Source organism: Rhinolophus ferrumequinum, chromosome 21, assembly GCF_004115265.2.
Source record: "Rhinolophus ferrumequinum isolate MPI-CBG mRhiFer1 chromosome 21, mRhiFer1_v1.p, whole genome shotgun sequence".
Classification (NCBI taxonomy): domain Eukaryota; kingdom Metazoa; phylum Chordata; class Mammalia; order Chiroptera; family Rhinolophidae; genus Rhinolophus; species Rhinolophus ferrumequinum.
The window spans coordinates 33,924,589-34,052,253 of record NC_046304.1 but is presented as its reverse complement, the minus strand read 5'-3'; the positions used below and the strand labels follow the sequence as shown (position 1 = coordinate 34,052,253).

General features: G+C 43.7%; 2 protein-coding genes and 2 long non-coding RNA genes across 5 annotated transcripts; 2 read left to right on the top strand and 2 right to left on the bottom strand.

Moving 5' to 3' along the window:
- The first annotated feature begins 10,243 nt into the window (after positions 1-10,243).
- LOC117013108 (uncharacterized) lies at positions 10,244-29,235 on the top strand. Its single transcript, XR_004421275.1, has 4 exons — positions 10,244-11,326; positions 20,199-20,326; positions 27,831-27,955; positions 28,039-29,235. It is a non-coding gene; the product is annotated as an uncharacterized LOC117013108 (long non-coding RNA).
- A 3,657-nt stretch (positions 29,236-32,892) lies between these two features.
- On the bottom strand, positions 32,893-86,865 carry ZNF652 (zinc finger protein 652). 2 transcript variants are annotated; one of them, XM_033089895.1, is made up of 6 exons: positions 86,683-86,865; positions 48,905-50,056; positions 46,328-46,475; positions 45,844-45,959; positions 45,269-45,413; positions 32,893-37,250 (listed from the first exon to the last, which is right to left on the bottom strand). In XM_033089895.1, exons 2-6 carry the CDS (start codon positions 49,802-49,804, stop codon positions 36,739-36,741), a joined length of 1,821 nt encoding a protein of 606 aa, XP_032945786.1. In that variant the 5' UTR covers positions 49,805-50,056; positions 86,683-86,865; the 3' UTR covers positions 32,893-36,738. The 2 variants fall into 2 exon arrangements, with proteins under 2 accessions (XP_032945786.1, XP_032945787.1); XM_033089896.1 differs by lacking the exon at positions 86,683-86,865 and adding an exon at positions 85,755-85,890 and having other exon boundaries at positions 36,668-37,250.
- Positions 86,866-99,904: 13,039 nt separating this feature from the next.
- On the top strand, positions 99,905-101,401 carry LOC117013983 (uncharacterized). Its single transcript, XR_004421394.1, has 3 exons — positions 99,905-100,074; positions 100,915-101,054; positions 101,334-101,401. It is a non-coding gene; the product is annotated as an uncharacterized LOC117013983 (long non-coding RNA).
- Positions 101,402-114,182: 12,781 nt separating this feature from the next.
- On the bottom strand, positions 114,183-124,801 carry PHB1 (prohibitin 1). Its single transcript, XM_033091480.1, has 7 exons — positions 124,710-124,801; positions 123,489-123,603; positions 121,970-122,131; positions 119,665-119,807; positions 119,401-119,517; positions 117,058-117,153; positions 114,183-115,306 (listed from the first exon to the last, which is right to left on the bottom strand). Exons 2-7 carry the CDS (start codon positions 123,574-123,576, stop codon positions 115,094-115,096), a joined length of 819 nt encoding a protein of 272 aa, XP_032947371.1. The 5' UTR covers positions 123,577-123,603; positions 124,710-124,801; the 3' UTR covers positions 114,183-115,093.
- Positions 124,802-127,665: the final 2,864 nt, after the last annotated feature.

Below are 127,665 nucleotides of genomic sequence, written 5' to 3'. Positions count from 1 at the left end.
GACTGTGCTGGCTGTCCCCTCCCTTCTCCTCTCCACCTCCTCTCTGCAGCCTAAAGACATCCCAGGACAACCTTGTCCTTACCCTTATCTGCATCTTTCCCTCCCTGCCTTCCTCACTTCCAGCCCTTTTCCATACAACAGACTTACTCTGACAGAGCTGTTAGAGAGAAAAACCACAGCCCCAAATGGCCTCATACCTGATCTAATTGCAGTTTCAACCTTCCCCAGAAATGTAATCTTAATCAGTCTGGAATTTTCTGGTCAAGCATCAGTAAGGTAATCTGTCACATGGGCCTTCTCCATCCTGCATAGAAAGAAGAGATGATCTGTGTGATAAATACCCTTTCCTTTCTCTTCCCCACAAAAAAGATGTCCCAGCCCCAAAATAATCCTTTGTCAATAGCTCCCTTGCCCCACCCTTCTTCCTATAAACTTTCCATGCCCTTCTAGTTGCTAGGTGGGAAGTTGCCTGATTCATGAATTGCTTAATAAAGCCAATTAGATCTTCAAATTTACTTGGCAGAATTTTTTTTTTCTTTAAGATTTTTTTTTTGGGGGGAAGGGGAACAGGACTTTATTGGGGAACAGTGTGTACTTCCAGGACTTTTTTCCAAGTCAAGTTGTTGTCCTTTCAATCTTAGTTGTGGAGGGTGCCGTTCAGCTTCAAATTGTCCTTTCAGTCTTAGTTGTGAAGGGCGCAGCTCAGCTCCAGGTCCAGTTGCCATTTTCTAGTTGCAGGGGGAGCAGCCCATCATCCCCTGCGGGAGTCGAACCAGCAACTTTGTGGTTGAGAGGATGTGCTCCAACCAACTGAGCCATCTGGGAGCTCAGCTCAAGGTGCCCTGTTCAATGTTAGTTGCAGGGGGTGGAGCCCACCATCCCTTGCGGGACTCGAGGAATTGAACTGGCAGCCTTGTGGTTGAGAGTCCCCTGGCCCATGTGGGAATCGAACCGGCAGCCTTCCGAGTTAGGATCATGGATCTCTAACTGCCTGAGCCACCGGGCCGGCCCAGAATTTCGTTTTTCAAATAGAGCTGTCCACTGTCCTCCTTCAATAAGCAGTAGGGGTGGGGAGTAATATGGCCAAGGGAACGGGACAGAGAAGTGAATGAGCAAATAAACAACCCCCCTTTCTGCTACCTGGCAGACACAACAGGTGAAGTAGAGAAAGCAAGCTCCCAAAGTCCTCTCTGGGCCAGGAAATCCTTTCTCTCTGACTCAAATCCCACTTGCTGGGGTATTTTCTCTCATTTGGCTTCTGAGTGTCAAAGGAACTCAGAAAGAGTCTGGAGGCTTTGTTCCGAAGAAGGAAGGAAAGCTGAGTTCTCACAGTAAAAAACACATTGTTGAGAAGAATCAGTTCTGCAGTCTTAGCTTCTAGATTGGTCTGAGATGGTAATCCTTTAGATGATTGGTGGTCTGGATAATGAATGTCAGGTGGTCTGGATACCTGAACCTCTTTCCTTAGTCCTTCAGGGGGGTAGGGCTATCTGGAGATGTGATGTAATCCAGGCACTTACATAGCACTGGAAAGTTGAAAATTTTAATTTTCTAGTTAAAACAAGAATCGTTTCCTCGTGCCTCAACCGACTTGATGTTGGTAATTTAGCAGCTTGAGGACAGTGACTTCATTTTATTTCTTCACTCTGTTCCTCATGAGGCAGCCTCCTGTGTAACACTATTCAGCGACTTGAAATCTGCCACTCCAGACCCTTTGTCTTTGCAAATACCACATGAAAGAGAACAAGGTGATTTAGTCTCTGCCTGCCTGACTTCCCTGGTAAAATCCCTCTGCTCCTCACTATGTACTCTAACCACACCAGCCTTCTTTCAGATTTTCAGATGTGCTACCACAGGCCCTTTGCACTTGCCGTGTGTGTCAGACATTGTGACACGCTCTGCCCAGAGTACTTGCACCGTACCCATTGCCTCTCATGGAGTTCAAGATTCAACGCATATGTCACTTCTAAAACGACACTTGTCCTGCCCTCCCATCCCCCCATCATAACCTCCCATAACACATCTGCACAGCACCCTGTGCTTCTGGCTGATTGACTACTATCTGCCTCCATCAGATTGTCAGCTCCAAGAGGATAGGGACCATAGGGGGTTTGCTCCCATGGTATCCTCAGCACCTAGAACAGAACTTAACCTAGAGTAGCTGCTCAATAAATATTTGTTACCCCAATGATTGCAGAATTCTCAGTCTAGTCTATTTGTGTAGGGTGTGGTCTTATGCCTGGAATGAGACCGGAGCCAGCGGTACCCAGCCTCAGTTCTTAGCTTGGCCAACTGACTGTTGATATGCTAACTAATGACAGCCCTGGCAGCTCAGCTTGATTTTTCCTTCCTTCGAGCAAACTGCCCCACCCAGGAATCTTCCCATCCCCAAGGCAGGTCTGTGCTGATGGAAGGTGGAGGGACTTGAGGGCAGGTTGATAGGAACATTCCATTCCTTTTGCCTAAATCCAGATGTTCCCACCAGAATAAGAGTGCAACCAAAATAAGAGTCCCTCATGCTTTTAGTAGGCTTTGTAGCTTACAAAACACTCTGTAATTCACATTATTTTCCTGATGAGACAAATGAGGCTGAGAGAGGTTAGGTGACAAGTCCAAGGTCATATAGTTAGTAAGGTGGCTAAGACAAAACTGGAATGCAGGTTTTTGAAGCCAGTCCGTTTTCTGGAGGCAGTTACACAGGGGAGGAGATGTGCAGCTTACCAGCAAAAGTTCCAAGATTCTGGCCTTTTTGCCGGTTATTTGATTTGTTTGTTCTTTTTTTATTCATTCATTCCTACATGCATTCATGCATTTGTTCAGGAGACACAAGCTCTAGTCGTTGCCTTCAAGGAGGCCACAGTCCAGTGCTAGCATTTTGAAGCTATGGTCCATCGTGAATGTCCAGAGCTTATTATGTATACTTTTTTGTGTTTATGTACAAATGTGCATTTTTCATGTAAACTTCCAAAAGTTTCTGTGACACCGGTTGCCTTCTCCTCCCCTTCCTGCAAAAAGTTTCAGAAGCATTGCTGTAACGCATACTACTTAGTGTCAGTGGACAGCAGCCCAGGTGCTCATCAGTCTTTCCTGCCTGTTTGGCTGACTAAGGCCCCAGCACGTGACCATCTCTGACCCAAGTGATAAACCTGGTGTCTGGACCACATGACCCGACCAAGGCACTGCCCACCTTGGACAGCTCCTCTGCCACTGCTCTCAGAAGACCAAACATATAGAAACACACATATACACCCATTCACACCAACCTTCTACCTCTAAAACTGCTCCTGACTCCAGGAAGATACTTGGTTTTCCCCTCCAGTATTAATAATACACAGTACCGCCCAGGACGGTTACACTTACGGAGGGCTTGTGTGAGTCAGACCCTGTGAGGGATGCTTACACCTTCATTCCTTTAATCCCTACAACAAGCCTGCGAGTTTGGGAACTTGCCAAAGCTTATACAGCTGGGAAGAGGTGGAGCTGAATGAATTATAAGAGGACCTCTTGGGGACAGGGTGTGACGTTGGGGAAAGCTGAATGTGTGTAAGGTCCTTCTGGGCTGGTGCGGTGGTCAGGGCGATTATAATAGTTCACCATGAGAACTGAAGCCCGCACTAGGCATTCTGCTGAAATCATTCCTTCTTTCATTCAACAGCTGTTTCTTGAGAATCTTCTGTATGCCAGATAGGTGTTGGGGATTGTGGTAGCCAGCCTCCAAGATGGCCTCAATGTCCATACCTGGTGTCCACACCTTCGTGCAGTCCCCTGCCTCACTGTATCAGGGGTGTCTGTGTGAAGGTGGCATTGTGCAGAAGCCAAGGTACATGTCTTCAGTGACCATATTTTCCCAGCCTCCAGGTGATCTGGGAAAAATTCAAGTGAAAGTGCAAGATAAGGGAAATGATTTAAAAAATGCAATTTGGATGCAGAAAGACTCAAATTTCAGAAGGCCTCCAATGATTTATAGGGATAACAGGTAGAATAATCTAACTGAGGCTTGTTGCTAGAGTTGTAGGTTATTCTTTGTAGTTTCCGCTTTTGAACAAGCAAAATACACAGTGTATGTATATCACGGCAAAAAGTGCCCAAATAAGAACCTGACCTGCCCATTGGGCATACACACCAGCCTTGTCTCCAGTAACAGATTTGTTGCTTGTAAGTGACCCCATAGCCTGAGGACTCCCTCTTTCTCTGCCCTCCGCCCCCCTCTCAAACCAAGGACACCCTCCTTGTTCTACCCTGCATCCTGAGAGCTCTTTGGGGCTCCCCACTGCAGGCCCATGGCCATAGCAACCATATTTTCCAGATCAGGATGGACAGACAGTGCAGCAAGCCTGAAGTTATATTTAGAGGACACAGGGACTGAAGCTGAGGCTTTGTGGGAAAATGAAGGGCACAAACTAGCAAATACCCACCCAGAAGTCCCACTCATCCTGAAGGGGCAGAGGAGTCATTCATTTATTCATTCATACATTCTTTCAACAAATTTTCCTTGAGCGGCTACTGTATGCCAGGACTGAGCTAGGTGCTGGAGAAACCACATGAGCAGACAGAGTTCCTGCCCTGGGAGTGTTTATAGTCTGCTAGGGAGACAGACAGGTGCATGGACAAGAGCCTGGAGCTTCTGGTGAACGTGGGAGGGACACCCATCCCAGTCAAAGGGGGAGGACCCAGGATGAGTGTGTGTGTGTGGTGATGGCAGGGGAAGATTCCATGAGCAGTGACTTCTAAGCCAAGACCTGCAGGATGAGTAGGAGTTAGATGAAGAGGAAAGCTTTGTCCAGGCACAGGGAAAACTTGTGCAAAGGTCCTGAGGTGAGAGCAGTGGTAGAAAGGGCAGAAGAAGCTGGTCTTGGGAGCATTATCCCTAAGGGCCATGGGGAACCAACTGAAGGTTTGGAGCGAGGGCTTGACACAATCACATTTGCATTTTAGAAACTTCGCTTTTGTTGCTGTTACTGACTGACCACACCCCTTTTCGTGGCCCTGTGGCTAAGCATGCCTCGCTGAGGCAGGGGCCTTGGGAGAAACTACGACCCAGGCTGACCCAGTCCCCAGGGTGTTGGGGGGATAATGACAGGCTCTCCTCTTTTTCGTAACCCGCCCCAGCAGACTTCAAGGTCAGTTTCTGAGGGCTGCTATATTGGGCTCTCGTGGGTGAGGGTTCCATCCCGCCTCTGCCCACATCAGGCCAGCTTCCCCCAGGATTGAGGGGTCATTTGTATCTCCAGGGTGGCAGGTCCTCCTCCCCAGAGCCACGGCGCCCAAGATAACAGGGCAGCCTGGGAGCTGTTTATGAAAAGGCAGTCTAGTGGGGGGTGGGCAGGGCCCTCAGGAACGGTGACTGGTGCCACAGATAGCAATTGGGGCGGGGAAGGCTGTCTAAATTACAGCTCCCAGAATAGAGGGGCCAGAGGGAGTGGCAGGGCGTCCTACCAAGGAAGCAGTGGCAGCCTGCCAAACACGTCAGGGCTCCAGGCCCTGCCGCAGGCAGAGACCGGGTGACCACATGCCAGTGGGGCATGGGGGATGCCATTCATCATTGGCCAAAGCAGCTGGGCAGCTGTGAGGTGGGGTCAGGCAGTAGCAGGGAGTCTCCTGGGGGTTGGGAGAGAACCAGCCTGGTGTGATCTTCTGGAAGTGCTGAGGGTGGTAAGGGGAGGAAAAGGCTGAGAGGAGGTGACATCTCACCTGTCCCTAGAGGAGACCCTCTGTCACATGTCCCTGTGGATTTTTCATGTAAGGAGTGTGAGATACTGTGAAGATAATAAGAATGACAAGCATAATAATAGCAGCTATGTGTCAGGCACTTCTCTAAGCAGTAACATACATCACTTCAGTTCACCCTCACAGCGCCGCCTGACGTAGTAGTTATTATCCCCATTTTATAGATGAGGAAACCGAGGCCCATAGAGGTCAAGTACGTGCCAAGTAGAGCTAGTGAGCGGTAAACCTAGGACGAGAGCCTAGGTTTGTCTGACTCAAGCCTGGCCTCCAAGTCAGGGAACACTTGTGGAGCCTTCACCTCACTGGGTCTTCAGTTTTCTCATCTACCTCACAGATCATAGTCTCTTGCTCTGTGTGAGCCTCTGAGAGCTGTTGTCGGAATCACACAGGACAGCATCATGTGCTGGGAAGATCAAGTCTGAAGACCTGGCTGAACTGTGTGACTTACCCACTCCAGGCCTCTGTTTTCTCATCTACACAATGGGGAGCATTATAGATACCTCCTAGGGTCGTCTGAGAAGCTGATGAGAATATACATATGTATGCGTGAAAGTATTCATATCTTTGAAGGCAGATTATATATCAGAAAGTGTCACATTTCAAATGATTATTATGTTGAAGCTGAATATTTGTAAAGGCAATGATTTCCAGTTGACTGGGGGAGCTCACATATGCACAGTGTCCCCAAGGAGCAGCCTTCTTTAAGCTGTGAATGACCCCTTTGTCTGTCCTTGGTAGATATTCAGTTTTCTCCTAAGTGGCCGCTTAAAGCAAGGCACACCTGCATTTATTTTCTATGAGGATTTGCTGCCTTGAAACTGTATTTCTTCAATTGCTTGTTCTGAGGTGCCGATTTTCAGCTGAGGCTGGGAACCCCCCCAGCCCCAAGTTCCCAGCACCAGCTGTTTCCTGGGCTGGGGTTCTCCACACAGAGAGCCAGGCTTGGCTCTGGATGACCCTTGTCCCAGACTGCTGCTGGCTTACTGAGCTTCGTGTCCTCCCAGGTATGTTACTTCATGTTGTGCAACATCCTCTAGTCTGCCCCAGGGGAGTGCTGCAATGAACCCCAGAGGCTGGAACTTGCTGATTCATCTGGGGTGCCAAGGGCAGGTTGAGGGCACTGAGTCCGGGGGGAAGGAGGAGACCACATGCCTGGCAGCCTAACTGACGCTCCCAACATGCATGGCTGCCCTCACTCTCTCTTGTTCCCCGGCTCAGTGTCTGTCGTGACCAAGCACCATGCAGGGAGCAGGGAACCACACCTTCCACTTGCTCCTCCCAAGCCCTATGGTCCCTTTCCAAGGCCGGGTCTTCTCCTCTCCCCCTAGGATCCTCGTTATTCACGGTGAGGAGCCGGTTCACCTCCGCACCTGTATGCCCCGGTGAGATGTATAATCGCAGGGTTAGTTCTGCTTGCGGCGCGCACGGTCCTGGCCGGTGTGAGCACCCCTCTCTATCCTAGGGAGGATTCTATGGAGGCTCATTAACAGGGAGTCACTCATGCACTCATTCAGTCAATGAATGCTTAGTGTGTACCTACTATGTGTCTGGTGCTATTCTAGGTACCAGGGGCACAGACAATTTTTGACCTCATGGAGCTCACCTCTAATGGGAGCAGTAACCAAGTAAATACATAGAATGCCAGACAGTGATCTATGCCATGGAGAACATAAAGCAGGGAGGGTATTGAGAGTGGGGGAAGAGGTGATCCGTAATCAAGGGCAGTTGGAGAAAACCTCACTGAGAAGGTGTGGGCACCGTGAGGGATCCAGCTGGGCAGCTATCTCGGGGACAGCCTTCGGGCAGAGGGAGCACGCAGCAGGAGGCCAGCGTGTGCATGGAGTGGAGGGAGCCAGGGGGCCACTGGAGAGTTATTTGGAGAAGCAGCTTTGAAGGATGAAAGTTTTTGCTGCGAAGATCTTCCCAAACTCTAACTCAAGTCCCTCAAGCGAGTTAGTTTAAGTCAGCTGGGGATAAGGGTTCAGATCCTGATTTGCTGCTTCTTGCCGTCTGACCACATCTCTAACCACATCTCAAGGGACAGTGAGTGGCCAAGCCTCCCCTAGAAGTCAGTGTCTCCTGCAGTTCCTTTCCGCTCCAGCCTTCCCCTGCCTTTCCCTCCCAGACCTTCTCCTGCTCCCGGGATCCAGAGACGACTTACCTGCCTGCCCACCTGCCTTTACCCCTCACCCCGCACATACGTGCCTAATGTTATCGCTTCTTTTTGTATCTGCTCTCTCCAGCTATAATGAGAGCCACGGGAGGGCAGGACTAGTTTTAAACTGCTTGGAGTTTATTGTGTTGGGCATATTGAATGAAGGTCTCCATAAATACTCCTGAACTGGTCAGGATGTGGATGCTCAAAGGAGACCACCTGTCTTCTTGGGGACACATGGGCTCCACGCAGCCTTCTTCATACCATAGCCCTCCGTGCGCCTGAGGAATGTGAGGAGGACTGGAGTTTACCAGTCCCGGGGGACCCAGGCCTCACTCATATCTAGAGAATTGAGCTGGAACTTCACGTTCCTTCTCCCACCTTGGATTTGACCATTTGAATACCAAATTCCTGTTACCTCTAGGATGACACCAAAGATGAGCTTGTAGTCTTTCAACGCCAGGGTTCCAAGGAGGTGCCACAGGGGCTGACATAAGGCAGCGGAGGCTCAGTGAGTTCCCTCTACCCCACCCTCACTTCAACAGGAGGAGGAGCTCTGCTTTCATTTCACAGGTGCGTTTCCAGATATGATTTCAGTTTGAAAAAGGATTTGCTTTGAAGGACACACACACACACACACACACACACACACACACACACAGAGTCTGCAAAACATTGCTGTAGCTGAAAGTGTTGGAAGCTCTGGTTCTAGACCTGGCATTATTTGACCAGTTCTAGACTCAGTCTCCTCACCTAGAAATAGATATTTGAAAATATCTTTCCAACCTCAGGATGGTAACTGTCAAATTCTTCAAAGCAGTGTTCTCTAGCTTTAATGTTTGTGACCTGGGGAGTGATTCTGACGTAGGTGGCCTGTAGATCACGTCTTGACAAACATTGCTTTTTAAAAAATACCTAAAAGAGAGCATTTGATTTCTGAAAGGCTATTTAAGAAACTAGTAAGAGTGGTTTCCTCTGGAAGGGAATTGGGAGGCTTGAGGCATGGGAGCATGGAAGACTTACCTTTCACTGTATTCTCTTGTACCTTTTGGATTTTGTACCATATGCATGTGTATTTGAACCATATACATGTATAAATAAATATACATTTATTTGAGAAAATAAATGTTAAACATTTAGAGCATTATTCAAGTACAAGGTAAAAAAAACCCCAAATACACAAATATGACCACTTGCTGTGTTCCCACTGCAGATTGAAGCTGAACCACAGGGAAAGCCAGAAAACCTATTCCTGACGCCTTTGGGAAGAGTCACACAGGGTGACCCAGAGACCCACCAAGAGAAGGGGACAGGGGAGTGACCCAACAGACCTCTCTCTTAGGTGTGTCACTCAAGCTGGATGAAGGGTGGCAGATCTTGAACTGCACATAGTTCCCTTAAGGGAGATACCAAGGATGCCAGAGAAGTTAAAACAAAGTAAAGCAAAACAAACTCAGTACACCGGGCAGTGCCTCCCCCCACCACCCCCAGCTCCCACAGCACAGCGGTACACTTTACGAAAACCGCCTCGAGGTGTTGTGCTAATCTGGTTACTTGGTGGTCCTCTACCTCCAGTGTCAATTCCTCCAAGCTAAAGACCATATCTTGTTCATCCTGTGTGTCCAGGGCCTGTTTACAGACTACATGCAAGTGCCTAAGGAAAGAAAGCTTCTCATTGCCCCACGTCAGGCATGAGTGCAATTGCTACTACTGCACCACCCAACCGCAGCAGTTTACAGCAACCAAACAGCCTTCCCTTCTATTCCAGCCGAGCTTTCTACAATCCTGTAAAACAGACATTATTATTACCTTCATTGGACAAAGGAAGAAACGGTCTTATTTCTACCATCTCGTATTTTGTGGCGATGTCTTGGCCAAGTCACTTCACTTTGGTTTTGTCATCTGTAAAATGGAAGCCATTGTTGCTGATATATCCACAGGCCAGGGAACACCTAAGAATGCAAGTGTTCAAAAAGGTGACTAGCCAGAAGCAGTAAGGGAGGGGCAGAGATCAAATTTAAACCCAGGCTTTTAAAATGAAATATTTCTGCTGCCCCACCAAACTCAGGAAGTAGCTATTAGCTCCTTATCATATAAGATGGTGCAGAAATACTTAGAAAGTATTTTTCTTTCTTTTTTTTCTTTTAAAGATTTTATTGGGGAAGGGGAACAGGACTTTATTGGGGAACAGTGTGTACTTCCAGGATTTTTTCCAAGTCAAGTTGTTGTCCCTTCAGTCTTCGTTGTGGAGGGCGCAGTTCAGCTCCAGGTCCAATAGCCGTTGTTAGTTGCAGGGGGCGCAGCCCACTAGGGCTTGCTGGAGTCGAGGAGTCAAAATGGCAACCTTGGGTTGAGAGCCCACTGGCTCATGTGGGAATCGAACTGGCAGCCTTCAGGCATTAGGAGCAGGGAGCTCCAACCGCCTGAGCCACCGGGCCGGGCCCCAGAAAGTATTTTTCTCTTCTTGCTTTTAGTCATCATTCGGAATTTGTTAGGAGAGAGGGGACAGACAAAGGTATACTTTTATATTTATTTAATAATCTTTTATTGAGTACTACTATGTACACAGGTGCTGGGGAGGCAAGTACAATTATGATACAGAGAAAAGGAAGAAAATTTTAACTTCTTATTGCAGGCTGTTGCCTGTAGGGAAAGTATGTGAATCAGAATCCTGGAATATTAGTGCTGGAAGGATTCTTAGGGGTGAATATAGACCTTCTTACATAGATGGGAAAACTGAAGCCCAGAATGGGGAAAGGGCTTGACCAAGCTGCACAAGTTAGAACATTCAAGTGATTTTTAATGAGATTTATTAATGAGAAAATAGTATTGGTCCTTAGCTTCTGATCCAAATGGAGGGAAGCAGGGCAAGGTGGAGTGCGTGAGAAGACAGGAGGGGGAGGGTGGAGTCATCCTGCAAAAGGAAGCCAGGGAGCCCAGAACAGGATCCAGGACCTTGACCCTCTCTCTCCCTCCTGGTGGGGAGATCCTTGAAGCCTTCCATTCCCTCAACAGAGGAAGTAAGCAGAAAAAGAGGAAGACTGGCACATCGAACTCTGAGCCCAGCCTCCGAGCGTTTTCCAGACCCTTACTCCAGGGACTGACAGTGGAGGGATAGGAATTCTCTTTTCTGCCAGAAAAGTATCTCGCGATGTGCTTTTTCCAAGTCACTTCACCCCTCAGTTTTGTCATCTGTAAGATGGGGCCACTGTCCCTGCCACATCGCAGGCCAGGACGGTATAAGAGGATCAAACGAGAGAAGAGTAAAGCCGAGATTATTCGTGCCTGGCTTTTCCTGCAAACAGATTTCTACCCCCTCCCCCAGGACCTGTCCCAAAGAGGCGTCTGGAAATTCAACAGAGCCAGCCAGTCTGGGAGTTAAACAATCAGCAGCCCTACGCGGAGATCCGCCGAGACAGAACAGCTATTCAGACGGCGGGGGCGGTGAGTGGGGGCCTGAGCAGCGAAATGTGGAGAAAGAAGCGTTTCACACGCGTCCCCTCTCGGCCCACGCTCGTTGCCATGGTCGCCCCCCTCCCCGCTCCGCTCGCAGCCGGCACGGAACCCCGGGCTCGCACGGGCCTGGGCGCCCGCAGGGCGTTCCCCTGGGCTTCCTGGTTTGTGGTGGAGGGAGCGCGGAGCGGGTCACGTCCAGGAAGGACGAGTCGCCCGCGGCGAGGACCCGGCGTCCGGCGGGCAGCGGCCCCCGCCCAGCCCGGCCACGCCTCTGCAGGCGCCACGTCCCGGGAAGCGAGCAGTCGCTTGGAGCGACGCCCTCTCGGGGCCGCGCTGGGCCGCGGCGGGGCGGGGCCGGGGAGCCCCGCGACAGTGACCTAGGAGCCCGCGTCCTCGCCGCGCCCGCGTCCCCGCCACGCCCGCGTCCCCGCCGCGCCCGTGACTCGGGAGCCCCGCGCCCCTGCCACGCCCGTGACACAATGGCCGTGGGTCTGCCCTCCCCACAACCCGGGGGCGCGGGTTCCCGCCGCGCCCGCGCCTCTTCCCAGCCAGACGTGACGATTTCCGCAGCGCGGGGCGTCCGCTCGCAGTTGGAGGCGTACTGTCTGTCCCTCGCCGACCTCCTTTGTCAGCTCCGGATACTTGCTCGATTGAGAGTTGGCAACTTGGGGTCCGAAAGCCACCCGGAGAAGGAGCTCAAAGAACTTTCGCGGGGTCCTCGCCTCTGCTGCCTGGGGTCAGGTCTGGGAGCATTCTTTCTGCGCTTGGCTAACACTCTGTGGGAGCCAGTGGGGAACTATAGGATGATAACCGATGGCAGAGAGGGATGCAGAGCGCCCATGGGGCAACCCTGTGCGTTTTACTGATGAGAAAACCGAGGGGCAGTGAGGGGGGCTGACTTATTCAAGGTCAAGGTCCCGCTGTAAGTTACGGCACAGCCAGAATGGGAGCCCACGGTTGTATAGCACAGCCCAGTGCGTTTCTCCAACACTCCCATACCCTACCTCAAATTAAATCAAATCCACCCTGAGGCTAAGGACAACTAGACTTTTTGCCAAGAGTGGTTTGGCTAAATTAGTGAAATGCCTGAAAAAATGGAAGGTTTCTATTAAAAGCTGTCTCCACGGGCCCAGAGTATTATAAGCGCTCACCCACTGGCTCCACAAATCACCTGCACAACTTCCTCTACATTCGCAGCCAGGCAGCTCTAGACCTCCCTGCAACTCCCCACCCCCCAACTCCTTGGCATTTTCTTCTCTGGCACCTGGAAGGGGCAGAGAGGCCCAGAGACCTGGTTTGACCCCTACCTTCTGTGTTTCTTTGTCATAAAAACATGCCCGAGGCTGGGAAAGGAGGTAGGGGAATGGGAGGTGGATTTGATTTTTCTGCTATCTTATACCTCCAGTTGGGGTTCTTCCACTCTTCCACAGGCAGTTCTCAAACTGTGTCCTAACTCTATGTAGACATCCCTTCATTCCTGGTCTTTATGGAGTGCTAATTTAGCCATTATCCAAACACACCATGGCAATGTTTCAAACCACACCAAGGAGGACCCACCACATCAAATGTGGCTCTTCCTAGATCACTGCCCTGCCCCCAAACATTTCAGAAAGGAAATGGCCAGCTACTGCCATTGTGGTAGATTGCAAACCTTAGCCTGGCCAAGACTTGCTTTGGTCAGGATAACCCAGAGGGGGAGCTGAGAAAGCCATCTGATAATCTGGATCACTCCCTCAACCTGCGGGTGCTTTAATCAGACTTATTAATGGGAAAATAGGAGTGTTGGTCCTTAGCCTCCTCAGCCACCCTCTAGACATTCTGTGCCTCTCTCCCCATTCCCTTGGAGAACTCCTCCATCTTCTCACTTATTGAGAAACACTACCTCATGGGACACTGGGATGACAGACCTCAAAATGCTTTCAGATGACTGATCTATGCCCAAAGAAGGAAGAGAGGCACGTCTAACCCCCAAGTTATCTTCATACCTGACTACATAATGTATACACATAATTTCTTTGTGTCCCAGGAACCAACTAGGTTGGGACACTTGGATCAAGCTCCTCTTGATTTGAGGGTTTAGGAATCCTGGGCCTTTTACTTCTCTGTGCCTCTCCTGCATTAGGGCCCAATCCTGGAAGTGAGGTTGAGGTCATCACAGACTTTTTTTAGTATTTCCCCCCCTTCACCAGGCTCCTCCCCCCCTCCAGAGCAAGCTGTTGTTTCTCAGTCTAGTTGTGTAGGATAGCTCCCTGGCCCCTGGCCCATGCTGGTATTATGAGCCTTGCGCTCCCCCCTGCTGAGGCAGTTGGTCACCAGCCATCGCTTACAGATGACAACTTTCACCAGCTACCCATGGCGGCACACAGCAGCCAGCTGCAGCACAGGGCAGTTTACGCCAACCGGCTGCTCATGGCAGCCCAGCTCCAAGGAGAACTGTTGTTCACAATCTTAGCTGTAGAGGGCGCAGCTCACTGGCCATGTGGGAATCGAACCAGCCACCTTCTGTGTGAGGAGCACCGCGCTCCAACCGCCTGAGCCACTGGGCCAGCCTCATCACAGACTATTAAATAAGGAAGCCACTGTCAAGATCCACTGGCCTGACCCTCTCATTTTGTTGTGACTCCATAATTATTTATTAGTATATTGAGTACCTGCCATGTGCTATAGTTAGATGAAATGATCAAGACAACTCTCTTCCCTCGAGGAGCTCATAGTAGGAGCAGAAGACAAATAAGTCTGCCACTGATTACAAACAATGTGATAAGAATTGTGACAATTATGTGCAAAGTGCAGGAGTGACTGAGGAGGGACCAGCTTTGGTTGGGGAAGAATCAAATACACAGAGGATGTAATGCCTGAGCTGGGTTTTGAAGGATGAACGATTGGCCCAGAAAGGTGGGTTGGGATAGAGGCTGTTAGGACTAAAACGTCGTTTTCTAGGCTGGTGTTCTTTCCATAAAACGTCACTCTTTCTATGATCTTGAGATGATTTGCCTGGGGAAGCTGGAGGCCTGAATTCCCAGCTGCCTGAAGTGGGGCACCAATGCAGCAGCCTGGGAAAGGCCGTTGCTATGTTCAGCCTTGACCCAGTATCCATCAGCAAGACCAGATCTGCCTGGGCAGTTGAGGGAGGAAATGAGAGACAACCTTTCAGGCAGACGGCAGTGAAGATTTGAATCCTTCAAAATCTTGGCATGGCCTGGAAGGACAGCAGGGTCTAGTTGTTTCATTTATCCTAGGCAAGGAGAGGAGAGGTAATTTCCATTTCTCTCTCCATTTGTAAGCACCAGACACATAGCCTGGTGCATTTGATTCTTGATTATCTGTGTGTGGCTTATCCACTGGTGAAGAAATTGTTTCCCAGACTTTTTGGTCCCTGCCATCTGGCTTGTGGTGCTCAGAGGATGCAAATGTCTTAGCACAAGACAAACCCAACTCCGAATGGCAACTTGCTATATCACATGTGCAATTAATTATAGCATGAATCTCCAATAAAAATGAAGCTACGTTCCATTGTTTTGGATCAGTCTCTATATTGCTTCCACTCCTTTAAAATATGAATAAATTGGAATGTTTATATTATTTTGAAAGACTGGAATAAGAGAAATACCAATATGCAAGTGAAAGGATGAGAAAGGAGTGCTACAGGCGGTCCTGAGACTAACTTCCTGAGGGATGGAGCCTCAGCTCTGCCATGAACTTGCAGTATGGCCTTCGGTGGTCACCTTACTCCAGGAGTCCGTTTCTTTGAGGGGTGAGTGTGAGGACAGAGTCCCAGAGAGCAGTTTCCAGGCTCTCGGCCTCACGTGGAAAGATGTGGGCTCAGGTAGTAGATGGCCATCAGCTGTGACTAGTTGGCCATCAGCTGTAACCAATTAGCCATTGGCCACTGATACAACTGCCACAGCTGAGACAGTAAGTGCAGATTGCAGTTTGCAAGGGGTTGGTTTGTTGGTTGGTAGGCAGAGAAGCGGACGGCAGATTGTGGACCGCTCCCTGTGTCTTCAACCCAGCCGCCAGCGAGAATATAGTGGTATGACTCCTACCTATGGCTCCATTGGTGTTCCTTTTTGGCCTCACCATATCCTGCATTCTTGGGTGGGGAGTGGGAGCTGAGACCCTGCATGCCAGTGAGATGTCAAGGAATGTGACACATGGTGTTTTGACTTAGAGAGTTTTGACTCTTGATCCTAAAGCCCATCTGCCTGACTTGATCCCTATGTCATGTGGAAAACAGTGTCTCCTGGTGATTGTTTAGCACAGCAGTCTAGAACAGTAAAGTGAAGGAATATAGCTAGGATTGAGAAGAAAATGCACGTAGCCCAGGCCTGGGTGAGCACATGGAGAGGGAAGTCTGGGAGGTGGGCTCAGGGACAGGCACAAAGACCAGATGCTGGTGACAGGGCTGGCTTGGAGGAAAACCAAGGAGGCAGAAGTGGCTGTACACAGTCCTTCCAGTTATTAGTCAGGCGGCCTTGAGGGAGCCTGCGCTCCTGCCATTCCCCCAACTGATGGTTTAATTTAGGGGGCAGCTCTTGGGATTCATTCAAATGGTCCCTGAGTTCGGTGGAGGTTTCAGACGTTCCACCATAGGTGTCTCCTGAGCTGAAATCCCCGGTTGTCTCCCTGATGTGTCTCTAGGGTCTGCAAACTTGGATCATAAAGAGATGGAAAAAACCAAATCCTTTGAAAAGGGCCCTGTTCTTTCACTCAAGACAGTGGGTGTGGGTCTTAATAGACCCAAACCAAACATGTCACATCATCCCCAAATACCTAATTCTATTTATTCTCCTTGTGGTAGCGACTTGGGCAGAAAGATATGGCTCCCTCAGGGCAAGAAAGGTAAATAAGGGAGTCTTAATTTGTAACTAGCTAATGTTTGAAGTTCTAATTCTGTAACTTTCCAGGGTGAGCACTATTTTGTGGTCTAAGATTGTCTGGGATATTATTTGCCAGCCCGGGCCACCATCATTCACCTCAGCCGGCCTACATTCCTCTTCTTCAGCGCTTCTGCTGCTCCAGGTCTGCACCAGGCGGCATCTCCCCAGTGAGTTTGCTGGGTGTTAATCCACCACCATGCTGGCTTACAGGAATGAATATCTTCTCACCTGGGCCTGGCCCAGCATGAGGCGAAATGAAAAACCCAGCTGTGGAATCAGTGCACCAGTCAAAGCAGCTCAGTGGCTTCCTAAACGGATTTTTGCAAAGTCACAACCAGAAAGTAAACAAAGTAATTTCTACATGCTGAATACCGACTGTTCTCATTTTTCAGATCAATATTCCTGACTCCAGGAGGGCATCCCTCATTACTCTGACTGGGCGATCTCTATTCCTCTGCTTCTGACCCCTTTCAGGGCTTGATCTGGTCACCTCACACAGGAGGGACTGTGCTTCTGCATTCCTCCTCCAGGGACCCCCACCCCACTCCTCCAGGGACTCCCACCCCACATCCACACCCATCTATTTACTCAAGGGGGAGCCTTCTCTGCAAAAGTCTTCTTTGGATTAATCGGTACCCACCCACTCAGGGTGGCCACACTCTGTGGTTACCATTCCGGCCATCCACTGACAACATTACACAGTGTGATTTACCACTTTACATGGTTATTAACACTTCCTGGGCACCAGTGGGTAACACAGAATACCAGCCCAGAATACAAGGTCCTGCATAGTTTTCTTCTTCCCTGTCTTTGTCTTTAACATCAAATCCAGGTGCTTGGGACAGTGGCATGGCCTTAAGTCGGGTTCCCTGGAAACTGATGATTTGGGAGAGGAAGTCTTTACTGCCCACTCCCACTCCTCCTTTTTAAAATCAGCCCTCAGATAGTGTTCCTGGCACAGGCCTTATATCAGTCAGGGCTCTACCAGGAGAAACAGAACCAGCAGATGTGTGAGCGTGTGTGTACGTGTGTTTTATATATAGAAATAGTTTTAGATATAGATAGATATAATTGATTTATTGCAAGGAGCTGTACAATTGTGGGGGGCTGTCTAGACGAGTCTGAAATCTCTTAGACAGGCCGGTAGGTTGGAACTCTCAGGTAGGAGCTGCTGCAGCAGTCCACAGCAGAATTTCTTCTTCCTCAGGGAAAACTCAGTGTAGATCTTAAAGCCTTTCAACTGATTAGATGAGGCCCCCCCCCCAAATTATTGAGGAGAATCTCCTTTACTTACAGCCAACTGGCTGTAGCTGTTGAATACCATCACAGCAACACCTAGATTTGTGTTTGATTGAATAAGGGTACTGTCGCCTGGCCAAGCTGACACACAGAATGAACCATCATCGGCCCGATGGCAGGAAAGGCAAACCCATACCCCAAATTTGTGTTGATTTCAGTCAAGATGAGTTGTTGCCTCGTCCAGAGTGGAAGGGATCCAATGTAATCATGTTATCTGCAAGTGGCGAGTTGATCTCTGAGGAATGGTGGTGCCGTTATCAGGGGCATGGCATTGGTCTCTTACCAGCAAGCAGGTTGGTTGGCAGTGGCTAGATGAATCTTGGTGAGTGGTCGGCCGCCCGTGCTATTTGGTCCAGTTATAGCTTTCATTCCCTACCTCCGTGGATCTCCATGCAGCCAGAGTGAGTACTGGGGTGACAGGGGCTGGCTAATGTCTACTGACCCAGTTCTTCGGTCTCCGTGGTGTGTAGTGCATCTTCTGCTGGATGCACTGACGTGTGGTATGAAGATCTTCACATTTCATGCCCCTTCCCATAGGCCCGTCCGCATGTCTCTTTCCCATGCCTCTTTGTTCCTGATCTTCCAAACTTTATTCCTCAAGCCCCTAGACAACTAGTCAAGCTATCTGCCTCTGCTCATGTCTCTGGTATATTCTTACCTTGAACGACTTCTCTTTCCATACGCAGTGAATGTCCAGGTGCACTGCCAAAGCTCGGCCCACTGGGAGGATTTTCCTCGCTGCTGTTTTTCAGGACTACTCAGAATAGGACTGTAGTGCAACAACAGTCTATTCCCAGCTGGCATCCAGCAAGCCAACCCATCTGTGAACCAGGCTCTGCTTCCCCCCCTTCCTTCTGATGATCACAGTGAACCACCCCACCCCCACTCCCATGTAGCCACCACACGCGTATGCAAAAGGAGAGGCACCGGTGTAATGGTGGCGGATGACCTAGGAGTCTGGGCCACATGCTTGTGTAGCTTATTTGTACGTCTTACTTGTGTCCTGTCTTCATTTGTCAAGTTCAATCCTGGATATATTCCTTGCATCTTAGAGTGCTGCCTGACCGTACGCATTGGTGGGTCTGACAGAATCAAGCTCAAGAAGGGCAGTTCCAGCTGCATGAACTCTGATGGCCATGGTCAAGTGTTCTGTTTCTATCAGGGTCCAGTGGCATTCCAGAAGCTGTTTTGCAAAAGGTTTATAATGATCTTATGCAAATGGCATGGACCTGCTCCAGATCCTATGTGTCTACATAATTCTCTTATTGGGACTTGCCATAAATTCCACATCATTTTTTCACCGATCCCTCTAATGCTATACTTGTATGGCCCTTACGTACAGGTGGTAGGCCTGTTTGCACCATGGCCTGGATCTGGTACCCCACCCCAAAGATTTGTCCTTTATTTTGGATGCCCTAGATCACTGGACATCGAAACATTTCACCAATGTGGAAGGCCCTCGAATCTTCCTAAGGCTTATTTTCCACCCTCTAGAATACACATGTCTTAGAAAAGCCTCCAAAATACTTGCCACTTCTCGTCTATCTAGTCTGCTTAATACAATGTCATCAGTGTAGTGGATCAAGGTCATGCTCTTCAGGATGTCCAGACAAGTTAGGTCCCTTTGGACTGTATTATAGCAGAGGATGGGAGAGATGATACAGGTGGGAGGTAGGGGGAATAAGACCAATATGTAAATTTTAATCCATCTAAAGTGAATGTAAATTTTTTCTGACTTTGCTTGATAGCGGTGGAAAAGAAAGCATTCACTAGATCAATGGCCACAAACTATGTACCCAAGCCTGTGTTCATCAGCTTTAGCGAAGATACCACATCTGACACAGCATCTTTCATTAGGGCTATTACTTACTGAGTTTGCAGTTGTCCATTTTAACCCCCTAGGGTCTGTCTGGCTTTTGCAGGGGCCAAAGGGGCCTCTATTCTGCAAGCGTGCTATCATCCCCATTGCTATTGGGGAGTATAGTTGTGTAACGTGGGCTGTGGCCTACAGAGAACAGGCACTTGGAGCTTCTCAGTGACAATCGTGGCCCTCTCACCAGATACTTCTTATCCCTTTGATAAAAGGGGGTATTCTCCAGGCTGTCCTGCAGAAGACAGTTCGCTGTTCAATTTTCTAGCTTTTCTTAGTATATCCACTCTAGCATGCCCACTTCTCTGAGCCTTTACTTAATTGACTTCTATAGCAGTTTTCGCTTTCTGCTTCTCTTAGCATAGGCCATTGCTTTCTCCCAACTTCCAACAGCCATCCCGGCAGCATGTTAGCACCAGCTCCTGGGATCTTTGTTAGAGGCCATTATCAGAAGGCTCCCATATTAATAAACTCTCACTTATACACCACCCGAAACCCTTGGTCCAGTCCCATAATACTGGCTTCTGTCCGTTCATGCTGATTAGGTCCTGCGACTTCAGGATATGGAACCTGGTCAGAGTCCAGTCAGGAGACAGAAACCACACAGTAATTTGAACAGGAAAAGTTTAAAATGTAGAAAAATGAAGTATAACAGGGACCTGGAATAATGAAGGATTGGCTAATAAAAAAACACAAAAGAACTCAAGAGTATAGGGATAGCAGATAAAAGGAATGCTTACTACCCCTGTACTGAGACAGATCACCCAGGGAAGAGGCCACCTTGGGGCTGACACCCAGATCTCGTTGACAGGACAGTCGGGACTCATTGGACGGCAGAAAAGTCACTGTGCTGCTGAGCAGCTAGGACCTTCTGGAAATCTGCAATGCACAACTCGCCAAAATCTGTCCTGGAGGATGCCTGGGAAAGCCATGCACGAGGTGTGTCATTGGAGGCGGTCCACTATGAAACTGCGAGGTAAGGCTGCTGGCTGCTGCCAGCTGCACGCGCCACACTGGGCAATGGAGAAGCTGCTTGTGCTGCAGCAGGCTGCCAAGAGTAGCACCCCAGACCTGGGAAGGAAAGCCCCTTTCTCCTGAAGTTTCTCCATGGCCTGCTAGTGACAAAGCTTAACACTATGCCAGCTGGCAAAGGAGAAGTATTTAAGGGGCTCAGATCCATTCTCACCAATAGGCAATGAAGGATGTGTAGGCGCTAAGAGACAAAAATTGACAACTGGCTGAGTCCTTTTCTTCCTTTAGGAAGGCTAGCACTTCCCTGGCTCGTATGTTGTGACTTGAGCCTCGTTATTGGTCTGGTGGCCAGGAGAGAGGTGGGGTAGATCCAGAGAGGGGTGCATTATTGCAAGGCAGAGCCTTCTGCACCCTCTTTAAGCAAGAAGGGAACATCAGCCTCTTACAGGGAGGAGTGAACCACATGTTCACTCCTCCCAGAGGGTTCAGGGAGCTCTGGGATTTCATGGACCCAGACGTCCCCATTATAAATCTCAGGGTCCCACCGTTTCCCAAGCAGGGCCTTCACCTTGTCACAGAAGGCTTGCAGTGGATGAGAATTCAACTCTACCAGGAGCTCTGCCTCTTCTATCATTAGTCTTGGGCCGCACCCTCAGTTTTCTTAAATTCTGGGTGCAGAAGGTGAGAGTATCTCTCTAGACGCTGCCAAGGCAATTACTTTTCTGCGGCTGCATAACAAACTATCACAAACAGATACCTGAAAGCAATTCTGTAGGTAGGGCATCTAGGCAGGCTGGACTGGGTCAACTGTGTCATATATCATGTTTCCCCAAAAATAAGACCAGGGCTTATATTAATTTTTGCTCCAAAAGATGCATTAGGGCTTATGTTCAGGGGATGTCATCCTGAAAAATCATGCTAGGGCTTATTTTCCGGTTAGTTCTTATTGTCGGGGAAACAGGGTAGCATAACCATAGGAGTAGTAGCTCATGGTATTAACGAGTTCCAGGGATTAGGGTGTGGCATTTTGAGGGGCTATTTTTAGAGTTCTGCCTACTGCAGTACCCCTCTGGCCTCCAAAGATTCATATCCCTCCCAAATGCAAAATGCAGTCACCTCTTTCCAAGGTTCTCAAACTTCTCATCCTATATTATGGCATCAATTCCAAAGTCCAAATTCTCATCTAAACATCATCAGCTCAAAAATCGAAAATTTCATCATTTAAGTCAGGTGCAGATGAGTCCCGAGTATGACCCTTTAAGTACAGCTCCTGACACAACTGCTCTCCAATTACGGACCCGCGAAACTAAAGAAATAAGTTCTATGCCCTCAACACTCCCCACATGCAATGGTGGGACAGGCACAGGACAACAATTACATTATGGTTCAACAACTATATTTTAGGAAAGGTCACCAGTCCAGAGCTGTGTTTAAATCCGGTCGAGCAAACTCCATTAAGTTTCAGGCCTGGAAATAACCTTTCATGACTCTTGACTCTGCCCTCTGGGCAGTTAGATCCACCCTGAGTCACTCACTCTTCCTTTCTCATGAAAGATGATGGCACATGTTTGTAGCTGAGTTTTGTGAACCGGCTTCCTGCCAGTAAAATATGGGGGACCCAAAGCCTTCTTTCATTTTCTACTCTTGTCTCTTCCAGTCCAAGCTCACAGTGTTTCTGCAGGTCTAAAGTTCTCAAGAACCTTGTAGACTATGCATGGACTGCACAGGGATTTGCTCCGTTCGGCAAAAGGCTCTCCCCATGGGTCTGTCTGGGATAATCCCTCAGAATTTAGCTTCTGCTGAGAAGGCTAAGGGGAAAATACCCTCAGCTTTCTAGAGGTGCCCTGGTTTGATGGAGATCTGAAGAATTCCCTTGCTAAGGGTTAAACTGTGTCCCCTGCCCCAATTCATATGGTGAGATCCTAACCTCTACCGTCTCAGAATGTGGCCTTATTTGGAAATGGGGTTGTTGCAAAAGTAATTAGTTAAGATGAAGTCAACATGAACAGGGCAAACCCTCAATCCAATATGACTGGTGTCCTTATAAAAGGAGAAAGTTGGTTACAGACATGCACACAGGGAGGACACCATGTGAAGATGGAGGCAGAGATTGAGCTGATGCTTCTACAAGCCAAGGAGTGCCAAAGATTGCCAGCAAACCACCAGAAGCTGGGGGACAGGCCTGAGACAGGCAGATGTTCAGTCTTCAGAAGGAACCAAACCAACCCTGCTGACACTTTGACCTTGGTTTTGTAACCTCAAGAACTGTGAGACAATACATTTTTGTTGTTTAAGCCACTTAGTTTGTGATACTTCAGTGTGGCGGCCCTAGCAAACTAATACAACCCTGAATCTCGTGACTGACTGGCCTTTGGGTCTTTCTGGAGTTTCAGCCGAAGGTTGAACAGCCACGCACCCGGGCTTTCCTCTAGGCCAGTTCTGACAGCCCTTTCTGGGTTTTAGTATCTTTTGCAATCAGGATAGGCTGAGAATTTCCCAAATCACCAAGTCCTGGTTGCTTTTTGTTGAATAGTTCTTCCCTTAATTTCTTTCTCTCCTCTTGTATTTTACTATAAGCAGCAAACAGAAACCAGGCTTTGCTTACAAAGTCTCGACTAAATATCCGGGCTCATTGCTTGTAAGTTCTGCTTGCCACATAACTGCCAGACACAATTCTGCTAAGCTTTCTACCTCTACATAACAAAATTGCCCTTCCTTCAGTTCCAATAACATATTCACTTCCTTCTGAGCCCATTAAGTGTCTTAAAGTCCAGGTTTCTACTAATGGTCTGTTCATGGAGATTGAGGCTTTCTCTAAGGCAATTTAAGATCTTTCTATAATTTTCCTCATGTTCTGACCAGCATCTTTGAACATCGTATTTGTACCAAAGTTCTGTTCAAGGCAACCTAGGCTTTTTTCATCATACTCCTCAAAATTCTTCCAGCCTCCACCCACTGCCCAATTCCAAAGCAATCCCACGTTTTTAGGTATTTGTTACGGCATCCCACTTCTAGATACTCACATCTGTTTTAGTTTTCTATTGCTGCATAATGACTATCACAAATGTAGTGGCTCTAAACAACACAAGCCCTCTGACTTTCACACTTGCCTTCAGTTGGTGATTGAACACCTCTGGCCTTTCATCTTTCCTTAATGTAGCAAAGGTGTGCACCAAAAGCCTTCAGATTCAATGTCTTCAGAATTAGTACCTCCCCACCCTCTCAAAGGCCTGTGATATTACCACCTCCCTGTCGTTCCTTCCCTTCTATGGTTCACTAGTCAAATTTGAAGAATTGTCCCACTTCAGCATCAGAGGGCTGGCAGTCCCACCTATCACTAGTGATGGAGTCTTCACTACCAGCTGCCCAGCATGGGTCCAAAATCCCATTTTACAGTCAGCTTTCCTGAACCAGTCCTGGCACCAACTGTATGAGATCAGGTTCCCTGGGAACTGTCTCGAGTGTTGAGAATCACAGCCTGGAGAGACTTCAAGGTAGAAGGATTGGACAGAAGTCAGGACGGGCAGAGCTGAATTGTGATGCTTTGGCGACCAAGGCCTCAGCTGACCTCACAGGGAGTTCGGGAAAGGGTGGCACTTCAAAATTGTTCCACCTGGAGACAATAGGTCCGGGTCTTTATACCTCTGCACCAAGCAGTCATTGGATGTGGGCTGCCCCTGGGGAGGGGCAGAAGTGTGACTTTGGGGGAGGTGGCTGTCTTCAGCTGGGAGCAATTCCTGGAGAAGGACAGGTGAGAGCTGTTAGCACAAACACTCTGGAGCAGCAGGGAGCGTGAAGGCCTCAATCCTGAGCGGGAGAATCTGGGTTGCACACCACGGCACCCCCTGCGACTACTGTTTTCTCTATCTCCTAAGAGCTGTTTGTACTTTGTATTAATTGTCTGTTGCTGCACAATAATTTATCTCCAAACTTAGTGGCTTAAAACAACAAACATTTATTATCCCATAGTTTTCTGTCGCTCATGAATCTGAGCGCAGCTTAGACAGTGTCTCTGGTTCAGGGTCTTTCATGAGGTCATCAAGCTAAGGGCTTGGGCTACAGTCACACTTGGAAGTGGGCTACAGAGCCCACTTCCAAGTTCACTCACATGGTTTGCAGACTGTTCCCGGTCATGTTCTCCACAGGTTGCCTAAGTGTTTTCATGATGTGGCAGCTGGTGAGTGGAGAGACCACACCCAAGTCTTTTTGTCACCATCCTTAGTAGTGACATCACATCACTTCTGTTATATTCTTTTCCGTACAAGCAAGTCACTGAATCCAGCCCAACTAAAGAGGAGAGGAGAGGATGAGGGTAACAGGAGGTAAAGATCACTGGGGCCATCTGAGAGCTGTCTGTCACAAATACTACCTGACAAAGACTGAGCTGAGCATTTTACCTGCATTGCTTTATTTAATCCTCACAATAACCGTAAGGGCGTTGCTAGTAATACCCTCTTTTTCAGATGTGGAAACAGGCTCAGAGTGGTTAAATAACTTGCTCATGGGCACACAAATTACCGTGTAGGAGAGAAGATTGAGCCCAGTTTTGTCTGTGAACAAGCCTGTGTGTTTCTAACTCCTTTATTATACCGTCTCCCACATCTTGGGGAGCCTCAAAATTGTTGCAAAATATAGAAGCTAAATAGGGTGCTGCTATGCTTTTGGTGCAGGGACTGAGGGACCTGTCAGAGGGCTCTAAAATCAGGCATTTCCTAACTCAGAAAGTTCAGGAATAAGGCTGGGAACGCAGAAAAGCAGGCCAGAAGACTGGGTGGAGGGGAATTCTGAAATGGTTGTTACTGGTGAGATCAGCTGTGGATATGAGAAAACCCTCCCTCCTTTCCAATTCATAGCTTCTAAGTATGGATTGGAAAAAGGAGTAGCAGGGACCTAGAAATGAATCAGCTAAAAGTATTATTCATTTATGACCAAAAAAGTTAACCTTTTTGCCTACAGGACTGTGCAGTTACAAGCTCCTGGCAACTGTGAGATGTAAATCTGAGGGCTGTTCCAAGTCACCTACTGCTGTGTAACAAACCACACCAAGTCTTAGTGCCTCATGCAATACTTTATTTCTAGCACTTCTGTGGGTTGGCTGGGCAGTTATTCTGCTGGTGTCACCTGGGCTCCTAGCCTAAGCATGCATTGAGTTGGAGTGTCAGCTAAGCTGAAAGGCCTGAGATGTCCTTCCCCACGTCGGGAGTCTTGGCAGGGACAGCTGGGACCTCTCCATGCAGTCTCTGGTCTTTCGGTGCTCTAGCCTGAACTTCTTCCCTTGGCAGTCATGTTCCAAGAGAATAAAGGCAGAAGCTGCAAGACATCTTGAGGCCTAGACTCCAGAACTTGCACATCATTTCTGCCGCATTCTCTTGGTCAGAGAAGCCACAAGCTCGGCCCAGATTCTAGGGAGTGGAGAATGGCAAACCTCTTACTGGAAATTCATTGGGAGAGAGGCAAGTGCATTCCGCAAAAGGGTGTGGACACAAAGAAGTCTGACTCATCCAGGGTCGTTATTATTACCATTTACAGTGGAGATCTCGGGAAGGAAGTTTATTATGACTTTGGTACCAGTGGGTAGCAGTGGGTTACAGGTCCATGAGGAAGGGCTGCAGTGGGCCTGAGATTTGAACTGTCCCTACTGCAGGTGCTGGAATCAGCAATGGTTAGTCTATGCCCGGGGCTGCAGAGCTCAGACCCAGTCAGCAACAGAAACACGTAAGACTTCAGATGTTCGAAGATCCAGTTCAAACAAGCTGATTCTATACAAAAGGGAATTCAGGCTGCTGTTGGAATTCAGTAATACACATACAAGTTCTGACAATTAAGTTCGTAAACTTGTTGCATCGATGTTGCTAACCTTTTTGTGACACCAGAGGGATTATTCATTATGAATTTGTACCAACTGGACAGTTAACTAAGTTTACTATTTGGAAGTGCTGAAAAGGCTGCATGAAAAAGTTAGGACGACCTGAACTTTTCGCCAACAATTCATGGCTCTTGCATCACGACAATGCACCAGCTCACACGGCACTGTCTGTGAGGGAGTTTTTAGCCAGTAAACAAATCACTGTATTGGAACACCCTCCCTACTCACCTGATCTGGCCCCCAGTGACTTCTTTCTTTACCCAAAGATAAAGGAAATATTGAAAAGGAAGACATTTTGATGACATTCAGGACACCAAGGGTAATACGACGACAGCTCTGATGGCCATTCCAGAAAGTGTTCCAAAATTGCTTTGAAGGGTGGACTAGGCACTGGCGTCAGTGCATAGCTTCCCAAGGGGAGTACTTCAAAGGTGACCATAGTGATATTCAGCAATGACGTGTGTAGCATTTTTCTAAGATGACTTCGCGAACTTAATTCTCCGACCTCATACGCACTGCTTTACAACAGGTTTCCTCTAACTGCAGGCAGGATTTCTTAGCGGGTTTTCAAATTAATTTAGAAGTTCATGATCAGCATTTAAAAACTAGGATAGTAAAGGATAAAGGGGGTCAAATATGAGGTGACAGAAGGGGATTTGACTTTGGGTGAACACACCACGCAATATACAGATGTATTATAGAATTGTACACTCAAAACCGATATAATTTTGTTAACCAATGCACCCCAATAAATTTAATAAAATTTTCAAAAAAGAATAGGAACCATCAAGTGTAGCACATACAAAGGTATTTTTTTTGACTTTTTAATTCACTTATATAAATAAGCTCATAGGTGTGTATGTCGGATAGCCGAATAAGGGAAAAATACCTACCTTACTATGGGTCACGGTCAAAGTTTAAAAGCTACTACTGATTTAGTATATGTTGAGGTGGGAGGAGTATGTAATCAATAAAAAAATGTGTTAACATCAGTATCGAGTCCGAGTTACAAGATGATTGAGAATAAGAATGGTAATTCTGTGATTTGGGCAGTTTCGTTCTGTTCTAAGAGGTTTTAAACAAAGGGAACCCTGAACAGTAAGATTTCCTTTCCATATGCTTAACTCCTTCATTGGAATCCTTAGACAGAACAAAACAGGGCGGGTCCTGAGCCGGAAAGGCTGGTGACGGAAAATCAGCGTCTTCCGGTTGGCTGCCGTAATAGCTCTGCCGGCAAGCCTCACCCGGGTCTCGCCACCTGGCATTTTATCACATAATTACTTGTTCACTGTCCCACTGGACCATGAAACAGGTGCTTCCTGACAGCAGGGCTCTGTCTGGTTCACTGCCGAATCCAGTGGCTAGATCAGTGCCCAGCACACAGTAGGCACGCAATGAACATTGGTGCAATAAACGATGGAGCAGAGGAATAGATGGGGATTGGGCAGGAAGAGGAACCTCATCCTAGATGCCACATTTTATGGTCGTCGCCTTTCATTGAATGTACTTTGTAAGCTGTTTCCATCTGTGCTTATTTTTCTTCAAACCAGTTCAGAACCCAATCATGCTGCTTTTTTCAAATACTGTTTTCTCGGATATGTTCAGATTATTGCTCAGCCGGACTGAGTGGTGTTACTAAAACCAATCAGCACGGAGCCAGGCAGCACCAGAAAATGAGAACTAATCACTTTGGCCAGCAGCCTTGAAAACACGTTCTCCTTCATAAAGAGGTCAGCAGCGTTTGTGGGCGGGGCAGCCTATTAGCGGGATGGAGACAACAGTTAATCGCAGATCTGGCTTGTTCATTTTACAGATAAAAAGGCAAGTAATTGAGCAAGGAGACCTCAGAATGTTGTCAACAGAGGATGAGGAAGAAATGAAGAAAGACACAACGGGTATGGCTACTTTTCTTTTCTTTTTTTTTTTTTACTTTGACCATTAGCATTAAGTTGGTTACCGTACACATCCAAAGGCCCAGCATCTTGGAAATATCATGAAGTGGCACACCTTGTACCAGAGTCTCACAAGAATAAAATAGACAATGCTACATCAAGTGGTTAAAAATACACAAAAAAGTAGTTTTAACAGTCTATAAATTTTTTATACTTAAAATCATGATTGAGTTGAAATAAAAAAGTGCATTTCAATTGCTAAAAAAATAATATTGGTAAAGTTAACACAAGAGGGAAAATCAGTACACTGAGGGATCTGACAGGATGCTAGAAAAAAGATGACTCAGGGAAGCGAGGCTAGTTTGGAGATTCAGGAGGGGAGCTGTTCTACCTCACTGCGCTTCCTTGGGGCCAGGCAGCTCTCCTCTCCCTAGTATCTTTCCCATCCTAAGGGATCCTGTCCTACCTACCTGTCACACCCCCAACTGAAAGACTCTTCTAAACTTCTTTGCAGCATGAAAAGTACCTGCCCTACATGAGTCAACTTGACCTTCAATCACGTCTTGGCAGAGGTAGGAGAGGGACACTGCCCCCTTCTGGACTTTACACAAGTACCCCAGCCACACGGCCTCAATCCTTAGGACTTGGCAGGCAGAACAGGGACCAAGCAGCTTCTGTTTTGTCAAACTCCTTTGGACAAATGTTCAACATTCAACAACAAGCTTTGTAAACCTAACACTAAACAATTCCTGGCAAGCAAACTGGATATTCTTTTCTATAAGAAATGAGGAAAAGTGCAAGTGATTTCAGTACTACTGGGGAAAACAAAAATAAAACAAACAAGTTACACCTGGCCACCTGTTACCTAAACCACTCACAGCTTCAGTTTCATCTTTTTTTTTCTTTTTTTTTTTTTTGTCAAGTGTTGGAGTTACAGGTGGACACGTCTATCTATCTGTATTGCTCAGGGTCAGACTTGGCTGGGGAAAAGGAGCCAGGCAGATATCTGTTAGGAGGGCCATTCCAGGTGCAAATGCCTCCTGGCTCTACAGGAAAATGGTTACGGGCTGGTGTTTCCCTTTAGTTGATGCCCTGCTTATTGTGAAGGTGATGCTGCAAGGAGACTCACGGTCAGAGAGCTGAGGAGGGTGAGGAGGGAGCCCGTACACAAGCGACCAACTGAATTCTAACCTGGAGGGGACGGCTGCCGCAGGGGACCTCCCTGACCCCAGCACTTGCTTCCTGGTGTAGCAGACCTCCACTGGAGCAGAGCAGTGAGAAGCGCATCCTCATTCACACTCCAGAGTTACCCCCGCTGCGCTTGGCCTGCTCAGAGAAGTGATGTCCTGCGCTGGTGGTAGGATTTGGAAGAGAAGTAAGGAGGTGGCCTTCCTGCTCTGCATTTAGCACACAGCAATTCCCCGGTGGGAAGGTCCAGGCTTTCAGTCTCGGGGCACCATTATTTTAAAAGAATAATGAAGATGCCTGATCCACAAGGACCTATAACTGACACATCAAACGTTGCATCGTGAAGGCTGAGCAACTACTGGACTTAGTAATAAGGGAAAATGTCTTAAAAAGCAAGATCTACAAATAAGCATTGAGCCAAGAGAGGATGTTCTATAAGAGACTTAAAAGTGGGATCTTTCTTTAGAAGACTTAGAATAAAGAAGCTAAAATACTTTGTTGCTCCCTTGTGGACAGAGCCAGTACTGCTGATGGAATAGAATAGAGCCTACATCAAGAAATGAATAAAATGCATATTCCAACTTCCAGAAGATTGAGATGGACACATCTGATTTTCAGAGGCTGCATACATATCTACGGGGATACAACTTTAGAAGTTAACACCAAAATGATGCTACACAGTTTCTTTCTTTCTTTTGAAAAACCTAATGAGTTGAATAATCAAGCACAGACATTTATTTCTAGGAGGGTTCGAGATTCTAAAAGAATAAGGTATTTCCCACTGACTTTCAAATGCAATTAAACACAATTTCGAGTCCTTTACAAGGTATGAGTTGGCGTCTCTGTCCTGTGATCACATGGTCCCTTTCATCTGTAAAAGATGGGGAGGAAGCTGCGTTTGTTCAGAAGACCCGAATATTCAGAAACTACTTGATTCTTTGGCACACCCGGTACAGAGACAGGCTCTTTGGTTGATCAAAACCAACAATGCAAGTATCAGATTTCCTTCTGAAGCAAAGTCCAGCTTCTACCCCTTCTTGCCCCATCCCCATTTCCTACATGTCCCCCAAATCGTTTTCAAGTAATCTGTAACACCCCACCCTCTGTCCCCAGTCTCACCAGAGAAGTTCCAATAGAGTAAAAGGAATCTGGAACTAGAAAGTAGAGGGGACACTCTCAGGGGCAAGGGCCCTTTGATACTTGCACCAAGTATTTCTTATCACAGAAGACAGGAAACAAGCCAACAGTCTGTCTCTGGGATGTGGCTCCTCCCAGTGTAAACTCAGCACGGTGCTCCCACTTGTTACTGCCTGTGACTCTGAAGAGAAAAGCCACACGTTTCAAAGGGGTCACTTTAGGTCGCCAGTTACTACCTAAAAGAGGCAAACTTCTAGGTCAATGACAGGGAATTATCAAGGCAAATGAAAGCGAAAAGCATTCAAAAGAACAAGGAACACTTGCTACTTATTTCTGTAGGAATCTACCTTTTGCATTTTGTCACTAGTCTTCCCATTGCAAATAGCCAGTGAAGCCTTCCAATGTCTTGAATTTATTCATTAACAAACGTAACCAATTCTCACACTTTTGCACTGTCCCACCAAAACACACCATCGCCAGATAAAAAGGATTAAGAATCGATTAACAGCTGCCTTCTTAGACTCCCACTTCATGTGGTTATTAGTTAAGTCTCGAAAACCTGAGCGTTAGTATTATTAACTTTAAGAAAAGAGGCATGACATTTTACGCCAACAGGAAAGATTTTAACTAAGGCCAAAATATTCAACCTAATAGCTTTTATTCACTTAAAAAAAGAAGGAAAAAAAAACAACACAACTCAATCCAATTTCCTTATTTTAAAGAGTTTTCAGTTTTGGAGAACTGAAAGGGAGCAAGAGATGTGTACACAGCCCAGACTTCAGTTCTGACTATGAAAGATTAGCCAATTGTTAAAAGATGTTTTATTAATAAGGTGCTCACTTCACATGGAGAGCACACTGCAACTCCCTTTTTATTACATCCTTCATATATTATCTATCAATCATATTTTAAAAATTAATTATATGAGAACAAGTAGAACAGAAAGTATCTGGAAATTTAAAACAAAAGGATGTCAGAGGCAGGTCAAAATTCAATAAAGGACTTTTGATAAACCCAGTGAGCACTTTTCAATTATTTGACAACAATGAAATTGTGGGTACAACCTTGCAGAATGTTTCTGCAAGAGACACAGGAATAGGGCACAGCCACAGCAGCATTCAGGATCCCTTAATCAGAAAGGGGACGCATTCAGGACCAAGATGAGAAAAAGAGGCTCAAAAGAGATACTCAATGACCTTCATTTTAAAGGAACATCTAGTTTCTGGTGAAAGAAAAGAAAATGAAGGGTAAGAGGGATAAAATCTTTCATCATTAGAGGTGCAATATGTGAATAAAATATAAATAAAAGTTAAAAATGTAACCTAAACATGATATGAGGGAACAAAACAGAAATATGTTCAGAATTCTCATCCAAGGTTTGAGCTGTTTTGTTGAGCCAAACCAATCAGAACAGGGTGAGTTCCAATAGTCACGGAGAATGAAATAATCAGAGGTAGAATTTAGACCAGGAACAGAATGTTTCAGGATGCTGGCTTTTTGAAGGCACTCAGGAACAGAGTGAGAGAGACTGAAGCTGCAGTGAGATAATGGAGGATTAGAGAGAGGTGTATACTCACAGATCTGTCATATGAAAATAAAACAACTCCAGGAACATTGTGACAATACATGTATTATCCAGTAATAAGAGTAACAAGGTAGAAATCCACTTTGTAAGTAGTTTCTTACAACAATATAGCTTCTACTTAGGGAGTAAGAAAGACAAGTTTGTTTTCCAAATAGGCCACTCTGCAAAATAGTTTTACCTCAAATAAGAATTTGATAAATGGTACATTATCTGGTTCTCTAAACAAATTTACTGAAGTCAAGCTTCAAAGTTGGGACAACCAAGGAGTTTGATTTTCCTTTGAATCTTGCAAAACCTATCCTCTAAGACAAAAAGATCTGATCATAAAGTCTATAAAAAGGCTACAGAGTATAAAAGTATAGAACTATGAAAGTGGATATATTGATGGCAACTTTTATGGCTTCCATAGAAAGTGTAGAGAGGATCTCTGGTTTGCTTTAACGAGGTAGTGTCCAGGGTTGGAAGGTCATGGTTACCTATTATAAATGCTACAGATGACAGAAGCAGGTTAGCTAGGGCGCTGTTGTTGCATAATGCCACTATCTCTAATGGCTAATGACCTCTCATTCCTGAAAAAGTGATCTTTTGGGAAATTTCCTATCTTGGCTTAGGCAAAGGAAAATTAAAACCCAATATTTACTTGCTCAATTTTATAGTTTGAAGAATTCCAGGTGAGTTGATGTTTATAATGGTACATAACTGATAAAACTCTTAAATGTAACGTAACCCCTTTTCATTAAATACTTCCCATCAGTCTAGAACAGCATCGAAATGTGGATCATGTGGATCTGCAATGTAATAAAACCTGTCTTCTATACAGTAGCTCAAACAAAAACATTTCTCTAACTTTAGTTTTCTTTCTTTCTTTCTTTTTTTTTTTTTACAATAAAACCCCACCTACCATCTGTGTTTCACTAACTGAGATCTGCAAGATGGAGTAAATATATATACATCTGCATTGGATTCCTATTTTTGCTTGATCGTCTCAAAATTTAAAACTTCCTGTGAAATCAAAATGAAACTAAACATACATATCCATTCAACAAACATGAAAACTGCAAAATTTTTCAAGAAGTAGGAAATTCAAAGTTTACAAGCATCTCTGACATATTTTGCCTTCAGTTAGTATAGTAGGGACAATCAAATTATAGGGAGCATCTAACCACAATGAAAAGGTACCTCCAACAAATGTAGCTTTTGAAAAGATGGTACAACCTTGGCACTGGCCATGCTCAGTCATTAATTTAGAATGGTTCATGTACATGGTAGACTGTAAAAGCATACGTGACTGATTTGCAAAGGTTTCTTTGAACTACTGTCAAGTTTTATGTGGTGACCTCCCTGCCGGCTAAAAATAAGAATCAAATCACAAATATATGTGGAAATGAAGCCGCAGGCCTTTAAAATGTTCATGTTATTTTCTTCATTCAAATTAAAAAATCTAACTATTAGCTTACCTGACTCAGTGTGAGAAAGCAGCAAGCAGCCTTTCATTAAGGCTAAGAGTTTATATCTGAATGAAAAATCCATGAGAAAAGAATAGGAAAAGAAAAAAAAAAAAAGGCAGTATCAACTCAAGAAAGTCCTTGGGAATTTTCCTCAAGTCTTAACCCTAGCAATGACACAAGCCTTTGGAGACAGTAAAACTAAGTAATGAGAAGCAGCCTCAAGTTGATCTGCATAATGCTGAGTTGTGGCCCTACTTGTCTTTAAAAGACTTATTTAAGTACAGATAAGGTCTGAGAACTCAAACTCCTCCATAGTTCTTTTTTCATAAACAGATAGCAAGTATAAGTTTTGAAGAAGTCATGGGGTGCTGTACTATATGTGGGAGAGAACACACCACACAATGTAACTTTTATCTTAGTAAAGGATCCCAATCAAATTTTTAACCCTGAGTTTGAGTCTCAAGCATGTTAAAACCTGCAGCACACACGTTTAAGGCTTAATCCCACAGTTCTTACATCCACAAGCATTCAAGTTGTGAATATTCTTAATGCATTTCATTATTCATATGTAATATGACACTGATGAGGAGCCATTATGTTCTGGCAGATTTTCCTGAAGACCAGAAATCCCGTCAGGAAAGGTATACTTATATAAGGAAAAAAATGGGAAGGTTCCAGATTGTTCCACAATCCATTTAACTAGAACTGTACTGGGTGACAATGGTGATTTAAAAAGTAATAGTAATCCTTTTTTGCTTCTGTTAAGGGTGGTGGTGATTATTTGCTTAATACTGGTTTTCCTATGTAGCAGATACTTTCTTATGGCTATATTCACTTGAATAAGAAAATGAAAGACGACTACCTGAATTTTCCAGTGTATAATTATAGTACACCTCATAAAACGGTTGATTCAATGGCCTCAAGTCTCGAATTCAGAATTGCTGCCCAATAACTAATTAAATGTGAATTTAATTAGAACAAAATAAGGTATGGCCAATTAATTAAGCCGCAATTTACATCTTTTAAAAAAAAGAAACTCATTTGAATATTATAGGCGTGGTAATGAAATAACGATAGTTATATCTACGTAAAGGTGTAGATCCTCAAACTCATCGTGGAAGGCAAAGGAGACTGTGGGAGTAACGGGAGGCAGACATTCAAGATACAACACCCAAAAACAAGGAATTAACTTTCCTTATTAGTTTGGGTACCTGGGTGTTCAAAGAATGTATACAAAGATGTAAAATAACATTCTTTAGAAATGATGTCCAAAAACAGGAAGAAAAGTGTTTAATGAGATACTTTTCTGCCTCATTCCAAAATTTTTCTACGCTCATTATAGAAGACAAAGGCAATAATCAGAAGGAAAAAAAAATGGAACTGTTACACCAAAAAGCTAGTAGAGAATGCAATGTTTTAAAAATAGGGACTTAACCTCAATGGAAAGAGTTCCATTTTTTCCTACTACAGAGCTAATCAGCCAGAAAAGTGCTTGAAGTATGTCTGCACATTTAATATAAAAATAAAAATAAATAAAAGCCAGGGTTGATTCAGGCCATGATTTAAGAGCCTGAAGAAAGAAAAATGAAGAAATTTCAAGACTGAAAAATCAAGTGAGGGAGAGAGAGAAAGTAAACCGAGCTTTGGAACTCTGAGATAAAAATCATACAAAATTTTTAGCTATAATTGAGTCTAGATAAGATTTGATCAGTTAAATACATGTTAACCCTTCTGGTCAGCCTTTCCTATAATAAGCTCCTGATTGTGCTCTTTTGAAGTTCCCCAAACTTGAAAAAGTTACCTGCCTAAAGGTATTCGGGTGCTGCTGTCCTCATCACCTCGGAACACTGCTATTATTTGCAGAGGACAGGGCAGCAAAATGTAGGCGCTTTCGTTCGCTCACTGCAATTCAAACTGTGTTGGAATACCTAGCTCAAAGTTCTGGATCTCTCCAGTGATACAATAAACATTTTAAAATTCAGAAGCAATTTATGTTCTCATCCAAATTTCTCAGCTACTATCAGCAACATCACATTTGTGATTTTAGTGTGCTGTTTTTTCATAACAATTCTGGAAAAATAAAGCAACCTCAAAACAAGAAGTGGATTATGAGACTTCAATTCGTCATCCCATAAAGGTTGAACATGAACACAGTTCATAGGGAAGTGAGAAAAGACGTGACTGGGATGAAACAATCTCCACTACTTCCTCCTCTTAGCAGTGAACAGCTTTACTCAGATGTTCAAGACCTGCCAGCTTCAGGGGACTTCTACGGAAAAGGCCCAATACTCTGCAAATCATCCACTTAACGCACTAACTGAACCGAATGAAACATGGAGGACAGGAACATGTCAGTGAGCCCAACAGACACTTAAGTGTTAAGCAGAGATTTAAAAACTAACAAGAACTTAACGCCAAGTTCTGAAAGCAAAACCTTATTTTTGCTGTAACCTGGTCTGGAGACCTTCTCAGATACATCTAGTCTCTGAAGCACCTTTGAGTTGTACGGATGTAAGAATAACTTTGAACTATAGAAGTTATATGCATCTTTAAGAATCACATTTTGATGATTATAAAAATTTTTTTCTATTTTACAACATAGGTCCAGCTACACTGAAAAAATTACACTGCTTATTGAAATACATTTCATTTTAGAAACAGACTACTAAAGAAGTCTATACAAAAACTCTAAAATAATTTCTGTAGTAAAATAAAGAGTGCGTTAGGAGAGCTACACAAAGAAGAAAATGTCCATCTTTCTCTATAATGCTTGATATACTGTGAAACATGGCTAGCTCAACTCTGTAGCCAGCACCAAAAGCTGAAAAGAATTACGATACACAGTGGTACAATTAATGCTCTGGATTAATCTCACAGCCTTCCCGATTAGTACAAAGGAAACCAGGTCTGTCCCCTCTTTGAGGAGAAGTCCAGGATATAAAAGCAAGCATACCTCATCAGCTGATATGAAATTATAAAATTCCACAAGTCTGAGTATCTGAAATTTATAAAAGTCACCAGAAAATGCAAGCAAATCGGGCTTTAGTTTGGTGGTTCCCCTGGTTTAGATGACAGTTCCCTCCGTGAGCTTAAGGTGGGTGGCTTGTTCACCCCCTTGGATGTGCTGACTCACCAAGACAAGGACAAAGCTCTTGGCGGAGGCTGAGGAGAGTCTGACAGCCACAGAAACGCTCCCCCACTCCTCTCTGCAAACTCACACGTGGGCACTGCACTCGCGGAGAACGCACGTAAGGAGACGGATGTTAATGAGGCTGCGCAGACGTGCTCTTCTCCGCCAGGTGCCGCAGAAAGGTGTCCTCGCCCTGGCCTCTGTGGTTTAAAGGCTCGCTCTTAAAGAGAGCTGGAGGTGGGGGCAGGTGAGGGACTGGGGGGATGGGGAGATGGTGAGGGTGGTGAGGGTGTGGGTGGATGTGAAGGTGTGAGAAGGGGTGAGGGATGGGTCGAGGGGGAAGAGTGTTTACAGGATTCATGTTGATCGGAGGGGCTGGGGTTGTGGGTGTGTTCACCACAGAAGGAACTGGGGTGGCCGGGGAAGTTGTCAGTGGGATCTGGACAGCAGGCGGCACGTTCACGGGGCTGGTCACCCGAAAGCACTTCTCCTTGTGGGCCTTAAGCATGTTGGAGAAGCGGAACCGCTGGCCACACACATCACATGGATAGGGCTTCTCGCCTGTGTGAGTTCTGCGGTGCCTCTTCATGTTGGGGCGGCTGGTGAAGCTTTTGCCACAGATTTCACAGATAAAGGGTTTCTCTCCTGAGATGAACACAGACACAAAAACATGATTAACAAACTAGGCGGTAATTATGTGCTCCTGTTATTTTTCATATGAAAAAAGATTACCACTCTTCTCCCTTATGGCATATTATGTTCTAATCAACAAAGCAGTGTCCCAAAGTTAGGACTTAACAAATAAGAGCAGACACGAGCAAGACTTACATACAACCTATCACCTGGGCTTGGTTACAAAAAAAGGCATCTGTAGCAGTGATCCTGCCCATCTGCCCTACGTGAAGGACTGCTTGCAAGGCAAGGCTTTCCTGTGCTCAAGGAAACTGACATCACAGATGAATCTCTGCCTCTAAAATTCAGGCAAGTTAATCTGTAAGCAATTTGACATTCCAACCAAAAGTTACGACTTTGCTGAAAATGTCCTGTGGAGCAAATTAAGTCTCGTGTCCACTCGTTACATACTCCTTAGCATGGGGCTTACTCTTTGGTATCGGACTTGGAAAATACTGGCCAGACTCACCCTACAGCGTGAATTTCACACTGCAGTGTTTTTTTCCAATGGGAGTGCTATTGGCATTTCTTTATTATGTGGGACTACGTGGCACATTTGAAGAGCACTCAGCATTCCTGGTGCCAGGCTACTACTATTAGGTTGGTGCAAAAGTGATTGCGGTTTTTGCAATTATTTTTAACCTTTTAAACCGCAATTACTTTGCATCAACCTAATAAATGCCCCCAAGAGATTCTGATGACAAAAATGTCCTCATACCATTTTCAAATGTCCATGGGTGAGGGGAGAGTTGAGAAGGGGGCTACTGCTCCTGGTTGAGAACCACTGGCCCAGTGAGTCAAAAAGGAAACACAATCCTATAGTTCTAAGGGCACCTAGGGAGAAGTCAGGTTTGGGTTCTAGGAGCTTCCTAACTTTCCTTTGGACTTACTGCTTAGTTCCAAGTTACGTCTGCCTGCTACTCCCCCCAGGCTGTAGTGGGGAGACGGCGGCATATGTCCATTACTCACTTTATACAGAATGCTGAGCTGAGGGGAAGAGTGCCTGTTACATGTGCTTCAGTGAGCATATGCTTGTACTTATCAATTCCTTCATCAATTCTCAGTGCGTGTGGCTTGCGTCTTTACGGTAACTTCTGCTACAATAGAGTGTATCATCACTTCAATTATTGCTCCCTTTCTTTCCAATAGGTGGCCCTACTCCACTCTATAAATGATAGCTATTGTGTACTGAGTCTTACTGTGTGCTCGTCACTGGTCTACTCACTTTACACCTATTAACCGTGGTGGTCTTCATAGTAACCCACCAACAGACCGACAGACCCTATGAGGTAGGTTTCTTATTATCCCTATTCTACTGATAAGGAAGCTAAGAAACTCAGCCAAGATTCTATTCTACAGCGAGTGGCGAGCCAGGTTTTAAGTCTCTGCAGTCTGGCTCCAAGAGTCTATGCTTTTGAAGCATAAACCCCAGCCCGCCACGCCTCACCCCTCTGCACATTCCTGCATACACTGAGCAAAGTTATTTTCTTACTGTTTTCCTCCACTTTGGGACCCCTTCTATATTAGGAGCAAAGACCTCTTTACCTATATCATAGTCCTTATTTCTTCTCTCTGCCTTTAAAAACTGGTATCTCCTGTTGCTCTCCTCCCATGGAAGCCAGAATTTTCCTTACTTCCCTGACAAAGAGTCGACTGAACAGTCAGGAGTGACCCGTTTCCTCCATCTCCATAATCACCAGTACTATTTCCTGACTATTATATTTCTCTTATCTTTCAGCTTTTCATTACTCAATCACTGCCCCTGCTCTTCACTGTGATTTCATATTCATCTTTCTAGGTAAGTTCTGAACCCAGCTTGTTTTCCTTTTTAATCCATTTCGTCCAATCACCTTAAAAACTTCAAATTCTATGTTAAATGGAATGGATTAAATAAATTATGATATGCCCATCTGATGGAAAGTACCACTAAAAACAATATTATAAAAGTATAGAAATATAATTTTTAAAATGTTTTAAAGATTTTTATTAAAATATAGCAAACATACAATATGTTAGTTTCAGGTGTACACTATATTTATTCAACAGAAATGTAATTATTAACATGAAAATCTATACTCAATTAAGATTATCTACAGTCTACTAAGTAAAACAAGCAAGTTATGAAAATGTATGCATGGCATTATCCACTTTTAATGAAAAATATGTATAGAAAAAAATGGAAAGAAGTACAACAAATGTTACCAGTGATTATCTCTAGGTAGTGGGATTCTGAGTGATGTCTTACTTTATTTTTTAAACTTATATGTACTTTCTGTTTTTCTAAAATAAACATACTTCACTTGTTTAAATGCACACCTGTTTAAAATGCTTTAAAAGCACAACTGTTTGATAACCTATCGAACTCCTCCCTCCTGGATTCTCCAGAGTAGGTATTCTTCACTCCAAACAGCCATATGGAAACAGAGCCAAAGGACCTACTCTGATTATTAGTCTAATGGGAGCAAACACTCGCCACTTGATTCACTAACACTTCTTGGGTACACTAGACACTTCATCCGCAAACAGCATGGATTCGTTGAAAGTTTACTAAATGCTTAGACATTTAATTTTCTGTTATGTGCTCAAACAACCTGGATCCAATCCTGGCTCTCTCTAATCATCTCTCATGTGTAGTCTTGTAGGCTATAATGATTTGCCATCGAAATAGCAAAAACTATTAGAACTGGCCTAACATAAATCCATGGATTCAAATTAAAATGGGTCCTTTTTACTGCTTAATAATCTTTTACTCATTTCTTAATGTCCTACCAAATTGTCCACGTTTGTTGTTCCAGACATATGCTCATGATCCCACCTACTTCTAACTCAGATTATTCACCAGGCCCCATCTCCTAATTGTGCTAATGACTGGTGTCAAGGTTCCCCTGAAATCTCAAAGTATGATTACAATGAGGCTGAAATAAGGAAAAATCAACATGTAGTATTTGCAATCAAGCACCTGTATAACGTCCCACTTTAAGGAAGAGCTAGTAAATGGATGGCTGGAATATTTATTAACAGCTAACGTCATCAAGGTAACTAGAACAGCATGTATATTGATACAGCTAAAGATCTGACCTGTTACATATGATAAAGCGAACGTGATTTTAAGGCATAGTATTGTAATGAGTCTGAAAAAAGAACATTCTAAATGAAGACAGACAATCTGCAGGGAAGACAGAAAGGAGGAAGAATTTAGTTAGACGTCTTTTGTACTGTTCCAAGGGAAAGGCGATCCGGCCAATAAACACAAGCAATCCAGTCTGCTTATCATGAGTGTCCTTGAGTGGCATCAGAAGTCCCTGTATCGATATATCTAGCCTAAGTCTCTTGCTTGAGCTTTAAAACCATTTTGTAAACTGCCCACTGGATATTTCCACTAGAATATCATATAGATATCTCAAAATAACAAGTGAAAAAATAAATTCATTATCCTACTTAGCAAACCTGCTCCTCCCTCCACTATTTCTCTATCTTGACAAACGGTATATAAGCCTCAAACATGGGACTAACAATTCACTCTTCCTTCCCACACCACTGACATCCAATCAATCTCCAAAGTTCCTTACACTCTGCCTTGCCTAGCACTTTAATGTCATCCACTGCTATTACCACACTCCTTATCACAATCATTCACTGCGGGACTACTGGATACGGGACTACTGCCAGTATCCACCTGACTGGTTTCACCATCTCTATTCTTGCTCCCCACCCTCTAACCCATTCTCCACACTGTAGCCATAGTGACCTTTCAGATAGTTGTGTCACACTCTGCTTAAAATCATTCCAGAACTTCCCACTGTCCCTAGAATAAAGTCCAAATTTTTTTACCAGACTTTTCTTGTTTTTCTCTTTGCGATCTGGTTCCTGCTTACTGCTCTCCAGTATCATGTCTTATCACACTCCCTGCCCCGCACCCCTAATCATCAAACTCTAGCCAACTTCTTTTAAGTTCCATGTACTTACTATGCTTTTTATCACCAAACCACTGTTATGCCTTGCTTGTCTATCACCCAACCTGACTATAAGCTCAGTGAACCTAGGGACTATTTCAGTCTTGTTCATTATAGTAGGCCCAGTTAGCAGATTCTTATACAGAAATATTTGTTAATTCTAGGGCAGGTATTTCCCCCTATATGGGAATAATCTCTGAAACTGACATATACTTACAATCGATGGCATGCCATTGTTTAATTTGCAGGACTGTTTTAGTGGTACATAAATTGAGTTTGTCTTACAAATGATGGCTTCATGGATTCAATGAAGTATGGTACTCACTATTAAGATTATTTAATTACCTTGCTTTGCTGTAATTCCTTGTCCCTGACAATCTTTTGATTATAATTTAGCTTCTAATATAGTTTATTCTTTAGGTAAAGAATATGCTTACCAAAGACTATAAGAGTTCTGAACCACTTGCCACTCAGCCTTTTCACTGTAAATTAATAAATTAGCAATTTTATTTATATATCATTAAGACTATTTCGCACACCCCAATCCCTCTGATCCTGATCTGCTTGAGTACACTGACAAATTCTGGAAGCTGAGAACCAGACTCTGGATGGTGCTTGTTGCCTTTATGATGTCCTGTGTATCCCTCCATTTTATTACTTGCTACATCCTTTTATTACTTGCTACATTAAATTTATATCAGAATCATTAAGAATGTAGTTCTGTAGTCAGACTGTCTTGGATAAATTGTGTAATTTCTGAGCCTCAGTTTCCTCATTTGAAAAATGAAGACAATAATAGGTGATTGTGATAAGCTGAAAATACAAGGAAAGTGCTTAGAATAGCGTCTGGCACACAGTACACATTCAATGCATTTTAGTGCTACTGTTATTATTGTTATTACCACCATCACTATCATTGAATTGTAAGTTCCTTGGGGGGGAAAACAAGTCTTAATTCATCCTGTGTCCCTAGGCACTTAGCGCTGTGGCTGGTACAAGAAGAATCAGCAATTACTCTATGTGGAACTCAGCCCGAGTCCATCCACAGCATCCTAGGAAACCCACCTGAGGGCTGGTCAGTTTCCCTAGATAAGATCTGCCTCACTTCTCTTTAACTGCAAAGAAACAGCCCAATCAATGTCACTTCCTGCAATGGCCTTAATCCCCATCAAAACATAGTCTAAATGTGGTTTCATCCAGCCTTGAGAGAGCTATCCCTCTCCTTTAAAGCTAACCCTTCTCCTTGTATCTCCTCAGGTACTACTGTCATCCTTATTTAATACCAAGGAACCAGAGGCTGACGGAGGTTGTCACAATGTCACTTAAGGTCACAATGCTAGTAAGTGGCAGAGTCAGGTTTGTCCAACTCCACCATACATCTATTTTCCCAATTTGAGTATTACAAACAGTATTACAAGGCAGGTGACAAACCAGGGGAAAGTATTTTAACACTGGTGTTAAACAAGGTCTAGTTTAACAAGGTGTTAAACATATATTAGGTTGGTACAAAAGTAATTGTGATTTAAAAGGTTAAAAACAATTGCAAAAACCGCAATTATTTTTGCACCAACCTAATGCATAAAGAGCTATTATAAACAATAAGAAAAAGTCAAACATTGCAACAGGAAGATGAACACTGAAAAGGCACAAGCAATCCAGAAAAGAAAATATACTGATACTCAATAAACATATGAAAAAATGTTCAATCTTACTTAGTAATTAAGTGCAAGTTAAGACAATAGAAACCATTTCTCACCTATCAAATCAGCAAGGATTTTATTTAGCATTGGAGAGGATTGGGGAAGTAGGTATTTTCACGCACAGCTGGTAACAGTGTATGTGGATGGCTATTTTGCAACATACCATCAAATCTTAAAAATGTACACATCCCTTTTCCCTCATAATCCCATTTCTAGGAATTTATCCTAAGTAAATAATCATGAATGCATTTAGCCACAAATTTATCATATATTATTTGTAACAGTAGAAAAATTAGAAATCTAAACGTCTAATAGGGAACTGGCTAAATAAAAATGGAGATAACATGCTTTACTTTATAGGACTGTTGTAAAAATTGGATTATATTGATTAAATGAGAATGTATGTAAAGCACTTAAGATAGTGTCTGGCATATAAGTGCATAATAAATAATGGCTATTATTATAGCAAATTTACAGGAAGGAATATTATAGAACCATTAAAATGACATTGCTACTAATGACAATACAGTAAAATAAAAAGCAGGTTAAAATAAAGTATAAAGACCCACTTTTGTTTTATTATTATGTACACGAACACATGAATACTTATGCATAGCATTTATCTATATGAAGAAACTAAAGAATTTTTAAGAAGTGTATGCCAAAATGTTAACAGTAGTGCAGTGATAAGATTACAGGTCATTTTTATTTTGTTTCCAATTTTCATATTTTCAAATATAGTTTAATAAGCTTGTACTACTCTTTTAATGAGGAAAAAAATTTATGTAAGATTATTATTATTAAAGTTTAAGTAAATTTAGGTAGCTATATTCCTTTAGAAGAAATAGGAAATGTTCACCTTGCCTATCTGGTCAAAGAATGCTTAACATAAAATTTTATTTAACAAATACATTAATCACAAACATACACACTCTGGATTCATATTATGGATACTTAAGGGTCTGAAAAAAGAACGAATGACAAAGGGGAAGGAAGAAAGAGAAAAAATGCAGAGAAAAAGAAAGGAAGGAATGGGGAGACAGACGCACAGGGAGACCGGCAGAAAACAGGAGATGAGTGCAGAGGCAGAGGCTTAAATGGCTGGAGGTCCCTTTTAATCTTGTGGCAAACATTTATGGGGCACCTACTATGTGCCAAGCACTGTGTATGAATTTCACACAATTTCTGCCTTCAAAAAAAATTTATTTTCTGTCAAGTTCATAGTTTCCTGTTGAATAACTAAAAATTGAATCCTAAAACGTGACTCAAAGCTTAGAGCCTATCCAAGAGCCACCAAATTAATTATAAGAGAAGATGTTAAGTACTCCATATATTCTGCTCTCCATTTAGGCTTCTAAGTTATTAACTTTTAAGGTGTAATTTACTTAATTCAATTCCTCTCATGACTCTCTTATCTAGTCAAATTCTTAAAATCTGAGTTTACTCTGCTCCTAATGGGGAAGAAGTCTACCAGGCAGGCATTTTTCTTTGGACTTCCACAGAGAAATGGAAACTAAAGAGATCCAGCCATGGGCAGAATTTCCTCACCATTAGTTAAGCAAAAGGAGCAGCAGGCTAAGCAAGGTAACTTATTATGGTTCTTTCTAGCTCTGCTACTCTGTAACAGACTAATAGAACCAAGAATCAATCCTATGATTAGATTTTATTTAGAAACCTGAAAAATGTTTCATACTGTGCAATTTGTGCAAAGACAGCTAATTCTGGAACATCGAGTTAAGGCTGAGATACAATGACAGTGTTTAAAGGGGGAGCTGCTATTTTAGCCAGTTCCTTGGAAGGTGGACAGACAAATGCTTACAAGATTCAAATCCACCCTATGGAGCATATACCCCTGAAAACACAAAGTGGATAAAATATTAGACTTCATTTGATGGGCGTGTCCCTGAAAAGGAGTGAATTTTGGTAAAGCAAATCCAATCAAACCTGACGACTACTGAGAGGGTATTCTATTTAAAGCAGTCAGTGTCCTCCATTTGTTAAAGGTCCAGAACCTGATCCTTAGAAAAATAATATGCATATACACAAAAACAAGTTTTGTACCATCGCAGGAGATCCTGTGCCCCAAAGAAAGAATCCATTTTCTTGAAGGAATTTGCAGGTAAAAGGCCCTAACAAATAATCCTTTTTAAATAAACAGAGTTATGAAAGCCTAATTATTCAGTATTACAAATTGGTATTTTTCTGTATCAGGTCTATTTAAAGTGAAATTCCCACTTAGAATGCAAACCGGTGGTTTAGATTTTTGAACAGACTCACAGGTGATCATCAATCAACAAGTACTTGAGACACAGCCGTCCCCTTCCCCAGAAATTCTTACCAGTGTGTGTTTTCATGTGCTCGTCGAAGTACTGCTTCATGTTGAAGTCCTTGCCACACCACTGGCACATGAACTGTTTGTGCCCAATGTGGATGCTCATGTGGGAGCGCAGCTGGTACTTGTACTGGAACCTTTCGTCACAGTTCTGCATTGGACACAGGGGAGAGTTCTGAATGCCAAGCACAGGAGCTTTACTTGAGCCCACCCGACAGTCTCTGAAACAGGTTTATTTTCCGTTCGCAGAACAGAACCTGCTTCTGTCAACTATTTGGCTCTGCTATATTTCTGCAGCTGAGTTATTCATAAAAGGGACATTTCTCATATAATGGTCACTGACGTATACCCAACTTCTCTGAGTTACTAAGATAAATAACTCATGTGTTAGTCCCGAATTTAACTTATTCCAAGAGAGTTCCCAATGTGTTAAAGGTGACATTTCTCTCCGAGCACGTGTTGGAGGTTCTGTGGCAACGCAGCCTGGCGCCTGGGACGACAGCACAGCCTTGTCTCCCTGCCTCACTGTCCACACAAAGGCCAGTCCCTAGGCCTGGGCCTGGCGGGTACACATTCCTTACCTCGCATCTGAAGGGCTTCTCTCCAGAATGCTGCAAGGAGTGCACCTTGAGTGACATACTGCGTTTGAATGATTTTCCACAGGTTTCACATGTAAAAGGCATGTCTTTCGTGTGTGCTGCAACACAGAATGCACTTATACTCAAAATAAGTCCATCCCAAAGCCCGAACTGAAAAAGATAGGTGTCCTACTGTAAGGTCATCATGCCAGCTTCACTTTCTACACACTAATTTGGGAGGCTTTAATAGCAATGTTCTGAAGAGAAAAATAAATAGCAATGATGAAAAACCACCTGGGTGTGGAACACTGTATGTCATCCAATTTGGTGATGCTTCCTGAAGACATATTGTTGCATTTAGTCTCAACAAGTCAAAAGTGACTAAAGTAAGGCAGTTCCTCATAGCCTGCCCAATCTAGAGCATAAAACTCACCAAAGAACAAGGGAAAATTATAGGTGTGAGAGAAAAGCAGCCGACAAAACTTACCAACCATGTGTTTCCGCACATGAGCCATGGTATAGAATTTCTTCTCACAAATTTCACAGGAAAATTTCTTCTCTGCATATCCATGGACAATCTTGATATGTTCATGAAGGGACCAGAGTTTCTTGAATGATTTGTTACAGGAAACACACTGAGCAGGATAAATAGAAATAATCTTTATTTACAGGGGCTCACCAAAAGCCAAACCTGCCTACTGGCAGATGGAATGGGTGTGCTTTCAATTCATGGCACAAGGCCAGAATCCAAACAAATGCTATTCCTTCATGGAGTCCACGTTCCAGCACCATCAGTGTGTTCTAGTTTCTAAGATGCACCTTTTAGAGACACTTTGGGAGTATGAAAACAATGGCAAAAAGACAAGAACAAATGGAAAGTGCCACTAATATCGAAGAATTAACTGCTTTTATCAAATTTGTATTGTACCAATAAAAAGAACCTTCAAGTTTTTAAAAAATATATGGATTACCAAGAGAGTTGCCTCCTACACATGGGTCACTATGCAGTATAATAGGTGTTTACCATAGATTACAAACTAATTTAAAATTAGCATAAATAAAAATAAGGTAAAACACATTAATGGTTACAGAGCTGTAGAAGTGTAACAATGTTTTTGTACATCAGAGAATGTATTTAGAGCCTTCATTAATACAAATTACTGAGATTTTGTATTTTCTCAAATCTAAGTATTTCCCTCAGGCAGAATTTAATGTAACCTCTACATTGTTAGGATCCTTCTCCCGTTCCCCTTAGAGCCCAGCTCCGCGTCTCTCATATAAGCATCTATAGGAAACACATGCAACATTTCCTAGCTCTTTGTATTATGAATTATTAATAGTCTAGAGTATCAGGCACAAAGTGTATCAAACTAAAATGATTCTGGTTAAAGCAAAACAATACTAGGAAGTTCTACGTAACCATCAGACCCTGGGATACTTAAGGGAACAAGTTGGTATTCACTGTAAATAAAGATCTCTTAACATCACTGTCACTTCAAGAAAACAAGGACTCTGAGAAGAGTTAAAAAGATAAGCCTCTGGCTGGATATTGCTCGAGAAAAGCACAGACAGCTCCTTATGAACCATTTTTTTGGGGCAAGGTTTTAATTTTTATTTGCTATAGGTCATCAGGATTATTAGGATCTATACGTAAGAACAAAGCAGGGTTCTTTAGGAAATCTAAAGAGTTCATTTAGAGGCATCCAAAAACCTAAACACAAGTTTAAACATATAATGGTAAGGAATAGAGAGGAAAGTCACAAAAAAGATTTATTAAATGTTTCTGTACCTTAATAAAGCAAATTTGTTTTTTTAAAAAAAAGCTATATAAAGGTCAAGATCAAGATACCCCTTTTCAGCACTGAATCACTGCCGAGCCTAAGTTCCACCCCTAGGGTGCAGCACTGAATCACACTCCCTTTGGCCCGAACTGTTGGAGAAGTCACCACCAAGCAGGGCACTGGCAGTTACTGGAGGGTATTGGCATCATGACTCAGTCTTCTTTTATTTACCCAGCGTTTGGGAGATCAAGTCACAACTGGCAAATCAAAAAGCAGTGAATTTTCAGCAAATGTAAATTATATTTTTTAAAAAAATCTCTTTCAAGTAAAGCAATGATCTCAGTTGTTGATCAAAAAAAGCAAGAGGAAATGTGAAAAGTAAGTAGCACTCCAGGAAACAAACCAAAAAACAATTTCATCTTTTAAAAGAAATTTAGCTTAAATATGGTACAAAATATGTCTATTTTACATATGGAGACATTAATAGACTTACCTTTTATAAATATTCATTGATACGCATTCACATGTACAAACCAATAAAGCCCAACATAATATAATTCACTCGCATAATATAATCATCTCTTAACCTATCACAGCACAGTCCTTTCAAGACACCAGGCTGGTTTGCATACCATGTTTTGTTACCTTACCAAAATGGCACAGTAGCATTACATAACCCTACTGCCAAGTGGGCAACATTTTCAACCAGCTCAGCCTCTGTTTAAAGTTTGCATATTCCCATGGGCTCAGCCTCTTGACAAATTTAGTGTTGTCATCTCTCCACTGGTAAAAGCACACTCACTCCTGGAGGTCTTCCATTTCCACCGGTCTCAGTCATTACGGTTTTTGTGCCCATCAGCTGCTCTAGAATCTGGCATCCTTTTAAGCCTAGAAAGGGACCTTTCTCTACTCCTGAACTTTGCTCAGTATTTATTTCCCACCTTGACAGAGAAGATGCCAGAATGAATATATTACATGTCCCACCACAGTGAATCTCAGTGCAAAGTCGGTGTTGACTCTACCTCCTGGGAAGCACCTCTAACAGATCCCCCTTCCAGTGTACCTGGGTTCCCACTAGTCCAGCATCGGTTATATTTAATGCTTGTGAAATACAACGTTAAGCTTGGGTTTTGAAAAGACCAAAGCCGGAGCTTTTAAAAACAGAAATTGGTGAAATCTGTCCCTTCAGCCTCTATTGTGTTTATTCTCTTGGGCGATACCAGGAGAGTCTGAACAGCCAGGTTCTATCCTGGAAAGTTTGCCCTCTCGGTGATGAAACCTACCTGAATATTTTTTTCACAGTCTGTTTGCTGGTGAAGGGACAGCTCACTTTCCAGGACAAACTTCTTGCCACACTTATCACAAATCTGCATGCGCCTATGAGTAACGTTCATGTGCTTCTCCAGGTACCAGCGAGTATTAAAGACCCTGGGGCACTTCTCACAGGTCAGAGTCTCTTTCTCTTCACACTTAGCTTTCTGGACTGGTGCTTTGGGCTCCTTTGCGGCCCGCTTCTTACGCTTAGGTGGCTCTACACTCTTCCTACGACCTCTTGTGGTTCTGGGAGTAGGGGAAGTGGCAGCTGCGGCAACAGAGGCAGCTCTCCTCGTTCTCCTTTGTGTAACGCTGACTTTCTCCACTATCTTCTCCTTTTTCTTCTGCCTTTCGTTCTCTCCATAGTCAGTGCTGTCATCTGTGGCCTCTTCCTCACTCTCTTCCTCTTCCTCCTCACTGCGTGTCTTAAGAACAGGAGTCTCTTTGGACTGAGAAGAGACGCCCTTTTCCCCTTTAGATACATTTAATGTTTGATTATTAAGGTTTACCTCCACTATGATCTGCTCCCTTTTGTAAGAGACTTCCTCCTCTTCCTCTTCTGTGTCATCAGAATTCTCCCGGTCTTCTTTAACAGCATGCACGTCAGACACTGCTCTTGTCTCCCTGAAATATGGCTGTTCCTCTGTTTCATGGAGATGCGGTTTGCTCATCTTGGTGTCCACTAACACAGAATAAGGACTTCCTGATTCCCTTTTGTACACTTTGGTGGACAGGTCAAGTTCTTGGTTGGCACCATGATAAAAGGTAGATGGCACTTGACCACGACGGCTATCCTCCTGTGCCATCCCTGCTACATGCACAGCACAGTTTTCATCCAGCTCCTGACAGGAACTGGCTGTGTGGCTCATTGGTAAGTGGCCCAATTTATGAAGCAGTTCAGACTACAGAGAAATAGCTTTAAAACAGGGTAATTATCAAGACTCAAATCTTTTTCCATCCACAAAGAATCAAATGAAAAATAGGTATTCCTGGAACCTGTGTGCAATTCTTCCAGTGTTGCAGCACCAAAGCATAAGTCAAAAGGTTTGGTATTATGGCAAGAGCAGAGCACTAGTGACTTTTCTTTTGAAGAAAGCTCCAAGTGACTTGGAGCATCTTATCTACAAAGAAAAACAAAGAGGAAAAAAGGTCAGACACCACTATTTCCTTCTTATAGCATGAACTTATAAAACAAACACAGCTTAAAATAATTAAAGATATATTTATTTTGCTTAAATGGTTCAGTGTGGGCCATTATTTTACTGGGTTACATGAGTCATTATCCATCCAGTTCACTGAGATATCCTTAGCACAGTGCCTAGGTGTTCAGTACATATTTGATGACATCTAAATGTACAGCTACTATTGCATAGCATCCATTATCCTACATGCTATGGGCATACTGATATGTCAGAATATACACTTGTACATGGTCTCTATCCACAAGAAGTTTACAGTCTTGTTATGTAATATGTGTCATAAATGAAACATGCAAGAGCTGTATGCTGGCTGGCTTTCTTTTCATTATTAGTCACTACAACCCACCAAAATGAGAGCTCATAGAACAAAAATGGTAGTGGGCTAACTAACCACTGTGGACCAGGAAAATAAAACAGCTAATTGATCTAAATCCTGTAGGGAGAGAAAATGTCCCTGGCTTTAAATAATTTATAATCTAGGTATAGATACTACTATAGATATTACTGTTTTCAGGTTTATTGGAGTAATTTCAAAGTTGCAAAGTATTTTTAAATTTTTTCTATGCATAGCTCACTAGATCTACTCAATAACTGGGTGATTTTTCATGTGTCAGTTGCACAGAAGTCTAAATTCTAAGAAACAGTAACCATCAGGTTGATATGGTTCCAAGAAAAGTAAAACCATCAATTAAAAAAAAAAAAAGATCAGAAGGGCACATAATTTGCTTTGTGATATACCTCACACTGCTGTTTAGCCAACCACCTAACCTCTGGGTCATATGATTATTACTGCAAGCACATACCCTGTCTAGTTGACAAAAGGAAAAATACTGCTTTTTCCTTTTGGTGCAATGTGCAATGCAAATGTGCACATGCATTGCAAAGGTCCTTATTAATTATTTCTATTTAATAACTACCACAAAACTTTGGGGTTGATTTTTTCTTAAATTACAAGTTTATTGGGGTGACAATTGTTAGTCAAGTTACATAGATTTCAGGTGTACAATTCTGTATTACATCATCTATAAATCCCATTGTGTGTTCACCACCCAGAGTCAGTTCTCCTTCCATCACCATATATTTGATCCCTTTTACCCTCATCTACCACACGGGGTTGATTTTTAAACTATTCTTATCTTCCATGTTCTTTCTCTTTATGGATTTCTTCTTTTAAAAAATTATTTTACTTTCGTTTTAGTGAAAGGAGTGGTGATAAATGCCACTATGTTTTACTTGATATCTGAATAGATATATTTATACTTTTTTGTACTTATTAGTGAGAAAAATTATGCCTCTGAGAGGCTTACTAACTTGTAAGATCTATTCAATAACAAAAGCAATGTGTGACCCCAGGCCTGCCGACTCCAAAGCTCCTGGTCTTTCTATTTCTACTGTGACACATGGCACTCCAAAAAACAATTTAAAATCAATTATTCCTGTAACCACGTATCTTTTTGCAACAGTTTTATACCTCATATTTTAAGTAGAAAAATCCTGGTAGCTTTATTTTGCATGTGCCAAAACTTCTGACCCATGGAAATAAGATAAACTACTGTAAGTACTGTTAAATAAACTTACATTAATTATCTCAAATTAAGCCGGGGAGGAGAGACAGTAAATTTCAATTAACCAGCAAAAGCTAGGAATTAAATAAAATGTAGGAAGACAAAGAAAAGTAAATGAAGAGAAATCCTCTGTGGTAGTCATAAATGCATTCTTCCCAAATATTTCTGGGTGCGGGGTAGGGCTGCATTTTCTAACCCTGCCCCCTCCCTGTAGCTGGGTGGGGCCCTCTGACTCCTTCTGGCCAGTAAATCATGAGTAAATATGAGACACAGAAGGCCAGGGCATTTTCAAACCAATATGAGATCCTCCAGACCTCTTTTCCCTCTGCCACGGGGACCAGCAATCTTCAAGGTGATCACCGCTATCAAGCTGGGTTCAAGGGATTAAAATAACCTACAGGATATGCACAGTACAGTGGAGTTTTTAACAATTTAACTGTGTGTGTGTGTGTGTGTGTGTGTGTGTGTGTGTTTCCAGAGTGTGTTTGTTAAAATCACTGAGATCTTGTGTTTACTCCTGCAGCATCATCTTGCCTATCCTAGCTGATACAAGTGGAATCCAGAAGTAGGGTGCTGTCTTATCAAAAGAAGTAAAATATATGGAAAGGGCTTAGGAGCTAGGTAGGAGGAGGGAAGGAAACTGTTACTGGAGGCTAAAAGGATAGCAACTCATACTACGCAGTGGTAAGATTATTGGTAAAACTATCACCTAATTATCTCAGATATAGACATTATGCCACAGAACTTATAGCTCTAGCGTGAAAACGGACTATTCAGAGATAGTATTGGTTACTGTGGGCTGCATTGGACAAATTATTATATGAGAAGGATGAATCCAGAAAATAATTGATCTGTTTATAATCAGGAATAAAAGGAGTCCAGAAAAGTCAGCGATTTGTAGGGTTAGAAGCAAGTACTTAACATAAAACTAAGAAGATCTTTGAGCTACAAATGCTAATTAGAATTCAGTCTTGGGGCAGGGCCCAGTGAAGACTTGGCCTTCATAACCATTGATAAAATACCCCAATCGATTAAGGTGGGCCCCAATAAAATAGCTTTTCTAAAATGAGACTAAAGATGAGGTTTTCTCACCAAAGCAGTGTCTTAATCTGTATGGCTACAAACCATATTTCCTGACATGTTTCAAATGTTATTAGTAAATAGAGAAATGATGTCAGTAACACAAGAGTCACGTTGGTTTACACAAGATTTTTTCCTGCAAGTTAATATCTGAAGTGATCAGGAGAAAGCTGTCTCAAAAACAAACAAACAAACAAACAAACAAAACCATAGCAACATATGAAGACCTTTAAAAAGCTAAACATCCTACTTCTGTACCTTCCTTTAATGCAAGTGGTCAGCTGCTTCATGGGCCACTACACTTTCCACTTTATATCTGGTGAAGCTAAGAGTATGTTTCTACTCCTGTGTTTAGAAACGAAAGTTTCTGATTGCTAAAGCCTCTACCATACCACAGACCAAAATTTTTATTGTAATGAAACTGGTCTCTATTGTAAGCTAATATTTTCAAGACCCCAAATCTCAGAGGAGGAAATAACCACCCACGGGATTAAGTCTATAGAGGTTCAACTGACTGATGCTGGGTGCACAGGCCAGTGGAGATTTAATACGCTGCTGTTTTTATTATACTTATTATTGTTTTTGTTAGCGCACGGGTTAGTGTTCCACAGATTTTGAGTGTCTGTCCCAATGCATAAACTCTGTTTATTTCAGTGTATAATTTTGCAGAATTCAGGAATGCATATATGGAATTATAGCAGAAGTATCTGTACTCAAAATGAAGTCAAGGAAGAAGTATGGGACCAATAAGGCAGAGCTATGCAGCAAATCTAAGATATATGGTTAGAAAAGAACTATGGATGTGGCTAAGGAACATGGAGCTGACCGGAAACAAATAAATAAAAAGCCAAGTAAGTTTTTGAGAGTTACATTGCCAGAAGAACACCAGCCTAGGCTAAAAGGGGCTGTGACTATTCAATACTTAAAATGGTTTTTGGGTTCCCAAGCATCTATGGCAGGAAGTGCCTAAGAAAGCTGTTCATCCCCCTCAGGGGGCATGTTCCTCATTGCCCGTTTTGGATATAGCCAAGGACGATAATAGAAAAAAAAGAAGATCCAAAAGGATGAAGCTAGGGAGCAAAGAAAAAACAGACAAGTGAGCTACCGCTAAGAAGCCAAATCAGCATCTATTCAAGAATACTCCCCACCGCTGGAGGGGGCCCATTTAATGACTGCTCAGGAATTCCAGAATTTGCTGCAGTCCATTGACTGCTGTATGTCGCCTGTTCCCCGGCGGCCTTTAAAACGGGAGGGTTGTTTTTTGTTTTTAATTATCCTGCCGTTAGTCACAATTGTACATTGTATGTGGGGGCAGATCATTTGCCAATTGCTTTCATGGGTCTCTGGATCAAGAAGAGCAACATCTGGACGTGATGTAGAAACCACTCTGCATCATCTCCTCGTAAGTAGGCCACCAATCATCACACCCTTGCTTTACTCAGAGATCACAGACTTCGAGTTTGATGCCAAGATGGGATAAGACATTGGGGTTCCCTACCTTGGGGAGGAAGAGAGTGTATTTTGCCTGTGAGACAGAATAGAGTGAATATCTGATGACCAAAAGGATGGTGCTGTTTACCAAGTATTTTCAGCTCTGTCCCCCTGGCACAGGCAGTGCTGTGCTTCCTGGCCCCCCATAGTTTCGTGGGACAGGACTGGTTCTGGCCATCATGTTGCGAAATAAGTGATGTGAAATAAATGAGTCACTTCTAAGCTACTGTGTTTAATTGCTAATGAGAGAACTCTGGACCTAGCATGGCAACCAGTAGTGTGCAAGATGTGTGTTCCCTCAGCCTGAATCACTGAGCGAGAGGAGCAGAGCTCCCCTGCTGACCGATCATGGCCACATAGTGGGAAAGAAATCCTTCATTTTTTTTAATTAAAAATTTTTTTTTCAATTACAGTTGACATGCAATATAATATTAGTTTCAGATATATAGCATAGTGGTTAGACGTATAAGTTACGAAGTGATCCCCCCAGCAGGTCTAATACCCACCTGGTACCACACACAGCTATTATATTATTGATTATATTCCAAATGCTGTACTCTACATCCCCAGAAATCCTTATTGTTTTAAGCGACCAAGATTAGAGGGCGGTTTGTTACTGCAGCATAACCTCGCTAATGTAGCTCTTTATGAATATGTAGATGTGTACACACTATATATCTCAATTGTCTCAGTCTTAAGCTAGACAGCAGAGACAGAATCTAAGTGAAAAGTTAAAAAAATCAAAGACAAGAGGCTGAATTCACAAGGAATTCTCTACTTAATAAATTAGCAAATAAGACTATTCTTTCTTTTAAAAATTAGAAATGAAATGCTTTATTCTATTTTAAATGAGGTGCGAATATATGCATTCCCATGTGAACCTGAAAGCGACATCTCGCCACTATTAAAATCAGGAATACTCCCAGAAACATCAATAAATCTCACTGTCACAATAGAAGATGCAGTCTAATCGTTCACTTTGAAACACACATGGGCTGTCTGCCCACATTTTACTTTCGTCATTTGATTTTGGCACCTTTCCCCTGTTTGAGTTTTGGTAATAATCTTCCTTTATTTTCTTTCCAGAAAACTTAAAATAGCTCCTAAGGGCAAAATAAAGTAACCTTTACAAAACCAAAAACACATTAGGGAAATTAGAACCTTCCATGTTCCATTATCCAACTCTTAATATGTATCCTCAGTTCTAACTTATTATAAACCATCTTAACTTAGTTTTTCAGAAGAATCTCTAGGTGAATACATTGAATTCTAAGAACCTGAAAGTAGATAGAAAAAGCAAATAAGAAATAACCCTCATTGGTACTTAAAGCTGTTTACATTCATCTATGTTATTAAAATAACACAAGTTCATCTGTCCTTAGAGATCATTTTCTACTGTTTCATAAAATAAATTCCAAAAGAAAGTGGGCCAGTCCTAAGCATATTGCTATAATTAATGTATACAACTTAGGAAAAAATGTGGTGTTTATGTTAGAGGGTATACAAATTGAGAAGCAGCCAGTCCTGGTACTCTAATAGCTTGACCAGCTACTGGGGAGAAAACACAATTTTAGGAAAAAAAATTAGAGAACATGACAGTATATTATAGCTAGTAAAGTACAGCTTCCAGAATGTGCCTTTTTCAATGCCACTTTTTTCCAAGTGGATTACGAAACAAGTTTACAGTCTTCAAGAGTGTTTATTTAAATTCAGTTTTAAAAAGAAAACAATTAATTTTGTTCCACGAAAAGTTTTAATAGTTTTTGACAAATTCAAGAGTTTTTTTTCTATTAAAGTTATGTACCTATGCACCCTCCTCATACATTAAAAAAAGGTTATATCTGGGATGAGTCTTTTCAAGTTGAAAGGGCAACCTTGTAAGGTACATCAATGCTACCTCTGCTTACTCCACTTCCTTTAGAAGCACTTCCACTGACTTCCAAGGCACTGCCTGACCCTGGTCCTGCTTAATGGAGAGCTTTCCAAAGCATACAACTACCTGTGAGGATCAGGCCAAAACTAAAACTACCAAGAAATGGAAAGGAACAAGGAGGGAAAGATAAATATATATCAGCAAAGTGCTTCCAAAAAATGATCCAGTAGGAAGAATGGACAGGATGAAATTTAGGTCTGTGATCGTAATGGTCTGGCAATTTATTCAGAGCTGTGCTACTTTTGCAGAAGGCTACTCACTTCTTTCTCATTAGGAAAGGATGCTAATGACTTTTGCCAAATAGCAACTAATCTCAAAGTCTTTGGATGGTCAAATCATTATTTAACTATGTGCTTAATACGAGTAAAAACAAAAAAATAGTGAAGATCTGAAAACTTAGAAGAGAAAGAAATCCCATCTAGTTGGAGAAATCAGGAAAAGTTTTGCATAGGATAGTACATTTCAGAAAAGCTTGAAAGACTGGTAGGTTTTAGATTGGTAGAAATGAAGGCCAGTTTTCATGGCAGAAAGTCATTTCTAGTGAAGGAAAATCAGAATAGGGTAATAATGGGGTATATTCCTGAACAAGAGACAATTTAAGTTGTTTAGTTTTACTAGACTATAGGGCTTGTGGAAGGGAGCGATGGTAAAAATTATTGCTATGTTGTAGCCAACCTTGAAGGCTGAGATGAAAAGTTTGTAGTTAATATGGATGGCAAAACAGAACCATCAAAAGTTTTTACAGAAAGAACTCATATGATTAGAGTTGTGCTTTACAGGGGTCAAATTATATGACCGCAAACAACTGTAGGCCTATGTTTATATCTTTGAAATATATATCTAATAAAACAAATATACAATTAAGCAAGAAAGAAGAAATTTAAAATAAGTAAGAAAACTTAAATGGAAAAAAATAAAAGTAGGAAAGGAAGATATACCAGGAATTAGGATAAAATCAAAAGCACAAACCATTCTATATTAAGTCCTATATCAATACTGACTAAAATTAAAATTGAAAATATTTGAATTGTAATTTTAAAAACTTTTTTACAAGAATGTGTTCCTTGTGAAATAATTACTTAATTTCCCTATCTAGTAAATAAATAGTTTAAAACTATGTCTATACTAAAAGCTTTATTTTTTCTTAATACTTGCCTGTAATGAATGAAATCTCACTATGTCCTGTCTTTTCCTTAAAAATAATCTCTAAGAGTAAGAAACCTTTCAGTCTACTTACGGTGTAACATGGAGGTCTGAACTACTTATGATGCTAAACTGCTATATCATTTTAGCAAGTGTACTAAGAATCATTTACATCCCTCTGATCTTGTTCTTTTATTATATAAAACAAGCCATAATATTATGGCAAAGAATGTGTGACCAAACAGGCTTAACGAAGGGACCAATAACTAGGGTTTATATTTAACCTAATTTTGGTACTGTCAACCCTTAAATTTTACCATTTTATATACCTCAGGCTGCCAACCTGAAAACTAGGAGCTAAGAAAAGAAACTGCAAAACTGAAAACCTTGGTAAGTTTTACATTCTGATTTACAAAATGCATATGGTGGTAGTGATAATAATTTGCATTTATATGATGCTGTATAGTTTACATAAAGCACATCCATCATATATTTGTTACACATTTATTAAGTGCCTGCTGTGTGTTAGGCACTGTAAGAACTGGAGCCATCAAGATGTTGAAAGGTCTAACTGGGGAGACAGACATGAAAACCAGTAATCACAACACAGTGATAAAAGATAATCGTAAAAGATAGCTTAGCACAGTGAAGAGTACAATCTGTGAAACCAGAATGCCTACATTTAAAACCTGGGGGCTGGCCTGGTGGCTCAGGTGGTTGGAGCGCTATGCTCCTAATGCAGAGGTTGCTGGTTCGATTCCCACATGGGCCAGTGAGCTGCGCCCTCTACAGCTAAGATTGTGAACACCAGCTCTCCCTGGAGCTGGGCTGCCATGAGCAGAGGGAGCGGAGCGCAAGGTTCATAATACCAGCAGGGGCCAAGGAGCTGTGGCCTACACAACTAGACTGAGAAACAACGGCTTGAACTGGAGTGGTGGTGGGGGGAGGCAGAAGAAGGGGAAAAAAATAAAATAAAATAAATAAAAAATAAAACAGCCAACTACTTAAAAAAAAAAAAAATCTGGCTCTCACACATACTAGCCAGGTGGCCTTAGGCACGTTATTTAACCTCTCTGTGCCTCACATTCTGCATCTGTAAAAATGGAGAGAATAGTGCCTACCTCGTGGGACTATTACTGGAATTAAATGAGTTATACGTATAAATGCTTATAAGAGTACTTAGCAACAGTAAGCACCATTATTAGTGTTTCTTAAACACACTCATCAATATATACAATCTATAGTGACAGTGTGGAAAAGGAGGTGAGTTAAAGAAAGTTTCAGAGATGAACTAACGCTGGAGCTGGTCTTGAAGGACAAGCAGATGTCAGAGATGGAGAAGGGAGGTAGGCAAGTTGCACACAAGAACCACTATATGAAAAAAGGCAGGAATGAAACCACCTAGGTAGTTTCTCTTATTTAAGCATCAATGCCCTACAATGACTTGGAGTGTTGTTCCTAGTTCACAGCTCAGGCTCAGTTGAATAACCTTCCCATTGTCACTGCTGGTAAGTGATGAAGCAGGGACTAGAACTCTGGTTTTCTAATTCTTAGTCCCAGTTCAGCCACTGTCTCCTATTGAGCTAAATGATAAACAACAATTATCTCAAAGATGCACTTAGGCCTTGAACAAAAAATACCTACACAACACAAAGGAAAACAATAAAATTTTTTTGTTTTTATTTAAGGGTCTAAGTTTTATCCTTGGCTAGTGGAATTCACACCTCCCTTCAGAATGCCCTGTTATATTAATTCACACAGGTACATTTCAATTTGATCTACCTGCAGTTTGTTTCACAGTAACCACTTCTGACAAACAAAAGATTGAAAATTTAAATTACATTTTAGTTAAATTTCTTGCAAAAAAAATTGTTCAGTTTTCAATGGATAAAACCTAAAGTAACTTAAATTTGCTGTGTAAAGTGGAAGACACAGGTATAAAATTTACAGTGAAAAGGGTTCTCTATCATAGGATCTGTTTAGTTGCATACTTACAAATGCCCTTCGTTTCCAAAGCTGCTCACAAAATCCACCTGGGATACTCTAGAAAAGCTACCAACACCAACATGTAAGTCAACTTTACAACAACAAAACCTCAAATGATATACGAGTATTAACACTGGGCCATATTTTATTTTATTTATTTTAAGGAGGGTGCAGCTCACAGTGGCCCATGTGGGGATCGAACCGGCAACCTTGGTGTCATCAGCACCACTCTCTAACCAACTGAGCTAACTGGCTGCCCCTCACTGGGCCACACTGTAGATAAACATTATAAAGTGTTCTCAGATGCCTATATTTTATATCATTGATAAATATAATTAATTTTAGTGCAATCTCATCTAATAAATTTTAATGTCAGAACCATATGAAACAATTATTTTTTAAGCAGTCCATCTAATCCATTACATTGAGAAATACATGGCTGGCACCTTCGGTTTTAGACAAAGCTTTTATAAAAATAAAATTTCACTGTAGTTTTTTACATATGTATTTAAATGATACTGACATTGTGTTTCCTCAATAAAATGCAAGTAAAGCTAGCAGGAGAGGACAAAGGAGAGGTACTCCTCCTAGATACTACCTAATTACCTTCAAGCATCAACAACCTCACATTTCCATATAAGACAGTAAAACTAATGTGCATTACTCATCACACAGCTGCTTAAGCAACCTTAACTTGCACCAATAACCCCCGAGGGCCAAAGAAGAAATCAAACACTAAGCAGGCTACAGCCAAGCCTGGATGATCAATGTATACTCAAAACATCTTTCCATTATTCAATTCAATTCACAAATATCATCTCAACAAAGGAGTTATTTTTAAAAGCAGGGTAAGAGTTTTATATTACTGTTACCTTTTCCACTAAAATCTGACCATTAAAATCCTGACTACGTGAGTGCTCAAACAACACTCAGTGCCCTTAAAAACAAGCAGAAGAACATATCCACAATATACACAACCTTGGAAGGTCTCAGTCTTAAATACCTCAGGTAACACCTTAGGTTAGCACCGAGACAGACTTACAAGGTACCGATGCTCACACTACGGCTGCCTGTAACGTAAGCCATGATGAGAGGCCTATGTACATGTCAATTTGACTAGATCACTGTGAACTTGAATTAAAAACTCATTTAGAAAATGAAAGTAACTAAGAAATGCCCTTATTACATTCCTATATTTTAGAAAAATTAAAATCACAAATATTTTAGATGTGCGAACATCGGGAATTGTTGGAATTTGATTTATATATTTGACCTACCAAAAGACAAAGGACTGTTATTGTTTCATCATTAACAAAAATTTTTTTGACACTTCAAAAATTAACACTTCGGTGGGGCAGACGGGTGGCTCAGTTGGTTAGAGCGTGAGCTCTGGGCAATGGGGCTGCCGGTTCGATTCCCATATGGGCCAGCGAGCTGTGCCCTCCGCCACTAGAATGAAGTCAATGAGCTGCCGCTCAGCTCCCAGGTGGCCAGATGGCTCAGTTGGTTGGAGCGCGTCCTCTCAACCACAAGGTTGCCGGTTCGATTCCCACAACGGATGGTGGGCTGTGCCCCATGCAACTAACAATAGCAACTGGACCTGGAGCTGAGCTGCGCCCTCCACAACTAAGATTGAAAGGACAACAACTTGACTTGGAAAAAATCCTGGAAGTACACACTGTTTCCCAATAAAAGTCCTGTTCCGATTCCCCAAAAATATAAAAATTTAAAAAATAAATAAATAAATTCATTGATAGAATTAAATGGTATTCGTTCATTACTTTAAAAAAAATTAACACATGGGGGAAAAAGTTTAACTGAACTAGTCTTAAACCAACAGGTACAAACAAACAGTCTAAGACACAACTATATGAAACCAGATGGGAAGGTTTAACCCAAACCATGACATACCCAAATCACGGCTTGTTGAAAAATACAAGTTGTATATACCGTCTGCCTTTTCTTTCCCATAAGTCTGTATGTCACTCTCCTTAGCAGCAATTCTTAAACTTTAGAAAATCTTTGGAAAACTACAAATCTTCTCTCCCAGAAAAATGAACAGACAAAATTTTACATGCAGTTTCAAGGAGCAGGCCCATTCCCTGGATCCCGTAGGGGTCCAAAAACCCCCATCTAAGGACTTCTGTTACAGGGCAGAGTTAACTTTTTCATATTTGTAATGTACATTTAGATTAGTTTTGTAAATTAAATTTTTCTTTACCTTCTTTGCTCTTCTTCCTGCCCCCTTTTCTCCCAATATCTCCAGCATATCCATAATCATTAATGAATTAACAGTTGAATGAAAGAACATCATTAAAATGTAGAAACAAAAGATCTTAGCATGAACCCCTTATGGCACCAAACCAGGTATACCACCCTGGACAAGCCAATTAATCTCATTCAATCTCAGTGTGTGCCCTGTAAAGATAGAACAACAGTACTCAGACCTATCTAATCTGATAACACAGGCAAAGTTCCTAGTACATGGGGCTTTCAGTTCTGGCTCCTCCCTATTTGAGAAAATTTTTCCTAAAGAAGTTACAGATTACGGATGGCAGAGCAGAGATTTATGTAATTTTAGTGTGTTGCATGCATTTTTCCATAGTAAACCTGAGGTAGTGAAAATGGGAAAAAGGAAAAGATTGGAAGAGAAAGTTGAAAAAAATAAAATAGGTTACAAACAACCAAAGAAAGAATATAAACTGAACGTTATCAAATTAAAAACGTCTGTGAGTCAAAGGGCACCATCAAGAAAGTAAAGAGACAGAGTAGGAAAAAATATTTGCAAATCGTAGATCTGATAAGGGTTTGTATCCAGAATATATAAAGAACTACAAATCAACAATAAAAAGACAAATAGCCCAATTTGGGCAAAGCATTTGAATGGACATTTCTCCAAAGATGATATACAAATAGCCAACAGGTACAGGAAAAAATGCTCAATATTTTTAGTTATTAGAAAAATGCAAACCAAAATCACAATAATATACTACTTCACACCTACTAGGATGGCTATCATCAAAAGCTGGAGAGTAGCAAATGTTTGCTGGTATGTAGAAACATTACTGATGGGAATGTAAACTGGTGCAGCTACTTTTGAAAACAGTCTGGCAGTTCCTCAAATGTTTTAACATAGAGTTACCATATGACCCAGCAAATTCCTCCCCTAGGCATGCACTCAAGAGAACTGAAAATATATATTCAAACAAAAACTTGTGCATAAATGTTCACAGCAGCATTACTCATAATAAATAACCAAAAAATGGAAACAATCCAGATATATATCAACTGATGAATGTATAAATAAAATGTATGTCCAAACGATGGAATATTAGTCATAAAAAGGAATGAAGCACTAGTAACGTTGTACAACCCAGATGAATCCTGAAAATGTTATGCTAAGTGAAAGAAGCCAGACACAAAAGAAGTCAATCACAAACTGTATGATTCCATTTATATGAAATGGTCAGAATAAGCAAGTCTATGGAAACAGAATGTGATTGACAGAAGCTGGGGGTAGGAAGAAAGCAGGGAGTGACTGCTAATGGGTTCCAGGTTTCTTTTTAGGGTGATGAAAATGCTTTGGAAATAGACAATGGTGATGGTTGTTACTTCTGAAACCACTAGAAACTAGTGAAACCACTAGTTACTTCTGAAATACGAAAAACCACTGAATTGTACACTTGAAGATGGTGAATTATATGGTAGATGAAAGTATATCTCAATAAAAAATAAATAAAATGAAACAAACTATCTGGACATTAATAGTCCAAAGGTGATATTTTATATAAAAATGACATTACTGACGTACTGGACAGGTCATAAACTACAAACTGTGCTCTAACAGCAGAGATGCAATAAGACTGAGTGCTGGGAGGCAGAGCATCTGGACAGGCTCTACTTGGGACCCTTCCATACAGTTGGGCAGGTAACTGCCTTTCGAGCCCTCAGTTTTCTCCACTATACACTTAAGTGATTTCCTTCCATCACTGACATTTACTGTTTGTGCTGAGTATTTGTTTCCATTCTCCTGCCTAATTCATCTGGTCGCCTACTTCCATACAGTAATTCCCAACTTTTTCAACATTAAGGGCTACCATATATTCCCCTCTCCTGCCGCCCTCCCTGCCCCTACCCATTTGCCGTGTTCCCACAGAGCACTGATTCAAACACTTGTAAGAATTTGCATTCAGGTCATACTTTTTATTTTTTACCAACCAAATATAAAAATAGGCTATCATAGCTTTTTGGTTAGACTGTCCAGCTTTGCCATAATTTCCATTTGACTTTTCGAACACGAAAATTAATTTATGACTCTCGGGTTGGGGATAGACACCTGGATTATCTACAGCCTTAAAATTACAGCCTTGAAATAAGTATGACATTAAGTTGGATTGAGACCACAACCTTACCCATGGTATAAACACAAGTTTTTCCAAAGACAACACTGGGTCCAACCACACTTTCTCAGGGTAGAGAGACACGTCACCACATTTAATATTGTTCCTTGGATGATTCTATTCAATGATCTGCCTTCATCAGAAAGCACTTAACGCAACCTGCCAAACGGGATACAAAAGAAATCCACGAAGCTTCAGATACCTGCCATATCCACTGCTACCTTTGCTTTTTTTATTTTATTTATTTATTTACTTATTTATTTATTTATTAGATTTTATTGGGGAAGAGGAACAGGACTTTACTGGGGAACAGCGTGGACTTCCAGGACTTTTTTCCAAGTCAAGTTGTTGTCCTTTCAATCTTAGTTGTGGAGGGTGCCGTTCAGCTTCAAGTTGTCCTTTTCAGTCTTAGTTGTGTCGGGCGCAGCTCAGCTCCAGGTCCAGTTGCCATTGTTAGTTGCTGGTTGCAGGGGGCACAGCCCACCATCCCTTGCAGGAGTCGAAACCAGTAACCGTGTGGTTGAGAGGACGCGCTCCAACCAACTGAGCCATCCGGGAGGCAGCTCAGCTCAAAGTGCTGTGTTCAATCTTAGTTGCAGGGGGCAGAGCCCACCATCCCTTGCGGGACTCAAGGAATTGAACTGGCAACCTTGTGGTTGAGAGCCCACTGGCCCATGTGGGAATCAAACCGGCAGCCTTCGGAGTTAGGAGCATGGAGCTCTAACTGCCTGAGCCACCAGGCGGGCCCCGACCTTTACTTTTTTTAAAGGTCCCTCCTCCTTTTTTCTAAAACATGAGTTGTAGGCTGAGCAAAACAAAACCAGATAACAATGCCACAACTGTATCAAAATTCAAGGCAAAAGTGCCCAACTACTCCGTAGGTGGCGAAGAGCAGAATTTTACTCAACAGACTGTTCTGTGTTGGATGCTGGCAAACTGACCGATGGCTCCGCCCCCCAGGTTGGGAAGTACAGCGGGACAGAGAAGAGGGGTCACTGGGGTTTGGGTTGGTACCCCAACCACACTGAGCTACCGTTAACAAGTCTTCACTGGGCACCCAGTGCATCAGTCTTGGAAGCAGTGGGGCTGTGCTACAAGTGCTGCTACTCACACACTGCGGTTTTCTGCGAACGCCCACATCTCCTTTTTCCCTCCAAAGAGAGAAACAGACTTTCAATTTTTTTCTGATTGTAAAGGTGAAGCTTATAGGTCAAAAAGGTTTATACCCTAAGTGTTTTCTGTCCAATTCCCATACTCCACGCTTTATTCACAAGCTTTGAGTATCAACTACACGCAAAGGACCAGGGTCTAATATACGTATAAGGAGAAGATATTTGTTCATTTATTCCTTCAAATAATTGTTGTATAGGCCCTAACCGTTACAAGCGTAAAATCTGTTTGGGAAGCAAGAACTATACACCAAAATAAGTCACAACTGTCAAACAAAACAAATGGTATTTAAAAGGTGCCATATAATTATTTAAAAGGGCAAGAAAGATGGAGAGTGGACAGGGTGTAGGAGGCCCTGTGCAGACAGCATGAGATCTGTGCTAAGTTCTGAAGAGTGGGAGGGATCTGAAAAGGCAGAGAGGAAATTAGAAGACAGGCTGAGGAGAGGGCTATGTGAGTAAAGCTGTCACCATGAATAAGCACAGTATATTCAAGGGGTGGCAAAGATACAGGCCTAGCCAAAGGAATCTCACAGGAGATTAGAGGGTGATAAAGTTATAAATGTAGAGAGTACGTAGGGACAGAAAATGGAGGTTTTGATTAGAGGGCTGAGAAATACAGGCTTTACTGAAGAGGGCAGAGAGAGCCAAACAAGGAGAAATCAACAGAACATGCTCATTAGATGTAAAGGATGAAGAAAGAAAAGGATCAAAGAAGATTCAGACAACTTCAATGTCCATTCCTATGTCTAATAGGAAAATACAGCTGGGCGATATCAAATTCAGAGATCACATCTAATTCTATCTTTTGCACAGTGTCTAGATAAGCCTTTCACTAAATATTGCTAAGATTCCTTTATAATGACCACTGCCAAAAAATGAAGTCCAAACCTCCTTCAAGATCAGACCCTTCACCTTATCTTGCTAACTTTATTTCCCTCCTCATCTCTCCACAAACCCTATGCTATGCCCCAGACTTAGGGTCTACAGAATGTTCCCTGGGCATGCCACATAATTTCTCTGTGTCAGTCATGCGTGTATTCTGTCCCTTCCAGCTGAGTATGTATGCCCTTGTCTTCTTCCCTAACAACTGAATCTCACTAATACTTAGTTCAAATACCACTTACTCCTTCTGAAATTCCCCAGCCCCTAGCACTTCTCCTGTTTGTATTTCCACTCTAATGCTCCTGCCTCTATTATACTTATTTCATTCTATATTGTATGAGAATCGTTCGTATTCCCATTGCCAGTGATTGATTTAGAAGTGGGCTCATGACCAAGTTTCAGACCATGAGATTTAAGTGGAAGTCAGCTGGAAGGCTTCTGAGAAAGCTTTCCAAACTCTTAATAAGCATAAGAAGGCAATATCCACCACTTTCTGCTGGATTTCATCTTGCCCAGAAATAATGCCTGGAACTGTGGTACCCATCTTGCATCCATGATGGGAATTGGCCAAAGGACAAAGCAGACATGTCCAAGATGGCAAAGCAGAAAGGTGGATAGAATGTGGTTCTTGATGACGTTGCTAAACCTACAGATTTAAAGGCATCATGTTACTTATAATGATAAATTTTCCTCCTTTTCAAATTATTTTGAATTGAATTTTCTATCATTTTTGCCCAATGCATCTTAATTTACACAATAATGTTTGAGATGCAAATCAGGCATCTAAGTAGAGATGTCAAGTAGTCAATTGGATAGTTACAGAAAGAATTTAAATTTGGGGGCTGGAAAGACAGAATAAATAGAGCTATAGGGCACCCTAACAGCAGGGGAAAAAGAGCCAACAAAAAAGAGAGAAGAAATGAACTCTGAGGTAAAACGAAAACACTAAACTATAGCGCACAGAAGCCAAGAGATAAAATTTAAAATTTCTTTCAAGAAAGAAGAACCCATCAACTTTACAAAGTGCTGCTAAAAAACTAAGACAGAGAAAAGTGACCACTAGATTTACTGACTGAATAATTCCAGAACATGAAGGCTCCCTTGTCCTTCCACAAGGCTCCTACTCCCTGGAAAAACAGGAGTCTTGAGTTAGTGTAATGGTTACAGGACCAGACTTGAGCTGAGTTTGGGATCTCTCACTAGCTCTGAGGCCTCCTCAACCGGCAGGCTGGCTGCATGCAGTGTGATGAGGAGGGAATGGAAGCTGAGGAACACAAGCTGCGGTGGGACTCAAACCAGAGAAAAGGTCTGAGTATGGTTTTTAAAGATGGGCGAGATTTGAGTATGTTGAAATGCTGATGGCGGAAGGAGCACCTCTTACCATAAAAGAACTCCATCACAAAAAAACATTTTGGAATTCATTACAACAGGAAGTTAGTTCATTAAGCTTTAAAAAATTATATAAAGAAGAAAAAGCATGATAAAACCACAATCTTAAGCTCCACCTCAGTTCAGAACATATCAACCAAAAGAACAGATACGTTACAAAAGGTAGTAGTAGTAAATAGTAAACGGAAAGTGCTTCATTTTCTCTAGGTTATATATACCGTGTTTCCCCGAAAATAAGACCTAGCCGGACCATCAGCTCTAATGAGTCTTTTGGAGCAAAAATTAATATAAGACCTTGTATATATTATATTATATTATACCCGGTACCGGGTCTTATATTAATTTTTGCTCCAAAAGACGCATTAGAGCTGATGGTCGGGCTAGGTCTTGTTTTCGGGGAAACACGGTACCATAAAGATGATTCCAATAGTAAAACACGAACTCAAAGTCCTAAACCGCAAAAGCCCAGATATTTTAAGAGCCAAGGAAATCTATACTATAACTACCTAAGACCATTTGGAATAACCTCCTGAAACACTTTCAGTCTTCAATATGTTCTCAAACCTGAAGTATTTTTCCCTTTGGTTTTACTGAAGAAATACATTGTCTGGAGATAAGCTTTCTATATAAACTAGTGTACAACAACCACATAAGAAAATATTAAGACATTTTTATGTTCACGTCAGGGAATCCAAAAATTTAAAACCACTCCAAATTAAAATATGACCACTTCAAAGGAAAGGGGCTAATTTCAAAGTCAAGACCAGAGCAGCTTTTGAGACAAAGCACTGCATGTTGCAGAAACAGTAACCTAGTTTCATTTTGAGTAGTTTGTTGCCCTCAAGGGATCTGCAACTTTCGAGCAAGATTTTTGTATTAAATGCCAGATAATAGGCAAAGCAAAGAGGGGGAAAAAAACAATCACTACATCTTCATGCTACAACACATCTCAACTCTTCAGTTTAAGGGAAGAAAAGCACAGTCCTGATGAAGACATACACAAATGTGTGTATCCTACCGACAAGCATCTGTTATTGTGAGAGAACACTAAAATTTTAACTCAAAGCTGAACTACAGAACATGTGGCAATTTAACAATGTGCTTGTGACGAGAAAATCATTCTTGGCTATTTGGTCCCTGGCACAACAATTGGTCAGTAATAACCTGAGCATGGAAAGCCAACAGATGTTTAAATACCCAAGTGTTTCCCACATAGGATTCTTAATTATCTTTTCCCAAAATATAGTTCTCTATACGGACTTGTGAATGACTGTGTATAATTCAGTAAGATAAAAACCCCGAATCACATTTCTGAATGAACAACCTGTTTCAAAACACTATCCCCTCATAAACTCCAGAGGAGTTACTTGTAGGGTATAAACTAAATTAGTAACAATACACACTTTAGACATTTATATTTTACCTGCAATGGAATACCTAAAAAAAATAAGCATATGAACAGCAAAGGCACTGAGCCCAAGAGGAAGTGAACAGACTCCTGGCTTGCAGACAAATGAGTAGGTGGAGGAAACGCTTATGTGGGGAGATGATTTTTATACAGTGCTTTTCTTAATCTAAAGAAAACCACAGCTCTTCACAATATATGTGCTATAAATAGATGTAATCAGTCAAAAACCTGAATATTTGTTTGCTTGCTTGTTCGGTTTTTTTGTTTGTTTTTTGTTTTTTAATAACTTTTGTCATAACCCAAATGCAATGAGTGGTCAAGATAAGCAAGCCAACGTAACCTAGCAGGTTGCCCAGTTAGAGAGGCCTGGGGACATATGACAAAGTCTAATTCCCCTTTATCTATTTATGTTGAAGAAAAGATTTTAATTAGTAATATAGGTTTTTATTGTAATATCTTTAAATATACTTCCCATTCCAAAGTCAAAGAATTTTCACACTTTTTCTATCACCACTTTGGCAATATATTTAAGAAATGTGGCCAGAGAAACTTTCAAAGACAGTTTCAATCATAGAAACATTGTTCAAGTAATTGCTCCCTCCCTCCCTAGCTTCTCCCTGCCAAAAAAATCTAAGAATCACAAAGTTCCTGTCAAATAAGTATTTGTCTCTCTTATAAAAGGAGGAAATTTAGGCCCACTGGCTAAAAAGTGAGTCAGAGGAACTCTTGAGAGAGCACGAGCTAGCTGAATATGTAACAGCAATGCTCTTTTCTTCCTTAACATAAAATCCAACCAGAGGATAACTTTTTTTTGGAAGTGGAGGAGAGGGTTGGTGATAAGGAAGTTATCTAAATTTTCTAATGTTTTCACAATAAACATGTATTATTTCTTCAATAAACAAAACAACTAATCCTAAACTTAAAAAAATAAATGAATTCATCAAACCCCTTCAGATTCAATGTATGAGATCATTTAGATGCAAGTGTGGGTGAAAGAACGGTTTTTTTTAAAAGTGCAAACATAATGTAATTAAGCATAAAAAACACTTAAAATCTACACCAAGCCTCAAATTATCAGCTGACTTTTAGTAACATTCAACAAATATTTATTGAGCACCTATTATGTGTGAAGTGCTACAGCTATAACTGTAAACATGATAGAGATGATCCCTCATTTCAGGAAGCTTACGATATTGCCAATTAGTTTATAAATAGGGTGACCATACGTCCTACTTTGCTGGGCAAAGTTATGGTTTATACCCATTTCTCCCAGAGTAGTTATTAATAATGTCCCTCTCACACATCTCCCAGTCTAGACAATAAATATACTGTTACCCATTTATGCAAAAACAAACTACTGTTCCTACAGGGCTACATGTTAGTAAAATATATATCATTTCAAGGTTTTATCTCTTCTTTTATTCATTTTTATTACACATTAAACTTTCTTAAATTATAAAAAATAACATTTTAGACATTCATCTCATTTTGATATATAACTGTTATATAATGAAATCAAAGATTTGCCTTAATCAAATAAAAGGAAATCAAAATCTGATTTTATCACATCCAAATGTATACTAAGTAAATAAATCAAATGAATAAAAAATAAAATCTTTAAAGACTGTAAGTCCCTTGAGGGCAGGTAGTTCTTTTTAAAATACTACGTCAACATTCTAGTCTGTCTAGCTCAGTACTGAGAACATAATGTGGTTTCCAGATATTTCCCACGAAAAGAAAACTGGACAGCAAATGTGTAAGATGAGTCTGTAACTATCTGTCATAATGGAAAGCAGGAAGCTGTCAAAGACTACCAGAGCTGTGTCAAAAAGACTCAAGAGCCAGACTGATACGCACCTATAGACAAAGATAAGACAACTGAGTATCAACAGGATTAATAACAGTAGTGAACTGAAACACATCAAATATGTTTAAATCCACTGGTCACCTTTAAAGGATGCTAAAAGAACTAATTCATTCTTTTGAAAACTGGTAAGTGAAGGGCAAGAATCAAGCATTTAGTCTGTCATTCCAATCAGATTTGTGCCATAAGGAAACTAAATACTTGTGGAGGGGAAATTTCTTTTTATAGAAGTATTCCAGCTAATAAATGAAGAAGAAACTATAGCATTAGATATCATTTTGCAAACCCAATGAATAGATACAGGCAAGATCATCAATGGCTGACAACCGCACCAAAAAAGAAACCAGCACTGTATGTCTCCTGGTAGAATTATATGTCACCAGCTATTAAACAGTCTTGTCCCACACCCACCAGAAAAATTAAACTTTAATCTGATCAAGCCTGTAGATCTAAAAACCAAATTACAGGAAATAAAAGGGATTGAGGAACATGTTAAATGATACCACATACTCAATCAGCAAAACCCAGACTATTGGAAAGTATACAACAAATGATCTGGATTCTTCAACAAAAACTGCAAGGAGAGGGAGAGAGGGAGAGAGAAAGAGGGAGAAGGAGGGAGAGAGAGGGTGAGAGAGGGAGAGAGAGGGAGAGAGAGAGGAAGGAGAACTAACAGATTTTTTGAAGAGACTTAACAGACATATTAACCAATCACTCTTCTTTGGACCCTAATTTGACATTCTAGCCTGTTTCTGAACGTTTGAAAAACAAATATGAGTCAACTGGGAAATATGAACACTGACTGAACACTTAAAGATGTCCAGTAAGTGTTTTAGTGTAACGATACTGTAGTGTTTTTTTAATAATTCTTATATTTATAAATAATATGTCTAGAATTGCTTCAAAATAATTGGAAGGAGGGGAGTGTAGTGAGGGTGGATATAAATGAAACAAGATTGGCCATGTCTTAATAATTGTTGAAGCTGGGAAATGGATATATTAGGTTCGTCGTACCTTTTCTTTATTTTTTAATATTTGAGAATTTCTATAATACAAAAAGGTTTTTTTCAAAAGCAGTATTTCCTCTTTTGAAAGACCAATAGTAATATCATAATTTACAAACAAAATAGGACACCATAGCCTAACGAAGAAAAACAGTTTATAACTACAATTATCCTTTTGATATGACAGATGAATTACAGATGAAATAAGTGTGAAAATCCTTCCCATATTATGACTATATTTAACTTTCTCTTTATACAACTGAAATTTCATATCTCTAAAAACTATAATGTAAGCAATATGGTATATTTCTGATTTAATAAAACTTGAATCCCAAATATGCTAACATGTTAGAAGTAAAACAATTTGCCTAGTTAAGATCATCACTCAGTCAAGATTAGAACCCAACCTTCTAGACAGTAGCCACTACTGTATTCCAGACACTAATTTAGCTTTTAATTTTTAAAGGACAGAATGATAAAACTGAACCAAAAACTTCGTTTGTCTTCATGTGGAACTTACTATGTAGACCCGGCTACAGGTAAGGTTTTAGATCTATATGGCCCAAATGTTTAGTAGGAGCTGGTATTAAAGCTGCTTTGTATGTGTTCTCCAGCTGACATACTACATACCATGTTCTGCCACCTGTGTATGTATAGGTCCAACTAACAGGCCGTTATCCAAACAAAGTACATGCACGTTTACTGTGAGGCTTAAGGGGGAGCAGAAGACTGTGTTAGATGGCTTTCTAAATTTGCTCTGCTATGAAATAGCCAGGATTCTCCGCTTACTCAGTCAGGATTATGGTCGTCTTGTTACTGTGAGTACAATGGGCTGAAGCCTTTCGCTGTATAAAAATCAGATGTAAGCACAGGCCATAACCATGGCTCTCATTGTTAAATGAAAACCCACCTTCTTCCTTCCCTGGATTGCTCCCTCCATCCTGGGTCAGCAAATGTCATGTGTCCTCAATGCTAAGCTGCACATTTTATTGTTTCTAAAACAAGAATGCTACATACTTTTCCTCAGTTCTAAGATGCTATCATTTTAAGTTCTTGTTTTATGGTCAAGTTTGTGGAAGATCCAAATGAAGCAGCTAGTCTCTGACTGGGGCTCCAAACCTCATGTTCAATTTTGGCTATTTTTTCTACCTTACTCCACTCACTATCTAAAGAACCAACAAGTCCTACTTTTAAAAATCGCCCTGTTCCAACTGCTAACATAACTTCCCAGTTCAGGCCCTAATCACTTCATACACAGATTATAACAGCTTTTCAAACGACAGAGATTTTCTAAACTACATTTTCCTAAAGAATTAGGATCATGTAACTCCCTAGCTACATAACTCTTTATTGGTTTCTACTGCCTTGGAATAAAGCACAATTCCTCAGCGAAGCATTCAAAAGCCCTTCACCGTCTGAGCCCAACTGACTTTTCAGTCTTGGCTCCCAAAGTCCTTCCCTCCCACCAAACAGCCTCACGCTATTTCTCAAACGCACCTTGATTTCTTCCACCTCTGAACCTTTGATTATGTCACTTTCCTTCTACCTAGAACACCACCACCACCCCAAGACAATTATAAAATAAATCTTGGCCTTTTTCTTCTTCAAGAACCACTTAATACTTAAATTCTCTCAGAGCAAGATATTATAGAGAAACCATCCAGCATAGAAGACTCTTGACTATTACTTTTTTTTTTTTTTATTGGGGAACAGTGTAGTGTGTTTTTTTCCAGGACCCATCAGCTCCAAGTCAAGTCGTTTTTGTTTTTGTTTTTTCAATCTAGTTGTGGAGGGCGCAGCTCACTGGCCCACATGGGAATCAAACCGGCGACCTTGGTGTTATGAGCACTGTGCTCTAACCAACTGAGCCAACCGGCTGCCCTTGACTATTACTTTCAATTAACAGACAAGTTACTATCCTAGTAAACAAAAGGTAGCTACTTTCCATGTGCTCCTGGAGATAGGGACTTGTAACTGTACTGAAAAGGGTACCACTGTGCAAGAGCTACACTCACTGATGTTACAAATCATGTTTCTGCAAAGACTACAAAAAAGGGTAGAGACAAATATCTTCAACGCTACCCTAAAATGGCCTTGGGCAGAACTGTCTGTGAATGTCAAAAGATAACTTTCAAAGGTATTGATGTCAAAGGTAACTTTGTTTAAACAAATACAGAGCTCAAGGTGCGTTATATATGGTACATACATATGTATGACTAAAATTTATCTATGAGCAGATATTCAAACTTATTCAAGTGTAGAGTTTAAAAGCTTGATTTAAGATGTTTCCAAATAGAAAAAATATTAGTTGAAAAACTAGTGAAATTTGAATCAAATCTGGGTTAACAGTAATATACCAATGTTGCTTTTAGTTTATGTAAGGCTTTCACATGGTTATGTCAGACTTTAACAACAAGGGGAACCACATGAGGGGTACAAAGGTACTCTCTTTGCAACTTTTCTATAAATCTAAAAGTATCTCAAATTTTTAAATTTATTTAAAAACCTAAAAAGGAGAAATTATTGGGATACCACAAATTGAGTTATAATCACTTTAATTAAAAGATTTTCTTTGAATTAAAAAACCAGGTTGCTTTATCAGTCTATTTTTCTCAAAACTGAAGTTTTAAAAACTGTTTAAGCTTTGAAGTTTTTAAACAGTCTCAGATTTACTTGGTAAAGACTATCAATTAGCAAACAGGCTGGGTTTTTTTTCAGCAGGATCCAGGTACAAACATGTGTAGATATGTTTTATGGCTTAAATTCCAAACTGGCTAATGCCAAGATAACCTGACTGACTTCTGACATTAAATGGCATGGCCAACTATAGCTCATAATGCTATGTGAATACGGAAGGACCTTCCTTAGAGCAGTTCAGCACTATTTTCCTAAGTGTGAAGTGTGCTTATTTTTGGACCCAGAATTCACCATTAGAAGATAATGCCATAAATAGAAAAAGATGTGTATACAGGGTATTCATTATAGTATTTATTTATTAATTGGTATATTTTTAGAATAATTGGCATCCACTTCTTAATTAAAATACCTTTACGTTCATTTTTGTTGAAAGCAAGCAACATTTTCATTTTTATATGCCAAAAACAAATATAATTATTGCCTTTTTCTCCCAATTCCTTACAGAGATTACTATCTAGCACTACTTATTACAAAAACTTGAAACATAATAAGTATAGACATTGACATACTACATAGCCATCTAAATTATGATATAAATTTATACGAACTAACAAAGAAATATGTCCACATTGAAAAAAAAGACTGAAGAACACGTGGGAATGGGATCATGCAATCGTATAATGTAAGACCGTGTATACTCACTCGCATGTATGCATATACTGTGTTTCCCCGAAAATCAGACCTCACCGGAAAATAAGCCCAGCATGACTTTTCAGGATGACATCCCCTGAACATAAGCCCTGATATGTCTTTTGGAGCAAAAATTAATATAAGACCCGGTCTTATTTTGGGGGAAACATCGTATGAGGTCGGACCATTAAGTTTGCAAACTCATCCTAGAAAAAGGGCTGCATACCTCATTGCTGAATATTACTACAGTCACCTTCAAAGTACTCCCCTTGGGAAGCTACACACTGACGCCAGCTTTCTGGAACTCTTTTTCTGGAATGGCCATCAAAGCTGTCATCATATTACCCTTGATGTCCTGAATGTCATCAAAATGTCTTCCTTTCAATATTTCCTTTATCTTCAGAAGTAAGTCTTTGGGGGCCAGATCAGGGAGTAAGGAGGATGTTCCAATATAGTTATTTGTTTCCTAGCTAAAAACTCCCCCACAGACAGTGCCCTGTGAGCTGGTGCATTGTCGTGATGCAAGAGCCATGAATTGTTGCTGAAAAGTTCAGGTCGTCTAACTTTTTCATGCAGCCTTTTCAGCACTTCCAAATAGTCAACTTGGTTAACTGTTTGTACAGTTGGTACAAATGCATAATCAATAATCCCTCTGGTATCAAAAAAAGGTTAGCAACATCGTTGCAACAAGTTCGCGAACTTAATTGTCATACCTCATATAGAACTTAATTGTCATACCTCATATATACTCACATTGGGAGCTATCTCGGGATACGGTGGGGTATGGGTGAAGAAGGACATTTTTTAATTTTTTTATTTATATCTTTCTCTAGTTTTCAGTTTTAAATAAGCATAATTATTTTAGAGAATAATAAAAGCTATTATTTTTAATGCTATTATAGAAGCAATTTATCTCACATGCAAATATAGACATTAAGGACAAAGTACCTAAACATGTCATTTTTTTTAAAAGTGTCCCCTATTCATGACAGAAAATGGCAAAATATTTGTTATTAAACTTACTGTAAATGATAACCCCAGAAAGCTAAGAAATATTATAAAAACATCAGATATTAGCCAGACTACAGGTTGTCAATGTTAACTGCAACATTAGCTATATAATTTTAGCATATAGATATGACACATACTACCACAGTATTACTATGTTTAGCTCCAAAGGATAAATTATAGTTATAAATATCAAGTTATTCCATATGGATTCTCTCTCTCTCTCTCTCTCTCTCTCTCTCTATATATATATATATATATATATATATACACACATATACACACTGCTTACAATGTTTGTACTTTAGCTGAGATCAGTCAATAGAGTTTTTTTCTACAAGCAAACACAAACGTGTCCTCTTGCCAAGGATATCTTTCCCCTTCAAAGAATTTGGGGGCTGCAAGAGAACTTACATTCAATATACTCTATCATATGAGAGATGAGGAAACTGAGAAATGAGGAAACAAGAAGCTCAGAGAAGTTAAATGGCTCCTCTAAGGTCAACAGCTAAATCAATGGCAGAGCTGGGCCTGTCACTCATATTTTGGTCATAAAGCTCAAAATGAATTATTCCTATTTACCTATTAGAATGACTAAAGTAACATACTGACAATATCAAGTGCTGACAAAGATCCAGAACAACTGGAACTTTCGTATGTTTCTGGTGGTGATGCAAAAGAGTACACTCACTCTGTTTATAATCACCCAAAATGGGAAACAATTCAAATGTTCTTCAACTGGTGAGTGGATAAATTTGTGGTACAGGCATATACTGGAATATTACTTGTCAATAAAAAGGAACAAACTGCTGATACACACAAAAATTTGGCTGAATCTCAAAGGCATCATGCTGAGTAAAAGAAGCCAGTCTCAAAAGGTTACATACTGCATGATGCCATTTACAGAACAGTCTCCAAAAGACAAAAGTATAGCGATGGACCCCGATCAGTGGTTGCCAGTGGTGGAGGGTGGGGGAGAGTATGAATGCAAAGGGATTATGGAGGGAGTTTGTTTGGGTGATGGAACAGTTCTGTATCCTGATTGTAGTGGTGGTTACAGGAATCAACACATGTACTGATGTTCACAGAACTGTATGCACACCAAGATGTCAATTTTATTGCACATTAATTTAAAAATTCAAACAAGTGACTTACTCAGTTTCTGGTTTCTAAAAGCCAGAAATATTTATGGATTTTAAATTCTGTTTTTTGAAATGAATTTTTCAATTAGCAAAATGATTTAATGGGTATTTGCTTTAAAAATCTCAATGTCAAGAAAAGTACATCCTCAGCTTGGCAAGTTACATAACCTCACTTTGTCTCAATTTCCCTGTTGGCAAAATGGGGGTAATAATATGTACCTCAAAGGGTTACATAGGATTTAAGTGGTAAATGCTATGTAAAAGCTTACATAAATAAAATATAGGCATGCACACAGGATATATAACTTTGGGTACAGAAATGAAAGAAAACTCCAACAAAGCAACTTTTAAATTTTGACCTGGTGGAGAACCAGGTTCTGATGACTGCTTTTCTGATAGGGCCGTCTCTGAAATATAGTCCAAGCCAGAGTCTGATTCAGTTCACACAGAACTAAACATTCCCTACTGAGTTCTTGCTGTATTTTTATTCTGTAACCTCTCTACACAAGTAAACTATTGTTTGAACCAGGCTTTGTGTTAAAGGAAGTTATACTATAGCGTTTAAGAACTCTCTATAATCTTCTCAGTTCTGCCTAACTTAATGAATCAACAGGCAGGTGGTGTGTGTACTAGCAGTAGCAGGTGTACTGCCTCTTGGAAGACCACAGCTTAAATGCTAGGCAAAACAAGGAGCTGACCATAAAACCCTTCCCGAGTTTTAGGTCTTTAAGAATTATCCCTCTCTATGAAGCAAGTAAGGTCATAAATATAAGGATTTTCTTAATGCCACATTTCTTAGCCTTCTATTTGAAACTCATACTTCTAAGCATAGATTTTCTCTCTCCTGCGTACCCCCATTTCATCTACTTCAAGAAAATACATTTTGTGAAGCACTGTACAGGTCAGTGATTTTCAAGCTGCCTGTCCCAACCCACTTTTTAAAAATGAAATGGAATAGAACAAAAAATAACAGACTGCCTCACATAGTAAGGAAGTGCTGTTTCATGAAGCTTTTGTTTCAGATGTGGTGAGAGTGTGAATATGAGTGAATACACGTGGGCACACATGCACTGCTTCTTACTGTGGATCATGGTCAAAAAGTTTGAGAAATAGTGCTATATAGGGAATTAAATAAACAACAGTTCTAGATTTAGAACAGTCCCACCCTGCAACAGTTGGCACCTGCGGACATGTCTTTTAGCGCTCAGTGCAGCACCTGGCCTTACAGACATAAATCATTTTTAAAGAAAAGCAAAAACCTAACTTTCAATTTGAGGTGATGAAAAGGTTGAAGAGGGACTGGAAGGCAGAACAAACTATCTTTTGGATTTTGTTATAATACCTGACAAGTTAGGATAGATGCAGAAGTGTAAATATTCTTTACCACAACCCCACAGGAAAAAACTATCATTTGAAATTAGATCATTTTTCTACTATGTATGTATTTTCCAAATTTAAGCTAAACATTTTCTTACTTAGCAATATAAAGTTTTTTTAAGTTACCATATTATACAAGATTTAAATATATTTTATGTCAAACAGCCAATATTTTCTTTTAGAAGACAGCAAGATATACATTAGGATAATAAAAGTAAAAATGTCTCTGCTTTTGAAAAAAATTGTACCTCTAAAAGTCTTTGCTATGTAATAGATGTAAAGACTTTTTCTCTTTGTGAATAACCTTTTAGATAATAGCTATATTCCAAGATAATCTGGCTTTACCCACTAGGAGACTATAAACAGCCTATCAAAAAGATGATTGGTCCACTAAAACTTATACTAAAATCAGTCTTCACATTTAAAACCCTCTTACTATTTTAAAATTACCTAGCTTATTTCTTCTCTAAACTCGCTAAAGTAAGTGAGTTTCATATGCTAAATCTAACAAGGTCAGCGCTAAAATTGCTATTTGCCTAGTAGCCTCAGCTTAGTGACTAGTTACTTCACAGCAGGGTTTCTCAAACTCAGCATAGTTGACATTTTAGACCAGATAATTCTTTGTTATGGGGGGCTGTCCTGTGTACTGTCGGATATCGAGCAGCATACCTGGCCTCTACTCACGAGATGCCAACAGCACACCCCCAGCCATGCTCGTGACAAAGATGAGTCCAGACATGGCCAAATGTCCCTCGGAGGCAAAATCACTCTTGGGTGAAAACCACTGCTTCACAGGTATAAACTTTAATCATGATTTTCATGTTTGGGCAAAAAGGAGGGGAAAATGGCATTACTGCCATTAAAACAAAAAAAATTGATCAAATTCAGTTTTTAATAGAAATTATGCTTCAGCAGTTATTAAAGTGCATGGAGTATATACAATTGCATGCCACCAACCAACTGGTTGACGGGTCTACCAAATTTCTAAATATTCAAAACAAGGTAAACTATATTTAAGTAAGTTTTTCATGTTGCTATTTGTTTAAAACCTTGGGTTTCCAAAAAGTTTAAATATATAGCAGTTATAAAAATTATATTAAATAAAAAATATTTTAATAATTAGCAATACAGGAAGGATTGTGATTTCAATATCATGAAATGATATAGTAAAATAAATAGTTACAGAAACAAATCTTTCAAAAGTTGTAATTATTTTTAAGACATTTTCTACCATACTTAACCCCTCTATTTCAGGATAAAAGAATACAGGGTTTTCTGTTAGGTTGGCTTGGGAACTCTCTTAATATTGTGAAAATTCAAGCCAGGTTTTTGAGAATGTAACAAAGAAATAGTTTGAAACTATTGTGCCCCATTAAATATCTTAATATTTAATTTAAAATATGACATTACGGTGTTCCTATGGATCAGTCGGGGGATACATTTAAAATGAAAAAACTATTTAATAGGTATACACTCACATGGACCAAAAATGTTAAGAACAGAAAAGTATACAGTGAATAGAGCAGCATTACTCATGCTAGCCAAAACCAGAAACAACCCAAACGTCCATCAGTGGTAGAATGGACAAATAAATTATATGCATACAATGGAACAGTATATGAGAATAAACTATTGCTCACACAACAATATGGGTAAATCTTACAAACATAATTTTGAGATAAGGAAATCATACACAAATGAGTACATACTGTATTCCACTTACATGAAGCTGGAAAAAACAAGCAAAACTAATCTATGATGACAGAACTCAGAATAGTGGCAACTTTGGGAGAGCGTTAACCGGCAGAGGACAGGAAAGGCCTCTGGGATGTTAACCTGTTTTTTGTTCTAGAAATAATCTGTGTAATCTGCTGATTACACAGAGAAAAGGCTGTGATTTTTCTGGGTACACCTATGCTTCCCCTACTTTTCTGTTACTGTCTACTTTCATTAAAATTTTACTCTAAAAAATAATCCAGTGAAGCATTTCCCTCGAACTCAGTTCCTTCACTCATCCAGTTCACTCCCTCGACTGACAACCAATATTATTAGTTCCTTATGACATTGATGATTCATATCTTAGAGTTATTTTATGATATGAGGAAAATCCCCAAACATAATCACTCTCCCATCCAAGCTTTTATACAAACAGTAACACATTATATTCCTGTTATTTTCATTAACAATATAGCTTAGAAATTTTCCATAACTATATATAAAGTTTACTCATTCTTTTTTGCAGCTATGTAAAATTTGTTCATTTCATGAATATACCCTAATTTATTTAACCAATTCTATACTGATGGACATTTAGTTTTTTTCCCCAAACTTCCACAGAATTAATTTAAATGAATTTGTATGAAAAGGAAGGAAGGAAGGAAGGGACTGTAGGGTTCTCTACGAGGACCTTTAACCTCAAACTCCAGCTCTAAGAGTACGTTAATACAGGAAACATCACTGGGCATCTGGGTCACAGTCTTAAGAGGAATTGGGGGAAAATACAGATTTATCCATATAACTGAAATCACAAACACCCCTCAAAACAAAAAACCCCCACACTTTACCATATGTTTCAATGTTCACAGGCCACTGGTACTATTTTAGATATATTAAAATGGTATATTCAAAAGGGTGAAAACAATTCATAAGGGCCTAGTTTTAAATCTCATTTTGTAAGTCACACAGTGTAATTAAGAAGTTATGTTCCAGCTGCAGCAGCTGGATGGCTCAGTTGGTTAGAGTGTGAGCTCTCAACAACAAGGTTGCCAGTTCGATTCCCGCATGAGATGGCGGGCTGTGCCCCCTGCAACTAAAAATTGAAAATGGCAACTGGACTTGGAGCTGAGCTGCACCCTCCACAATTAGACTGAAGGACAATGACTTGGAGCTGATGGGCCCTGGAGAAACACGCCCAATATTCCCTAATTTAAAAAAAAAAAAACTTTTTTAAAGTTATGTTCCATTGAATCCCAAAAACTGAACCGAAATTCCAAAGCGTAAATATGCTAAAGACTATATTCTTCACTAGCATCAAAGACAAAAGGAATCACCCAGTGCTGTATATCTCTGTGAAATCCAGCTAAGAGTCATAACCCTCTGATGCTACATGCACAGTAAAGACCAAAAAATCAGGCTACGCAGTCATTCTTCGCATCCTTTCGATGTCTGTTCTCTTCCAACAATCCCTTCTCACCACACACTGATTGACTGGTTTTAGCAAACCAGAAAAAAATAATAAAGAGAATAGCAACCACCTCCCAAGAAAAAGTTTACTTACAAAATGTATTACAGTTGAGAAAAAAATATTTAACTCAATCATCTAAATTTTATTTGTTTAGTTAGTCTGGGCTCACAAAGCGTGAGTGCTGTTATCATTTAACATTCTGGCCAAGATGAAGTTCTTTCAAGTGTTCTGCAAAATCTAAGGTGAGGCTAAGACCATTATTTGCCAACCTCTATCAGCAGTCCAATACTAGTGACTGCTTCCGCCGACGGGCAAGCCCCTAGAGATGGCTCAGTAACAACAGAAAATAAGGATTAGCAGATTCCCTTGAGGTAAATCCTGGTGCACTACTGATGTACTTATCGGAAAAGTTTCTAGGTAACTCTTGTAGGCTCACAGACTTGTCACAATGATATCCTTAAAAAAATGATAGAATAACTTAATTCTGGAGAACCCAAGAAATCCTATTTTAAAAGTTCTATGCACTGAATAAAACTCTAACCATTTACTTTTCAAAGTAATCAATCTCTTAAACTGTTTTAAAAAAGAGGGGGAAATGACATCATAGTTTATCATAAAACTGCCCCTTTGGGCTTAAAAAAACAAGGTTAGGAACTACACACAGAATCTGTAGATAACACACCTAAAGTGGACAGTTCATAAATTTGACAGGTAAAGAGATCTTACCTTTCTTTCCTTCTCCAACCAAAGCAAAAATGCCTAAGGCACTCAAACCTATAGCTCTAATAAGAGTTTATCATCAAAACTTTAGAAGAGCAATGGGAATTCTTTAAGAGAAAATGTTCGTAAGTGTAAAAATCAAAGCTAACTGCTATATAAACAAACAGGTTAACTAAAATAAGCATCTGACGTCCTCACTGATTCTACCGAGCGCTTTATGGCTTGCATTAACCATGAAAATTTACACAAGGCTTTGCATGTGACTCAACTCTGGACACTGAACTCATTGAGATAAGTTAATGTCCTAAAACACCCCTTTCACCACCATAAGCTCTGAACAGGCTTAAAACAAGCACAGCCTGTGGGTAACTCTGTAGAATTTGGAGCTAAGTTTAGTCTCCACCAAGTTCAGCCAGCCAGAGAGCAACAAATCAAAGTTCCACACTGCACCTGCAAGACTTAGGTATGCTCCAAGACAAATATTTGCAATTTTTTTCATCCCAAATCTGCACAAATGAAAGTATGCAGATTGCAGCGCCAGACTTCTAAAGCTTGTAAGCCAAAAAGATCTGTAGTTATACTCCCCCATCACCCGTGTCCTATCATTTATTGAGTCTTTACATGTACATGTGCCAGGAACTGTGCTAGAGGCTTGGATACATTACCTCTAATTCTCACTAACAAATCTCATTCTGCTGATGAGGAAACTGAGGCCAGACTGGTCAGGGTGACTTGCCCGATGCCACAAAGCTAATACATGGTGGAGCTGGGATTCAAACCGAGTTCTGCCTGGCTCCAAAGGAGCATCTCCCTGACCCTCCTTCAGCTAAAGGCACTCACTGCAACACCAATTCACCTCAATCAAAGTAAATTCAAGGGCTAACTGTCCGAAACAATGACGATAGCTGAGAAAAATACTATATTTAAAACCGTAGCACAAGACCCAAGAATTCCCAGTGAGGAAATGCAGTCACCTCCTTTAGGATAACTAGTTCCAAAAGCGATGGTTCAAAATACAAGAGATCCACAGGTTATTTTTGTTGTTGTTGTTGCTGTTGGCTGTCTCTCAACTGACTTTTTAGAACAAGGGAAATGAAACTCAAGAATATCTTCACATTTCTGGTGAAATTATCTACAACCCTTGAGAGAAGGGTTTTTTTTATTGTTTTGCTTTGTTTTTTAACAGTTCACTTTTACAGTTTACTTCTTCAACAGGCTCCAGACACGCAAAAACAAAAATCACATCAGTAGCATTACTAATCAACTTTTTTGCTACAGACTTGAAAAGTATTTTCTTACCACACTACGAGATTACTTCCCATACTCAGAGCAGAAATGGAAACAGCTCTGGGTGTCACGAATCAGATCTGGAGGCCACAGTTGCAGAAAGTAGGTGTTGTTTCCCCTGAGTAGGAGCTGCAGATCTGAAACCTCCTAAGGGAAGGGAGTCTGAAGAAGAATGTTGAAGAAACTAAAGCAAGCTGTTCGTATTAAGTAAGGAGTGAGTTGCTGGCACCACTACTCCTGAAGTGTTCCACTGCTATGCAATTGTTTTCTAGCTTCCAAGCTCTGAATCTGGCAGAGAGAATGCTCTTCTCACAGCCATACGTGTTATATGATCAGCTGCTCTGTGGTGTGTGGGTGTTTAACTAGGTAAGTGACTGGTTGGAAGAGGTTCTACAATATTAAAAACCAAGGAGGCACCCTGTCCCGAGATTTTAATGATCTGTCACTATACTATGCTGACAAAGGAAAGTGACATATTTGCAATTCTGAAATAGTTTGGTTTTAGGATAGGCAAATAATTTCCGACAGTAAAACTTCAGGCATGACATGAACAAAAAATATAACCTGTAATATAAACCACTTCAAGCATGTTTATTAGATAATAAAAAAATGCAACATATGTAATCTCAGCATGCTTCCAAACTTCTTAGGGTATACTGCATAATTATTAGAATAAATGCTATTCTTCAGGTGTGTGGAAGATTCCAAGGCTCCCTTGCCTTCCAAAAAGCTGTTAATACCATGAATGCCTTAGCCTCTCAGAAGCCCCAAAATGCAAAAAATATGAATGTCTCAAAGGATTACACGAAAAATAGTCAGAACTGTAAGCTCCTGGAGAGCTGAGGACTGTACTTCTTTAATGTCCTGCCCATCAAAACACAATCACAAGCTAGAATAAATGTCTCTTGACTAAAATATGATCAAAAGGCAAAGTCTGGGTGCAGAGCGATTTAAACAAGAGAAGAAGATAGTTACCCCCTGCTTAACGATAGAATGGTGCAACGTTCATCCCTATTTCTAGATTTTAAACATGGAGACTGAACTCCCTAACTACAATTAAAATCCTTCCATTAAAACAAATTTTAAAATGGATGATTCTGATGGTAACATTACTTTGAATAAAGACATGAAATCATATTTAATAAAGTTGAAAAAAACTTCACTGAGCAGGTGCTCTACTATGGGAATGATAAAGCCTTCTTTTAAGAGATCAGATCAACCTCAACCAACACATAAAGATTCCAGATAGGCATCATAAAACAGACCACTGACTTTGCTGTTGAAATTTGCTACATTTAAAATACAGTGAAAGGAACATACATTATCAACTGGTCAAATTTAAACAAATTTTGACTCCAGTTTTAACTTTCTCTGCAACTCTCACATACATCTCCTTTTTTACAGGAAGACTGGGACATGATAAAAATATCTAACTCACTGTAATCAAATAAAACACAAGGATTCACATATAATCTACTTTGTTGCTTATTGCTCAGGACCAAAGTAAAGCTAATCCCTAAGGAAAAAAAAAAGCAAAACACAAAACTGAGGTTCCTTGCACTTTTGCATAATATAGATCTTAACCTGAGGTCCCAGGACCAGCTTCATGATGACTGTAATTACATGCAAAATTATGTGTGTCTATTTCACTGAGAAGAGGACCCTAAAGGATTCGATGACCCCAAAGAAAGGTCAAGAACCACTGAAGCAGACATTTCCAGATTTACTAAAACTCAGCAGTGAACATTTTAAACAAAATTATACTAAAGAATAGTACCTATTTGAATACATGTGCACAGTCCTGATACAAACAACCAAGCTGCCTGCCAGCTCTGAGGATCACAGTGCAGCTCGCCCCCCTCAAATCAGCTTTACATGGGAACATCACCTGCATGCAGCACATACACACACACGCGCGCGCACGCACACACACTCACGAGCCAGCCACAGCAGCTCTTCATTCCCTAAACATACACGTTGTCAACAAAGCGGATACTAGTTGCCATTTCCAGAACAATACGGGCCCAACCATCTCTGGAAAAAAATACACATTCTTCCCAAAATATTACCCTATTTATTTACTATGCCCTGACGATAGGTGCTAAACAAAATTAAAAAAATTCCCACAGATCGTATGGATCTAATTAACTGGGAAAATGCATCACTCAGGTATTACTGAGGGTCCACGGGAGATGAATAATAAGGGAAACAGTGTAATAATGAAGCTTGAACATGGGGACAATCAAAGACAGACTCACGCAGGAATATCCTGAGAACATGGTTGTGGAAAGCACCCTTCTCCAAAGGCAAAAGCACACTCCTTTGATTGGCACAAACCATTCCTGACAATGGATCGCGATGACAGGGGCTGCTCAGCAATCAGGAAGTGTGTGTGTGTGTGTGTGTGTGTGTGTGTGTGTGTATGTGTGTGTGTGTGTGCGCGCGCGCGCGCTGTGGGGGAGGGATGTACTAGATGTGATCAAACACTGGACCTCTTCAAAGAGCATATGGGATCTTAAATCGTAAAGACAGACTTCGAGGGTGAGGCAGGGGCATTTATCATTTTTACAGGAGATATTCTTCGACAATGAACATGTTATGTGCCGACGTAAAGGGGGTGCCACTACCTTTAGTGTCTCCCATCTAAGAATCTTAAGTAGCACCTGATTGGAGGGGAGGAGAAGGTGGGGGTGGAGAAAGGTCTGCATTACCCTTGGGGGTGAGTGTTGGGCGGCTGTACACTAGATGCATTTTATCTTGGGCGGCACAATACTCCCAGGGGTTGGAGGTTCAGGCGCAACCGCAGGGCGGGGGAGGCAGTGGGTGCAAGCCACCAGCTGCAGGGCAGGAGAATGCTCGCAGGAGGACCGGTGCAAACCTCCCCTTGGCCCGCTAACCCATGCAGCTCCAGCCTTCCCTTGGGTCTCGGAGCAAGCGGACTCTGCAAAACTGGAGCCCGGGTCCGGGAGGGAGGGGGCGAAGGGGCAAAAGCGGGCACCCCCGGCCAAAGCGCGGCGCAGCGCCCCGGGCCTCCCAGCCGGATGGGGGCTGCTCCGGCCTAGTGCACGCAGCTGCCTGGGCGAAGGGTTAACCCGGCGCCCAGAGCCCCGGCCGGCCAGGCGGGCAGTTGCAAGGGGTGCAGCCGCGACTGTAGCTTGTGCTTGGGGGGCAGGGGCCCCTACTCACCCGGGCCGGCCGCCTCCGCCTCCGCCGCCCCGACCGCCGCCTCGGCGGTCCATCCTGCGGCGGGGGGCCTGTAGCCGCGGCGCTCGAGTAACAACCGCCGGCCGGGCCGGCCCCTCCCCCCCGCCCAACGTCTGTCCTCAGGGCCGCTCCGCAGACCCGGCCTCGGCCGCCGCAGCGCTACGTGGCCGCCGCTCCGACGTCTCGCGACTCCCTTCCGAGCGCGCGAGGCCGAGCGGGGCCCGCTGGGCGGGCGGCGCGCGGGGAGGGAGGCAGGGGAGGGGGTGTGCGCGTGTGGATGTGTGTGCGGCGAGGGGGGCAGGGAGGGAGGGAGAGCGGCGGCGAGAACGCGCGCGCGCGCGCCCGCGGCCCCTTCCCTCTCCGGCCCCCCCGCCCAACCGGGATCCCGACACCTCCCTCCGCCCGCCCCCTTGGCATCCCGACCGCTGGGAGCGGCGGCGCGCATGCGCAGCCTCTGGGGCCGGCCCTAGTGCACCTTTTCTCCCTCCTGCCACATTGTGAGCGCTCCGCCGCCCAGATAACTGCCAAGTACCGCTCCACCCCCGCCCTCCCCCACTCCGCCCACTCCCGAGCGCCCAGGTAAAGGCGTGGACTGCGCGTGCGCACCGTTCTCCCTGGGTCTGGGGGCGTGGTTGCTGAAAGGAAGCCAAAACGTAGAGTGGGAGGGAGTTTTGGGCAGAAGGTGTGGGACTACACGAAATAGGGGGCGGGTTAGTATTAGGCAAAGGTAAAGTGAAGCAGGGGCCAAAGGAGAAAAGTAGGCCCAAATGAGATTTAGAAGTAAAAGAGCCGCCTTTGGTTGATGAAATAAAGTAAAAAAAAAATCTTGACTGTGGCCTCCTGGTTACAGGAGGGCAGTGTGAGTGACAGAGGACAGAAATAAAGGAGGCAAACTATAAGCAGTGGCATTGGACAGTTGAATGAGACAGCTAACAAAAACTGGAGAAATATATAGAGATTGTCAGAGAGGTCAGAAAAACAAATTGAGAGCCGCTCTGGTTCTGTGGCCAGGAATAGGGAAGGGGATATGTGTGTGCTTGAGCCATAGAGCTGCTGCAAGAAAGGAGGCCTCCACTGTAAGTATTACAGCATTATGACTAATTAGCTATTAATCATTAATATAATTAATGGTACTGTTAGCTAACAAGGTAGCATTTATCCAAGTTCAGAGCCAAGAGAGGGTGTCCATAACGAAAGTGCTTGGAGTACAGAGAGGGAAAATGAACAAGGCAAGGTGAATGCCTAAGGTGAAGAAGACCCAGGACAGCAACTTGGAGGATTTGGATGACCTTTTCCCACCATAAACCAAACTTCCCTGATGTTTTCCAAATCTTATCCTAATTGCAACTTATTATCTTCCTTCTGTTATTACACTTAGCAAATGTTCCTGCACTAAGGCTGACCTCTCTACACATTTTTAATACAGATGCTTGTTACTTCTCTCCAAAATATCACCCCCCTCCACCCCCCACCCCCCCACACACACAAATTCTTGTTCAATGCAAAATGACCTGAGCCTGGAACAAGGTTAGGGAAGAGATTGAAACTTTATAAATAAAGGGGTTCAAGGGCTAACTTTGTCCTTGTTCCCTTCCAAAAACAGACACTTGGTTTTTATTACACTTGGACTCTACACTCCAGGGATCGTAATTCGGCAACTTTGGGTCGTGTTCTTCAATAGAGGATAAATACTAAAAATGATATCATATTTCAGCAGATAGAGAAACTCTTCAGGCAAAACAGGTGGAAATAAGCATTAGTAGTAGAAGGAAAGACTTAGATCTAATGCAAGAAAGAACTTGGCATCGGTGGGGACTGGTGAGCCCAGAACACCTGACTTAAATGTCTAGCTTTTCCTTCTAGGACACTTGATCCCTTCCACCACCACCTCCCCACCCCCGCTGCCTGTCAGGGCTATCCTGCTTGGAAGAGGGGTGTGCAGAGTGATGGCTAAAGAAACAAGGTGACCTTCCAGTCTCTATGACTCTCCACCCACACAGGCCAACCTGCTGAAGGGCTCCTAGTAATTAGAATAGTAATATTCTTACCTTCCATTTGAGGAGTGCTTTATGGTTTTTTTCAGGGAGGTTAGGTCCATTATCTCATCAGATCTTCCAGCAACCCTGTGAGACAGGCAGGACAGGTATTATTCCCAATGAAGGAAATTCAGGCCAAGGAATGTTTAATAGCTCAGCGAAAGTCGCCCAGCCCAGTAAACAATGGAGCCAGAACAAGACCTGGGTTTGTGACTTCCAGAGTGCTGTTCTTTCAGAGAGTTTGACAGGCCCACTGTGAAAAACTGCTACATATTCCTGTGGAGTCAAAACAAGTAACCTTGGCATGTGATAGACAATAATTCTAATACTCAGTTCCACGTCCGCATCTCCTTTATTTATTACAATTGTTTCTCTTTTTTTCTCTCTCCAGGACCCTGGGACTTGCCTCTGTGTATCTGAAGCTTTGGTGACTGATATTTTGGAAGGCTGCAGGCCTCAGGGCTAGCAATGAGATCCCTGTTCCTCTGCTCTCCCTTCACAAACCTACCAAAAGAAGGGGGCTGCCAACCAGTGTCTTCGCTCAACACAGCTGGCAACATTTAGCACCCACACCTGGCATTATTGGACCATCAGGCTTCTGTTATACTGGTTTCCTGGCCTTGGATAAAGTTCTTTACTAACGTTCTCATTAAGGCAGTGTGCAGACACCAGCAGAACCCATTTTTTTAAATTACAAAGTTTAAGTAAAAAGTTCTGTACACTTTGACAGTTCTGACAACCTTCAAGATTTAATTTAAACAGCAGCAGAGCTATCTGGTTTCTGTAAGGTGAGCTGGATGGCCTGGTACGAGCTCCCTGTTCACTGCATTTCCTTGCTTCCCAAGTTTCCAGAGATGTACCCCTAGTCACAGTTTTTACTGCCTGTAGGGGCAGTAGCCATGGCATCCTGCCCACCTATTAACTAACGTCCTACCTTATCAGACGTGGAGCCAGAGCCGTGGTCATGGTCTCCTAGGCTCTCATACTTTAGTGCTGTGACCTTTGCTCAATCACTTCACCTTTTAAGCTTTGTAAAACAAAAAGGGGGATTATATGGCTCTTAGAGTCTTCCAGATCTGATACCCAGGATTCTACAGTAGAAAGCTGACCGTGTTCCTTAATACCTTGTAATTCCATTCGTTTCCTAAGAATTACTATCCAATTCTCATCTGTAAGCCCTTCTTACATGAAACTGCCCCTTTTATAGCATCGATAGGGCTGCCCCGGACTCCCCACTTTTATTCACTTTTTCTCATATTTCTAAGTGACAGCGTTTAGAGATAGCTCAGAAAACTGGACTTTTGGCTTTTCTGTCATGGGGCTTGGATGTCTACGTGCATGCATGCGTATGTGTCCAATTTTAAAGAGAGATGGGCCATGGGCACCTTCATCTGTGCTCCCTTACTTCCCACCACCCCCACTTAAATTCTGGTGAAAAGTTACAAATAAATACCAAGATGCCCTAGAAGAAAAAAAGAGGATGCACTAAAAGGCCAGCTTTGTGACTGCAGCTGTTTCACCGTGGGGATAGAGACGAGGGAGGCTACTGCGATAGCCAGTGTCCTTGGGTCTCAAGCTCGGTTTTAGCTGTAGCATGGCCTGGAGCCATCATTTGGTTCACAGTTCCCTACAGCTGTGGTCTCTGTACATCAGCTTCTCAGTTTGAAGCATCTCAGAGTTTGGATTTTGATTACTCTTGGGCATTTTATAATTTTTTTAGAAACCATATTTATGTGACAATTTCTACAAATCTTTCTTTTGCATTACCTCACTTAATCCTTCCCTCAACCCTGGGAAGTAGGAAGGGCAGAAAATGTTGTTTTCCCACTGTTTGTTTGTTTGTTTGTTTGTTTTTGTTTGTTTTTTTTAAACAGTGAATAAAAATGAGGTCTGTATTTTAAGGGTCACAAGGCCAGACCTAAAACCCGGGTCACCAGGGTCCAAGTCCAGGACTTCTCTGTGACACTGGACTGCAGCCCTTTACTGGACACCATACAAAGCAAATCGAACAGATGTGGTCTCTGCTCTCTGGAAGTTTGGACTCAAATGGACAGCCACAATTTCAGCAAACATAAAAGGACAGAGTGAATCACAGTCAACTCACGCCAATAAAAGAAATGAGTTAAATAGATAAGGAAATCCATGTTGACCTGGTCTACTAATGCTTTTTATCTCCAGTTGGGTAGCGAGGATGATGTTGAAGAGGCTAATGTTTTAGACCAGTCCCATCTCTGCCTGCTTGCTTTACACATGGAAAAATATTTGTAGCTGCACTGCACGCTCTCTCCTCTCTTTATCTTTAACATTCTATCAGCTTTCCTGAAGCATCTACCAAGTGTCACACACGGTGGGAATCAAGGACCATTAAGAAATCATCTCTGCCCTCAAGCAACATCTTCAACCATTTTCCTAATTCAAATCACTGTGAAAGCATCAGTTAACCCGGCATATACCATCACTGCTGATGGGAAAAAGGACAGATCAACTCAGTCCCCGTCCTATTGTTAGAGGGCCTGAGATCCATCTTTATCCATACAAGATAGGACAATGGGGAGGTGGACTTTGGAATTTGAGGGACATTGGTATTAGTGAAGTGAGGCCACCACACCACCCGCAACAGGTTAGCTTCCTGGCTATCTAAGGAAAGGCAAGGAGGAACCCTGGGGTCAGGGAGTATGGGCAGCTGAGGGCAGGGACCCAGCAGGAAACATCCTCCTGTCTCTAAGTGGACCGTTACAGCCCAATTCCTACCTTGGAGGGTTCTGCCTCAAGGTCTGTCTACAGCAGAGTGCTTTAAAGCAGTTAGGCCCAAATTATGTTTGAATCTTTAAAGAGCTCACAGATTCTTTTAGGCAGCACGCTTAATTGTTGTCTGTAATTGATGTGACATATGCCCCAGAGGCATGTACTGAGGTCCAACTGGAGAGATAGTTTTGTAAAAATTGGAATTAATTAATTAAAGAAGGCAGCTGCCCAGGCTGTGAGTTAGTGCCAAACTTCGTAACCCTACACCAGCCAACCCACCCAACCGGCCTCACCACCTGAAGAACAACCCTGAAGTTCTCACAGAGGTGGGATGGGAGACCTGGGATGCAGTACAGGAAGTGGGGACTGCAAGGGGGAAGGGTGGGGCTCAGGGAACCCTCTCTTAGCTTTCGTGACCCCCAAAAGTCTTGGCTCTTGAGAACTGTTTGTGCTCCAAAAGAAATATGTTGGGGGACTAGGAAACTGCAGAAAAGGAGGAGAAGATAGATCAAAGGAGGTGTGTGAGATTACGGAGAAGGGGCAGTAGAGGGAGGAGGGTGGTGCAGAGCTGGGGGACCCTGTGGGCAGAGCTGGGGGGGGGGGGGCGGATGCTGGGGGCGGCAACAGGGTGCCTGGGGCCTCTGGCATTCAGGAGAGGTATTAATTAAACCCCTGACCTGAGGTCATTAAGGAGCTGTAGCAGCTTTTCGTAGGAGTTGGGTTAAGAATAACAAGAATAACAATAACAATTAAGGATAATGAGACCTTATCTACAGTAAGTTATTCCTCGAGCTTTGTGGGCATTAAGTCATTAATTCTCCTGGCCCTGAGGGCCACCTTTTTCTAGAAGTAATGGAAGGTACTGGAGGATACAGGCAAACCTCGTGCAGTTCGGCCGGTTGCCATTGGCTGGATGGGTTAGTTCACTTACAGAGCGATAAAATCCAGGGTTCCTATAAACTATTATCATCTTTTGCATTTATTTAGCGGCTCTGAAATGGTGCTTAAAGGGGGTAAGTTCAGCAGTGTAGAAATTGACCACCACAAGATAGCTAAACAACTTTGATGTGAAAACTCAAGTCCTACCTGAGAGCACCAGGCTGAACAATACGCTGCAGGGGAGAGTGGCCTGAAGATGACCAGGAAGTGACCATCCGGGTAAAGCCCGAACTGCAAGGCTTGAGTCTTGGCCTGTAAACAAGGTAAATTGGAGGACGTCAGGTGTCTAAGCCCCACAGACCAAGGAGAGAAATTTAGAGTAAGGGCTCCAGGAATGGGAAAAAGAAAAGGGTCATCCTAGAATGGGGGAGGCACATGGAATGGAGCCTGGAAGCCCAAGTCTTGCGCGAACCTTAGTGCCAACACTGACTAGCCTTGCAGATTTCAACTGTTCTTTCATTTGTGCTTCACGGAACAGTGGTTACTACGAGTTTTACACATTCAATCCCAAAACACTGGCATTTGCATCCCAAAGATGAGAGAGTCTTTATCATTATCCTAGTTAAGATTAAAAACAGCAAATAGAGTGTGCATTGTATAGCACTTTTTTTTTTTTAAACAAAAACAGATGGGTACCCTGGTGATCCTTAGTTCATGGAGTAGCAGGGATGATGCTCCCCATTAATGAAGGGGGCAGGTGAGATCCAGAGCAGGAACTGAGCTTGTCCAAAGCTCACAGCTGGGCAGTAGAAGAATCTGTATCCCAGCTGAAAAGCCACCACCATTCATGACAGTGAAATTAGAGGGACCGTCCTCACTACACTGACCCATGCCATCCATCCCTCTAGAACCTCAGCCTGCCTTCCTTTCTTGTGTTATTACTGTACAAACAAAGTCACCCGTAAGAGGGTACTAGAACTTTTAGGGCTTGAATACCAATCTACTTTGTAGATGGCATCAAAGAACACAGTAAAGTGTTATAGGATGAAGCTGGGGAACGGAGTGTTCAGGTTCATCAAATCATCTGGTTAACAAAATAGTATTAAACACATAGTAACATTTGAGACATACTTATCCTAAAGTTATTTATTGTTTACCTGAAACTCAAATTTAACTGGATGTCCTGTATTTTATCTGGCAACCCTACTTGCAGGTAAAGCACGAGGAGATCCATATCCACACCTTTGGAGTTGCTTAGAGACAAAAGCAATAGGAAGCGGAGAGATACTTTGATAGCTTCAGGTTCATTGGTACTAGGACATGGGGACAGAGAAGATGGCTGAAGATCTATTAGGGAAGCAAGGGACCCGGAACCAGGTGCCCATGGGTAAGATGTCACCAAGTCTTTAACTGGCCCCCTGTCAAAAAAGTTTGTCTCAGAGATTTTAGGGGAGAAAGCTTACGACAAAACATTGCCTCTTCTTTAATATTATCCAACATGCAGACAGAATCTCACCATAAAATGGGAACAGATAGGGACAGTTTCTATCCCTCGTTTCTTTATGCCAACAGAGAGGAAGAAGGTGAGTGCTTCAATGGCAACGTGGTGCCATTCTGGGGGACTGCATGTTTCCTCTGTGCCAGGAAATCCCCTGGTGCCTGGCTACTTCCTTCCCCATGTGCTGATGGTCCTTTGGAAATGGGTCCCCTAGGAAGCCAGGTTCTGCTTTGCACAGCATCGACTATGAGTGTCTTCTTCCTGACCAAGTCACTGTTCTTAGCATATACTGAGTACGAAGATGTTCCCAATTTATTGTAAAGGGGGTCAACTATATGGCAATGGAAGGAAACTTGACTTTTGGTGCTGAGCATATAATAGAGTATACAGATATTAAATTATAATGTTGTACACCTGAAATTTATATAATGTTATTAATCAATGTTACCTCAATACATTTCATTTAAAAAAAGATGTCCCAATTTATTACGTCCTTTCTGCTGTTCTAAGTGTTTCACCTCTATTATCTCATATAATCCTTCCAACTACTCTTTGAGGTAGATATTCCTATTTTACAGATGAGAAAACCAAAGCAGAGAGAAATGATACAACGTCTCATCACTCTCATGTGGCAGACTCAGGACTGAACCCAGATAGTCAGACTCCTAAGCCTGCTCTTTTAACCACAAATGCTATCCTGCCGAACCTTCCAATTCAGTCACACCACTCTCCTGGGCAGAATTCTCAATGGCTCCTGTGGTAGGCAAAATACCCTCCAGGATGTCCACATGCTAATCCCTGGAACCTGTGAATATGTTACTTTACATGGCAAAAGGGATTTTGCAGATGGGATTAAGTGAAGGATCTTGAGATGCAGAGTTTATCCTGGGTTATCTGGCAGGTACAATGTCATCACAAAAGTCCGTAGAAGAGGGAGGCAGGAGTGTTAGAGTCAGAGTAAAAGATGGAGCCACGGAAGCAGAGGTCAGAATGATGTGCCGTCATCCCCTAGGCTGTGACAATGGGAGAGGGACGTGAGCCAAGGCATGTGGCAGCCTCTAGTAACCGGACGTGTCAAAGAACGGACTCTTCCCCTAGAGCCTCCAGAGAGAATGCAACCTGCCGACACCTTGAAACTCTGGCCTCCAGAACTGTAAGAGAATAAATCTGTGTTGTTTTAAGCCACCACTAAGTTTGTGGTGATTTGTTACAGCAGCATTGGAAAACTAATATGGCTCCCCGTTGCCTACAGGGAAATCTGAACTGCTTTGCAAGGCATTCAAGGGTCTAATGTTAGCTGCCTAACTGCACCCTCCCCCCTTGCTTTCCACACTGAATTTCTCCAGGATCCTCAACAGGTCATGCCCTCACTTATTTCCATGCCTTGGCAAGTGCTGTTTCTTCCACCTGAACACCCGCTCCTCCCAGTTTGTTTATGGGGCAAAATCCTTATCCTTTGCTTCTCAGCTCAAAGAATACCTCCTCTGTGAAGCCTTTCCTACTTTCTCCCAAGGAATTTAGGGCTCCTTTCCTGTGCCTCTCTGCATTTCATTTGCATTCATGTTAAAGCAGTTTCTCTATTTTGAGGACCCCTCTGTTCCCTCCCTGGACTATAAGCTGTTGGAGGGCACAGAACCTCTCTTTTCACCTTTGGTCTCCCTTAGCATGAGCACGGTGCCTGGCACATCAAATAAAGGTCCCCAGAGACTAGAGCTCGTATCCTGACTGCCACTGTGCCCTGGACCAGTGCCACAGCCCATCCATAGCAAGCATTGGGGGAGTCATCCCTTCCCGTCTCTAGTGAGAGATGAAGACAAAGGAAATCAGACACGGAAATGTTTCAAGTCCAAAGAAGAAAAAGGTGCGACTCAAAGTTTCGTAATATTCCCATTATATCCATGGCATAGCACGCTTCCTCTCCAAGTCTCACTTTCTTCAACTGGAAATGCATTTTCATACGCTTCCCAAAGACAGGAGTCATGTCTGCTTCACACCCCACTGTATCCTCGCGGCTAAACTGCTCTTTAGGGTGAATTCTCTGGTATTGGTTGGTGGAGATCTTGGGGGAGGCTTTCCCACATTCTTCGGACTTGTGGTTTCTCTCTAATGTGCACGCTGATCGTCTTGAGCAAAGGTTCCCCCAGTCACCGCACTCATGGAACGAGCTCCATGATATTGAGTTAGATGTGTCTTCCCGGCCTCCAACTCACCCGAGGGCTCACCCACAGACACCTCAGATACAGGGTTCTTTCCCGTAGAAATGACCCCGTAAGATGGTTACTCCACCCAAATAAATAAAGGCTTATTCACATCTATTATACTTATGAATGTTTGAATGTGTGTTTTCTTATGTGAATTCTCTGATGTTTAATGAGAAATGAAAGGCCAATGACGGTCTCTATAAAGGCCTATTATGTACCCAGCCCTGTGCCCAGTGTGTGGAGGAGGGACTCCAAAATGTAGGGAATGGCCTGTCTTCTGAAAGTTTACAACCTGGCTGAGGAGACAAGATTCATGTCCATGAAACAGCTGGGGAACACGAGACATGGTGTAATCATGCTGAGCTGCATAGTTTAGTGGCATTAAATGGGAATTCAGAGAAAGGAGGGTTCACCCAGAGGTTGACTAGATGGGAAGGGTAGCATGAAAGCTCAACCTGAAAGGATGGCAGAATTGAGGCTGGAAGAGAGAAGAAAAAGGTGTTCAGGAGGTGGCTTTACAGCAGGGATAGACACTCTTCTGTAGGGACTTGCTGTGTTAGATTCTGGATAAGAGAGGGATGGAGGGAGGGAGAGAGGGAGGGAGAGATAAGTAAGAGGAGGAGGAGGAGGAGGAGGAGGAGAAGGAGAAGGGAAGGGGGAGGGAGGAGAGGAAGGAAGGACAGGGAGAAACTTTCTGATGTAGTGATTTGTCCCCTTGATTTAGGAAACTCCCACAAACTTAGGGCAGCGGCCTTTAGAAAGTGTATTCCTCTAATGCTGTTCTCACGGTAGAGCTCAGGCCACTTTCACTTTTACCAGGACTACCTGGAAAGGAAGGCTTTATAGCTGCACTTCAGAAGCACAGATCTCCCCATGGCTCCCAGCATTCTCGGGGCCCATTCCAGTTTCCTGCCCAGGAATGTCACCATTCCCAGAGGACAGCAGCACCAAGTGGGGAGAGAACTCCACCTAGGAGAGGGCCCCAGGAAAGCACCCAGGGGGCTATATTTCAGAGCTCTCTTCTCTCCCCCGCATCATATCCTCTTTAAAAAATTCCACATGGGATGTTGACATTTAGAGAGAATGAGGGGCATCAGATCCAAAGGCTTTTCTTATGTCAGTTTTATAGAAGTTTTTCCAGAGCTTTCGTCGTAGGGAATACTTGATAACTTTTCCTGGTTTTCTCCATTCTGCAGAGGGTGGCAGACAAATAAGAGGGTGGCGGACAAATAAGAGGGTGGAATTTGCAGCGTCTTGTCTTGGTTAGACAGTTGGAAGACGTTTCTACCAATTATAGTGGTTATTAAACCCTGACTCAACAACTGCATGAGGTGTTGGAGCCTTCATTCATAGACAAGTTTCAAACGGAGACACTGGAGGACAATGGACCTGTCATGGGCAATGTCGACAGAGGAGTGGATTTCACACCCAACACCGTGGTTGCTTCTGGAGAGGCTGCAGGACCTGATATTTTCGACACAGTGAAATTGTGAAGTGCCTTTTGTCAATGTCATTGACCAAAGGGGTTGTTCATATGGGGAATTCTTAGGCTTTTAATTCTGTCCCTGCTTCCTGTGTCACTTCCCTAGGAGACTGAATTCGGGAAGGGAGGGACCTCACCCCTGGGGGAGAACAGATTGGGGGCTGGTGCCTTTTGGATGAACATCCTGTTGGGACAGTCTCCGTTCCTCTCCAGTAAGGCCCACTCTGCTCTGTGAAGAATGCAGGCAGGAAGTGAGAGAGACCGGTGTAGACCGGTGGGAGTGCCCAGACGCTCAGGAGCTCTGGGTGGTCACCCAGTCTGACCACGCACCCCATGCTATTTTTGTTATTAGTGTCTGTCCTGCCTGCTACTTCATGGGCTTCCCCAGGGCAAGGAGCATGTCTGTTCTTGTCACCATCAGAGCCATCTCAGTTCCTGTCACCTGGTACACAGCAGCTGTTCATTAAATGTTTCTTGAATAAATCAACTATAAATGTGAAAGTTTACAGTTGAATAAGTCATTCCCTTAAAGAGCTCGTTGTTCTTGTTCAGAAGGAGAGTTACGTTACACACACATGTTGGTGTGCTGGGGATGGGACGGGACATTGTTGGGTAATAATAAGAGCTAGAAACGTGTGGGGGGCCCTGGAAAACAGCCCAAAAATTCAAACGGTACCTGATAAGCAACACGGAGCCACTGCAGTTCTTTGGGTCACCAATAAGAGACAGCAAACGGGCAGAGGCTTTACAGGCTGTATTTCATCCAGAACATGGTGGAGTCACTAAAGAACAGTGAGTCTTGGAGTGGCCTAATCACAGTGGTAAGCTCAAGGGATGAGTTCTGTGCCGAAGGCTGAATGTTTCAGCTGGATGAACGGCAAGAAAGCAACAAGAATTCTAGTGAGTGTTGCTTCTGTGTGAATTCAGAGAGCTGGAGGTGGAAACAGAAACAAGGGCCAGTACTGTCGTGACCAAACATGGCCAGGGAGAAAGAAGACACCTCAGGAGTCTGGTAGTGTATTGTGTGGAGCAGGGGTGAAACCAAAAAGGAAGGTTTGTTTTTCTCCAGGAGAGAGCGACTCCTGAGGGCAGAGGCCGTCTTATGCATCTGTACCCAGAGCTCCCAGCAGAGTTCCTTTCATATAGTAGCTGCTTGATAAACACTCAATAAATGAATGCTTGCTTGCTTGGCCAACTCTGGAAGACATAGAAGATGCGAGAGCTCATGAAGGCTCCCAAAGCTGTTTACTGTTTTGTCTGCTCCAACTCCTCAGCCTGCTCTTGTGTTGTCCCACTTCTGCTTTCCACCAGATGTTCCCAAAGATTGCTGCTCTCTAAATGGACAGCAAATCGTGGGGAAGGGGACTCTAGCACCTACAGGCTGTGTCTCAGCCTGTAGCCTGTCGGGCCACGCTCTCCCTTCTCCTTGGGGTGCCCACTGTCCAACAGGGTCCCTGTGTTTTGTAGGATTCCACCGAGCCCCCCACCCAGTCTTCAGGTTGTTGTTCACCTTTCCTTCTGGTCTTTCTCTGTTTGAGCTCATCTCGGCAGGTAGGGACATGTCACTGCTGGAAGCCTGGTGTTAGCAATTTCACACACACACACCTTTTTCTGTTTCTGAGCCATTGTCTGGCCCTCTGCCCCTGGGCCTGGCCCATCTTTACAAGACCCAGGCTCTTCCTATCTGAGGGTGCTGAGTGTGGCCTCTGATGCAAGGCACCTGGGCACTTTGCACGTCTGCAGCATCGGCCTCCCTTGGGGGCTTGGGGAAGTTCCACCCAGAAGGCAGGACCTTCCAAAGAGACCCGAAACCAGGAGCCTAACCTCGTGATGCCCGCAGCACCTGGCAAGGAGGGTACCAGCTCTGCTGTCCTGGCCCCAGCCCAGTTCTCTTCTAGAATCCACACCTTCCCTGGCTCCCCTCCAGGCTGACAAGATCTGCCCCAATTGGAGAAGCATAAGCATGGGCTGGTGAATAGGGGATGGCAAGGGAGGGAGTGAGGGGGGAGCTCTCCCACAGGACCTCGCTCAAATCATTCCCTGGCTCTGTGCCTCAGTTTCCCCCTTGAGAAATTCGGCCCATACTTCCAGGATTAGGGAACTGCTCAGCCCTTGGAAGTTCCCTGAGCAAACTGGGGAAGAAACCCAGTCGTGTTGTGTTCCCTTGCAGCCAGGAGCCACCCAGCCCGCCCCACCCCACCCCAGGAGGCCTCTCTAGTTGGTGACGCTGGGCCAGCAAGGCAGGGTCCTGCAGGATGAAAGCTCAGCGAAGTCAGAGCAGGAATAATAATGATAATGATCAGCTGCGGCGTCTTAACCATCCAGGCACGCAAAGACCCACGCCCTGCGCGCCTCACACCCCAGGACACTCCAAGGGCTCCTCTCCCTTCATTTTATTGCTGTGATCCCACAGTCTGCTATTCCCAGCCCAACCCATTTGGGTTCCCAAGGACTTCAGTCCAGTCACCAGCTCATCCACCACCCAGGTTCCATGGGAAGATTCAGCTTGACAAGGCGCAAGCCAGCAGCAAGGTAGGACGCCCAAGGACTCGGAAACTCAGGTTCCAGGCTTTCCCAGAGAGGCAGTCTGCCCGCCTCTGGCCTGGAGCACTTTCCCACAGACCCATGTCTGTCTGGTCAGTGTGACGTCCAGGAGCTTGTGTCAATACAAATCTCTATTCAGGTTCTGGCTGGGCCATAAACTAACTCATCATAGGACCCTGAGCAAGTTGGGTTTTGTTTTGAACTCTGGGGTTTACTGCCTCGCCTGCTCCAAAACCTTCCAAGGCTCCTCCTCACTCACTGAAGATAAACTCTGGACCTCGTCGTCCAGCATGTGGCTGTTGAAAGTCTGTTTCTCATCCACCTTTCCAACCCGATTCTTCTTTACCTTCTAGATGCCAGCAGGAAGTATCTTCTCACTGGCGGTCATACATAGCCCATGTTTTTCCATTCTGGGACTTCGATCCTTCTTCAGGAATGTCATTTCCTCCATCTACACTTGGCCACACCCTCCCAGCTTTCAAGGCCCGGGCCAGAGGTCATTGCTTCCATGACTATGCCTGACTCTTATCCCACCTTGGAACGTTGGCTTCTCTTTGAACGTCTCAGGCCCCTGTGCCCACCCCGTGCGGTGGTTATGTCCCTGTCGTAACTTGCCCACTGGATCATGGGCAAGCTGAGGTCTCGTTCATCTGTGCCCCCAGAGGGCAAGGACAGCATCTTGCACATGGGGTACCTGCTCAATAAATAAGTGTGGGACATAAATTGTGGCAAATAATCATCCCCATCCTATTAACTTCTTCACATAAATGTGCTTTGAAAAAGTAAAAATCATGAATGTAAAACTTGATGTGTGAATGTTCTCCCCAGCTCCCTGTGTAGCAGGTGAAGGGAGCAAAATCTCCGGTGAAGGCGTGAGCTCCATGGCGTTGGCGCCCGGGCTGACACGTGGGATGCCCTCCTCAGCCAGTGACTGGTCCAGTCTGATCTTGGGCTCTGTCTAGCAGGAGGTGAGCTCTGTCCTCCTCAGGGAATGGCAATCCCACCTTTTGGGGGCTTCAGTTTGTCTAAGTCCCAGCAGCCTCCACGCCCATGGGACTCCTACGCTAGAAAGCCCCTGGATCCCTGCGGTGTAAGAGATAAACGGTTGGATGTGTTTAGAAACTTCTCACCTGGCTCCTTATGAGAACCCCTTGACGCAGTGTTCACCACTGCTGCCTATTAGTGTTTTTAATAATAGTAACAATTACTTCGGCAACGCCTTGTATTTACTTAATGCTTTTCTCCAGGGAGCTCAACTAGTCATTCCCTCATCTCCATGAAGGAAGAGAAAGACCAAGACGATGAAAGACAAGTGAGCCACTGTGGCCATGCTCTAGAATACAAGCATCCTTTGTTCTAAGAGGTAAATGCAATACATGGCATTTCAGATGTGTAGAGCTGATAAAACAGGAAACTAGTTCCTTCCCTGGGATCTGAAACCTGTGACTGAAGAATTTTTACCCAAATCAAATCCTGTGTGAGATGACAACTCCCATACTGAGAAGCTACATCTCATCAATAATAAAATTTGAGCACGCAACCTTAATATATGTTCAATTATTGACGAGCTGTATACATGGCCTATCGTCATTCGTATCTCATGCACATGTATGTACTTGGGGTGAGGCTCGTTTTTTGGTTTTGTTTGTTCATTTTGTTCTTTGTATTCCACATATTAGGTCATATGGTATTTGCCTTTCTCAGTTTGATTTATTTCACTTAGCATAATGCCCTCAAGATCCATCCACGTTGTAGCAGAGGTTCGTTTTTTAACGATGGCGGAAGTGTAAGTTCCCATTTCAGATAGTCATCTTGGTCATCACAAATTACAGAAAAAGTCTGTGGACGTCTTCATGTTAGACCTGATCGGACTGTCACTGTTTTAACCTCAGAATGAGGCTGACAAAGAGCTCCTGTGAGAAGTGCCAGCGTAGCCTTTTGCTCCTGTGCTCGCATTTGCTGAATTTGGGTGATCTTTAATGTGCATTTTCTGTGCAGGGATCATTTTCGCCCCCTTGTCCATTTTGTGAAGGTGAATTACAGTCCATAATGTCATTTAACCAGGCAATGCATATTGTGCCACTTTGCAATTTTCTTGCCATGAACTAATGAGCGAGGGAGCCCTGTCAACCCCTCTGGTATATTTCTGTGCTTCTCCCAGGAGACTCCGCAGGCCACTCAGGGCCCAGGACTCAGTGTCCATCCATGTGGTACAATAACGGCAAAGCTTCCTTGACTCATCTGAGGGAGTCTTTGCAACCTCACCTCATTTTCATCACCGTATCTACCATTTCTACTATCTCCACGGCCCTCCTGGCTATCTCAGCCACCTCAGGCTCCCTTCTAAAACCTTCTTTATAAAGTTCACTTCTCTCCCTTTCTTCCCTACTTCCATTGAGGACAACACCAAACGGTCAGTTACCCAGACTAGAAGCCGCAGACTCAGTTTCCCCTCCTTCCTTCTTGTCGTCCCTTCCAATTAGTCCACTTTCGAAGGGTCTTCCCCTCTTCGTCTCTGGCCTTGAGCCATCGCTGGGCCACTTAAACCAGTTGGGCTCCCTGCCACCATTTTCTTGCCCTCTTATTTCCCCTCCTTATTTCTGCCAGAGAAATCTTTCAAATCCACGAGTCTGATTTGAGTCTCCCCCTTCCTAATCTCTCCACTTGCCTCATGCCTACAGGATCAAGTGTGAACTCTTGGCAGAGTGCTGCAAGGCCAGGCCCTGCTGACCTTTCCAAACTGGTCACCGCCAGCCAACCAGCCAGGAGTCGCCACCTTGAATACCAGGCTTCCCCTTCGCGGCCTGCTGCGTTATATTACTTAAGCTCTAAGACCAGCTCTCCGGGCAACTTCCAAACACTGAAGGCAGAGAAAGTTAGTCCATCTCTCTGCACCCTAGCACTTGGTACAAAACTCTCTTATATTGAGCTGAAATGTGATTGATAGTTGTTTGTATCCTCCCTAAGATATCGATTGCTGAACACTTGGGCCCATTCTTATTTCTCTCTATACCCTCCGTTCTCCGCACCCTCCTAGCCTGGTGTGGTGGCAGGTTTCTCTGTGAAAGGCTGTTCCATTGACATGAGGTCTTAGGAACTTCTTTCCCACGCATCCCTCGCACTGCCCCCCTTTTCCACCCCCCATAGTTAACACTTAAAAAGCAATTACTAGGTATCAGGGCCTGAGTATACCAGCTCACTTAATCCTCACCACAACACCATGAAGTCAGCACTACCGGCATCTCCATTTTTACAGATGAGGAAACTGAAGCAAAGAGAAGATACGTGATAGTCCAAGGTCGTGCAGCTAGTAAGTGAGAGTCAGGAGTCAAACTCAGCATCCCGGATCCAGAGCCCTGATTATAAGCTCCGAGGCGTAGAGTCAGTGTTATGCGACCTCACTCAGCCTTCTCACTGTTCTCCCTTTTCTCCACGCGAGTCGCTGTTGTTCCCAAGACCAGCTGAACTCCCTTCTACCCTGAAAGTCTCTAGCTCACACGGCAGGCTCCCCTCTGGCCACCCTTGCTCCACTGTCCTGGGGGGAGACCGTCTGTCTGCCCACTCCATTCCTGGGCCAAGACGCCCTGAGGGGATCTGAATCCTGGTCTCAGTGGGTCCAAGTCAGTTCTGTGGGAGGGCGTATCCGAACTGTGTCCATCGCCCCATCCCCTGCCCACCAGCCCATCAGGCACCTGGAGGACGCTCCCCACCTGTTCTCCTGATCAGTTTCCGACCATTGATAACAGCTCATTCTCCTTCTCTGGGGCTTTTGTCTATTCTGCCTTGCCTCCCCACACTTCCTTCCTGTTCTTCTTTCTCTTTACAACAAGACTGGGTATTTTTAACCTGAGGTTTCCACTCACCTTTCACTGTCCAAGTGAGACTGGGTGGGGCTGCTTGCATGCTGGGAGGGCTGGGAGCATGCGGCTAGCCTCGGAGGCTACAATTTGTGACCCTCACTGCTGGGCCCAGCCTTGCCCTCATCCTTACCCATCTCTGTTAAGCTCTCTCATCTCTACTTCTGGAGTAAACACCCCAAAGCAGCCATGGGTTGAAGCTTTGGAAACTGCACAGGGCACGTAGGGAGCCAAACTCCCCCAGGGGTAATGCTGTGAAGACTGGATATAAAGTTAGGTGAAGATCAAGAAGTACTGGAACCTCACACGTCCCTGTAACAGCCACCAGGGTTATCCCTCGGTCCACCTGTGTGCCCCACATCATTGATGCCCTCTGGAGCACGAGGGGACTTGCAGAGCTACTGTTTCCTGGTCTGCACCGTCTGCTCTCAGCTTTGGAGATGCAGCTCAGAGAACGCAGCTCTCCTTCCCTGCCCTCCTCTAACCTCTGCAAAGGTCTCTGCTACTGGGCAGCCCTTTCTGCTCGTGCTCCACCTCAGCCCCCAGCCTGGCCCACCCTTGGTTCTCCACTCCCCTCACCTGCTGGTCTCCAACCCCCACGAGGCTCACGCTTAACAGAGCGTGACAGAGAAACTTCTGTTTGAAGCCCAAACAACTGCAAAGGGGTGATAATGGGGCTTTTAGGGCTTCGGAGTTAGGATTGTTTGTTTTTAAGTTTCGTTTCTATGCCCAGCTTTCTTCAAAAAGAAAACAGTGGCAACTAAACAAGTAGATATCAGAGATTCTTTTTTTTCAAGCAACTGACAGTGAGTCACTGCAGGCTGCTGGGCCCACGGCTAATGTTCTCTAAAGTAATTGATAGTCCTAATGATTGCCCGAAGCACGGCGATAGCCTACTGCCTGCTCTGAGTCACCGAAAAGGATTAAATAAATACACTCAGCATTGTTTTGATGTTGACTATGTTTTAAAAAATTCTAATTCCTTAAAAATGGGCACTCCCTGTATAACGTGTGCTTGTGTATATACATACATACATACGACTGTATATATATATATATATATATATATATATATATATATATATATATATATCAACTGATTACTGATTGAAAAGCAGGGAACTGATTTTCAATGGGCCCCAGGGGACCTTCAGGGCATGTTGACTAGATAGAACATTTGCAGTTCTCATCGTTGGCCTCCGTCCAAGCCACACCTTTGCTTCACACTCGGAACTGTCCCCACCACTCCCTCCAGCTCAGCTGCCCCACAGTCTGAAGTAGTGATGCTGTCTGGCCCCACTGTGAGCTGTGGTTGCAACCCTGTGCTGTCTCCTTTGTCCCCTGCCACCTCTTTTGGAATCGGTCAGTCAGTCAGTCAATAAACATTTACTGGGTGTCCCCATGAGCAGAGAGCACCCAGCTGAGTGGGGTCTAGGAAAAACCAGGAGAAAATGTCAGTGCTGCCTCCAGGGAAAAAACAATCTCCCACCACAAACACCCACAGAGCTGCTTATTACAAGTTCAGAACTCCATCTCAGAACCATAGGAGTAAGGGGGCGGGAGGGCCAAACAGGGTGGGGTTTCTCAGAACAGGCTACCCAAAGAGGACAGACCTGAGCCTAACTGTGATTGTCAGGAAGGCTGCCCCAGCTGGGCAAATAGGTGCAGAGCTGGGGAGCCCATCCTGGAAACGGGACCCAGAATTCCCCCACCACCTCTGCCAGGAAGCTGCCTTGTGAATCCTGGGCTGCCCCTTCCCCTCCGGGCTAACTGGGCGATAAAGACAGGGGACCAGCCCCAGCAAGGAGGAAGTGGACTGGCTTCCTGTTTGTTTGTGAATCTCAGAGCAGCACCATGTGGCCATGAACACCAGCAAAGCAGAGCCTGAGCCAAGAGCCTCCGGGAGCCCATCCGTCAACCCAGCAAGCCCTCAACCAGCTGGAAGGTACAGGGACTCTATCCCAAAGCAGCCATACCCAGATAACTAGCCTGGTAGCAGCCATGCCAGCTTGGCAGGGATAGAAGGTGGAATAACAACGTCCCCAAAGGAGTCAGAGTGACACATTCCCAACAGGAAGCCTCTGGGCAGCTCGAGGGGGCTCAAGCATTGCCATCCCTCCACCCCAAAGGTTATTTCCTAGGCCCCTGGGCACAACCCTTTTGCTCTGTAGGGAAATCTTGTGCAGAGATCACTGGACCCTTTAAAAAATTGGGCAGCAGGCATTGTGGTTTTGTTTGCAACAGCAAACTACATGAAAACCACCAACGAGTCGTGCAAAAGCCTACCGGTGGCAACAAAACATGATATAGATCCAAACCAGGGAAAAGAATGTAGCCATCAGAAAGAATGCGGTGGATTCATATGTGACACTGTGGCGACATGTCCAAAATATTTCAATAAGTGAAAACAAGGTGCAGAACCGTGATCCCTTTGGTGTCAGTAATCAGAACAGCAGAGAGTATGTATGTGCATGAAGGCTTAGAGATATACGTGCTGCTGAATGTGTGACCTTTTTTTCTGGAAGGAAATTTGAGCAATCTAACAGTGGTGCTTTTGGGGGAGAGGAACTTTGGGAGAAAAGTGGTGGGAAGGGTTTCACTTTTCATTAGTTCTTTCTATACTGTTTGCATTGTTTTTAGTGATGCTTATATATTTTTAAAAGACTACCTACGGGTGGTGGCATCATGGTCCATTCTGTTCTATTCTTTACGTGTCTCTGTATTATTGGAAAGAAAAGGTGTTCTATCACTAAGTATTATTTTGAAGGCAATTTAAAGAATTGGGCAGCATGCATTTGCAAGATGAAACAGGATAGAGCTAGGATCACAAATTCTCTAGGAAAAGTGATGGGAAAATGCTTTGCTTTAAGACCTGTACACATCAGTAACAGACAGCACGCCAATTTTACACTCTGTTTTGTGGATCCTTATGGCACATGTTTGAGCTGTCTCTGCCTTCCTTCCAACGCTTCCTTTCCCCTGTTCCTCCCCCATTTCATAGCCTCATCATTTAAGTTTTGACCTGAACCAAACAATAAGGAACAGAAATCTGAAGAAAGAAGGAGAAAAACATAATGTACTTCAATACACATGACCTGATCACCTGTTATTTAGACTAAATTTAGACTAAATTAGTCTTTCTATAAAGGACTTGTGTCTGATTCATCTTCTCATCCCCTGAAACATCTAGCCCAGGACTGCACACAGTAGGTACTCAATAATGGTTGGATGAATGAATGGGCCAACTTGTATACACAACACTTGTCCTTTTCAGGTGTGTTCATAGGAGAGCATCCACAAAATGGAAAGTCAGGACTCCGTAAGTGCTTGTCAGCCTCTTATGTTTAATTTTGCTTCTCCTGAAGGTTTTAGGAAATTAGAATGAAACGCCTGGGGCCTCAGAAAGAGACTTTGATGTCCCCTCCGTGTCTTATTAACTCATTAACCACTGGGTTAGCACCCCAACTTGACCTCAGGCTGCCGAAGCCTGAGTATCCAGCATCTGGGGAGCTGCCCTGGTTTAAGGAAGAGTAAACACTGGGCGGTGATCTCCCACCTGGCAAGGAGAGGCGCAGCACCAGTTTGGCCAGTGGTTGGGACCAAACACTTGGTGTATTTACAGTCACAGATGCCCAGGGGGTTGTATATCAGGAAGTCACCCTCAGAGGGTCACCTCGACCTATTTTCTTATCTTCAGAGCTGGCACTAACATCCTCCTAATGCCTTCCCTGGGATCTTTGAACATCTTGTACTTGTCCGCATAGCCTGGCAGCTGCACCAGCAGGCAGGTTGCTGCCATCTGGTGGAGAAGAGACGCCACAGCCTCGAGGGGCTCAGTCTGAAACAGACTTACTTGAGAGATGAAAGGAACCTTTGAGAACAGCTTGCAGCACAGGATTTCAAACTATTGCAGCCATGGAACCCTTCCTTCAAACAAGAGATGCGACTAAGGACATCATGTAAGACTGATAAACTCACCACTGCTCCGCCTGTAGGGGGGAAAGAGGGACTCCCCACTGGACCCACTCGACGCTCCTCTAAGCTCAGATGGTGAACAGCTGATAGACTTACCCCCTCCTTGTAAGGATGGGAAATGGAGACCTAGTGATACGAAAGGACTTGTGTAAGCATAACAAAGAGTACAACACAAATTCCTTGTACAAAACACCCTTCAGAACTTGCCCAGCCAACCTGTACCTTCAACGTCACGTAAAGACCGAACACAGCTTTCTGAATACCGGCTCAGGCTACCTATCCCAAGACATCTGGACTCCTGCAGAGGAAGAAGCTGGAACTCAACCCCTTCTTCAGCTTCTTGTTTGAATCAAACCAGGTTCACGCCTATGATGGTCTCTATGCCCCTTCTCAACAGCTGACATGGTGTCAGGGGTACACAGGTATTCCAAAAGAAGTGTCCTGGATTCCAAAGAAGTGTCCTGGTCCCTGATATTGTGGCGAGGCAGGCAGTCCCCCTAGGACGCAATGGGGAAGGGAACAAGAATATTTGGAGCATCCACTCTCTGCTGAGCCCTGTGCTAAGCATTTTCACATCTGTCATCTCATTTACTCCTCACCTAAAAAAAACTGCACTGTGGATATTCATCTCCTTAGTTTTTTGAGAAGGAAAAGCAAAACAAAACAAAAAGATGTTTGAAGTATTTAAGTAATTTACCCGAGGTCTCCCAAGCGAGTAAGTGGCAGGGGGCAGAGTCACAATCCAAACTCAAAATCTCTCATTCTAGAACCCGTCTCCTTCACACTAAACTGCGTTGCCTTCTGGAGTGAGAAATCTGGGCGGTCCAGCCCAGCCTGGAGCTTCACAGTGTCAGCAAGGATTGCTGGAGTTGACTGGTGCGAAGGGCCTTCCGAAAGAGAAGACGTTGTCTCTGCCTCCCACCTGTTATACTCTAGCCGAGGACAAAAGTGCGCTCATGAAAGGAAGGAAAACTACACATGCTCTCGCCCACCTGTGGTTGCAAGGGAGGAATTTAGAGAACGAGGAGCCCCGGATACAGAGCGTAGTAAAGCTGAGAGATGGGATGGAAACAGCACAAGACAGAGAGTCTAGAGACCAGGATTCCAGCCTTGGCTTTGCCACCTGCATCCTGTGGGGCGCGGGGCGAGTCCCCTCACCCCCCTCACCCAAATGAAGGGCTTATTCCTGCGAATCTGAAAACCTCCTGCTCAGTTCTGTGTCGTTGTGATTTCAGTGGGGTGGAGTAAGGAAAGGAGCCCTGAAGAAAGTGAGTGTGGGACTAGCATCTTGAGGAAGGGAGGGTTGTGGACAGAACCAGAAAAGGGAAATGGCATTTCAGGCTGAGGCTGGCACAGGCAAGTAAGGAAAACAAGCAGTTGCTAGCCAGAGATGGCAAGCTCATCTATTCTCGAATGCTGGGTAGAGGTTAGATTTGGCACAATGTACAAGGAAGAGCATTCGTAGGCTCTTTTGGGGCCTGGTCATCTCCAGGACAGACAAGGTCTTGACCAAGAGATGCTTCTGCCCAGAGGCTAATGCTCCCAGAGGCCCCCGTTTTGGGGGGTCATCCCATCACTATACTCAGCTCCCTTCCTTGGCTGTGGCCTCCCCTGGCTTTGGAGGGGCAGTTCAGCGGCAAACCCTTCCTGGAGGGCAGAGGAGTGGCAAAGAAGTGGTTTTACCCCCAGGCCTGGAAACCCTCACACTTTGGGGGACCACAGGGTTCTTCCTTCCCAATTCCCACCTGTTTGCTACCCCCATTCCCATCTTGTGCCAAGTTTGAAAACATGTACAAGCCATGGAGAACGGCAGCTGTTATAAATCTGTGTGCCAGGGCCCCAGGGTGACCTTGCTTCCCAGATCACCGCAGCCTTGGACACAAGGACACTGGTGACAACTACACTGCACCTGACTTAAATCCCTCAGCCTCTCGTGGTGCCAGAGGCATCCCATTTCCAGAGTTCTTCCCCTTCTTCTCCAAGGTGATCTAATCCCCTAAATCAGGGGTTGGCAAACTTTGCCTGTAAAGGTACAGACAGTAAATACTTTATGCTCGGCAGACCACAGTCTCTGTTGTAACTATTCAACTCTGCTGCTGTAGTACAAAGGGGTATAGGTTATGTTCCAATAAAACTACTTATGGACACTGAAGTTTGAATTTCATGTCATTTTCATGTGTCATGAAAACATGTATTTTAAAAAATATTTTCCAATCATTTAAAAGCATAAAAACAATTATTAGCTCGTGAGCTATACAATAACAAACGGTGGGCTGTATTTGGCCCACAGCTCATATCGTTTGCCAGTCCCTGACCTAAGCGTTTGCAGCTTGTTCGACCACTTTTGGACGGTCTGAGCTTTTCGTCAACCATGGCTGTTCTGGCTAATCCAGGTGGTTTGGCCTGTCCTCCAGGGAGGACAGCCGCTTTCAGCTCCTTCAGAGTAGCTGTGCCCTTTCAGCTTTACTCTCTTCCAAAGTAGCTAGATTGGACGGTGCTGGAAAGACACCCTCTTCCCTAACCATCCGGTGTCCTATGCAAAGATATTCTATTTCAACTGTTAACTCGTTTCCCCAGAGCAAGCCCATTTCCATTCTCTCTCTCTCCCAGCTATGAGCATTTTGGCCTTGCCAAAGCACCCCAGCCTCTACTGGCTGGGGCAAGCCTCATCACTCCTTTTTTGTTCAATTCTCAATCCCAACGTTGCCACAGTTCCAGAGCCAATGTCCTTTTTATAAAGGGAGAACTTATATGCAAGGAAAGCTAGGGAGAGTTCAGCCAGAGGTAAATTCCTGGAGAAAAGAGATTTTTTTTTTTAATCTTTTTTTTTTAATCTTTTTTTTTTTTTTTTTTTTTTTTTTTTTTAGGTTTTATTGGGGAAGGGGAACAGGACTTTTTATTGGGGAACAGTGTGTACTTCCAGTCAAGTTGTTGTCCTTTCAGTCTCAGTTGTGGAGGGCACAGCTCAGTTCCAGGTCCAGTTGCCGTTTTCTAGTTGCAGCGGGCACAGCCCACCATCCCTTGCGGGAGTCGAACCGGCAACCTTGTGGTTGAGAGCCCACTGGCCCATGTGGGACTCGAACTGGCAGCCTTCGGAGTTAGGAGCATGGAGCTCCAACCGCCTGAGCCACTGGGCCAGCCAAGAAGAGAGATTTTTAAACTGGGCTTGGGACAGGGAGAGGGACAAACACTGAACAAGGGAAGGGAGGAGTGGCGCTGCAGACAGAAGCAGGAGAAGGTGAGCTGTGGGCAGATGACAGTGAGGGGAGAGTCTGCACACAGAGGCCATTAAAGCAGAGAGTGAGGAGACTGGGGAATCGGTCAGGGTGGGACTTCAGTGGGCGGGGTGGCCTGACACTCCCCGATTCCGAGCGCTGGAGGTAACTGAACATACGGTGTGGGAGAACTCAAGGGCCTTAACTTCCAGCCCTCACTTCTAACCTCAGTCCTGCACGCTATTCCTTCATCTAGTCATTCGACAAAGATGCAGTAATTCCCTCAAGATCCGCGCACGTTTGGCTTGGGGAAAAGATTAGGAGTGGTTAAGGGAAAGGAACACTGAATCATAGAAGTGTCCTGCCCTCCAGAAATGTAGAGTTGCAGAGAGAACACACACAACTACAACCCAATGGAGAGAGTCCTAAATGCCTCACGGGAATGTGGACAAGGCGTTCGGGCAAGGGAAAGGGAATGGAGAGGGGGAGGCAGGACATCAGCAGCAGTTGTGTGGACGGCAAAGGATCTGGGCTAGGACTCAAAGGATAGGGGACATCTGGACCTGTGAAACGTGGGGAAGAGCTGTCCAGGATGAAGTGACACTGTGACCAAAGGGGGTGAGGTGAAAGCATAGGGGGATGGGATGCAGATTAGAGCAAGGAACTCCGTTTGCTGTGTTTTTGTTCAATAGGGGTGTGACTGGCATACCTTTGGGGGCAATTTTTCATTGTACGAATCTGTCCCATACAAAGCAGGTCTTGTAGCTTCCCTGCCACCTTCCCTCCTCCTCACCCAATGCCAGTAGCCACTGCCCCTTTCCATCTGCTCTTTAAAATAACACTCCCAATCCCATGGGAACCACTAGGTGGGTTTGTGAAAGCAAGCAGTAAAACACAAAGTTGGACTTGGACTAGAAAAGTAACAGCCAGACAATGGAGGGCCTCCAAGGCCAGGCCAACACACTTGCACTTTATGAAACAAGGAGTGGCCGCCGGAGGTTTGCAGGAGGGAGGAGATGAGATCTGCTTTAGAAAAATGAAGTTCGGAGCAGTGTGCAGGATGAACGGCGGCCTAGGAAAGGCGGGGAAATCAGTTACAGCCTCCTGCGACCTCTCACCCGGGCTATTTTCAATCAGGGTGGGCTGCTTTACCCACAATTACGGATGGAAAAGGTCGAGGGAGGGCCTGCTGCACATCTCCCTGATGACTGCCGGAATGCCCCGGAATGCCCCGTTAGGAGAGCATTTGAAAAGTCAGGATGTGACTAATACTCCATTGTCTCTTTCAAATCAACCCACCTGGGGGTGACCACAACACAACTCCTCCCCCATTGCTCCACACTGGCAGAATTTGTGTGACACCAGAAGGAAGGAAAAGGGCAACGCTTTGCGGGTTTTTCTCTCCCCTTGCTGCCCAGGGTCCACTGTCTTCTTAGTAAGCCATCCCTCCAAGCCTGAACAAGGGAACTATTCAGCCTGACCAAAGGAGAGAGGAAGACCCTCCCTGCCATGCCCCTTCCCTGGCCAGGACAGGACATGGCTTTTGATGCACAACCCAGAGAATCCCAAGCTGATAAAGGCCCATTGTGGTAGCTTCTGGAGAAACCCAGAGGCCATCAGCAGACAGTTAACAGCCCTTGCACATTTGTGAAAAGAATTATTACTTGGCGGAACTCAAGGCAGAAAGAGGCCTTGAGACCCTCGGGCCGTCACTGGCACCATCCATGCTGGGAGGCTCACGACAAAGAAGGGCTGACCGGAGCAGGAGGAAGGCAGGCTCCCCTGCAGACACCTGGAGCGTGAAACCCTATCTCCCACCAAGTGCAAGACACAACTGCTCTTTTAAAATGGGTCTGGAGAAGAGAGGCTTCTTCCTCCACCCCCCAGAAGGGTGTCCAAAGCCACAAATGGCAGGAAAGGAGGACAGGCAGAGTGGAAGCTGGTCTGGAAACTATTTAGGAATTACGCGCTTTCTGCTCCAGTCTGTGATGCGTTTTCTGAGTCAGAGACCACATCGTTTGCAGGTCTCGCTATTCTTACAGCAAAAAACGAAGTAGGAAGAGACATCCTGATAAACGACGCCACGGAGGCGGTAGGGAGATGGGCTAGATGGGAGGTTGGTGGAAGCATACAGCAGAATGAAGCTTCGGTGGGAGGTCGGAGGTTCTGCCGAGGGTCAGGAGCCCAGGGTACACTTGTCCATGGGGATATGGGAAGGGACTCGATTCCTGCTGAGAGGCCCTGGGAGGAGACGGGATGTAGGGATGGGAGAAGGCAGTTGCCGGGCCCACCCTGAATCTGCACGTCAGTGCCGGACTTTCTCAGCTGACAGCTGGCCCCATCACGCCGGAGAGGAGATGCGGACCCCAGGTCAGAGAGCGCCGGCCGTGGCCAGGTGCTGGGCCCAGGGATTCCTCTGCGAGCAGAGGTTAAAGCGCGGTCAATGTGAGCACTCACTGCTTGCTGCTGTTTCCGTCTTGTCCCTAACAGAATTGATTTGAGGTGGGTGATTGGGATGGCTCATATCTCAGTTGTAGGTCTGCTTTCCCTCACCACCATCCCAAATGCATCAACTTGGCCCTCTCAAATGTCAAGTCATTCCCACATCAAAGCAACGCACAAGAAGTAACATAAATCCACAGCACAGCCCCTGAAGCTCTAATGTATATAAAAATCAAACTAGAGCACACAGAGGGCTATCGCATTTGTGTTTTGTCAGTCGCTTTTCCCTCCTGTCAGGGTCAAGTGTTGCGAGCAATTGGTGGCCAAGTACAACCCCTGTTAGTCCTGGTACCAAGAGCTAAGGACCCTCCACTGACGGGAGCCCATCTCCTGACAAATCTCACCTGATACCACTGAGAAGCACTCCGGTGGGGGGTGGATCTGGAACACAGCACAAAGTGTTTTCTGAAACTCAAGCATTTTCTGCCTTGCTGGAGATTCTGTCCCAGCGGGTGATATAAACATGTGCACACAAAAACTGCTAGAACGCTCTGTTCTGAGCCCAGGGCTCCCACAAACAAACAAACAACCCCAGAAGACTGAGCTGGAAGGTCTGGGTGTCATTTATTGACAGCAGTTTTACACACATTTGTTTTCTTCTCGTGGTCGTTTCCTTCCCAGCACAGGCAGAGCCCTTTAGAAGGGCAGTCTTGTAGCGAGGGAGCCAGGAACGCAGGATGCACGTCTTTGGCAGGCCTGTTTGGCCCCGGCAGGATGCAATCCTTCAAGATGGAATTCCGCTGGGTATTTGAGACACTAAGGTGGGGGGTGGAGAGGAAGTCTTCCACAGGACTCACATCTTGGTCCAGGCCTGCGCTCTCTTTCCAAGCCCATCCGTTTAGAACCCTGGGGGGGCAGCAAATGAGGCCCACCCACCTTCACAGGGGCAGATTCTTTAACCCAGGCCCTGCTTGTACACACCTGCTTCCACTGGCCCCACAGTTGAAGAGAATAAGCCTTATACTAAGGGACGGACTCCCTCCCCGCGCCCTTCCCCAGCACCTCTCTTCAGCTGTGTCTGTGCAGGAACTGGTTCTCGGTTCAGCTGTGAATGCCATCTTCTTCAGATCTTGAATAAATGATGGGTGGAGGCTACAAGTTTATTCGGGCTGACAACTGTGCTCCCCAGCCCATCACACACACGTGGCCCTGCCTTTCTTCTGCCAATTGCCAGTGTCTAGGCTGGAACTTCAGCAGGCCCTAAAGAGCCAAGCTGGTCGGCGTAGGCACTTGGCAATGTTTGGTAGGGACGTGGATAAAAAGTGGGTGGAAATGAGAAGAATGAGTTTCATTTGATAGAGTAATTAGAGATCTGAAGTGATTTTACTTTTATTTCCTTCACTTGAAGCCAATCATGAAATTTCACAGTGATTCTGGGGTGGGGGCGGAAGGAAGGCGGTGTTAAGGATCCTTGGGCTGTGGCCCAGATGGCCCAAGGAGGTGCAAGCAGGGCAGGCCTCACTGGGGCAGCTGGAGGAGCACCGACTGCCCGGCCGGCAGGTAGGTGATATTCCGAGACCGTGAGAGCTGGTATGCAATGTCCTCTGCGGCTTCCAGCTTGCGCAGCTCAATGAGGCCGTCGCCTGCAGTGGCAAGCGAGTTGGCGATCAGCTCAGCGGCCTTGGAATCGCCCTCGGCAGAGATGATGGCCGCCTTCTTCTGCTGCTCGGCCTAGGACAGTGGAAGTGGAGAGAGACCAAGATCACACCTCAGGGCCCTGGAAGGCAGGCTATAGCCTGAAGGCCCAGGTTAGGCTCCTTCACCGGTTCCTGGAGGAACTCTGGGGATCTGCCTCCTCCGCTCACTGGGGTCTAAAGCACTGTCCATCCGATCGCCCCGTCCTGTACCGCCCACTTCTCAGCTCGGTAGGAATACATTTCTGTCGGCTGCGTAAATATCTGTCTTATTTCAAAATCTTCCTTAATATTAATAGCATCGTACTCTGAGCATCCCAGGCCAAGAAAAACAGGAGAGAAAGAAAGGTGGAATCAATCCTCACGCTCATCTTTCCCTCCAGTCCCAAGTCAAACTGACTTTCACCAAATCTAGTGAAGCTAACTAAGTAGGAGCGGCAGGCACGTGTGACACATGTGTGGTGCTAGAGCTGCCTGGGAGCGAAACTGCTTCCTCACCAGGAACCCGGAATAAGATCTCCTCGGTCTTCCCTACACATATCAGTAGCAGGACATCTACCTACAATGTATGACCTTCAGAAGCGTGGGAGGAGCACAGCACCAAGCCTCTCTGAAATTAACACAATTTCCCCGCCCCCATTTTTCCGCCTCCCCCCCACTCCGGTTCAAGCCGTTGTTTCTCAGTCTAGTTGGTCTCACAGCTCCCTGGCCCCTGCTGTTATTATGAGCCTTGCGCTCTCCCCGGCTGAGGCAGTCGGTCACCAGTCACGGGTTGGCTGCTCACGGCAGCTCTCGCCGGCTGCCGTCCGTTCCTGGCAGCACATGGTATCCCACGGCAGCACTCAGCAGCTCATGCCAACCTCCAGCTGCTCATGGCAGCCCAGCTCCAGGGAGAGCTGGTGTTCACAATCTTAGCTGTAGAGGGCGCAGCTCACTGGCCCATGTGGGAATCGAACTGGCAACCTCGGCGTTAAGAGCAAGGTGCTCTAACCATCTGAGCCACCAGGCCGGCCCCGACACACAGTTTTGAAACCGCTGAATTGCTAGGCTCTGTGACTATTCACTCAACAAACATCTATTGAGCATCTAGTAACCCAAGACACAGTCTTAGACATGTTCTAGGCTCTGAAGATAGGCAGATACAAAGAAAAAAAAAGAAAGTTCCTGCTTGCAGAGTTTACATTCTCTAAAATTACATGCTGGCCACCCATATATTCCCATTTTCCCTGATTTTAAGCACTAAGGGGTCTTGGGTTAGAATACCAACCCGAGAGAATCAGTGGTGGAGAGAAGGGGACAGTAAGAAATAAATACACCTTTATAAACAGACCAGGAAGACCAGGCTATGCAAATATACCGCGTCCCCTTGCACTCTGACACATCTGGATGGATTTAGCTCTTGAAAAAAACCCAGTGACGATAGTGCATCTGGCGCAACGTTTGATCCTTTCTGCTGTCAGCTTTCACTGTGTAACTACAGTTAAAAATGACTTCTCAGCGAAGCTGAAAATATTCCAGGAGAAACATTTTTATTTGTAGGAGTGTTTTTGATCTTAGGGAAGTGGAAAAAAAACGACCCTTCAGTGATTTAGAAACATAACTTTACATATCCCTGACTAGCCCCCAAAGACTCTGGAACCAATTGCAATAGTACAGTCCCTTCAATCCCCTTCCAATGATCCCGGAAGAAGAGATGACAGATGATGAATTTCTAGGCCACCCAGCAAACAGGGAGCCTGAGCCTAGGAGGAGGGAAGAGGGGCTCCTGCCATCTGGTCGAACACTCACCTTTTCCACCACAAATCTGGCCCTCTCCGCTTCCTGCTGGGCCACCTGTTTGGCTTCTACTGCTTCTGTGAACTCCTTCCCGAAGGTCAGATGCGTCTAAGGGAGAGTGAGCACAAGATGAGGCGGTGTAATTGCTTAGACAGCGCGCTGCAAGGCCCCCCTGGCCGCTGGAAGGAAAAGGGCAGGAATGGCTCCAGCAGCTGGAGGCACTGTGAGGCCAGAACACCCTTCCACCTCCACGTCCGTGTCCAAACTGAGTTTCCACCCCAGAACCCTCAGCTGCCAAAACTGCTCCTGTACATCATTCTGTCACCTTCAGTGCAACGATCTGAAGTAGAAACCAGCCCACAGGCACTGAAGGTATCTACTCAATTGACCACCTCCCTAGGTGCGGAGACCTGTGGATTCTAGGGCCCCCTCCACTCACTAGTGCTCTTCCAAGGTCCTTTGATGGTCTGTCTGAAGCCCCCAGAGAGGCCAGATGGAAAACTGAGCCCCTGAGAGTGAGGGAGGCAGCTGGTTCTCAGGGATTCAAGCGCCTGATGCTCCGTGCTTATGGATTAACCAGTCCACTGTTTCTCACAGCACCTCCACCACAAAACAGGAAGAGGATGAGAGAATGTGGAACGCCACTCATGGTGTTCCCTATGTGTGAGGACTTCTGGTAAAGAGTTTAAAAGAAAGAGAAGGCAGGTAAAGCTATTGCTTAGGGAGAGGGTTTAAAATTTTGATGATCCATAGACCTTGCCTGATAACATACATAACAGACTTGGCTGAAGTAAGTGTCTTTAATGATCCTGCAGACAATGGGAACGGATCTCAGAACTCCTAAGGCCTCGTCAGAATGATTTACTTACTTACCCAACTTTTTACTAAAAGGAAGAAAGAAAAGGGAAGAATACCAATGGTTTTGCTATCAAATTCTACTTGTTTCATTTCTTCCTCTACCCTCCCAACCTCTGCTTTTCTTTCTTCTTCTTCTTCTTTTTTTTTGGTTTAATATAAGTAGCTCAAAATTTCTCCTGAAGAGTAAATCCTAGTCCCACCGCCTTCCAGAATTTTTAACACTCCTGACCATTAAACTGCAGCTGTTCTCCTTTGCCTGATCTGTTTCTGGCCTCTTGTTCAAAGTTTGGGGAAGAAAATACAATCCTGAGAGATAAAAAATGAAATGTGCAATTAAGGAATAAAGTTTCTTTCTACAAGGGCCAGCTGAGGGCAGCAAATTCCCCATGAAATCTAATTTTCTTCTCACACCTCTCAGATATGGTTCCTTGTGGTCAGCCCACATTTCCCCAGAATGGACTATGTGGTTCAAGTTGAGCCAAATGCCAAGCTTCTCCTTAGGTTTTTACTTAGCATTTTCTCACAGCCGAGGTGCTCAGGTTAACAGTAAGTGGGAGAGCCGGAGGAATTGCTCGTCAGAGGAGCCAAATGGCTGCAGTCTGGCATCTTGCCAGTAGAGGGAGCCCACAAGCCCTTCCACTGCCAGCCAAAGATGCAAGGTGGTGCGGCTAGCACTGGGTGTTGTAGAGTGTGACTGTTGAAACAGCTGCACAGATGCTGAGAGGGAAATATGCCTTTCCCTAGCGATGCACAGGAGAACTAAACAGGAAACATTCTACCTCACCACCTGAACAAATCACTCCAAATGATTTTTCCCAGAGAATCTAGAAACATGACCCTGCCCCTCACCTCCTCCATCTGAAATGCTATCCCGCCTGTATTGCTTTCCATCTGAGTTATGGCATTCAGTGTCATATAAATACACAGATATGCAGTCTCAGGAGGATAGCTTACGCCTCAGAGATGTCCCTTGCCCCCCCATACCAGGCTTTGGGGAACAGAACCATTCATTTACTTACACTCTATCACCTTTCACTGGGGTTCCCAGACCTCACTTCACTGAGCTTCAGACCCTAAGAGCTAGGAAATTCCCAGGGGTCAGGCTGGGAGGTCTGCGCTAGGGAGAAAGACTATCTGAGCGATTCTCTGGTCTCACCAGGCAGTTTCTTCCTGTGTCAAACGGTTAACAAGATATCACTTCCTGGGGAGTGCTGGGGAACACTCACCAATTGGGGAAAATGAAAAAAACTCATGGTTATGTTACCCCCATGGGTAGGGGCAGAAGTCAAAAGTGTGGGTGGCAGAGGTGAGATCAAAGAACGCGCGTCTGAAAACAAACCCAAGGAGATGGCCTCAATCCATCAATAAGTTACCATGTTTTCAAGTCTCACATCTAGGCAAGTGGAAGGCAGGAACTAACAGTATCCACCCAGAAATGGCGCCAGGTACCTCAACAAGCACTAAAACCCCTCCCTGCAGGGTCCCCAAGGATCTTACCAAGGACACGTCATCCAGGATGAGCCCGAAGGTTGCGGCTCGCTCTGTAAGGTCGTCGCTCACCTGTCTGGAAACCAGCTCTCTCTGGGTGATGAGTTCTCCAGCATCAAAGCGAGCCTGGTTCCAAGGGAGAGCAGAGGATCCGGTCAGGATAATGAGGAAGCAGAGAGAGTCAGGAAACACCCCACATCCCAACCCACGCACTGCCAAGCTCTCCCTGCTGCCCAGCGTGCTGGGCTCGGGGCCGAGGCCCTGTCCACTCACCACCACCGACTTGAGGATCTCCGTCGTGATAGAGGGCAGCACTCGCTCGTCATAGTCCTCTCCGATGCTGGTGAAGATGCGGGGAAGCTGGCTAGTGACCGGCCGGAAAAGTATGCGCAGGGTGATGTTGACATTCTGTAAATCTTAGGGCAGAAGACAAACGCTGCAGTTAAAAACAAAAACCACAGTGGCCTTCTGTACGACCGCTCCTACCCCAAATGTGCTACAATTTCTAAGTAAAGTCGTGGATTATAAGACCCTAGAGGGCAAGGAGCACATACGCATGGTTTCCTTGGTAGGGAAGTCAGCAGAGCACCAGTTCGGAACTTCATAAAGGTTTCTGGTGATGACGGCTTTCCAGTATATCGTGAATGCCCTCTAATATAAGCAATGAAGATTATATGTCCAGTAGGTGCTGTGGGTTATTTCGACCAAATACTGAGCGTCTTAAGAAAACTGGCCAATGCCAAGAATTCCAGGGTGAGGCCTTCCCAAGGCCTGGTGAACATGTCCCAAGAAAGGAGCTTGCCTCAGTGAGGTTTCCATGGGTCCTGAGGAAACAGTCTACTTTGGACTCGACCCGCAGTCCAAAGGCCTGGGCTATCATCCCACTCTGCTGTTTACTTATTATGTGACCTCACTAAGCCGTAGCCAATTTCAGCTTAGTTCCTTGTCTACAAGAATAGGGATGATTTCATCTGCCTTCCAGACACGTTGGGGGGAAACCGACAGAAAACAGATATAAAAGCACTCTATTAATGCCCAACAGATGTAAGAGGCTATCAGAAAATTATCTAGCGTTTGCTTCTCATTCTTTGGCCCAGTCAAAGGACCCAGGGAGGGAAATACAACTTCCCCTGACAATTCAGGCCTGCTCAGAGCTAAAATACTGTCACAGCTGCCTGCGGTCATCAATAATATGGACCAACAGTCCATGAGATGAGAGTCCTGAACCAGGCACCAAGAAACGTGGAAATGTATACACCCAAGTCCCTGGTCTCTGGAAGTCCCTATTAATAGTTCTGAAGATAGGAACATAATGCATCCTTAAAACAACTGCAAAGCAGTAGAGAAAGAAAGCCCAAAGAGGTGGGAAGTCTAGACCTAGGCTTTTAAGTTCAATTGTTATGTTTCTCGAAGACCCCCACCCCACCTCTGATTTCCTCTTTTGCAGCAGGCAGGCCAGACCCTTCCCAGGAGGCTCCTTCCTCTCACTGGCCAGAAGACACAGGACAGATTACACAATACCAATTTACCCTCCCCTCCTCTGCCCCATACACTGCTCACTCTCTAGTTCCAGCTGAGACCGAAGTTCCTTGCAGGAGCCTGCCCAGCCACCGTGGGAGCTAGCTTTCTGTTTTTATCAAGTCTCCCCTCTCCTGCTCCATCTTCCCTGTACTTGTGGTCTCTAGAGGCTTTTAAATAGCTACAAAACTAAGCGATCACGTCCTGTTCCATGTATCTTTCCAAGGACTCTCCTTTCTGCTCCCTGAGAGTCCATGCAACCTTGGCTCCAGCACTCACCACACTCCACTGTACCTACTTGTTCACCTGTCCATCTTTCTAGCCAGACTGAGCTCCTGAAGACCCCTGCTTTACTCATCTCTGAACTGCCCCCACCCTCCGACCCAGCACAGAGCCTGGCACAGTCACGGTAAGCAAACACCTGCCGAGGAACAGCATGGAAGACAGCGCCTGTTATCGAGATGACAGACCAACGTCCATGTGACCCTCTCCTCTTGCTGTGTGGAAATGTCACTGCTAAGGCAGCCTCTGCTATTCCATTTACTGCCTGTGCACCTCGCTGTGTAGGATGGGGGAGAACAGTGAGAGCAATTCCTGTTAGGCTCCAGCTGGAAATCCAGTGGTGTGCCGACGTCAGGAGGCTGCTGTCAGGGCTGTGGGCCTCCGCCTGTGAGGTAACAGTGTGAGGGCAGCGCTGCTGCAAGCAGAGGCCTTAGAAAGCAAGGCCAAGGGTAAGGCAGCTGCAAGCCAAACAGAACAGCTAGAGATCGCTTTATACAGTCACTCTAGGGACAAAGAACCGATGGGAAGGTCAACTGCGCGAGCAAAGGCACTTAGATTTCTTGAAAACTGGACCACAATGTAACTCTTGAAATAGATCTTTGTGTATTTCTCTAAATTTGTACTGTTGTCTGTGTGTATCTAAAGTGTATTTCTTTCTGTGAATCCCATAAAACTCTCCAGAGAAAACATGCTAGGAATTCTTATGTGAAGTTCAACGTCTTCTCAATCTCACAGCACCCCTTCCACCCTCTCTATCCTACCCACAGCCAAGACGCACCTTTGCTACCAGTGATTACTGGCACATTCCGTGGTCGAGAGCGGCAGTCAAAGATAATTGGTTTCTGTACCCAAGGGATGAGAAAGTGAGTCCCTTCCCCTACCACGATGTCCTGCACTCCACGGAACCGGTCAAAGATGACAGCTCTGTGCCCAGCGTCCACTAGGAATGAAGGATAATGACAAGTCAGAAAATCCCGTCACTCTTTAACCAAAAGAATTTCGCCTTTGACAGATCCCTGATGCTTTCTGTTTTTATCGAGTCTCCCCTCTTCTGCTCCATCTTCCCTGTACTTGTGGTCTCTAGAGGCTTTTAAATAGCTACAAAACTAAGCAATCACTTCCTGTTCCATGTGTCTTTCCAAGGACTTCGGTAATAGGATCTATTCCTCAGTATCCTTTCTTCTGGAAACAACTGACTGCTGATTTTCTGATTAACCACCCCATCCCCAAACTCCCACCAATACATTTCCATAAATCATCTCCCCAAACTTCTTTCTAAAACTCCCCAAATCTTCACTGTTACCACAGTGCAGTCCGGTTCCAATTTAACCCAGTGTTCCCAGAAGCAGCACCCTCACTATGGGAATCCTAAAATTTGGAAGGTCCCACAATTCCTTCCAATAGCTTGTTTTCTCTAAGATTTCAAGGGGCTATAGAGCTGTCTTGTTGGTTCAGAGAGAAATTGATGGTGATTACTGTCCAGTTGTGCAGCGGTGGCCAAAAAGATCAGAGCATAATCTGTGCCATATAAGCCAAGCCACCTTTTCTGATCAGCTGCTTTCTGTCTCTGCCTTTCTGGACATTTCAGTTGGTCCAATACCTTCACTCTGAAATTAATCGTCCTCTTGCTGGACATCACACACGTCACACCCGAGGTGGGTCAATCCACTACTGCTTTCCAACAATGAAAGTTCGAGAATATCACAATTGGAGGGGTCTTAGAGACAACGAGTTCAATCCCATTGCTTGACCAACGAGGATGCTGTGACTTGATCAGGTCAGACAGCAAAGTGGAAGAAAAGCCAGCTTCAACGCTTACCGAAGTGTTAAAAGCTGGGCAATGCATCGCAAAGATCTTTTCTGTGCAACAACCCAACTGCAGCAGAGCAAAAGCTCCTGCTCAGGACAAGGTCACCACAGGTCTACAGCCCTTGCTGAGTTAGTTATTCCACACACCAGGCAGAAGAGAACAAATGAGATCTCCATTTCTGCTAGCTAGTGAAATCCCAACACTCTGCTGCAGCATTTGAGTGAGGCAGCATCCCTTCAAATGAAGAAGAGCAGCTGGAAACATCCAACCAGCAGAGAGGCTCTTTGTGAATAAAGGCTCTGAGAGAACCCACTGCTAAAAGAACAGGGGCTCTGATGACAATGCAGCCATACGGTGTGGGATGGCAGCAGGGGAGTCCTCTTGATCACAGACTGCAGCACTACCATCACAAGTGTCCCATGGGCTGTGCAGACATATAGAAATCCTCCCGCAAAAGGCAGTGACCCACTACCCCTTGGTGTCTCACCATTATACAAGGCAGAGTTCACCACACCTCCTGCAACGGCTAAGGCCAAGCCGAACTTGCCAATGGACTCAAACACTTTGGCAGCCATGTCTCCTTCTGCTGGACCCACTCACACCTAAGAGGGTAAAAACAAAACAAAACAAAACAACTTGATTCCAAAATCCTCAGAGAAAGCCCTCTCCGCTTCACAATATTCACTTCTCAAGCTGGCTATTTATTTCCCCATTCCTGAGAGCCCTGAATCATCCAATGAAAGACACCTAATAAATAACACTCTATAGCTTGAAAAACTATAGTATCAATTCCTCTGCTTTTTTTTTTTTTTCCTATCACTTAAGAAAAGGGGTCTGGAGCACTTGGTTCAATAATGGGAACAAGGCATGGGCTCAATACCCATAGGGAACTGGGCACCACCCTAAATCGCCGTCCCATTTTATGGACAAGAAGGCCCCAAAGAGAAAGGCTGTGTGGCTGGTTCTGAGCAATTTTGGTTCAGAAAAATAACCCAAAAAATGCACTACATGGTGATTCCCACAGCAAAAATTACAATAGCTAACCTTTGTATCAGTCTTCTAATGGCAATTTATTTAATCCTCATTCCAACCCCTATGAAGATTATTACAGATGAGGAAACTGAGGCACACAGAGAGGTTACATGAGGAGCCCACGATCACGCAGCTATTAAGTGGCAGAACCAGGATTAGAACCCAGAGGTCTAATTCTAGAACGCACAGATTAACTCATCATATGGCTTCTCAACATCAGGTATTAAGAATGACCTGTTATTATGGTAGCAAGAGCTGGATGACATTCTGGGACCAAGATAACAAAGAACAAGTGGGAGAGGCGCTGAGGCAGAAGCACGGTTTAACTTTTTAATGCCCCGCCCCTTGGTCGTCGTTAACTTCAGTCTCAAATCCTTCCTCCTGCCTTCCCAGACTACCTTGGTGCATTTAAATATTCCTTTCCCAAGGCCAGGACGCCCAGCCCTTACCACTCAGCATTTCCATTTCTAATAGCTTCTGGATTATTCCTCACCCTGCCCCCATACACATCTCCCTTACTCTACGCAACTCCTGGCTCGTCCTGGTCTCACACTCTCCCCTTTCCCACGAGAAAGACCCACGCATGCACACCCGTAGCCCAAACTGCGAATGAGATTGCAGAGAGGGACTGCAGAGTTGGCCAGACACGTACGCAGCCATTCCCCAACATTCTCACCTGCTTCCAGTCTGACCTCCACATGAATTCCACAGCCACACATACTGCGCACGCGCCTGGCAGCTCCTCCTCTTCCCCTCCGTCCTTCCAAGATCCGCGCCTCTGATTGGTCTGGAGGAGCGCTGTGCATTCTGGGAAGGGTGGCTTGCAGCCGTACCCTGGTTGCTCGGCAATTCGCAGATGAACTACAATTCCCAAAAAGTCATGCAGCTGCTGGCCCACGTTGAAAAGCCTTTTCTCTTTGGTGGTAAACGCCGAGAGTTTGCCGCAAAGCCTTTTGGGGGCTGTAGTTCCTTGGGGATAAATGCACGTGCCTATCTTGATCTGATGCTAGATCCTCCCCGAAGATACGCCCTAGGGTGTTCTGAAAGAGCGGCTGGGCCTGCGGCTGGTGGCAGAGATGGGCTGGGGCAGATTTACAGCTGATTAAAGAGCATGCGTGCGCACCTTGGAGAAAGCTGTGGTAAAATAACCGGTGGGCTGAGAGACCTTGAAGGAAACCGCGGGGCAGTCTTCATTCACAGACCGGCCTGGAAACGTCCTCAGAGTCCTGGGACATTGATTGCCATAGCCCGAGAGAATCTTAGAAAGCACCTGGACTAGAAAACGAGGCCCAGAGAGAGGAAGGGATTCATTCAGGGTCAAGCACCCATTTAGCAAAGGGGCTTGGCTTAGAGTCCAGGTCTCATGGACACATTTTTTTTAAAAAACGTCTTATTTGGAAGAGTTGCAACAATAGTACAAAGAACTCATGTGTATAACATTTCATCTATTGCTAACGATTTGTTCCATTTGCTTTATCATTTGTTCCCTCCCTCATTCTCTCTCTCACACTCTCTCTCTGTATTTTCTAATAAGGACATCCTCTTATATAACTTGAGTAACTTTAATTTACCTGCTGCATTCCAGTTTTGTCGATTGACCCAATAATGAGCTTTATAGACCGCCTCCCCACCCCCATACAGGCAGGATGCCGTCTAACATTAGGTATTGTATTTATTTCTCATGTCTCTTTAGTCTCCTTTAATCCGAAAACTTTCCTCAGCCTTCCTGTCTTTTATTGCATTAAAAAAGAGGAAGAAGAAGAATGTTTTTCATTTTGGGTTTGTCTGATGTTTCCTCATGATTAGATTCAGGTTTTGCATTCTTAGCTGGGATACTACCTAAGTTGTGTATGGACACTTAATTTTGATGACACCTGGCCCATTTTTGGATTCTAGTAGGATTGGATTCTTTCAACTTCTTTTTCCTGCATTTCTGTCCTCTCCTCTGACCACCTTCTTTTCCTCACTTGGAACCATCATATGACCTGATATATTCGTGGCAGCACTCTCCAGGTGGTATGCGTTTGCCCTAACCAATCACAATTGTTTCCTCGGACTACTAAAATGCAAGCTCTATGAGAACTGAAAGTTTAGTTCTATTCCCAGAACACAGAGTAGTGCCTGGTACACAGTGGGCGAACTTGATAAGTATTTGCTGAATGAATGAATAATGAAGGGTGTTGAAGTGGCTGGTTAGGCAGGCTGTGGCCAGGAAACACAAACAGGATGCTCCAGAATCCTGCAAGAATAGCCTTAGTATTGTTTGCTTCGATTCTAATCTCACTAGCAGGAATGCTGAAAATATTTTTTAAAAAACTAATTTTTGTATAATGTTTTATAATTTTCAAGTCTGTGCATCTAGAATATCCCACTGGGCCGCATTACAACTCATTGTGCCTATTGTACAGATGAGGAAGTTGAGGGCCATAGGCTAAATGACTTACTTACGGTCATTCATCTAGTTAGAGCCAGACTGGGCTGGAACACAGGTCTTCTAGGTTTGAGCCCTACATTCATTTCACTTCCCCAAATTGTGTCCTGGGAAGCAATGGCAATGGGAAAGCTCATGGGACACAAGAGCATTGTGTAGACCTGGGCTAGTTGTAAGTGGAGAGATGGTGAGGATGAAGGATAAGGATGCTGAGAAGGGTATTTGGGAATAATTTGATTGTGATGAGACAAAGATTAGGGATCGAGCAGCATTGGTGCCTCAGCTCTATGAGTGAGTCCAATTCAGTGTTACATAGAGCATTTTCCCCTTCAGTCCCTTTTCCCAGTCAGGTGTGCAGACTAGGGATAAAAACAAATATATCTTGAACACTGAGTGTGGGCCAGTTGCTTCATAAACACTTAACCCTGTTTTCATATCACTATTTTTGGACATGAAGAAATGGAGATTCAGAGAAGTCAAGTAATTTGCTTATAGTCACACAGCTCATAAGTGGCAGATAGGTCTGATACCATGCCCTGTGCTCTTCCAAGCTATGAGAATGGGTGCTATATAAGTAATACCCAAACAAAGGTTGATTCTACTCCCTAGCTCAATGCCAACATGGGAGGGTGGTAATTAAAGCAAACAATTGTAGAACATCTCTTTTTCTTCATTCATTTGACACACATATATTGGAACCCTATCATGTCCCATGACCCAGACATCATGTTAGATGACTGGGGATATGAGCGAATTAGTAAGGGAGCCTTGATGGCAAGTAACAGAGAAGTGGACTCAGTTGGCTTAAGCAATAAGGAAATACATTATATCCAATAACAAGTCCCAGGTTAGAGCAGTTCTAGAGTTTTGGTTAATTTAGTACTCACGAAGGCCATCCATGATGCAGAGTCTTTCCATCTTTTAGCTCTGCCATTTTCAGGCGTTGCCTTTTGTCCTTGTGCTTGTACCCTCAGGGGCACAAGGTGACTGCATAAGGTCCAAGCTCAATGTTCTCACACAACAACCACCAAAGGCCAGAAGGCAGGAAAAGGGCATGTTACATTTTTGGGTCCCCTTATAAGAGTGAGGTTTCCCAGAAGCACCCACCAGACATCCCCTTATGTGTTGTTGCACAGAATTTTATCATCTGCCCATTTCTAGACCAGTCGTTGGCAAAGGAATGACACTGCCATGTTGGAAC

What these genes read in the sequence shown, in the direction of transcription:
- ZNF652 (XM_033089895.1), bottom strand. Translation starts at nt 49,804, where the DNA reads ATGAGCCACACAGCCAGTTCCTGTCAGGAGCTGGATGAAAACTGTGCT. An exon ending in TGTGCGGAAACACATGGTTG is followed by an intron (nt 45,960 to 46,327) that starts GTAAGTTTTGTC and finishes TCTGTGTTGCAG; the next exon opens with CACACACGAAAGACATGCCT. An exon ending in AGAAGCCCTTCAGATGCGAG is followed by an intron (nt 45,414 to 45,843) that starts GTAAGGAATGTG and finishes TGTCCAATGCAG; the next exon opens with AACTGTGACGAAAGGTTCCA.
- PHB1 (XM_033091480.1), bottom strand. Translation starts at nt 123,576, where the DNA reads ATGGCTGCCAAAGTGTTTGAGTCCATTGGCAAGTTCGGCTTGGCCTTA. An exon ending in GAACTCTGCCTTGTATAATG is followed by an intron (nt 122,132 to 123,488) that starts GTGAGACACCAA and finishes CTTCATTCCTAG; the next exon opens with TGGACGCTGGGCACAGAGCT. An exon ending in CCAGATTTGTGGTGGAAAAG is followed by an intron (nt 115,307 to 117,057) that starts GTGAGTGTTCGA and finishes CCACTGTCCTAG; the next exon opens with GCCGAGCAGCAGAAGAAGGC.